The 144,179-nt window shown below is 38.0% G+C and overlaps 10 protein-coding genes, 2 long non-coding RNA genes and 2 pseudogenes across 18 annotated transcripts; 7 read left to right on the top strand and 7 right to left on the bottom strand.

Annotated features, from left to right (window-relative positions):
* The first annotated feature begins 11,683 nt into the window (after nt 1-11,683).
* Nucleotides 11,684-12,494, top strand: LOC121784377 (transcription factor MYBS1-like). The gene is made up of 2 exons (XM_042182523.1): nt 11,684-12,000; nt 12,095-12,494. The coding sequence occupies exons 1-2, from the start codon at nt 11,684-11,686 to the stop codon at nt 12,492-12,494; spliced, it is 717 nt and encodes a 238-aa protein (XP_042038457.1).
* A 14,967-nt stretch (nt 12,495-27,461) lies between these two features.
* LOC121784039 lies at nt 27,462-28,090 on the bottom strand. Its single transcript, XR_006046700.1, has 2 exons — nt 27,778-28,090; nt 27,462-27,695 (listed from the first exon to the last, which is right to left on the bottom strand). It is a non-coding gene; the product is annotated as an uncharacterized LOC121784039 (long non-coding RNA).
* Nucleotides 28,091-31,526: 3,436 nt separating this feature from the next.
* Nucleotides 31,527-33,833, bottom strand: LOC121783721 (annotated as a pseudogene).
* A 3,640-nt stretch (nt 33,834-37,473) lies between these two features.
* LOC121783615 (thioredoxin reductase NTRB-like) lies at nt 37,474-42,769 on the bottom strand. The gene is made up of 3 exons (XM_042181742.1): nt 41,644-42,769; nt 38,312-38,368; nt 37,474-37,707 (listed from the first exon to the last, which is right to left on the bottom strand). Exons 1-3 carry the CDS (start codon nt 42,686-42,688, stop codon nt 37,679-37,681), a joined length of 1,131 nt encoding a protein of 376 aa, XP_042037676.1. The 5' UTR covers nt 42,689-42,769; the 3' UTR covers nt 37,474-37,678.
* Nucleotides 42,770-46,389: 3,620 nt separating this feature from the next.
* On the top strand, nt 46,390-51,259 carry LOC121785093 (serine/threonine-protein phosphatase 7-like). Its single transcript, XM_042183446.1, has 5 exons — nt 46,390-46,993; nt 47,863-48,354; nt 49,613-49,759; nt 50,461-50,568; nt 50,840-51,259. Exons 1-5 carry the CDS (start codon nt 46,469-46,471, stop codon nt 50,939-50,941), a joined length of 1,374 nt encoding a protein of 457 aa, XP_042039380.1. The 5' UTR covers nt 46,390-46,468; the 3' UTR covers nt 50,942-51,259.
* A 2,191-nt stretch (nt 51,260-53,450) lies between these two features.
* On the bottom strand, nt 53,451-58,606 carry LOC121785567 (diacylglycerol O-acyltransferase 2D-like). The gene is made up of 9 exons (XM_042184026.1): nt 58,259-58,606; nt 58,097-58,171; nt 57,912-57,997; nt 56,902-57,008; nt 56,657-56,812; nt 56,024-56,110; nt 55,082-55,179; nt 53,954-54,041; nt 53,451-53,698 (listed from the first exon to the last, which is right to left on the bottom strand). Exons 1-9 carry the CDS (start codon nt 58,471-58,473, stop codon nt 53,597-53,599), a joined length of 1,014 nt encoding a protein of 337 aa, XP_042039960.1. The 5' UTR covers nt 58,474-58,606; the 3' UTR covers nt 53,451-53,596.
* A 19,105-nt stretch (nt 58,607-77,711) lies between these two features.
* Nucleotides 77,712-78,478, top strand: LOC121783583 (rubredoxin-like). The gene has a single exon (XM_042181698.1). It carries the CDS (start codon nt 77,783-77,785, stop codon nt 78,365-78,367), a length of 585 nt encoding a protein of 194 aa, XP_042037632.1. The 5' UTR covers nt 77,712-77,782; the 3' UTR covers nt 78,368-78,478.
* Nucleotides 78,479-84,928: 6,450 nt separating this feature from the next.
* LOC121783738 (subtilisin-like serine-protease S) lies at nt 84,929-89,016 on the top strand. 3 transcript variants are annotated; one of them, XM_042181902.1, is made up of 12 exons: nt 84,929-85,115; nt 85,289-85,377; nt 85,456-85,550; nt 85,650-85,747; nt 85,899-86,057; nt 86,362-86,473; nt 86,554-87,082; nt 87,159-87,253; nt 87,348-87,590; nt 87,668-87,782; nt 87,889-88,075; nt 88,189-89,016. In XM_042181902.1, the coding sequence occupies exons 2-12, from the start codon at nt 85,303-85,305 to the stop codon at nt 88,746-88,748; spliced, it is 2,268 nt and encodes a 755-aa protein (XP_042037836.1). In that variant the 5' UTR covers nt 84,929-85,115; nt 85,289-85,302; the 3' UTR covers nt 88,749-89,016. The 3 variants fall into 3 exon arrangements, with proteins under 3 accessions (XP_042037836.1, XP_042037837.1, XP_042037835.1); XM_042181903.1 differs by having other exon boundaries at nt 84,929-85,125; XM_042181901.1 differs by having other exon boundaries at nt 84,929-85,377.
* A 2,421-nt stretch (nt 89,017-91,437) lies between these two features.
* Nucleotides 91,438-92,225, top strand: LOC121783640. Of its 2 annotated transcripts, none has more exons than XM_042181777.1 (3): nt 91,438-91,781; nt 91,871-91,987; nt 92,096-92,225. In XM_042181777.1, exons 1-3 carry the CDS (start codon nt 91,485-91,487, stop codon nt 92,210-92,212), a joined length of 531 nt encoding a protein of 176 aa, XP_042037711.1. In that variant the 5' UTR covers nt 91,438-91,484; the 3' UTR covers nt 92,213-92,225. The 2 variants fall into 2 exon arrangements, with proteins under 2 accessions (XP_042037711.1, XP_042037712.1); XM_042181778.1 differs by having other exon boundaries at nt 92,065-92,225.
* A 3,862-nt stretch (nt 92,226-96,087) lies between these two features.
* LOC121783692 lies at nt 96,088-96,985 on the bottom strand. 3 transcript variants are annotated; one of them, XR_006046621.1, is made up of 3 exons: nt 96,852-96,985; nt 96,574-96,767; nt 96,088-96,375 (listed from the first exon to the last, which is right to left on the bottom strand). It is a non-coding gene; the product is annotated as an uncharacterized LOC121783692 (long non-coding RNA). The 3 variants fall into 3 exon arrangements; XR_006046619.1 differs by having other exon boundaries at nt 96,088-96,767; XR_006046620.1 differs by having other exon boundaries at nt 96,088-96,767; nt 96,838-96,971.
* A 7,285-nt stretch (nt 96,986-104,270) lies between these two features.
* LOC121785143 (probable L-type lectin-domain containing receptor kinase S.5) lies at nt 104,271-107,304 on the top strand. The gene is made up of 2 exons (XM_042183516.1): nt 104,271-105,716; nt 106,279-107,304. Exons 1-2 carry the CDS (start codon nt 104,474-104,476, stop codon nt 107,085-107,087), a joined length of 2,052 nt encoding a protein of 683 aa, XP_042039450.1. The 5' UTR covers nt 104,271-104,473; the 3' UTR covers nt 107,088-107,304.
* A 365-nt stretch (nt 107,305-107,669) lies between these two features.
* On the bottom strand, nt 107,670-116,498 carry LOC121784896 (kinesin-like protein KIN-14E). Of its 2 annotated transcripts, XM_042183164.1 has the most exons (24): nt 116,382-116,498; nt 115,657-115,915; nt 115,433-115,505; nt 115,191-115,322; nt 114,873-115,111; nt 114,372-114,699; nt 113,839-113,935; nt 113,561-113,742; nt 113,271-113,386; nt 113,000-113,102; nt 112,508-112,660; nt 112,247-112,393; nt 111,946-112,155; nt 111,586-111,750; nt 111,408-111,512; nt 110,891-111,031; nt 110,616-110,810; nt 110,330-110,456; nt 109,655-109,857; nt 109,386-109,568; nt 109,069-109,164; nt 108,726-108,923; nt 108,361-108,632; nt 107,670-108,203 (listed from the first exon to the last, which is right to left on the bottom strand). In XM_042183164.1, the coding sequence occupies exons 2-24, from the start codon at nt 115,797-115,799 to the stop codon at nt 108,011-108,013; spliced, it is 3,801 nt and encodes a 1,266-aa protein (XP_042039098.1). In that variant the 5' UTR covers nt 115,800-115,915; nt 116,382-116,498; the 3' UTR covers nt 107,670-108,010. The 2 variants fall into 2 exon arrangements, with proteins under 2 accessions (XP_042039098.1, XP_042039096.1); XM_042183162.1 differs by having other exon boundaries at nt 115,657-116,454.
* A 14,552-nt stretch (nt 116,499-131,050) lies between these two features.
* LOC121784885 lies at nt 131,051-143,636 on the top strand (annotated as a pseudogene).
* Nucleotides 136,262-140,029, bottom strand: LOC121784886. Its single transcript, XM_042183147.1, has 2 exons — nt 137,927-140,029; nt 136,262-137,325 (listed from the first exon to the last, which is right to left on the bottom strand). The coding sequence occupies exons 1-2, from the start codon at nt 138,048-138,050 to the stop codon at nt 136,610-136,612; spliced, it is 840 nt and encodes a 279-aa protein (XP_042039081.1). The 5' UTR covers nt 138,051-140,029; the 3' UTR covers nt 136,262-136,609.
* Nucleotides 143,637-144,179: the final 543 nt, after the last annotated feature.

Raw genomic sequence — 144,179 nt, 5'->3', positions numbered from 1 at the left:
TATTACATCATTCTATGTGTTTATTACACCATATCAGCGTTGTGGTGGTGGTGATAGATATTGTAGAGAGAAAGAACGGCACGCGACGGCGAAACCGCATTTACGTACTGGAATGAAGTAATAATCCTACTGGAATGAAGTAAAAACCAACTGGAATGAAGTAAAAACCTACTGGAAAGAAGTTAAATCTTCGTAACATGTTAGTGTGACTTATTAACTTCGGATGAATTAAAATAGGCTTGTGATGTAGGCGAAAATAATTGATAAATTTGTGTCTCTCATCCATAAAAAACTAGATCTAAAAACCCTAATTTGGTATGGTTCGGTGATTCGGTCTTTAAGAGTGGATTTGTGAATAATGTGACTCTACAACTTACAATATAAATTAATTAAACCTTGATAAACTAGAAATCTATATTTTTGGCAGAGTAAAATTGGGACATCATATAGATGGTGTGGAATTTTGAGGATTCTTGTAAGTATATTTATAAAAATCTAAACGAGTTTAGTTATGCATAGTTGGGAAGATTTACTATATATTTTTAAATTAAACTTGTTGGATTATAGTTGAATATTTATGCTAGACTATTTAAGTTAATATTAGATCTCAACTTCTAATATTTTTAAGTATATTTATAGATTTTTTAGTTCGGAGTTAGAGAACTGATGGATTTTTTTTACAACATATAGTACTACTAAAGTTAAGAATCACATAAAAGAGAATTTTGTTTGTACATATATATTTTTGCGTAAAGTTTTTTTGTTCTTTCTAGTTAGGTAGTTTTTGTTCTTATCCCTAAAAACTTTTTATCTCTTCATATTAATTCATGTGACTTTACATTAATTAATATTCCTTAGGTGATTTTGCATTTTTAAAAATTATCTAGGTGATTTTATATTTCTTTATATTTTCTATGTGATTTTATAACTTTTAGTTTGATTTGAAAACATTTACAGTTTTTCAGTTACAACTAATACTTCTTATTTTATTTTATTTTATTTTTAGTAATGTTAACTAGGAGTAGTCTATAAACATAATTTGGTTGTTACCACACTTTGATTCGTGGGGCCCTAAAACTTTACCTCATCGCACAAGTGAGAAAGTAAAGAAATAAAATGATTCCAACATCAATGCTTTTTGAAATTTTAGGTAGTTTGTTTATTGGCCATAACTCTTAAATAAAGTTTACGTGATTGTATATAGAATATGTTTTAATCTGTGATGAAATATGTGATCATTATGTGCTTGGAAATGTGAGTGAGGAGGATATGGGTGATGATATTAAAGGAATTGGAATTTACTCTATTTATGTGATATGATATTGTGTGTAAATAAGTTGTTGATGCGTTATATATGTTTGGAATTTGTTGAAAATAGGTGTTGATACGAAAATAAGTATGACCGAGTGTGTTTATGACCCATGATTGAGTGTATTTAGTGGGTAACGTTGACATGCTAGAGGACAACAGCGCTGCATATTATGTGATCATTCGTCTTCTAGATAACCAAAGCGATGACGGTTTCTTATCAATGAGCCCTTATCCGATCTGTCTGGTACATACTCTCATGCGTGGTCTAATTTATTCTCGGAATTATCTGTCTGCGCCCAAAATAAATGATAGTGCGGCTTCCTAATGAGGGAAATATCCACATATATATGTATTTGCATAAGATCTGATTTGCCACTATAGCTAAGTATTTAGGCTATATATGGTTGATATGTAATATACTTGATGTGTATAATTGTTGGTATGTGGATAAGAATGTCATATATTTTTGTATTCGACTCAATGACTTATGTAGATAGATTATCAAGTTACATACTTCATTACGCATTCTGTCAAATTAATTCTATAAAATGATAGTATCTGGTTACAGCATTAGTACAAATTCTTTGAGAATAAATGATGTTATATAAATGTAGGTTTGAGCTATTTTTTAATGTTGGTTCTTGAGAGAAAGATTTGCGGGAGATAATATTGTACTGCAAGTATATAGGTTGCATAACGTTTAATTAATTTCATAAATTATGTTCTAATTTTGAGCATACTATTGGGCTTGTTGAAGCACACACTTCATCCCACTTTCCTAAATGGAATAGTTATTTTTTTTTTATCGTGCAGCTGCTCAGGTATGGTTACTAATCAGCCTATTGTTGTCCGAGTATTTCTTTTAAATATGATAATTGTGGCGTGCATAAACATATTTTGGATGTATCTTTTCCTGCCTAAATTTTGATAATCTTGTATTCATACTAAACAATTTTCCATGTTAATATGTATCAAGATTTGGTGATTAGGTTCATGGCTCCATTCTAGCCGTTATATAGTTGTTTTCTCGTTTGCCAACAAAAACAGGGATTTTATGTTAATATGAGAATTGTCTCACTTACTCGATTGTTAAGTAAGGGATGGTACAAAATGTTAATTTTATAATTATTTTATATTGGTACAAAAAGTTTCAAGTAATTGACATAATTGAGGGCAATATCCACATATGTATTTGCGTATGAAATATTTTGAATCAATTATATCAATGAATTTTTTTAACCAACATAAAACAATAATGAATTTTTTTAAAGAATAATGTAAATTCCTCATTTTGGGTTATTTAAGCCAAAGACTCGGTAACCAGGTAGGAAAATATTGACATTTTCAAATACACGATGACATAATGTACCACAATAAAACCAAATAATCAAATGTATAATAGACATTTTTGAGTTTAGGATTGCAACCATAAACACGTAAAAAATGGTAAAACTTTTTGTATGAACGATATAGTTACTCTTCGTTCCAAGATGAGAACAAATCGTTAGTATTTGCAACCATAAACAAAATATAAATGTATTAGCATTAGGATTAGAGACTAAAATAAATGAAGCTAGCATTTTATTATCCTTCTTAGATAAATAAAATAAACTTTCGAGGATCGGGGAGTGTCGACATTCACATTCTAATAGCAATATCTATATAAAGTTCATAAAATTCTTTTTTGGCGTACTCTAGATATACAAATTCAAATGTGACAAAATCTTTATTATCAAATAATTAGGATCTCTACAAAGAAATAAATTCATGTTTTCTAACATAGGTTTTTATGTAAATTTTATACAATCTAGTTAATTTGAGGGCTACTAAAGCTAACTAAAAGTTTTAACATTGTACTAGGATTTTATATAATCAAATGTATAATAGAGATTTTTTAGTTAAGGGATAGTCATATTTTATTTTAAAATATAATAAATCATTTAGTCCATAATCCACATATATAAATAATAAATATATATCAAATAGATCGTAAAAAATACTCCATCCGTCCACAAAAAATAGACAAGTTTTGTCATTTTGATCCGTCCACAAAAAATAGACTAAGTTCAAAAAGGAAAGTTTTCAACCAATACTAACCCTACACATCATTCTAAATGTGGACTCTACAATCCACTAACACTCTCTTATTTTTCCTATCTCTCTCTTACTTTATCAATTATACATTAAAACCTGTATCATTCACAATCTTGTCTATTTTTTGTAGAGGGAGGGAGTAGTATGAACACGTAGTGTTTCAGTTATGTCATTAATTTTATAAAATCAGTTAAGAATGTAAATTTTGAAAATGTCCACTTACTGTTTTAATTTATGCATTTAAGAGGGGAAAGGAAAGGTGGAAAAAGAGAAAAAGAAAAAAGATCCCTTCTCTCCAAATTGTAAAACTGTTGGCTCAATACCTCTTCCTGTCGAAGGCTGTATTTCTTCATTTCCATTCCAAAATTCAAAATGAGTAACTTTTATTTATGAGTAACCGTTTTGTGCTGATGAATCGAATTTTTTAATATTATTTAATTCATTTGTGAGACTATGATTTCTGGTTCATAGTTAGCAAATTACAAACGGCCAAATTAAAACACTGAGAATTCAAAACGTCGGCTTAGAGATAAGAACTAACTCTGCTTTATTTGAAAAAAAACCAATACTCCCTCCGTCCCTCTATAGCCGAGTCATATTCTTTTTTTGATTGTCCCACTATAGCTGAGTCATTTCCATTTAGAGTAAAAGTTAGAGATTTTAACTACTTAATTAATGATCCCCTTATTACCATTTAAATCTAATTACTCCCATTTTTATTAAATGAGTCAGCCGCCCACCTACCCCATCCAAAAACAAATCATTTCAACTAAACGTCTTTCTCTCTCATCTTTACCATCTCTCTCTATCCCTTTTCTCGGCATTGAAGGAGAATCGAAAAACCCTAGTTCTCACTTTCAATCTTCCGCCGCCTCTCCTTCTCCTCTGCCCCCAACGTTTACCCATTCTCTCCTTCCACTTTGGTTCATCTTATGTATTGATTCTCACAACGCAACGCTCTGTTTTTAATTGGCTCGAGAACGACCTTAATGAGGAAACTCGGGTTGAGCCTCGCCGCCCCCTCACACCGACGGCGCCCCCACCGCGATCTGACCCATCAGATGTCGCTAAAAATACCGCTACGCCAACCCAACCCTGAGCTTACCGCAACACCACCCCCATCCCGATCTCACACTTCCGGCGATTTCACCCCCACCGCGATGACAAAGAGGAGCGGTGGGTCGATTGGAGGCATCCGTGCTGTAAAGCTTGGAGAGGAAGGCGACAAGTCTTCTGCCAGATGGGTTGTGTGGATAATGCATGTGTGATTTGATCTGTTGTTGTGTGAACCTAGCAGATGCTGTTGGTTGAATTTGTGCATTGTTTGAGGCTGATTTTGTGCATTACAAAAAATGATTTTGCATATATGAGTGACTTTATCTGTTGTGTGGATCTAGCATATGTTTATGTCTGATTGTGTGCAATGTTTGTTGCTGGTTTTGTGCATTATTTGTGACTGAGATTGTGAGTTACAAAAACCTTTAAAAAAATGATTTTGCATATATGGATGACTTGATTTGTTGTGTGGATCTAGCATATGTTTATGGCTGATTTTGTTCAATGTTTGTTGCTAATTTTGTTCATTGTTTAGACTAATTTTGTGCATTACAAAAACCATTAACAAAAAATGATTTTGCATCTACTCATGCATTAAAAAGACTGATATTGCATATATTTATGCATTACAAAAGGTTGATTGCATCTACTTATGCATTAGTACAAAAGTTGTTATAGCATCTACCTATGCATTACAAAAACTATTTGCATATGCTGCTTTTGCATCTACTTATGCAGTACAAAAACTGATATTGAAGCTAACTTATGCTTTACAAAAACCATTTACAAAAACACAATGCATGCATCAACTCCTATCTTCACATACCTATACCACGGACAATCCTATCCATTCCTTCACCACAACCTTCTTCCACCAGATAAGAAATACATTCATTGACCAGCTTTTGTGGGACTTCTAAGTTGTCCGCAAGTTGTGCACTTCTTCTTAATGCTGTTTTCCCTATGTGGGGAATTTTGTAGCGATTATGTCCATTCACCTTCATTAGCTCTACCATACATCTTGTAATGTGTGGAATACATTGTCCAAAGTAACATGACTTAAGTCATTGAAAGACTTCTCCACTACCTTAACTAACTCATCTAAGGTTTTGCATGGAGTCTGAAACTGCAATGATTGTATTGCTCTGAACCAACCCAAATCGTTCACATTAGTATCAGGCGTGTTTGCTGGTTGCTGCACTAACTTAATATTCAAACCATTTTGAGTGGCAGCGGCCCTAAAATCCGCGTCATGATTTGCTAAGTGAGGTTTTGCATTATCTTGTTGAATGTTGATAAACTTACTTGCCCCCTCAGGCCATTTTTCCATTATGGCAGGAATGATCTGAAAACATACAAAAATATACATTTATTGCAATTAATTTTAGTTGAATACAACCGTGTTAAATTTTATAGATTGTCCGTTAAATTTATTGCATTTAATTTCAGTTACTCTTTTCGGATTTTTTAATTTTGTTGTGTAAAATCAGATTGTAATTATTCCTTTATTACATAGACTTTACTAGAATATATAAAAAAAATATGAATTAGATAGCATTAATAATTTAATTATGTCCTAAAGAAATCAAGTTAAATAAATGATAGTTAATTGGAATCAAATTATTACAATAAAAGAAAAAGAAAAAGAAAAATATCATATCACTTTATCTACTTTATTATCAATTCCACTTAACCACTAAACACTCATTTCTTAATCTTCGTGCCGAAAACTTATGCACTTACTACAAGGGGACGGAGGGAGTATTATATATAAAAATTTTGATTCTCCTCTTTTGACTCAATTCTTCGTTGTGTCAATCCGCGGGATGAATGAAGTTGAAATGAAAAAAATAAAGCAGCAGAATCTATTTAATTAACTAACATAAAAATTAAAATATAGGCATTCTTCATGATTAAAAGTCATTTTGTTTATTTGGCGAATTATGATTCAATCTCTAACAACCCAAGTTTCTATACGACTCCTTAAGCCATGAATCTTAGGTCATACAATTTTATTAATATTTTGCAATAAGACGACGATAATTAAATCTGGCTAAGCACACATATATACACATGGGAGGTAAATATATTATTATTGTAGTACTATAATACACCATATTTATTATGTACATATATGTACGTATATATTATGTGTTAATATGTGTAAAGTAGACATATGTAAGTATGTGTATATATACATATTGTTTTAGTTAATAAATAAAAGTTGATATTTAAATAGGAAATTAAATGGAAAAATGGATAATGACGTGGGTAAGTTCATGCATGGAACCGCACATTATAAAAGAAACATGTGTACATCTATATTAGTAACTTGGTTGACGAGGCATTGCTATAGCTAAGCTTTAAGAATGAAATCATTAAAATAGTAAAAAGATATACAGCAAAATCGGTGAACATACCGACATAATAGGATTGGAGTAGTATATAAGTTATATGCTCAGTTAAGTAGGATGCCTATTTTTTTTATAGAGAAGAAACGGAAGGAGGAAAAGAAGAAACAATTGAAGAATAGTTGATGATGGGATTAAAAAAAACCATAGAGTGGAAAGAGGAATCAACCGTCCGGCTAGAGTATTCATTGTGGTTAAAGGCCATATCTACGAGCAAGTGATGGAAGGTGTAAACAAATTCAAGTTGTGGAATTTAAACGCACGAGGTGAGCTTTCTTATACTAAAAATACAAATCGTATTTTGTGAAAACACGAACTCATGTTCGTGATTTTTAAGGATGTTGTCTTGCCATAAATGTTTTGTGTATGATGCCTATCTGTTGGCTACGGCCAAGTGAATTATGAATGATGATATATGTGAATCGATTCGAGTTTGAGTCTTGGTAGGGTGGTGTCCCTACTTGGAACCTCTGACCGTGAACGGCAGAGAAGGTGACCGTGGAAGGTGGCCACCTTCCCGGCACAAGGATACCTCTGACATGATGGGCAGGGAAGGTGACCGTATGAGAACACCATCTCAACGGCACAATGTGATCAGATATGGCTAAGTACAGGAAAAGGGGGCTGCAGCCCAATGTGAATATTTTTAGTAAGCTCGGTTCCTTTTCAATAAACCCCCGGGTGTTACTGTGATGATGGCTTGACAATATTTTCAAATGTATATTTGTATTTTTCGGCAATGTGTTCACTGAGTACTTTTGTACTCAGTCCTGCATATATTTCTAAATGTGCAGGTTGAGCAGCGAAGTGGTGGAGGAAGTGCTATTGAGACAAGACATTTAATTCAGTCAGATTTTGACTCTCGGAGGTTCATGTCTTCATACATGGAACTGCGTTCATTTGCTTCCGTTGTGCATCTTAAAAGACTCAAGTTTATTTTGTTCAAAACTCTGATATTTTGAAATTTTTACAAACAATTACTCGAGTATATTTTCTTCTATGTATCAACACTTGATTAGTCATGACTCGCAACCAATGTTTGATTTTATTTTCCCTTAATTCTTTTCCCGCTTCTTATACCCCCACCCCTAGTCACGGTTCCCCGACTATGCTATCCTTAGCAAGTGCGGTCGTGACAGTTATGTACAAGACTTTTTTGTGATATCTCTTCACTTGTTCTCTCAGAGATAAAACAGCCTATTTTAGTACACTACTTACTACTTTGTAAATCCATATGAATTTAATTAGGAAAAGTTTGATTTCTACTTATTTTTAGTGGATTCGCACAACATTTAGTACTCGCGTGGAATGAAAGCTAATATATATATATTTTGAGTATAATGTAGAGGTACACCAAATTCAGAAAAATCAATTACTTTATTTCGAATGCAATTTATAACATAATGTGTCACACTTTTCCATTTTTGAACGTCTCATTTTGCTTTTCTTATTTTAGTAAATAAACATTACATTCACAAATTTATTTTGTGTAAAATGCAAAATAAACAACATCATCTATTTACTTAACTAATATAAAAAAAAGCATTCTTCATGATTAAAATCATGGTATTTTTTCGGCGTATTATGATTAAAGTTCTTATGTACTACACTTTTTTGTGATATCACTTATTCTTATAGAGATAAAATCCTAAATCCCAACTCCTAATTCAACCAATTTAAGTACTAATTTGGAAATCCATATGAATTTAATTAGGCCACCTTCAATTTCTACTTATATTTAGATGGATTCGGACAACTTTTAATCCAATGGTGTTTGCACGGAATAAAATACCAAAAGTTTTTTTAAAGTATAATGTAGAGGTTCACCAATTTCAGAAAAAATAATTACTTTATTTTGAATGCAATTTAAAACATAGTTTGTCATACTTTTCCATCTTAGATGTCTCATTTTACTTTTATTATTTTGGTAAATTAACATTACATTCCACAAATTTATTTTGTGTCAATCTCATTTTACTTTATTATTTTGGTAAATAAACATTACATTCCATAAATTTATTTTGTGTCAATCTCATTTACTTTTATTATTTTGGTAAATATACATTACAGTCCACAAATTTAATTTGTGTCAATCTCATTTTACTTTTATTATTTTGGTAAATATACATTACATTCCACAAATTTATTTTGTGTCAATCCGCAGGATGAATGAAGTTAAAATGCAAAATAAAGCTACAGAATCTATTTACTTAAACTAATACTATAAAAGTAAAAATATATATGCCGATGAACTACTTCATGATTAAAAATCCTTATGCACTTTTTGTGATATCACTTATTCTTGCAGAGATAAAATCCCAAATCCCAATTCCTAATTCAGCCATTTTAAATAGCAAAAGTATTTTTAGGTATAATGTAGAGGTGCACAAAATTCAGAAAAAATAATTAGTATTTTATTTTGAATGCAATTAACAACGTAGTGTGACACACTTTTCCAATTTAGGACGTATCATTTTGTTTTTATTATTTTAGTAAATAAATATTACTACATTCTATGAATTTCCTATATATTACTATAAAACTAATACTACTATTTTTCTTAAAATTTTATAAAATGGGTCAATTAAAGTGGGACAAATTAGGGATGTCATGTGCACTCTTCTAATTCCAGCAATCTTCTTATTTAATCGTGTTATATATTCATAGTTCATCGTAATTTTCAATCAGATGCTGGTAATAAATTTAATTTACAGCTAGAAAAACATAAGTAATCACTCTCTACAAGTGCTTGAGACAAATGAACTTGCAACTTTCGAAACCATATACATTTAAGTAGGTAAAATCTGAGTTCATATCCAGATTTACCATGTTTTCATCCTAATTAAATCCAACTAAGGCTTATTGATTATCACTAGAGTTTAATAAGATTTAAAAAAATCGGTTGCGATGTAAGATAAACAAATTAATTCTCTTTTTTTTCATTAAAGCCAGAGTCTTCCGATTATTTGAAATCGAAATTCGAAACTTTTAACATTGGAATAGCAAAAAGGGTATCTAAATGTGTTATAAATACATAATTAAAGTCGCATTTCATAAGATTTGAGGTCTCATATTTTTTTATAGTAGTCTATTAAAATCAATTGTTTCATTTTCTACTTTGATATAATTAATTAAGTACGATGATGGGCGTCGTTAAAACCCATGTACTGAAAATTGAGTCGAGACTTGGATATGAAATTGCATTACAAAACATTTATTGCACATATCTTTTTATGGTTCGTAATAATAAATTACATAGGACTTTTGACGCCCAAGTTCTACCTTTTCTATAATACGCATGTAAGTATGTCATAAAAGGCTTTTTCTCTAAAGCTCTCTCATTCACTAAGACAAGTGTTGGATTCTATTTAAATTTTTTTGCACGAAAACACGTTCTAAAAGAGCCTCTAATTTGGCCATTTCTACCTAACTATGACCTATTAGCCTCAATGTTGACAAAACTATTCTATTGTAGATAGACATGCCACACTTTTCTGATATCACATTCCCTTCTTGCATGTGCCGTAGCCCGGCCCGAATTCCGACCGGAGAATTTAATTAGGACACTAGTCAGTCGACCACCTCTCGTGTCGGTGCCATCGCATATTAATATTCTCATAATCGCGGCAAATATAAATTAATCAGGACACTAGTTTGACCGCAATCCCGACAACGAGAAATTAATTAGGACACTAGTTTGACCGCAATCCTGACAACGAGAAATTAATTAGGATACTAGCTCGCGTATATTTATCCGTCCGTACAAAGTGTTTCCTAGTACGACAAAGAGAAATTAATTAATTAAGACACTAGCTCGCATATATTCGTGCTTTGCCACGTTGCAAGTGCGACAACGAGAAACTAATTAGGACACTAGCTCGCGAATATTTGTACGACCGTACACCTTTCGACATCAAAAAATAGTTAGGTCACTAGTGTATTCATGTAACCTTTCACAGTGACACATATAATTGGCAAGATAGTAAAATTTGGTTTAAATCACACAGTTGTGTGTGATAAGGAGAAATTAATTAATTAGGACATTAGCTAATATTCATATATTTGCACCAATTTTTTTTAATTTCATCCTAGTTAGCAATAACTGCAATTGTTGGTAAAACTTTTCCATATAACAAATACGGAAATTAGGATTAAATTTCATGCATCCCACCATTGATGATTCACTAGTTTCTGCATGCTTGCTTATTAGTATTGCCAGATCCTTAATTTTAATAAACTCTACTCACTGATTTCCAATTCTATTTGAAGAAAGAAATAATAATCATAATCCCATGTTTATATATAAGCCACACTAATTGTCACTTCCTAGTCCTAACAAACCACAAATCACTTTCTGTTTCACATTCTTTGTAATTTAGTTCTTTCCAGCCCTCTACGCCCCAAGTTTTTCACTACACCTAAAAACTACTCTCTCCCCATTATTTTTTATTAAAATTAAATAACCAGTTAGCATTTCTAACACATTTCTAACACATTTCACCATTTTACAGAAGATTCATTACCTCACAAATTTGACTTGAGTAGTCCCAATTTTTCTTTTCTTTTTAAATTTTATTTCTAGGGTATGAAATAAGGGTTTCCCCCCTTATTTATAGAGCCATAAAATGCATAAACAAAACCACACACACAAGAAAAACTCAATGGAGTGGTCAGATTTCCATAGCTCCAACTTGGAAGAATCCCTTTTCAGCCTCCCTTCCCCATTCCCACCACCACAAACAACCCCTCCACCACCCCAACAAACCCCACCACCACCACCTCCACCACCCTCCCAACAATCTGAAATGCCAATGGCAACTGGAGAGTGGACTAGTGAGGAAAACACTGTGTTCGAAAACGCCCTGGCCGAGGTGGACCACTCCTCTCCGAACTTCTTCGAGAGCCTCGCTGCAAAGGTCCCATGGCGATCCCTTGACGACGTTAAGCTCCACTACGAGGCACTGGTGCAGGACCTCGAGCTCATCGAATCCGGCCACTTCCCCATCCCGGACTACCCCCCTCTCGACGCCCCTGAGATGGATCCCAACGACCAAATCCTCGACGACATCAGAGGCAAATCTGGCCAGCCACGCCGCAGAGGCATCCCATGGACTGAAGAAGAACATCAGTAAATTTTGCTTTTGCTTTTAATTTTAATTTTTATTTTTTTGTTTAGATCGGAAATTAGAAGCATGAGATCGAATGCTATTGATTCATTTCAGGCTGTTTCTGATGGGGCTGAACAAGTACGGGAAGGGCGACTGGAGGAGCATCTCCAGGTACTACGTCGTCTCCAAAACCCCAACTCAGGTGGCCAGCCACGCTCAGAAATACTTCCGCCGCCAGACCAGCTCCACTCCGTCCGACCGCCGCCGCCGCCGCCCCAGCATTCACGACATCCACACCCTGAATCCAGGCGCCGCCGCCCTGAACGCGCCGCCGCTCCCCCTGCCATTCCCTCCGCTAGCCCTAATTCCCAACATTCACCAGCCCTACGCTGTGGATCCGAATCAGGGCTTCATGCCGCCTATCAGCGCCCCCTCGCACGCGGTCTACCCTGCTTCGTACCCGTCCTCATCCTCGGCCCCACCCAGCTTCCACCCCAACCACTTCTGGGGGTGAAGGAAGGAATGTGTTTGTGGTCTTTTTAATAAGAAGTTTGCTTAATGCAGTGTTGGTAACTGCGGATGGATATGTGAGAGCTATCTGTCTATCTATCTTTTATCTTAATGTTATCTCTTTTCATCAATAAATCTATTATCAAGAGTTATTAAATAAACTCAAACTCTCTCATCTATTTCATTTTCATTTTGATATCGATTTGCTTTCCATTTTCCATTTCGATTTAAATCCCTAGCTCTTTCACTCATTATTTTATGTGTATGATTCTTGATTTATTTTATCTTTTCTAATTGTGTTCTTGCTGCTTTTATGAAGTGGATCTTTAAGAATGTAATGGTTTTGAGCTTAATTAACACTATGAATAGTCTTTATTTAATTGGTGTTCTTGTGTCTTGGTTTATTATCTGGCATAAAGATACTGCTTCTTCTTCATTGTTTTGCACAAGATGTAATCCTTCTTGTTGAATTTGACGCTATCGGAATTAATTAGCATTTGAGATTTGTCTCACTTTTTATTATTCCCTTTTCATACTTTTTCATTTCATCATTTAATTTTTGTTTTTTGTGTTGTGTGTACGTTTTATTTTCTAGTTCTACACTTGTTAATTAAGGTGTATAAAATTTGTCAGCATTTAATTCCGAATCGATCTTTATGTATATTTTAAATTTTAAAGAAAATGTCAATCAGTGCTCATTACATATACGTACTAATAATATTTTTTTGAATATATATTTTAGAATAGCTATAATAATAGTAGAATATACTTGGCAAGACATAGAGTTCGGACTGAAAATCCCATCATATATAACCCCCAAAAAAAATCTTCAAAAATGAAAATTAAATTTGAATTATCATTATAAATTATACTTGAATTACCGAACCTTAGTTGCAATATAGGAGCTGAGTATTAAAATTTGAAAAAGGAAAATGAAAATAATAATGTACTTGGACAGCAATTAAAATTGGGTTAGAAGACCTGAAATAGTAATAGCGACCTGCATTGATGGGGGTTTGCCTTTTTTAATCTAGGATATGACAACAAATATACACGATTATAGACCTGAGGATTGATATTTGACTGAGATTTTGATTTTTGAGCAAACCGTGTGGATCCAATATGAGTTAAATTGGGAAGATTAAATTAATTAATTAGGGTTTTCAGTTGAAAATGTAGATACAATTTACTGCTACTCCGATGCTCTCGTTGCTGAAATAGTTGAAAATATATATGCTGCCTAAACCCAATGTCATTCATCTAAGTATTGGTTTCTTGGCAAGGCATATTTTTTTAATGAAAACTTTCCCAAGACCCAAAAATCAGTAATTATATCATCCCAGTCACAGACTCAAATCTCCAGATTTTTGAAGCAAATGAAATTCCAATCATCAGTTATATGATTAATAGCAAAACTGGTTCTAGTTTTGTGAGAATGAGGTTTTATATTTTCTGGCTTTTAGTTCCTAAATGGAGTAATATTTGGCCTTCTCAAACCAAATATTTTTAGAAAATAAAGTATTTTGTACAGAAATTTCTAGATTTAAAGAGGTAATAATAGAACAGAAAATAAAAGAGTAGATTATTAGTAGAGGGAAAGAATAAGTTCAAATGTATAGAAAACTTACATATCTATATATGTTTGTGGTAATCCTTTTGTAATAGGGAATTAGATTGAATCCAAAGTTGTTCCATTTAGGTAAAATCACAATAAAGTAGTAGAGTCAACTTTCCACTTTTATTATAATTAGCGTCACATCCGAACGTGTGATATGTGGTTCCACTTTTATTCTAACTAGCGTCACATCCGTACGTGTGATGTACAGTCACGTTAAATTTTTTTTATTGCACTTATTTGAAATTGTGAATTCATATTTATCAAATGATTTTTTTTCATGACAAGTTCTAAACTCACAAATATATGCAATAACAATTTATTGTACTAATATAAACTCATGTAATCAAATAAAGTCAAACTAAAAATTGCACACAATACACACATGATGTGTGCAAACTCAAGTTAGAATACATTTCAATTGATTTAATAAATTTATAATTAGAGATAATTATATATTGAAGATATATAACTTTTATGTTTAATAGATATAAATGTAATTCACTATATTTAGAGTTTATAAAATTTCAAAACAAGTTAGAGAAAAATAGTGAATTTATATCAATGTTGGGACATAGTATAAACTTAAAATATGATTAAAAGAATTTTAGTATTTTTCACATTTTTATATTAAAAATGAGTTTTTTATATGATTTGACTTAATATATGTTGAATTTTGAAATTTTATTTATAATTTGTTTTAAAGGTATATAAACTTATTTTGTGCTTATATAATCTTATGGAGTACTTATTAAATGTTGAAGTAAACATAACTCTTTCTAAACTTATTTTGTGCTTCTGATAACTAGTATGTTAATGTTATCTCTTTTCATCAATAAATCTATTATCAAGAGTTAACAAATAAACATAAACTCTACTCATGTATTTGATTTTGATTTGTTTTTCATTTTCCAGTTCGATTCAACATTTGTTGTTACATTATCAATGGCTGCCTTGCTTGTTTAATGGTGATAAACAAAAGCTAAATCCCCAATTCAAAGCCCTAATTCTTTCATTCATTATTTTATGTGTATAATTCTTTATTTATTTTATTTTTTCTAACTGATACACTTTGTTTACTGCTTTTATAAACCTGGATCTTTAAGAATGTAATGATTTTTATTGATAAATAAGCTAATTAGAAAAAAATGAGTCCTCGCATATAGTTATAATTAATATAAATTTTCTTCAATTAATTGGTGTTCTTGTGTCTTGGTTTATTATCTAGCAAAGGATACTGATTCTTCTTCATTTAAATGGAGTTCTTGTGTCTTGGATTATTATTTGACATTAATGCTTCTTGTTGAATTTGAAGCAATCGGCACTAATTAGCATTTCAGACCTGTCCTACTTTTTATTATCCCCATTTCATACTTTTTCAATTTATCATTTAATTTTTGTTTTTTTTTTCAATTGTGCATACGTTTTAGTGTAGTTCTACAATTGTTAATTTGGTGTATAAAATTTGGTAGCATTTAATTCCAAATCGATCTTCATGTATTAAATTATATATTTTAGAAATAAGGTCAATCTTCTCATTACATATACGTACTAATAATATTTTTTTGAATAATGATAGTGGAATACTGTTGACATAGAGTTCGGACTGAGAATCCAATAATAAACCCAAATAATTTTTTATTGCTTCAAAACTGAAAATGAAAATTAAATATAAATTATTATTATAAATTCTACTTGAATTACTGGACCTTAGTTGCAATATAGGAGTATTAAAATTTAAAAAAGGGAAATGAAATAATAATGTACTTGGACAGCAATTACAGTTGGATTAGAAGACTGAAATAGTATTAGGGACCTGCATTGATTGGGGTTTGCCTTTTTTAAGCTATGATATAACAACAAATATTCAGGATTAGAGACCTGAGAATTGATATTTGACTGGAATTTCGATTTTTGAGAAAATTGTTTGGATCCAATATGTGTGAAATTGAGAAAAATAAATTAATTAGGGTTTTCTGCTACTCCAATGTTGTCATAGCTGAAATAGTTGCAAATATATATGATGCCAAAACCCAGTTTGATTCTTAGTGTTGGTTTCTTTGCAAGGTGTAGTTTTTAATGAAAAATTTCTCATGACCAAAAATGGAAGTTGAATCCAATAATTTTATCATCAGTCACGTACTCAAAGTCTCAAATCTCCAGATTTTTCAAGCAAAAGAAATTTCTAATAATTAATTATTTGATAAATAGCAAAAATGATTCTAGTTTTGTGAGAATGTGGTTGTTATATTTTCTGGCTTTTAGTTTCGCTAAATTAATGGATTCCTCGTGAGAGCAAAGGCTCCTTTATTCCTCTCCGCATTGTCGTCTTCTAATTCTTCTACTCATATAAAGTGAAGATATTTTGTAGAGAAATTTCAAGATTTAAAGATGTAAATAGAATAAAAAAAATAAAAGAGTAGATAATATTATTAGTAGAGGGAAAGAATATGTTTAAATATCTATATATGTTTGTGGTAATCCATTTGTAATGGGGAATTAGAGTGAATCCAAAGTTATTCCATTTAGGAAAAATCACAATAAAGTATTAGAGTCAACGTTCCACTTTTATTATAACTAGCGTCACATCCGTACGTGTGATGTGTGATGTACTACCACGTTAATTTTTTTATTGCGCTAATTTGAAATTGTGAATTCATATTTATGAAATGAAAAACAATGTTATTATGACTATGTTTGAAACTCACAAGTATATTCAATAACAATTTATTATACTATTAAAAATCATATAATCAAGTAATTCGAAACTAAAATTGACACAAAACACACATAATTGACGTGTGCAAATTCAATGTAGAATATGTTTCAATTTATTTAATTAATAAATTTATAATTAGAGATAATTCTATATTGAAGATATATGGAGCAACTTTTAAGTTAATAAAGTATAAATGTGATTCACTATATTTCGAGTTTTTAAAATTTCAAAACAAGTTTGAGAAAAATAGTGAATGTTATTATATCAATGTTGGGACATATAAACTTAGAATATGATTTAAAGAATTTCAGTATTTTTCACATTTCTATAAGAAAAAGAAAGAGTTTTATTTATGATTTGGCTTAATATATGTTGAATTTTGAAATTATACTTATAATTTTTTTTATTATATAAACTTATTTTGTGCTCATATAATCTTATACTTTATTAAATGTGGAATTAGACATATAACTCTTTATAAACTTATTTTGTGCTTCTGATAACTTGTATGTTAATGTTATCTCTTTTCGTTATGAAATCTATTATCAAGAGTTAACAAATAAACAAAGTATTTTATTTTGATTTTGATTTTGAATTGTTTTTCATTTTCCAGTTCGATTCAACATTTATTGTTACATCATCAATGGCTGCATTGTTTGTGAAATGGTGATACACAAAAGCTAAACCCCCAATTCAAAGCCCTAATTCTTTCATTAATTATTTTATATATATGATTCTTGATTTAATTTTTATTTTTTATTTTCTAATTGATGTATATTGTTTTAATAGTTCCTAATACTTTTAGGCAATGGGTCTTCAAGAACATAATGGTTTTTATTGAGAAAAGGCTTAGAAAAAAATGAGTCCTTGCATATGGTTGAGCTTGATATGAATTTTCTTCCTTTAATAGGTGTTCTTGTTCTTGGTTTATTATCTGGTACTACAAGGTACTGATTCTTCTTCATTAAAATGGTGGTCTTGTGTCTTGGCTTATTATTTGAAACAAGATATATTAAAGCGAATTTGAAGCAATCGACACTAAATTAGCATTTGAGATCTGTCTCACTTTTTATTATCCCCTTTACATACTTTTTCATTTCATCATTTAATTTTTGTTTTTTTATTGTGTGCACGTTTTAGTTTAAGAGCATCTTCAATCATTTTCACCAAAATTAAACCGATTTAAGTGTTAATGTCACATCAAATAATGATTTTATTTTACCCATTTACACTAAACTCAAACTTAGAAAAGAATATTATCTATCTTGGAGAACCTTTTTTACTCATAAAATTTGAAAGAGTAATTTAGTTTTGTTTTAAAGATAGATATATTTTACTTAAAAATAGAAAATGAAATTGAATTTGGAGTAATTGACTACTCCGTTTTGAGTTTTAGTACTAATTAAGGTGTATAAAATTTGTTAGCATTTAATTCCAATTTCTATGTTTTATAAAATTTTATTTTTGAAAATAAGTTCAATTAGTGCTCATTACATCCCATCATATATTCATATATAACCCAAATAATCTTTTTATGCTTCAAAAAGGAAAATGAAAATGAAATATAAAATATCATTATAAATTATTGTACTTGAATTACTGAACTTTAGCTGCAATATAGGAGTATTAAAATTTAAAAAAGGAAAATGAAAATAATAATGTACTTGGACAGCAATATAATTAAAGTTGGATAGAAGACTGAAATAGTAATAGCGACCTGCATTGATGCCTGTTTTACGTTAGGATATGACAACAAATATTCAGCATTAGAGACCTCATGAGCGAAATATGAGTGAAATTGGGAAGATTAATTCACTTAGGGTTTTCTGCTATTCGAATGCTCTCATTGCTGAAATAATTGCAAATATATATGATGCCAAAACCCAGTAATTTGATGCATAGTGTTGGTTTTTTTTGCAAGGCATAGTTTTTTAATAAAAATTTTCTCAAGACCCAAAAATGGAAGTTGCAGACTCAAATCTCCAGATTTTCTAAGCAAACGAAATTTCCAATAATCAGTTATTTGATTATATAGCAAAACTGCTTTTTATTTTGTAAGAATGTGGTTTTTATATTTTCTGGCTTTTATTCTTCTCGTGAGAGCAAAGGATCCATTATTCTTCTCAGCATCGTCGTCTTCTTCTAATCACATGAAGTGTATATTCTTTCTTCCCTAACATCACAATTTTATTAGGTCTTCTCAAATCCAATATTTTAGTATAAATATCCAGATTTTTGTAAAAAGTAAAAAATATATTTTTTAAAGAACTAGATTTAAAGAAGTACATACAATATAATAGGAGTATAAAATAAAGAGTAGATAATATAAGTAGAGGGAAACGAATAGGTTTATTATATGTACTGAACACTTATAATAGGGATTTAATAATTAGAGTGAATCAAAGTTATTCCATTTAGGCAAATCACCATTATCATGTATTGTGAGTTGAGTCAACATTCCACTTTTATATAACTAGCGTCACATCCGTACGTGCACGATGTACGACCCGATTGTAATTTTATTTGCACTAATTCAAAACTGTGAATTCATAATTATGAAATGAAAAAACAATATCATTATATTGAGTTCTAAACTCACAAATGTATGCAATAACAATTTATTATACCAATAAAAACTCATATAAAGAAATAATTTAAAACTAATAATTGCATAACATATGTCTATTAGAACACTCTTCTATCTCTAAATTACAATTTTTTAAGTTTTAAGGAAGAATAAGGGATAATTGACGTGTGCAAATTCATTTATAACATCCTAAATTACATGTTTTAATTTTTTTAATAAATTTATTAGTATTAGAGATAATTCTATATTTAACATATTATAACTTTTTACGTTTAATAAATACAAATGTGATTCACTATATTTCGAGTTTTTAAAATTTCAAAACAAATTTGAGAAAAATAGTGAATTTCATTATATCAATGTTGGATATATAAACTTAGAATACTTAGCATAAAAGTAAAAAAAACTATTTAAATTCCCTAACATCAAAATCTATAAAAATGATTAATATAGGGCCCAGTCGATTTCTTGCATATCAAATTTGGTGCTATAAAGATGATTAATGTCGTTTTGTAATCAGTGGAAAAGTCACTTGGGGCATGGCATCCCTTGTACCCCACCAATCTTAATTTTCACTATTTATTTTACAGATTATATAGGATTTATTCCAAATCTCTATGTTCTAGTATGAATTTTATTTTAAAATTCAGATCAATTGTTGTTCATTACATATGTTCTATTAATATTTATTTGAATATATATTTTATGATAATTATAGTGGAAATTAGTTGACGAGACGTACGTTCGGACTGAAAATCCCATCATATGTAACCCAAATAAATTTTTGTTACTTCAAATTAAAAATGAAAATTAAATATAAATAATTATTATAAATTCTAATGAAATAGTGAACGTTATCAACAGTATAGGAGTTTTAAAATTGAAAAAAGGAAAATGAAAAAATTAATGTACTAGGACACCAATTAAAGTTGTGTTAGAAGTTCTGAAAAAGTAATAGGGAGTAGGTCTGGGGAAACGGTTCTCGGTTAACCTAGAACCGAACCTTATTTTTTTGGTTTTTGGTTAATCGAGAACCGAAAAAATAAGGTTAAGGTTCGGTTCAGGTTATTAAGTTTAAGCTAATCTCCGTTCCGGTTCTAACCGAGGACCGAAAGGTTAGAATCGAATAACCGTTATTTTCTAAATATTTAATTTTTATATATTTATTTTAATTTTATTATTTTGGTTTTAGAAAAGTAAAAATTAGTTTGATGAATGATATTGGTTTATATTGGTTTTGGACTTAGTTTTGTAGACTTTGTTGGAATTTTGGTTTTTGATGATGGAATGGAATCATGGTTTTTGTCCTTTTGATTTCACGACTTATTACTTAATGTATTATATTGCACTTGAGTTCGGTTCCTTCAGTGGAACCGAACCGACAAAAGGTTCGGTTTCGGTTCTGAATTTTGAAAAAATGGGAGTCGGTTAACCGACCGAATTCCGACCCCTAATAGGGAGAGCAAATTAATATGATTACCTGCATTGATGAGGGTTTGCCTTTTTTTTAAGCAAGGCCAAGGATATTACAACAATTATTCACGACTGGGAGACCCAAGGATTGATATTTGATTGGGATTTTGAGCAAATTGTGTGGTGGATCCAATATGAATGAAATTGGGGAAGATTAACTTTTATGAGGGTTTTCCGATGTTTCTCATTGCTGAATATATAGTTGCAAATATATATACGATGCCTAAAATTCTGAGTGTTGGTTTCTTTGCAAGGCTGTTAAATGGATTCCTTGAGAGAGCAAATGCTCTTTTCTTCTTCTACTCACATAAAGTATATTCTTTCTTCACTAACATCGCAATAATAGGTCTTCTCAACCCCGTATTTTAGTACAAACTAGTATTACACCCGTGCTACGGATTAAGATGTTTTCAAAATATTATTTTGAATAGTTGAATAAAATTAGAAATAATATCATTATATAAAAATAATAAATAGAAGTGCATTAACTTAATCCCATCAACTACGGCGCATGTATCGGCTCGTTTGAGATCCCAGGCGCGGTGTGCTTCGTTGCCAGCATCCTCATCACCATCCCCATTTATGATGACCTCATAAGGTTTAAGTTGTGGAAAGAAAGAGAATGCTTGATTAACCAATAGATACTCCTTCAGAAATGAGACGGCCAATGCTGTTAACTATAATTCTCAGATAAGTTCTCCCCTCTATTCTATGAATCTGTATATATAGAAACATGCAGTAATTGTAATAATGAAGATAATCAATGGCACGCATCCCACTATTTCAACCTCTCAAGAAACTGAAATGTAAGTGTGTAACTGAAATATAACAGACTGTTGCACCATTGCTCAGCATCACCATTCCACTCCGCCATTAAGAAGATTCTTCACTCAATCACTCCACGCGAACATGTGAAAAGAGTGAAAAAAAAATAATGAACATTCTTTGTTTATATATTATTCTATACCAATTTAAACTAAAAGACATGATGTCGGGCCGGAGTGTGGGGGCCGCCAAGGCGATGGAATCGCCTTTGCTGCAATGTTTTATAACCCGTTGATATACCAATATTAGATAGAAGGAGTTTTGTACATTTAATTTTTACTCATAAATATGACAGTTCAAGTATATATTATTCAATATATTTATTACATGGTATTGTAAACTATAATGACAACATGAAACTGCCGTATAAGTTTTTAAATTTGTGTCTAAAATGATTATTTAAATTTGAAGTAATTGCAATGGTACCGAAAACTTATAAATATTCAAAACTATGCCCAAAACTCGCCTCTTTATATTAGTATAGATATAGATATAGATGTCGGGAAAGAACAAATTTTAATTGTATTAAAAACTTACCCATCTATACATGTGAGGTTAGAGATGTCGATCAGTCAGCCCAATGAATTTTGGGCCAGCTTTACTTGGATTGCGGGCTAATCAGACTATATTTTTATCAAGTTAAAAATTTTGAAACAGAAGCTTTAACGTTTTTGTCTTGGGTTAGCCCAACAAACTTTTAATTAAAAGTATCTAAATATTTTTTATTAGTAAAGATTCTATATCCCTTGTAAAGAATATAATTCACATTACATTATTGACAAAATCAACATTATAAATAAATATATATTAGCATGAATTAAAAAGGAAAATAAAAATATAATGTGAATATAAAATAAAGTATCATATTCGTAAGGATACAAGGAATTATAATTAATTCTTAAACATTTATTCATATAGAAAATTTGTATTTCTCTTTTTTCTATTTAGTTTGGGACGTTTATAAACTCTCGTCCATCTTTAGCATAAGGACATATATTTTTCAAATAGAAAAAAGAAAAAAAATGTCAAAGAATTGTTCAAATGAAAATGTGTGACACATGACAAATGAAAAACAAGTAAAATACCTTATTTTTTGTAGACCAATGGGCCAGTCTGCCTAATCGGGCTGTAGATTTTTCAACCCTAACCCTCTAATTTTAGCGGGTTAATTGGATCGTCCCATCAGATTCGGGCTAATTTATAGTATTTTCCACATTTTCAAAAACAAGAAGTTATTTATGATTTGACTCAGTATATAGGTTGAATTCTGAAATTTTATTTATAATTTGTTTTATTAAATATATTAAAGGTACATAAACTTATTTTGTACTATGATCTAAATGTGTGATTAGACACATATGTGATGGTTTTGCAGAGATTAGTTCACAAATTAATTTCATGTTTTTTTAGGATTGGATTTTCTTCCTTAATTAATTTTATGCGTTTCTTTTTACTGCATTAACTTTTATTAATGTTGATATCTTATTAATTAGATGGTTTGCAAATATATAAGTAAAAATATTAAACGTATTCTATTTTGTATGCAAGTGGAATCGGCTACTGTATTCATACTTGCTTTTCAGTTACTTATTTTATTTTACTGTGTATCCATGAAGTATATATATTGATATTAAGATTTGGCGCCAAAATATATTTTGCATGTATTTTGTGTTTGGGCTATGCAAAGGCCCATCCAATTATTTGTAATGAAAATGTTGCAAAAATATCATTATTATATTCATATTTCTATATTATTTGATCAAATTATTATCAATATCAAATATGGAGTACAATTTACAACTTGCAGAAGTATGAATTCATATACTAGTACTAATGCATTGCACATGCTACACTAGTTTAATTAAAACTCTGCATTTTATATTTATTTGGTGTTGTCAAGAGTAGTGTTGCCCACGGTTCACGAACCGGCGGTTCCGGTTCGGAACCGCTGGTTCCGGTTCGGTCGATGGCGGAACCGGAACCGAACCGTGAGGCTATTTCACGGTTCCGGTTCCGGTTCGAAAACCGGCGGTTCCGGTTCGGAACCGCCGGTTTTCCGGCGGTTTTGGCGGTTCCGGTTTTCGAACCGGCGGTTTTGCCGGTTCAATTATTTTTTTTTTTTTAATTTGAAATTTGGCTTTATACAATAAATCGGAACAAGACAATGCATAATTCAAGCACAAATAAGATGAATAAAGAGAAAATGAAATAAATTTTATTGATTTTGAGTTGTAACGGACAACGATACATTACAATTTACAATACATAAGTATACAATACAACAACATACAACAATATAATATAATTTACAAGTGTCGTCGCCTCGTGGGACTCGGAAGGTAAATAAAAAAAACATGAAATGGGGGGGGAAAAAGGAAAAATTGAAAAGGGCTTGGGATCAACTTAAACTTTCAAAGTTAAACTTTTCAAATTTAAGTTGAGTTGCCTACGTATCCACAATTTTATTGAGGAATCAAAGCCCACGTAGTTCTCTTACCTTAGGATCAACCCTTTTTTCTTGCAAAATGTTGCCCATTTTCTAAGCAAACACATATCAGCACGCCATATACACATTGCTGCATTTCTAATAGGGGCAATTTGATCTTTCAAAGCAATCAATGCATCTCGAACACACATAGTCAGAATATTATTCAAGCATGGAAAAAATTAGCACTAATAGATAGTTTGTTCTGATTTTTTCCATGCTAGATGCTTGAATAATGTTCTGACTATGTGTGTTCGAGATGCATTGATTGCTTTGGAGAATTGGGAGATTGAAGAGAGAAACTCTTATTAACACAAGAGTGGGGTGAATGTAAATGAGGATAGAGGGGGGTATTTATAGATAAAACTGGGGGGGGATGGAAGAATTCGAATTTGAAAAAAAAAATTGAATTTTCGGCAAAACCAGCGGTTTTTGGCGGAAAACCGCCGGAGGCAAAACCGCCGGTTTCCGGGACAAAACCGCCGGTTCGGTCAAGGAAACCGTCTGCAAAAGCTGCGTCATGTCGCCTCGTTTCTCGCGCCGCAACCGGAACGCTATGAACCGGCGGTTAACCGCCGGTTTTCACGGTTAACCGGCGGTTAACCGCCGGTTCACGACCCAAAAACCGCCGGAACCGGCCGGTTTTTCAGCTGAAAAGCTGCCGCCGGTCTGCCCCATCCACACGCCTTGAAATACGCGCCCCAACCGGCGGTTCCGCCGGTTAACCGCCGGTTCCGAACCGTCCGGAACCGCCGGTTCGGTGACGGTTCCGGTTCGAAATATCTTGAACCGGAACCGGACCGCGACCCGAATTTCGACGGTTCTGGTTCGGGAAAATGGCCACGGTTCCGGTTCGGAACCGGAACCGCCGGTTCCGGTTCGGCGGTTAACCGCCGGAACCGGAACCGGTGGGCATGTCTAGTCAAGAGTATTATAAATAGAGTAGTTATGATAGCGCCTAGTGTCACTTTTTTACCAGTTCTCTTCACATTTCCAGCCACAACATCTCTATATTTTGTTAGAGCATTACGTCCGGTCGGACGTGCGCGACGGGCGACCGGGACGTTCGCCATTATGGCAGGGGAGGTCGGATACGGACGTCCCGTGAGGACGTCGGGTGTCCTCGGACGTCGGCGCGACGGGTGGGCGGACGTCCACCATTGTGGCGTGGGTCGGACGTCCGATTTTTAAATTTTTTTTAATTTTTTTTAAACTCTATATATACGGCTCGTTGAATTTTATTTCATTCGCACCACTTGTGTTAACAAGTTTCTCTCTCTACATCTCTAATTTCAAGTATATCTAGAATGTCTAGTGACAGTGATAGCGAGAATGAATTGGAGGTCGCTGTGGAAGGTGCGATAGATAGGCTGCTACAGCAGAGGGCGCAGCGGCGGCAGCAGGCTGCGGTACCTCGGCCGATCCATCGTCGAACTACAATACCCCGTGACCACATTGCTGCACATATTCGGTTGCATGCAGACTACTTCGCTCCGCAACCGCGTTTTGGGGAAGCCTTATTCCGGCGACGCTTTAGGATGCATCGTCCGCTGTTTCTGCACATCGTGGGTGCTTTAGAGAGAAGATACCTGTATTTTAGGATCAGGGAGGATGCAGCTGGCAAACCCGGACTCACGCCCTTGCAGAAGTGCACTGTCGCAATCAGACAACTGGCGTACGGAGGTGCGGCCGACATGTTCGACGAGTACCTCCACATTGGCGAGTCGACAGCCGTCGAGTGTCTGCAGAATTTTTGCGCGGGCGTGAGAGCGATATTCGGTGAGCGGTATCTTCGGAGTCCGAGCCCCGAAGACTGCCAGAGTCTGGTAGATATGCATGGGTCAGCGCACGGGTTCCCTGGGATGTTGGGCAGCATAGATTGTATGCATTGGGAGTGGAAGAACTGTCCCGCCGCCTGGAAAGGGATGTACACTACTGGCTTCAAAGCCAAGCATCCCACGATGATCCTAGAAGCTGTAGCTGACTACCGGCTGTGGATATGGCATGCTTATTTTGGAGTCGCCGGGTCGAACAACGACATCAACGTTCTCCAGTCGTCGCCCCTGTTCAATGCTCAGTGCAATGGCGTTGGTCCCGTCATCAGTTTCGTCGCCAACGGCAACCAGCACAATATGGGATACTATTTGGCGGATGGGATATACCCAAACTGGCCCGTCTTTGTGAAGACAATCAAGCATCCGCTCGGACAAAAGAAGTCATACTTTGCGAGCCGTCAGGAAGCAGCGCGCAAGGATGTGGAGCGGGCATTTGGTGTGCTCCAGAGTCGATGGGCGGTAGTCAAGGGTCCTGCACGACAGTGGTATATTCCCAACATCGGCGATGTCATGTACGCATGTATCATAATGCACAACATGATTGTCGAAAATGAAGGTGCGGAACTGACTCAGTGGACCAATGAAGATGATACGGGTGCAGGTCCAAGTCACGGCGTGGCCACCGCGAATGTGAATATGGGGGTACCTCATGGAGAGGTCGAGCGGATGCGTGCATTTGCCGACATGCGGCAAACAGATGCCCATGTTCGACTTCAGAACGATATTATCGAAGAGGTTTGGACGCGGAAGGGTTAACGTTGATGTTAGTACTTTTTTTTGTTTTATTACTATGTAATTTTTTTTTCAAATCATGTATATTTTTTTTAAAATGAAGTTGTTAATTTTTCCCGTTCGTATTCGTTTTGAAATTTTATTTCCGTAAACGTAAATTGTTTTATTTGTGAATTTGTGATTTTTTTTATTGCGGGAAGTCCTAGTGGGAAGGGTGATGGGAAGGGCGGATTGTGAAGGGGATGTCCTAGTGACGTGGCAGTGGGATGGGAAGTCCTAGTCACGTGGCGGGAGGTGTTTTCGGGATGTCCTAGTGGATGTCCGAGTGGGACATCCGCCCACTGGAGATGCTCTTACTCAATGTATGTCATAGCTGCTTTTGGTAACATCGACAACCAAAAATACACAAAATTATTCACAATAGTTTGACCCCAATGTCAAAATCCAGGTTTCTCCTCATTTCGCAATAATTATTATACTTGATGGTGCCCGCAGGGCAGTGCAGTTGGCAATGGAGGAGCAGATTGTGACGCCCCGAAATTTTGTTCATTTCTTTTGAGATAAATCGAATTTAGTAGCGTAATTAATTTCGTTTAGAGTAATTGTAGAATTTCGGTTGTAATCCTGACTTTCGAATGTATGAGTATCTGGTTTGGAGAAAAAGAAAAAAAAATACCAATAGCTTGCAATTGAAGAGGAAAACACACATGCTACTTTGGGATGAAAAATATAAAGCTAATGGAAGTACACGGCTACCCCATACTAAGCCTTACATATACAAACAAATCTTACATAGAAAAAAAAAAAGAAGAGCTGCTCCAACTTTACAATAGTCCAAGATTCAAGATTTAGAAGTCGACTAAAAGTAGAAATGGATAAAGTGGTGTTTGATAAGGATCTTCCTTTTCCTCTCTTCCATCCCCTCTTTCGATTCCTGCAACCACATCCCAAGGAGATCAGCCCCACTTGTCAAGAACCTTTCCTAAGCCGGCAAAGAAAAAAGATTTCGCACTTACCACAATTAGTGAGGAGAAATGAGTAGCAAAATTCAAGAATAAAAAGTAAAGTATCTAGTAGTGAGGAAAAGAGAAGGAGACCCACATAAATCCTCATGGTTGAGGCGCCGCTGCTTCTCCCAACTTAGGAAATTTGAAATTTTGGGGAAAATATATATAAAGTAAACTTAAGGAAGAAATGAGAAGAAATCGGAGGTGGGAAGGGGGAGGATGCTCCGGCATCGCAGTAGAGTGGCGATTTCGCCGGAGGAAATGAGACGGGCGAAGGGGAAACCGTCGCTGCTTCAACTCTCAATTTGGGTTCTTCCCTTTGTTTTAGAAATGAAATGGGGAAGAGAGGGTGTGACTTGGGCCACCTTATTATTTAATTTGGGCCACTCTAATTTGTTGAAATGGACTCAAGGGAATTTGAGAAATAGTGGCCGATCTTTACATAGTCAGCCAAGAGTTTTTACTTGTTGAACCACTTTAATTAAATAGACTTGTTTGGGCCGAAATGGTTTTAAGGAAATGGACTACTTGTTAGTTAATTAAAGTTGGGACATTTTAATTAGTTTGGCCTAATCTCATTTAATTAAAATGGACAGTGGACCAATTTTGGTAAAGAAATAAGTTGAAAATTAAATTGTTGGGCTATGTTGAGATGGGATTAATTTTAAGGGTTGAGTTGGAGCTCAATTAATTAATTCCCGAATAAGTTACTAAGTTTCCAAAGATGGAAAAATGTTAAAGTAAGAAGCGAATTGGCCGGCCGGCGTTGCCCCGCGACGCCATGGGCGGCCTTAAGAAAATTTAAAGAAAGGAATTAAAAAGGATTTTCCAAGAATCCATATTTTATTAAATAAGTGCCCGAGTTTTGTTTTTAAGAAAATAGAATTACTCCGAACTTAGTAAAGTGAATAAATAAAGAATAAATGTAAAAACTGATCCTGAACATATGGCAATTTTACGATTTTGGTCCTAAACTTTATCTTTTGAATTTTTGCATCCTGAACATTTCAAATCGGATCACAATTGGTCCTCCGTTTATAATTCCGTTAATTTTATAACAATCCACGGGTTTAACCCAATTTTGACCGATTAAAACTCTTATTTATGATTTTCAAGTCACTAATTATATCATTAGTTATTATTCTATTTATTACTCTTAATAAAATAAATAAATATATTAACAATAAATATACACTTTCTCTGACACAACAAATTGCAATATATTTTGAAACTAAATCGTCTTCTAACTGAAATATAATAAAACAAAACAAATATATTTTAAAAATGAATTGTCTTCTAACAAATTGAAATTAAAATAACAAATTGAAATTAAAACAAATTCTTTCTCTAACACTTGCCAGAAAATGAATCGTGTTCTCCCTCTCCCCTCTCCCTCCCGCAACGTTTAACCCTCCATCTCCCTCCCGCTCACTTCGATCTCCGGCAAATCCCATTCCTGGACGAGGGATTTGAGTAGTTCTCGACGAAGCCTTGTACTTGACTAACCCTTCGGCAATGATTCCACACCATCGTCTTCTTCAATTGGTTCGATTGGTGAGCACCACTTGAAAAAAGTGCACTCTTTTTTCTCACAAACAAAGTAGAGCTTCCCCTTGTAGGCTTGTCATGGCTTTTGACGATACGAAGTGAAGCAAGTTTCTTGCAATTGCAAGACTCGTATCGGAATCGCAGGTCAAATCGACCACCGCCACTCTCGCCGGAGCCTTTGCTGAAAGTTAAACGCTCCATAACTAGGGTTTGAGAGGAAGAGGAAGGAAGAAGATGAAAGATGAGAGGAAGAAAGAAGATGAAAGAAAATGAGTAAACGCGATGTGAGGAAGATGAAATAAGAACCCTAATCTATTATATATTTCTGATTTGAAATGAATATTTACTAAAATAATTAGGGAATTAATTAGGGAGTAAAAAAATAGAATTAAAAGTCTAATTTTGTCAAAATCAAGATTAAACCCGTTGACCGTTAGTTTTTAACGGAATTGTAAACGGAGGACCAATTGTGATCTGATTTGAAATGTTCAGGATGCAAAAATTCAAAAGATAAAGTTTAGGATCAAAATCGTAAAATGACCATATGTTCATGACCAATTTTGGCCTTTACTCATAAATAAATTCTGCAGAGTAGTGGAGCCGAGGTAGGATTAAGAAAATCCTATAAGCCGAGACTAAGATATAGGTGCTATCCAATAGGATGCATGCATTCTTTCACAAGAAAAATAGTTCAAGTACTAATTAGCGTGTTACGCTATTTATTTTCAAATGATAAATTGCTCAAGGGCAAGTGAGGCCAAAGCGAGTAATTGATTGAGGAATAAGCATATCAGGTGGACTTTCTTTTAATATCCAGCACATTAGTGTGGATATAAATCAAATACTTGCGAAATTATGAAATATCATCTTTTCTCAAAATTGAGCTATGATTCTTTTCAAGTGGTTGTCATGCCATAAATGTTTGTTTTGATGAATGGAATGGAATTAAATGGAATGATGGGTGACCGTGGGAGGTGACCACCTCCTCGACACTTGAATAGAATGGAATGGAATGGAATGGAATGATGGGTGACCGTGGGAGGTGACCACCTTCCCGGCACTTGAATGTTTAGATATGGCGAATTATGAATGATGAATGGAATGATGAATGAATGGAACGATGAATGATGAATGATGAATTATGAATGATGAAAGAAATTAGTCTGCAGTCGAACCTTTAGCTCACAAAAGAATTTAGTAAGCTCGAGCCTTTTAAGAAAAAACCATGTGTGTTACTGTGATGGCTTGACAACTATATAATGTATGTTTTGCTTTCGGCACGTGTCCACTGAGTACTCATGTACTCAGCCTTGCATTTATTTATAAATGTGCAGGTTGAACGTCAAGATGATGGAGTAATGATCGGAGTCGATGTTATTAAATAATCAAGTGGATCTTCCAACGATTCGTGTCTTCATACACGAAGTCGTTTAGTAAGGACTCATTCCGTTGTCCTTTTGTGAAGTGAGAATTTCATAATCTCACCATCGAACTCTGATTTATTGATGGGATGTTTATCCTATTTCTAAGACCATGTAATTGAATACTTGGCTTCTATTTTATGATATCAATTGACTTGCCTTTGTGCAAATTTCTCAAGTTCTACCATTTTTCTTTCCCCGCTTCTATAATCCTTCTTATTAGTCGCGGTTTATCCGCTTTCGCTATCCTTAGCAAAATGCGGTCGTGAGACAGATCTTGCTGCAATTATTATACTTATGGTTTGACAACGTTACAAAAACTAATTAGTAATCTTCATGATGACAGTAACGGTCTACATCGTATGACACCACTCTGCTCACACACTCTTGTGAACAAACACCATCTTTCTTAAATGAAATTGAGAAGTTTCTTTTTAACAACCTTCGGCATTTAAATGCACAATCATAAATTTTTAAATTTAAGTGCTGCTGAGGAAGTTTAAAATATTACGCATTCCATTTAAAAATTACATTTCCTCATGTTTGATTGCCTTAATCACATTACTTTTACACTTTATGTTAGTTATATCAGCCTATGTTATTCTCTCATTTAAAGTTTGATTTATGATTGTGCATTAAATAGAATCCAACTACTTTTACATTATTTGTTACTTGTAATTTATACTAACATATAGTAAAATAGGTCCAATAATGATAATATTAGTCAGTAAATATTGAACTAGCAAGAACTTATGTGCTTCTTGGTTCGAGTATTAAAACTGCGAAAAATATGAACTAGCAAGAAATCAGAATCATGCAGAAAGATGCATGTGAGCAAAGGGTAAAACACAATCAATTAGGAATGAAATAATCTAATTCAAACACAGGATAAGTAATCTGCTTGAAAAAAGCAAAAACAGTAGCAAATTAGGCTTTTGCATACTCCACAAGATTGCGCTTGCGTTTGTTAGATATTGAAAACAACCAATTGTGAGCCCATGATTTCTTCTGTTTGCTTGCTTGTGGCTTCACCTCTCTCTTCCCAGCTACTTCAGCCATGTAACCAACAACAGCCTAAAAATAACAACCTAACAATTTTAGAATAATCGAAAGTAGTAAACACTATGAATTAATAGTAGTAATGTATTACTACTATTATTAGTATCAGCAGCAGTCACCACCTGAGCTCCTTTCTCCACCACATCTCTCGGTGGCACGACGAGGGGGTTCCCATCGACGTTCAACACGCGCAGCCTAGTCAGCATCCCGAACGAGTCGGGCAGCGCCCTGATCTGGTTGTTGTTACTCATCAACTCCTCCAGCATCTCGAGGTTGCCTATGGACCTCGGCAGAGCCTGCAGATCAGCAAAGTTGTTGCTCACATCCATCTTCACGAGCGTCGTGGCGAAGCACAGGCTCTCCGGGATGGCCTCCAGCTCGTTGAAACTCACATCCAGCTGCCTCAGCCTCAGCAGGGAGGCCATGGTGGTGGGAAGCTGCCTGATTGTTGTAGCGCAGCGTTAGGATCTCCAGCGACTCGATCCTCCCCACTGCCTCCGGGAGCGCCTTGAGGTGGTTGTAGTCGGCCCGGAGCTCCTTCAGACAAGTGCATCTGCCTATGGCGTGTGGGATTTCTTCCAAATCATTGGTTTCAATGTTGAGCTTCTGGAGGCTGGAGAGGGAGCCAATTGTTTCCGGGAGGGATGTGATTCCGTTGGAGCTCAAGTCGAGCTCCTGGAGATGAGCTAGCCTGTCGATGGATGTAGGCAGTGCTGTCAACTGATTCCCTCTGAGATCAAGATGGAGCAAGCGGAGCAAATCCCCTATTGACTCTGGCAATTCTTGGAGTCTGTTTCCGTGCAAGTCGAGAGTTTTGAGGGACGAGAGGCCGCCTATGGCACCGGGCACCATCATGATGGCGTTCTCGGATAAGTCCAGCTTCATCAAAGCTGAGAGTTTCCCTAATGAATCAGGTATCCATTCAACTTGATCCGAGAGCTTGCCTTGTAGAATCAGCTCCCGGTCTCCTTTCTTCGCAGACACCTCGATACAGCTAGCTACTTTTATTAGATCCATTTTCTCACCTGCAACAATCACCGCAAACTGTTAGGGCCTCAAACTAATTGGGGCTGGACAACAACTGCTTTCAACTTCCCTCATTCTCGGATGTGGGATGAGTTTGCAACCCAACACCAGCATCTAAAATAGAGACGAACACAAACAATGTTATCACAAAATACTAACCATGAACAGAAGCCTCTGGTCCAGGAGTGTAATCTACTACCGGTGGAGATGTCATAACATCCCTTGATCGAGGCTTGGCACCAACACGGTCCAAACGAAGAGCAGACGCCTTGAAGGGCTTGTTCAAGTAAGAGTCATCCTTGGCCTTCATGGGCTCCTCATAAACATGTCTCAGTGGCTTCTCATTGGTTGTCGTCGTCTTCGGCTTAGAAGAAGAAGAAGAAGAAGAAGATGCATTGGACTTGAGGCACACAGAAGCTCTCTGAATCAATTCATCAAACAGTGAGTGGGTGCTCTCCAGATCCAGCAGCTTCTGAGCCTCCTTCTTCTGCTCATTGCTCTGCAAATGAATCAGAGTCCTCTGCATTTCCTGCAGAATCCTCACCAACTCTTCTGGGATCTGTTTGGCCATGCTTGGCTGAACAATTCTCTCCAGTTTCAGCTCATCTTCCCTCTCCACGCTCTGGATCAAGCTGCGGGCCGCTTCGACCTCCTCAATCCCGGGCCGGGCCGGCAAAGACTTGTGCATTCTCATCACCTCTTGCACGGCCTTTTCCGCAGTCATGCTTGAGGCATCCATCATCATTTCTTTTTCTTCACTGTAACATACAAAATCAATGCAAACGTCTAAGAATATGTATATGAATTAATGCAAGGATTTGAAAATGTTAACTTACAGAGGTACAAAAATCCTAGGAAATGAAAGAAGGGGTAATTTATACAGTGATGTTGAGATGTTTGGGTTATTTATTTACTGGATTTGGTAAGTGTTTTGACTTGAAATCTCAACTGCAGATGTCTGTTTCTAGTCTCAATCTGTGAAAGCTCTACTCATGTCTCTCCTATACAACATTTCTGATGAAAAATTGTGTAGAAATTAGTAAAATTGCATTTTCTCCATTTAAATAAGTCAATTTATTGAGTATCTATAATATTTTGAACGCTATTTGTCAGCATTATCAACATCTCGTGAGCACAGTAGACATATGGTCCACATTCGTATTTTTTTCTATTGCTCATAAATTACAAACATGATCATCAATTTTAAAAGTAACATATATATATATATATATATATATATATATATATATATATATATATATATATTGCTTTCCCTGTAACGTGGAATATGTATTACTACATTCGTAAACAAGCTATATGTAGCTTGTGAGTTTTTTATTTATTCTTTTAAAGAAAATCAATAATGGTTTCTCATCTACTTCTATGATGACTCGAATCTTCGATGATATGATTCTTTGTTGCATGTTGTAGAATGTTGATGGATCTTTTAAGAACCCGGTGGAAGACTTGATAGGATTAATTAGTGGTGCCACAAATGAGTATGAAAGTCCGTTTGGTGAGTCGAATAAAAGTCTCAAAGAATTGAAAAATCGAAAGAGATTAACTCACAAAAATATTAAAGGTCTGAATTCATTCATCATATTGAAGCTTTTATACAGGCCTTAATTCAAAGAGATAAGAATTTTTATTAAGGTAATAAACTAGAAAGAAAATAAATTAAAAGAAAACTCTGTCAGAAAGAAATATTCCTAATTTATAGAAGGAAAGTAAATCAAAGTTAATTTATGTTGAATCATGTCTGCATTATCCAATTTATTAGATAATGGAGACTAAAGAAATTAAAATCTATATTTTCTTTTAAAGAGGATTAGTAATAGTTTCACGTCTATTCCTTATTTAGTATTCAAATGTCTCCCGGTAGTAATTTAATACAATGGTGCTATTTTTATTTTAAAAAATTACTATGTTAGTATTTTAATTTTTAATGTATATTTTATATATTTTTGCATAAGATAAGAATGCTTTATTATTCAGAATTCTTCAAATTATGGTAAGATTAATTATCTTTTATTATGTTATTGTACATAACTAGCTTGTACATTCGTCAATCGTCACATAGTATATATCAAAGGAATAACATCCTTGACTGGTCATCTCATGATGGCAAATCAATGGCCAACTTAGCTATCCTGATAAATCGAGCATATGCACATTAGTTAATTTGTAAGCTATAGTCCAATATGACTAAATTGATTAATTGATTGTGTTTGATTATTTATGCAGTGCTTGTAAAATTTGAAAAGAAAAAATCATAGATGAAATTGATATATCGAGAAGTTCATATTATGATATATTTTACATGTAACATATGACAAAAAATAAAAAATAAAGCATGGTAATTTGATTTACTATGGAAACGAAGGTCTTTTTCTACAAACAAAATTAGGCAGGTGTAAAAGGATTATATCAACCAACATCTCACGTGGCATTGTTTCAACTGAATAACAAGCTGGCGTTTCTTCACTTTGCCTATAAATAATTTATAGGTGAATATATAACACATTAATACTTGTACCCAAATTAAAGAAAATATACAATTAATATTATTATTTTGATCTTGAAAATTAATTAATCATTCACAAGAAGAATGATTGTGATAAAATAGCATATTAATATTTTATAATTTGAGGGGACAAAAAACAAAAACAGATTTTATTGCTAAATAGATAAATGGTAGCACGTGTAAATGTTGGAGAAAATAACACGTGTACAACTGTAACGGGGTGGCAGTTGGGCCTCACGGCAAATCCGTTTCCGGCAGTTGGAATGGGCTGTCTTATTTTTTTGTTTTAATGACTTCTAGGGTTCCACGTGGCCATCTTTCATTAAAACTCCTCTCCACAGAGGAACCTCACCTTACATTGTAACTATAAAACACTGAAAATAGTCACTGAAATTTATTTTTATAATAATTAATACTAATTTAAAATAGAAATTCTTGGTATTAGAGGATATTCATGCAGTTGTAGACTCTGAAAGAAAATTAAATTTATAACTTCTCCGGGAGACCAAAACTAATATGTATATATATATATAGAGTTGTGATCAATGTCGAACCAATTTTAAAGACCGAACTAGAGACCAAATCTGGGCCATTAGATCTAGTTTTTTTTATGAGATGTGCTGCTGTGTAAATTTTTCGGTGTTCATTACAAGCCCATTTTACTTCATTGTATAGGTTTATTACTTCATTCCGTACGTAATACCTTGAAACTACAACATGTTTTTACTTTCTTCCAGTAGATTTTGAAATGATTCAACATATGTTTCACTTGAATTCATTAAAATGAGTTTTTACTTTATTTACATTAAAAAATGCAATTTATTCAAGTGCGTTTATTATTTCATTCAGAAACGTTATTACTTCATTGGATAAGGTTTTTACTTCATTCCAGTAGGACTTCAAATGCTTCTACACCTACTTCATTATAATAATTTATTACATCATTCCATATGTTTATTACACCATATCAATGTTGTGGCGGTGGTGATAGATAATATTGTAGAGAGAAAGAACGGCACGTGACGGCGAAACCGCATTTACGTACTGGAATGAAGTAATAATCCTACTGGATGAAGTAAAAACCTACTGGAATGAAGTAAAAACTTATTGGAATGAAGTTAAATCTTCGTAACATGTTAGTATGACTTATTTACCTTCGGATGAATTAAAATAGGCTCGTGATGAAGGCGGAAATAATTGATAAATTTGTGTCTCTCATCCATAAAAAACTAGATCTAAAAACCCTAATTTGGTATGGTTCGGTGGTTCGGTCTTTAAGAGTGGATTTGTGAATAATGAGACTCTATGGATGTATTCATTTCCTTTTTGTATCTTTTGTTCTTTTTAATCTCAGCCCTACGATTTTGTCATCCGACGGTTAGATTGGTGCCACGTGTCATTTAATAATGCAGATTTTCAGTTGAATAATGCAGACCGACTAATAATGCATCATTATTGTGTAATAATGCAGATTTTTTCAGTTGAATAATGCACACCGACTAATAATGCACCATTATAGTGTAATAATGCAGATCATCTGGACCGTTGATGAATGAGATCTAAGAGTCCATATTAAGAAGAATAAAAGATCTAAGGAATGAATAGGAGAATAACGTTGTAGATATTAAATTGAGATTTATGTATATAAGATGCAAATATACACGTGTTTTATTCCTTTACCTGGAGTACTTGCTTCCTAGTTATTTTATCATTATATTCGAATACTTCTTAAGAAAATTATAATTGTAGACTTCGGTTTTTCTGTATTCTTGATTACATATTTTACTTTCTTCATCCATAATTTCAAGACCTATTTTGAATCGACACAAATTATTTTAAAAATTGTGAAGGAAAGTATGTGGAAAATATTATTAATAAAACATGAGTATGATAATTTAGTGAAACAAGCCAACTTATCGAAATGGATTTTTTATAATGAAACATGAGTAATAATTTAGTGAAATAGGCCCACTTATCAAAATGGAAGAAAAAGTAAATGATAGTTTAAATATAGACATATTAACAAAATAGAATATTATGATATCTATTTTTTTATGTTTTTATATTTTTGAAAAACAGAAAAGAAATACTCCTATTCAACTTAATTCGTTGCACGACACATCAAAGTATAAACAAAATATATTATTTTATCATTAGTTCTATTAAACTAGTATACCTTGTATCCACCAAAGAAATCTGAATTAAGTCTTTATAATTTAAATCAAAGGACATAATAGCATGCCTAGTACTACAAGGATTGTAAATAGAGATGCTTAACCAATTGAGGGGATTGACCAAACCTCGGTGAGACACTACCACCCTCTTATGTTCCTCAGATTTTGGAAATGTGCCCACCGTGATCTGTCAAATCAAGATTCCGGGATCTTCATCATACTACAAACATCAAAACAGACAGCAAGGAGAGCAGATGTACAAAGATTGCAACGGTGTGGATGCAGACACGAATGCAGGCACCTATGAACTCCATGTCTATAGACAGAGAACTAACAGATCTACCAAAAGGACTGAGTTTATAACATTACCCAGATATCATCATCTGATGTTCATAACAAGGTGATAGAAGTCAAATTCATTCCCTTATGCAACAGTACATGAATCTAATCCAACATACTATATCAAGCAAGTCTAGGTTTGTGTTTATATTTGACTTCTTATTGGGCCTTGACAGAGTGAAAATCACACCCCTATTATGGTCCTAAATTCTCAATAAGAAGAATAAGGAAGTGACTAACAAAAGTAATAGAACAGCAGTAATATCAAGATAAGGATGATAGAAATAAATTATAGTAGTAATTTCATAAACAAATATTTGTTCTTCAATTGTAACATGTCAGCACCAATATCGGATACTAAAATAAGGGTAGCACCATAGCTCTTCATTTGAAATGTCTGTAATATAAATTGAGACTAATTCCAATAAGCTTTAATGCTCAATCGCTCTTACCCTCCTGAGAACCGATCTCTTGAAGGTAATGTTCTGCATCCAAGGCTGCCATACACCCTGCATAATGTAGATAATGATATCAGTTTAGATTCATTGAGAAAATATTAGCTCTAGCATATGTTCATCAGAGTGGGAGCCACTACAGATGATAATGAAATAATGAATCAAAAGGGACTATAACAGTGTTTGCGAAATCTTAAAACATTGTTAATGGCTCTTACAGAAAAGTTGCAAATAAATATGTGGTGAAAGTTTGTTCCTGGGATAACTTCCCACTTACTAGTATCCCCTAGATGTCTAAAGACTCCTTTCTGAAGGAGGCTAGAAAAAGTCATAATTTTTAGCTAGGACAAGAAGATAGCTTAGAACACTAAAGTAACCTGACAAGTAAACTACAAAGACCAAGAAACATATTGTATTTCCTTAATCCTTATGCCAAATGACACATGACGTGCTTTTCTTGACAGTTGACGGTGTCTTGGTCTGACTTATCTGATGAAGTAATGAGGTTAGGACATGTAGAGCTTAGTAAGGATCACTCTGTATTCAGGACAATCTTTTGAGGATGATCAACTATTTTCCCTGGATAAATGCAGATTATTCATTTCTATAGGGAGGTTGAATGGTTGATAACTTGCACACAGAAGAAATTATTTCAATCAAGTGAAGTCAGATTCAGATTCAGGGATAGGAATGGAAAGTGTGGGTTTAAGAAGCATAATATTAAGGAAAGAATTCAGACTGCAGAGGATATTTGAGAATATAAGAGAAATATCCTGTACTATGTCTTGCAAAATAAACAAGATACAAATACAATAAACGAAATTTACACAGAATCTAAGATTGGTCCTAACTGCCACTAAGAAAAGTGCTTTCTCCTTCACTTGAAAGGGTGGAGAAAGACCGGTTCAAACAATTCCAAATATTGGTGTTAGTTGACTGAAAATTCCTTGCTTTTCCTTTGGTTACAGTTGGTAACACAATATTGGAAGGTGACTAATCTCTTTGTTACATCATTCCACATAGAGATTATGGGCATATTATATACTAATACACACTAACAAGTAACAAGTATCTTATAAATACAACACCATGAAAAAAATACCCCATAAACATAAAATGATTCAAGAGAAGGAAGATTACTGGTCTCACTTAGACAAAATTTCAAACACATAAAATGACTCAAGCAAAAATTAATTTGGTAACACTTGTGGAATATATCATCTGTTTTTGTTGAGCAGTCATTACTGATTTGACCCTATCTCAATTGCCAATTTACACATACCTATGTCTTGAAACAAAGCTACGTTGTGACCAATGTTGTTTTGACAAGCTTCTAAATCTTTTCACTAAACTCTATGTTAATTCTTTGCCTATTCGACACTATAGAACTCTGAAATTGGAGTAATCTTAGAGTTACCAGTGTGAAATAAGTTAATAATCTAGGTAACAAAGTGTTCCAAATTTCCAATGTACTGATATTAAGAATTAATAACATAGCAACATGATGATATTAGAAGTATAAACCTCATTAATATCCTACTCTACATTATAATGAAGCATTACATCGTGCAAGCTTAACTTTTTTAGGTGAGTTTTAGTAACTTAGTAAAACCTTTTCAAGTCATATAAAGAGAGATGAGTCATGAAAACTAGTAAACTGTGCTAGTATAATCCAAATTACTGGTGCTCTACACCAAACAATAGATATCGAGCAACTTTGTTCTCTCAAAAAATCTTTTCATCAACCTCAACCTTACTTGGGAATTAAGAAACTGAATACACGCAAGCAATGATGCCTAATGGATTCTAAAAGTCATGGGCTCAAAACTATTCTTTTCTTTTCATTGCAATTCCACATCATTGGCAAGGCATAATTGTAGGTGCGGAATCAACACAGAGAACTATATCGCATCCTAAATATTCAAGATCATCCATGTTTCTTAAGAACCTAAACTAATCATGTTTAGATACTAACAGTAGGAGGGCTGTAAGTCCAGTGTTGTTAAAAACGCGACCCGAGCGCGCTCGGGGCGTGGGGCGCTCAGGTCAAGACCAGCTTCGCCCCGACATGGGTGAGTCGAGCGAGATTCATGGGGCGCAGTTGGGGCGGCGGGGGCGACGGGCGACTGGGGCGAGCCGAAGAGGTTTTCCTGTTGTGTTAACAAAATTTTTTGGGTTTTGAAAATGGAGATGTGCTTTAATGGGTAGAGAATCGAGGCATTCATTAATTTAATCCACCTTTTCCTCTATTCTATATTAATTAATTGTTTTCTCAGCCTCATCATCTCTGCGACCCACTTTTTGATATTTCCCTAGATTAATTAATTAGTTTTTATACCACTAGGTTAGTCTAATTAAATTATTAATTCTTATTCACCCACTCAAGTTAGAGTCTGTATCGATTCCAATGCATTAGTTAGTGCAGTTATTTTATTACTCAATAATTCTTTTTTACCCACTCTACAAGTTAGAAAAGTAAAAATTTTAGTTTTTTTTAATTAAAATATTCATTATATTGATTAAATACCTTTAAATATTACTACATAAATGATAAATAATCTAGAAAATGGTACTTTCACACCAAGAAGTCTTTTTCACACAATGTATTTCATTAACCTGTATTAAAAGTTCAGATATAGCTTAATTAGGCTAATAGTACGCCCTGATTCGTGGGTCCATATTCAGATGTGATATGGAGTAATGATGTATGTAGATTTATTTGATGTGATAAACATTCAAGCAACAAACTTATAAAAGAGACACAAATATAATCATCATTCGGCTATTCTGGCGCCCCGATTCGTGGGTCTCTCGCCCCGTCGCCCCATCGCCCCGCGACCCGGGGTCCCCCCCATCGCCCCGGGGCGCCCCGCGACCCTAACAACACAGCCTGTAACAGGATACTATGTATAGAAGAGAAATCACTATGTTTAACTTCAATTTGATCCTTTCATATCAGCAATTACGGAACCTAATCTTTGTTTCACACAACTCCTAATACTATCATTTCTTAACTTCCATATACCAAAATAAAAGCACATACTGGTGAAACATCATGACAGCTACATCATGAGCTGAATTCTTTTCTTAATGAGTTTCACCAAAATAGTAATCCAACAACCAAAAGGCATCAACTTTGTCTATGTAGAATCGTAGATATCTTTTTTATTCTGCAATAGTTATTAAGGCGATTTCTGGTTTACACAATGTGAAAGTCAGCAAACACCAAAAAAAGTATAAAAAAAAGTTTCAAGTATCAAAATCAATGCAAAAGACAGTAATGAGTAAATTAAATTCAGCAGAGAACAGTTTTCTTATAGAATACTTACCGCTACCAGCAGCAGTAATAGCTTGCCGGTATTTCTTATCCTGAACATCACCAGAAGCAAAGACACCCTTCACACTGGTATATGTGGTGCCGGACTTCGTGACCACATATCCATCCGAATCCAATTCCAGCTGCCCATCCAGAAACTTAGTTGCAGGTTCATGCCCAATTGCGAAAAACAAACCAGAAACTGGCAAATCCGAAACCTCCCCGCTCTGCACATTCTTAACTTTCAATCCCCCCAAAGTTCTCTCCCCATACGCCTCAGTCACCGTCGAATTCCACAGCACTTCAATCTTGGGATTCGTTTGTGCTCTGTTCTGCATAATCTTCGAAGCCCGGAACTCATTCCTCCGATGAATAATGTACACTTTGGAGCCATACTTGGTTAAAAAGTTAGCTTCCTCCATGGCAGAATCACCACCACCAATGACTGCAAGTGGCTTATTGCGGAAAATAGGCGCCGCGCCGTCGCACACGGCACAAGCGGAAATCCCCCGGTTCCAAAAGGTTTCGGAGCCGGGGAAATTGAGGCGTTTCGCAACAGCGCCAGTTGCTACAATCACAGAATCGGCAACAACAGTCCTAGAATCGCTAAAAATCTTAAACGGAAAGCCGGAGAAATCAACCTTGGAGACAGTCTCAGTGAAGATCTGCGTGCCAAATTTGTGAGACTGCGCGCGGCACTTGTCCATCAGATCTATCCCGCCAATTCCTTCGGGGAAGCCGGGGAAATTCTCGACTTCGGAGGTGGTGGTGAGCTGGCCGCCGGGGGCTATGTCGTTGGCCATCCAGCCCTCGAAGAGGATGGGCTTGAGCTCGGCGCGAGCGGCGTAGATCGCGGCGGTGTGGGCGGCGGGGCCGCTGCCGATGATGCAAACGCGGGTTTTGAGAGTCTGGAGGTCGGTTTCCATGGCAGAGAACTTGGGGGAAGCCGGTGCAGCGGAGGCGGCGGCTGTGGTGGTGGTGGAGAGGGCGGCGACACCAATAAGGCTGCGGGCTTTCTTGAGAGTGCTGAGGAATTTGGAGAAACAGTTGTAGGTCATTAAGCTTTTGAGAATTGGGATTTCAATTGAAATTGAGCGGGTGGATCAAGGTTTCCAATTAGGGTTTTGCTTTTTAATACTCTATTGTATTAGGGTACACCATTTTAAATTCTTGGGCCAATTATTTCATTCATTGAGATATGTACAAATCAGCATGATGAATAGTCTTAATAATTAGCAAAAAAAATTTATGCACTTGTATAAAACTTCTACATTCTCATGAATTGTAATACACCTACCTAAACTTAGTGATGTTTCTACAGGAAAATTAATGTTTCTTCAATGTTTTAAATTAGTACAAAAAGTTTTAAGTTTACATGAACTATACAAAAAGTTTCATTAGTGTTTTAACTTAATACATTCTGTTAAATTTCTTTTAACACCATTTATTATTTTAACTTTTTTCATCTAATATTAGATGAAAATAGAAAGAAGATGGTATGTCACTTACCAATACTTCCCAACAATTAATAATAGGTAAACTTTGAATTTTGTCTTAAAATTTTTGTGGACTTTGAAAAAAGGGTCGAGAAGCTTAGGATTTTTTGTGTAAAATTCCCATCTTTTACACTTTTGCTAAAGTCTTTTACATTTACCAATCAAATTATTTTAGTTCTTGAATGGAAATTTAGAAAGATGAATTGTCACTCGGGTATTTTATAGTTCTGGGATGGAAATTTAGGAAGATGAACTTTACGTCTTTTACACTTTTTTTTGCTGTAGTGTTTAAAGAAGGGGCCTCAACTTCAAAGTAGTGTTTAAATGGAGTACGACAGTGACTCTCCAGCCACGGGTGAACCCCAAACTCCGACGTTCCCCGTTGGAGTTGGAATGGGTGGGAACGCCTCCGGGATGGGGATGGCCGGCATGCATCCCCAAATGGCGGGGATGATGCCCCAAATGTAGGGGATGATGGCCGCCCTACTGAGTTGATTTTTTGATAGGTGCATCCCAGACCTGTACTCCACTAGAGTCTCAGTTCACTTCTGCTGAGACTTTCTCACTAGAGGAGTTGGGTTTATCCCCGATTAGGGTGTCTCCCACTCAGAGTCCATCGGCGGTAGGACGTCGGGGCAAGGGCAGGGGCAGCGGAAAAGGCAAGGGGGTGGTAGGTGAGCCGTCAGGGGCGGGGGAGGGGGGCGATGGGGAGGAGGAGGAGGAATGGAGAACTGTCTAGTCTGAGGCAGAATGTGTGGCTCTGTCCAAGGCGTGGATCAATGTTTGCGATGATCCAATAGTGGCGACCAGTGGACACGCATCGCCTAAGCATATTGTGAGTATAAGCCGGCGGAGGGAAAGATTCACTTGTCTGAGGAGTGCCGAAAGCAATGGGATCGGATTAAGACTGCGGTCTCCTGATTTGCCGGCATCTACGAAAACAACACCCGCATGATATCCAGTGGCCAGACGATGGAGGATGTGAAGACCTTGTCGATGCAGCAGTTCCCAGAGACCGAGAAGCACGGCGCGTTCAAATACTGGGACGCGTATCTAGTGTTGATGGATCTGCCAAGTTTCGTGCGGGTGTTGAAGCTGGCGAGTACAGCAGTAGCGTCGGTTCCCACGACCTCCCCGACGATGCCGTAGAGGCTCCGACCCCCCCCCCTCGGTTGGGCAAAAAACGGCAATGCGGATGTCTAGGGGAGGCGCTGGCGGGTCCCAGGAGGTCCAATCGGCAGTTCCTAGTGTCCAGCCGAGCTCCGAGCTCACCGACCTCGCGCGCATGCAATAGTAGGAGAGTATGATAGACGTCATACAAAAGTGGAGTATGGCGACTGACCCCTTACACAAGGAGATGCTCAAGTGGGTCATCGACAGTATGCAGCACGATTTGGGGCTCCCACCCCTCGGCACAGGGGGAGCCTCTGGGGACTCCGATACCGCCGGGTCTGGCCAAGGGGACAACGAGGTGTGAGAGGGGGGCCGCAGGTGTCGAAGCTATAGGATGGTTTTTTTTTTCTGAACTCTTTTTTTTATTAATGTAATATTTTTTATTATGTATGTTTTTTTAATTTATATAAAATGCTTGCATTTTCTCCGTAGTCATGTCAAATTTAATTCTGTATTTGTAAATTTGTTTGTTGGGATGTCCTAGTGTTTATCTATTATTGTGCAGTGGGATGTCCTTATAACATGGTAAGATGTGTTTTTGGGATGTTCTAGTGCTAGTTGGGGACATCTACAACAATGTGAATGCTCTAATAGGGGGTGCTACCTGAATTATTTGAATTGGTTTAATTACTTAACTGAATGTAGAATACGAAGAATTGCGGGGCGGATCTCGTATTTTTAGAGCATCTCCAATAAGCACGGACGTCAAATAGCCATCAAATAGCCTTCACACTGCCACATCATCAGCACTACAATTCTCCTGCCACATCAGCTTGCCACATCAACTGGACATCAAATAGCCCTCACATAGCCTTCACACTACCTATCCACATCACTAATAACAATTATATAATTTAATTTACACTTGTATCAACATACGGAATTTAATTTACGAGACAAACACGGAAAATTCGAATAATAATATTAAAATTTAAAAAGTACATTACTTTTTAAAAAAAGTACAATAATATAAAAAAGTACAAAAATTAAAAAGTACATTAATTAAAAAAAGTAAAACAAAATCACTCATCGCCGCCGTCCTCGTCTCCGTCGTCGCCCAGCGCTTCTTCACCGTCGTCGCCGCCGCCTCCGTCGCCACCTACGCCGCGGCTATTCCCGCCGGTGTCCCTCCTCATCGTCTCCAATTCTTCACGCTGGCTCTGGAGCAATACACGAAGAAAATCCTTCACCTCGGGGTCCACCGCCGCTTGGAAGTCGGCTAAGGTCTTCACCATTTGAGCGCGCGTTTGTTGGCGCGCGAAGAATTTGAGCTCCTCGGTAGACCTGCCGAGGGGGGATGCCGAATGGACGTCCTGGGAACTCGGGGTGCCCCCCTCGCAACCTGCTGCGCCCGCCTTTGCCCAACCGGGCGAGGTCGGCGACCGAACGACCGAGGAGTCGGGACCTCCTGGGCCGTCTCAGGGAGGTCTGACGAACCACCGCTACTGCCGCTATAAACAAAAAAAATAAAATTTAAATCCGACGCCGGTTTGGCGCCGATCCGGGACGCACAATGGCGCCCGTGAGGATCGGCGTCGGAACCGGCGTCAGCGCGGGAATCGGCATGGAGACGCCGATTTTGACGCCGATTTCGCCCACGCCGGTTGGTTCGGCGTCAAACCGGCGTGGGCAAAAAATCGGCGTCGCGGTGGTGACGCTGGTTATTGGAGATGCTCTTAACATTCCTATGCCTTTCCTATTCGACATTCAGCAAAATAAAATAATCCCACTAGCACCACTAGCACTTACTATATATTTATAAGATTATTTTATTTTATTATGGCGGTGTTAGGTTGACAAGATTAAATCTCATGATTAAATATATATTTTTGTTCCTAAGATTGAACCATTCAACTTAATCCTACATGGATAGTCTAATGATAATTTGTCATAGTCTCCTCCCTCCAATTAAAGTAATCCCATAACTTAATCTTAGATGAATAGTCTCATGATAATTAGTCAAAGTCTCTCCCTTTAACTAAAATAATCTCACAACTTAATCCTACATGGATAGTCTGATGATATTAGTCATGACAACTGAACGTCATACGTGAGTATTGTAGTAGGAATGATGTAGCAATATTGGAGTAGGAGATACGCTCCGGAAGAATTGGTAGACCATCGAAGCCAAGCCACGTCGGCACAGCATCAGAGATAAAATAGCCAGCTATGCTCCCATCACCACCGGCGGCGGCTCCTCCTCCTCCTCTACCGCCGCAATCCTCCGACGAGGACTTCTTCTCCGCCGCCTCAACCTCCACTTCCTCCGATTCCAAACCACGCTCCCCACCCCCAACCCTCCCTCAGATCCCCATCGTATGGCCCGAAGGCGGCGCTCTCACCGTCTCCTGGGTCTCCGACCTCATGCACGCCTTCGAATGGGCTTCCAAAGCTCTTCCGCCCTCGGAGCTCCCCTCCGTGCTCCCCGTCGCAGCCTTCGACAAGCTCGTGCTCACCGCATCTAAGATTTTGCACAAGGAGCCCAATTGCGTCAGGATCGACGAGAATTCCGATCTCAATTTGGACTGCCGCGTTGTGGTGGTGGGGGACGTTCACGGTCAGCTGCATGATGTGCTTTTTCTGCTGAGAGATGCCGGATTTCCTGCCGATGATCGCTTTTTCGTTTTCAATGGGGATTATGTGGACAGAGGTGCTTGGGGGCTCGAAGTTTTTCTGCTTCTGCTGGCCTGGAAGGTTAGGGTTGCGTTTTGTTTTCTGCTATGTTAGTGATGTCTCCAGCTAAATTTGTGATTTTCAGTGATGCGTGAGGATATCAAGTGTTAAATGGTGATTAGTCTTTCTAGTTCATATTCGTTCTAGAGTTTAATCTTGTTGGCTTTGGTGCCAGTTTGATGTGTTTGGGTGAAAAAAGTTGCAGCTTGAATTATCATTTAGTCTTTCTTGCCTTGTTCAGCACTTAATTACTTGATCTCCATAACTGAGACTGAAGAGTTCACTTCTGTGGTAAGATTGATGTTGCTGCTCGTCCAGAAAAATATCACTTTAAATGGTAGTTTTGCCTGGAACCATTTGTAGCATATGTGTCTGCTGTGTTTAGACTATTAGGGATTTGACTAGTTAGTCTCCCGAGGTGGCGATCAGTTCCTTGTACAAGATAAAGAGTAGTATGAAATAAGCTAGTATATGAGCTTTGTCTAAGATTGAATCAGTATTGAATTTTACGCATATACCTTTTTTGATAAGCTTTTTCCATTTGTAAATAAGGCACACTAGATGCTAGTCTCTAATTTAGATGCCACTCGACTGGATGTAAAAGGAAAATAATTAATAGGATGATTAATAAGACGATAATTTGGTTATTGGAATGTGATCCAATGCATATATTTTGCCTACATCACATTCAGCCTATTTTTGTTTCTGTTAAGAGAGAATCGGTGTGTGAAAGGCTGATGAAATTCTGGACTTTGCTTACTTGTCACTTGTAGTTACTATAGCTTTCTCAAAAGAGGATTCTTGTCATAGAAAAAGCTTGATTGCTCAATTATAATGGTTAAAGATACTACTGTAATTTGAGATTATAATGGGGTTCACATACTTTGTAGGTTCTTATGCCTCACAGGGTATTTTTGCTTCGTGGAAATCATGAATCTAAGTATTGCACTTCCGTTTATGGATTTGAAAAGGAAGTGTTAGCTAAATATGGTGATAATGGAAAGCATGTCTATAGAAAGTGTTTGGGATGTTTCGAAGGACTCCCCCTTGCTTCTATCATAGCTGGGCAAGTTTACACTGCACATGGAGGGCTTTTCCGTGGTACGATTGTCACTCCATCAAAAAGGTCTAAAAAGAAGAATCGCAAGGTTGTTCACAACCCTAAGGTGGATTCTTTAATTCTCGGTTCCTTTGAGGAGTTAGCAAAAGCTAGAAGATCTGTCCTTGATCCTCCCTGGGAAGGTCAGAACTTGATTCCTGGCGACATCCTATGGTCAGATCCATCAATGACTCCTGGTCTCTCCCCAAATACCGAGAGAGGAATTGGCCTCTTGTATGGTCCGGATTGTACTGAAGAATTTTTGAAGAAGTTCAATTTAAAGGTATTCAACATTTCAACTTCACCACTGTTCATATGAGAATTGATTATTATTGGTTGGTCCTTATCAAATTGGGAAACCTGTACTTTTTAACATTTTTCTAACATATGAATCTTTACCTCACGAGAGATATATAACTGCATAACTCATACATGTGATGTTGGTAAAATGGAAAGCATGCTCACCCTAATCCCTTCATCAGACTGACTTGTTGGAGTGTCTTAATGCAACTGGATCGAAGTTTTACTTGTAACAGATAATTAATGAACTGAATATAATTCCTCACTAATGCAATCGCTGGGACCATTGCAACGGAATATCTGAGAATTATGAGGACTTGAACTGTGATTTGAACTTGCTGAATTTTGATTGCTGGGAAATAAAAAAATAGGAGTATTTTTATAGTGTGGACTATTTCTTGTGGAATAACCAAAGTATGACACGAGAACAGAAAAGAATTTAATCACCCTTTATATCTCATGTGCCCCATGCATACAAAACCTGGTCAGCAACTCAGGCATGATAAAAATACAGATCTTCTAACCAATATCAGATTCTTGATCTGTGACATCATTTGCTCAATGCAAACTGCTCCAATCTGCAATGTCAGCAGTCTGTTCGTCTTCGTCATTTGTGGAGAATATTAAAAATCTTTCCTTGCTGCAGTTATTTTGTCATACTATGATATATAGGTTTCCGAACAATTTATTTTCTGTCAAACAAGAACTTATGTGCCCCGTGGTTTTTTCTTGGAGCAGACACAAGACTAATACACGATGGCTACATTACATTTTATAACCTTAGCCACATTAATTACCATGATAGGGATATCTGGGAATGTGATCATCCCCTCTTACCTGTGTTTTTCTGAATTACATTGCTAACTAGAATGATGGAGTCCTAAATCTGCTTGATCTTGGGAATGAAGTAGCCTCATGAAATTTAACATGCAGTTACCTGTTGACTATTTCAAATTCTCTTAACAAGAATTGTTATGTGTCATTTGCATTTGAACCCAAACTCTTAAACAGAATGCCACAGAGTACATTTGTGTGTTTAAAGTTTTACTTTTAGGTAAAAAAACATATCCTTACACTTGCCTTTTTCTGGAATTATCTTACTGCAATCAAGTTGGTTGTATGAAGTGCATGTCTCCTTTGTGTATATTTTGTTTTTTACATATTCATCTCACTCTTCATCTAGTGAGCTTATCAATTGCGAAATTGATGTGTTCATGTACCATTCATTTCCTGCATTTCAGCTAATCATCAGATCACATGAAGGCCCTGATGCACGGGATAAGCGGCCTGATCTTGGAGGAATGGATGTTGGATATACTATAGATCATATTGTCGAGTCCGGAAAGCTCGTCACATTATTCAGCGCCCCAGATTATCCACAATTTCAGGTAGCTTCATGATCTTTGAATTTAGAGCCTAGTAATTGCTCCAAGTTTTAGTTGTAAGTTGTAACCCTAAAAAATTAACAAATTCAATGTAGAAGTTCTGCCTCTGCATGGATTCAGTATTTACTAAGCAAGCAGACCAAACATATATGCATGTTCTATTTCTATTTACCTTAGGTACTATGGTATTAAAGTTGGTTTGACCATGCTCCTTATGGGGTAAAGAACATAGAAAGTTAACACAATTGGATTATGCCACATGCGAAGCATTTTCTAAAGACCCAAAAAAAATTAAAATAGTAGGAATCATTAGACCTTATCTTGTACTCCCTATCATTTACACTAATAATTAAATGAGAAACTTGGGGTGTTTGATTGAGAATTTTGGAGACATGGGAGTTCTTATACCGGGAAAAATTGGTTTCTGGATGAAAATTGTAAAACTGAAAAATAATGTCCGTTCCAGCTCTAGAATCAGGGATTAGAGTTTGATCATATATATGCCAAATTATGTTTGGAAAAATGTTGCATGAACTATCAATTAGTTAGAACTGTTATTTTTTCGGTACTCTGGCACACAATTTTGGTAGATTTCAAATCATGTTTGGAAAGTTATATGACAAATTTAATCCAGGAGTCTAGAACTCAGAAGTTCTAAAATGCATTTTTACGATTTTCATCTCAATCTTTCGTCTTATTCACAGGCAACAGAAGAGCGTTATAAAAACAAAGGAGCCTATATTGTCTTGGAACCTCCAAACTTCGACACACCAATGTTTCACAGCTTTGAAGCTGTAACCCCAAGACCAAAGGTAAAAGTTTCCTATTTGTCAATATTATGAAAAATAGGTACTAGTCATGTATCATTCTGATATTATGTTACTATCATTTTAAGAACCTGTTATCATTTGATTTACAATTCTATATTATATAATTTGGGAACTTGAATAGAAAAGCTTCAATCGGAAGATGGAGGATAAGTGTTTGACTCTTAGTACATGTGTTATGGTGGAGATAGATATTTCATACAGAAAAATGAATGATTTTTCACTGCTCTGATTGTTGGTTTAACGATATTGGTAGGTAAATCCTTATTATGATTTCGAAGATGTTATCGATTCTGATGAAGAATTGGACCTGGTATCAATGGTGACGGACTCTGGACTGCAGCAGTCTGCTGCTTGAAAAGGCAATATTACGACTGCAAAATACCGAATGAATTTTTGTGTTTGCTCTTTTGCCCGATTTTATTAAAGTGTGTATTTATATATTTGTGAAAAGGCAAATATAGATTCCCTACTGGTGAGTGTCATAATCTTGTACATTATGTTATCATTGCCCTGCTGAATATGAGGGTCTAATGGCATCGCAATTTTTATTATCCTCCAAATTATTGTGTAGTGAATTTGTTTAGATTGTAACTGATTCAGTGTAAAGAAACTAACACCTCAGTTCCAAATTCATTGTATTTGAGCGATTAGAGGAGAAGTGTGTGTTCAGTTTTATAGTATGCTAAAAAATAAAAATTCAAAATAGGTGCGCACCTTTTATACATTTATAAGTATATGTTTGAATGGCTGTGTTTAACATCGGCTTGATCCAACTGCATGGGATACTTTGGAGTTGGTTGAATCAGTTATTGAAGCATTTTGCGAGCTGATTTAAACCACTTGGTTTTTTTGAATTATATATACGCTACAAGAAGATAGTATATTTTATTCACTTCAGTCTTTGGCGCATTAAAATGAAGGCAGGCTGTGTTGATCCAAAAAGGCCTTGTTGTTGGATATAAAAGTGAAGGAGTCAGATTTGGATGATTCCCTTTTATAGTTACATGTTCTTGGATGTGTTGTTTTTTCTTTCAATATGTGATAAAACTCCTTATTTATAACTACATGATACATCTCCATCATCTTTGTTTATATTAATTTATATCTTGACTATCTTCTATTATTATAACTTAACAACAAATATAATTACATAAAGTATTATTCTTTAATTCTTTATCATTATCGATTTTTTTTATGTATAAGTTTATGTGTATGTTAACTAATAAATACCATTATACACATTAAGAGAATAATTATTATACAAATTGTATTAATCTAGCTATAACTGTAATATGAATAATTATTTATCTATATGCAAATCTTATTACTCAATAAGTGTTTATTCTTATCTATCAAGAATATATTCACAAATAATAATTTTATTTATATAAATTATACTACATCCATTAGAATAACAACTATTATACAAAATCATACTATTATTCTACTACTAATATATAAATATATAAACTATATTATACCACTAAACAAATCATTCTTTAGTTATCTATTTTTATCATTATTATACCAATTATATTAATTGTTGTTTTTTCACATTTTAATCAATATATTGAGAAAAATTAGCAACATACTTACATTTAAATACAATTATTCGAACACGTCCACATTCTATAAATATACAAATTATTAGCAACATGCAACATTCAAATTTAATTAAACTATTCTAGTTGATGCTATTATTATCTATAAATTTGTCTTAGAAAAAGAATCATAACAAAAATAAAGATAAACTTAGTGAATAATACTCCCTCCGTCCCCGAATAAGAGTCGCTAATTTCCTTTTTGGGCCGTCTCCCATTAAGAGTCACTCTTCATTTTTACCATAAATGGTAGTAGGTCTCACATTCCACTAACTCACTCCACTCACATTTTATTATAAAATCAATATAAAAAAGTGGGTCTCACATTTCACTAACTTTTTCAACCAACTTTTCTTTACATTTCTTAAAACTCGTGCCCGGTCAAACAACGACTCCTATTAGGGGACGTAGGGAGTACAATGTAGTAAAAAATAAAGAAAAGTAGAAAACAAAAGAAAGTTTTGTATCTCACATTGGAAAAAGATGAATAAATGATCTAAATATGTAGTTATAAAAGAAACTTCAACCTATTTTGTCCCGCTTTGAAAGTGAAACAAAAAATATTTAAGGATGTCTCTATAAAAGAGAAACAACCTAGAATGGTTTCATAAATTCGTAAGCCCATCAAATATATATGGGCTATTATGAATTTCTTGTATTCATTTATTTGTAAAAATTGTTTTTAAATATAAAAATCAATTTTTATAAATAAAAAATATTTTTTTTTAAATTTTGGTTGAACCGCCAGTTTAACTGTTAAACCGGCGGTTCCGGTTTCGCATTTTGTTGAACCTGAACCGGACCGTGTGAACCGCCGCGCCGGTTCCGGTTTATGAACCGGCAGTTAACCGCCGGTCCGATTCGGTTTGTGCATGAAGCAGTTTGCGAGCTAATTTCAACATAGATCTTTGTTCTTATATATACGTACGTCGAAGGCTAGTGTGTATAGAGATTGATTCATTCATTCTTCTTCTGCTTCTTCATATTCTTCTTCTGTTGACGTAAGTCTTTTATGGATCAACCCATGTAAAATTATGTTGTTTAATCAACTTCAACTCAAGACCTTCGGTCCCGGTCCCAGGCATTAACCACTCAACCATTAGGTTAATACACACACTTCATTTATGATTCTCATTACATATAGTGTCAGCGGACAATATGTAGCAAAAGTTTAAACATGTATTTCTTTCTAATAAAATGGTCCTAACTAATAATTCTTGTAAACTTTATTTTTCTCATTCAAATAAAGGACTAAGATAGAAATATTAAGAACACCATCAGTGATGATGTGATCTAAGCATTATTATTACTAAAAATGGATTGTTAGGGCAGATGCAAGTGGACTAAAAATAACAAATCAGCTAGGAATAATATACAACAACATAAATTGTTGATATAAATTAAGGTTGTTATAGAATCCTAAGCTGCAAGTCTGGGTGGCCGACCCTTGCTTTGTGTCTTTGGAAAAGATCTTGAAGCGCTTCCACAAACCGGGCATGGACCTCCGTAACCTTGTATGGTACACAAATCAAATTACAAAACTACCAGGAACTGTAGAATCATACATAAAGCCATTCCCAATGCACATAATGTTTATTGAAATGCTTCCGCTGTTTCCTATCTTAATCTCAAGTTTATGCTGATTATCCCATCACCAGTACAGTCTCGTTAACTATTTGAAAATCGGATATTTGAAGATGATCTACTTCACAACATACTATTTATGTTCTTTATAAATTATTTCATCGAAGGTGTATAGGGTATACCTCTTCTTTAGTAGGTTGAGAATTTTTCTTCACCAGAATTGGTTCACCAACCACCACATGGATCGGCTGTCTAAAAGGTAGAGGTGAACTGCAAAAGAATTGTCATAGTTTGAAATTCAGCACAGATGATAACTTTTTAAACATCAAAATGGAAATTCAATTGTAGAATGGAACTTGCAGATGGCACTTAGTTTTTTCCTCAGTTTGAAATAAATGAAGAAAAAGAGTTGAGAAAACTGTGGTGAAGTGAATTAGACCTGAATTTTGAATTTCAAGTTTAGTATTTTCTGTTTTAAGTTATTCGAATAATCAGTAAAACCAATCTTTGACTTGTTCTTTCCAGAATCTATCTAGAGTCAAGTCAGTTGCTATTTTTTAGGAGTGTTATTAGTGGCTTAGTTAGTGTGTTAGTGGATTAGTTACTGATGCAGTACGTCCTTAGTGGATAGGTAGTATTTTCTGTCTATTTAAGATATGAGTGATTATCACAAATCATATATCCAAGTTCTACATTCGATAAAAAAATACTACCTATCCACTAAACACGTACTGCATCAGTAACTAATCCACTAACACACTAACTAAGCCACTAATAACACTCCTAAAAAATAGCATCTGACTTGACTCTATAAAGACAATAACAAGTCAAAGACTTGGTTTTACAGATTATTCGAATAACTTAAATCAAAAAATACTAAACTTGAAATTCAAAATTCAGGTCTAATTCACTTCACCACAAAAACATCTTGTAGAAGGTTTATAATGGCTTTATAACCTCTTGGCCTAAGCTCAACTATTGAAGAGATTTTTTATTCTTAAGAGCTTAAGTGTCCATGATTGCTCACATCATATAAACGATCAAAATGGAACCTGTGGCCGTTGAAATTTCACCACATCTTATACAATAGTGAGCATTATGGAAAGAGAAAGGACTCAGTAAGATACAACTAATTATGAAGAAAAAAGACACCTGTTTACATTTTAAATTCCACATTTCTTTCTATTCCACATATTAAGGTTTTTTTTTAAAGAATAACCTATCATGACCCATTATTTTCAAATTAAATCATGCTTTAAGAAGAAGGAAGTTCGGCAACATCTAACACAAGAATCCAAAATAGAACATACCCTAGTACGCCCCAGAACACAATGGGTGTGAACTTTATGGCTCTAGAGAACTCCCTAAAGAGTTTCCCACCTGGTCTCCACCACTTGTATACATCAGTCTGTAGAATCAAAGAGTAAGTAATTTTTGAATTCCTGAAAAGGGATATAATTTATAGCATATAAACCATTACACAATGAGAAAACATGTAAAAGGTTCAAGGTGTAATTCAGAGCTAGTGTTCGTGCAAACATTAACTGCAGAGGAATAGTACAACCACTTACAAACACATTCAAGGTTTCCCTCCAGGTTCTGGTTATTAATTGGCTTCATCACATTTCCTGTCTATTTCTTTCTTTATTTCTATTCATAGCATGAAGTGTGTTACTGGAGATTTTTTACATTCCCTAGACTTCATTAGTTAAGACAATGCTGCGCCATGTTAACATTAGATGCTTAAATTTGTTCAACATGCTCCTTTATGTGCTGGTAAACTACTCTACTTGCATCCAAACATTGTACAACAAATTGTTTTTCATGAACAGGTCAGCAATGATAGTGTAACATTTCATATAGGCTTGGTGTTGGGAGTTTCATCCAGTGTTTCCATATGATTCCAGTCTTACTCTAACAGAATGGGAGGGGCACACTTCCAAAGGTTATAACCCTCCAGCACGGCGACCAAACTATCCCAAATTTATCAATAGGTCTGACTCACCTCAGCTCCGACCTAATTTATATCTAAACTACTAAAATTATGGTCAGATATAATCTGATTCGAAACAAATATGTGAGCAAACTCATAACAAATCCAGATAAAGCGTAAAAGGTAGCTTGCTAGCAGTCTCCCATACAGAAAGTATGTATTCATATTGATTCATGTCACTATATTGATATATACGCATCCAAATTTATATTATTATCAGAATTCCAAATGACGAGAGAAATAATGAAAACTGACTCACCTGACCAAAGCAGAAAACAGGAACCAGAGGTTTGCCAGTCTCTATAGCAATTCGTACAAATCCATTTCTGCTTTGAAGAAACGCAACCTGTGCATGATAGAAAAGAAAACAGGTTAATTAGAACCATTTTATCTGTGAATCTGTGATTCAACAATGAAATCCAGCACCACCAACAGTCACTCCTACCACCCTTCAACAGACAGGAGTAACATGAATTATGTACTACAATCAAATTCTTTTTATTGTCTTCCATTTGTCAGTACAATCCGAGCAAAAATGTGCAGACATGCATAGAGACTACATAAAACTAGTCAAGTATAAAAGTCTCACTTGCAAGTTTTGTGACAAACCCACAAATGGTAGGTTCTGGGCTTTTCCCATCTTTCTATTACAATACAATATAATCAATAAATATATGGTTTTCCTGGTGTTCTGTGTAACTAAATCTTTAACAATTCTAGAAAACACGTATGCTTACGAGATGAGAATGTCATGAATACAAAGTAGGTAAAATTGTTTACAGCAAGCATCATAAAAGGCAAAAGGAAATCGAGATGGTAGAAGGACAAAAAAATTATGTGATTAATTAGAAGACAAGCAATAGAAGAAAGTATCCAAGTTGCTGACGATCACCTCAGAGCCATGCTCCATATAGCAGGCCTCCTGAACTCCTCCTGGAATTATAATGCAGCTATAACCAGATGACAAAAGCGCAGTAAAATTTTTCCTTGTAGCAGATGAAAGTCCCAACCACGTCCATAAATGTCGCATGAATGGAGTGTAGAACACCTGAAAAGTTATCCATAATCAATTTTGGAAAAGGCAAATCATTATTAATACTTCAGGAATCAGGATATATAAATGCATGAGATACTTACAGCAGAACTTGCAAGAACCTTGATCTTCGGCAGAGGCATGAAACCAGTAAGATCTGCTATCGCAATTACTCCAATAGGCCAAACTGAATGTGGTTCATAACCAAAAACTGCAAGAGATAGAGGTAGAACTTTCAGGAAGCGAGGGGTTCTGTCGTCTAATCGTTTGTTCTATGAAAGTTTAGCAAGAAAATGAACAAACTAGCTGAATTAATAGCTCCCTACTTCCCTAGTAACATTCCACTAATGCAAATAATACCATAATGTTTACCTCCAAGTTGAGTTATACTATTCAGCTCAAAGGTTTCGGAGTTGGCTATACTGTTAAGAAAGTGGTTCCTACCCTTTACTTCCACTTAGGATCAAAACTGTTGATGGAAATACAGCAGCACAATTAACTCCTCTAATGACTTACCATGGTATTGCTACAAATGAGTTAAAACTTCATTCAATGTTATCAAATAGCGGATATGGCGGTGCCATGGCGCTATGGCATGGCGTTCAGAGGTGGAAACGCCATAGCACCATGTCGCTGCCATAGCACCGCCATATCCGACATTTGACAACATTGCATGTGTATTGTATTTAGGAATGAGGCATTATGCAAGAAACATGGAGGTTAGAGTTGTATTTTATACTTTATTAATTGTTTAAAGTGTTTTAGATGTTATATTTTAATTATTTTCTAATTTCTGAATTATATATAAATATATAAGTATTATTTTATTTATTTAATTATTGACCGTCATATCCGCCATACTAATACGCCATATCCCTGTGGCGGTTTTTAGGCGAACCGCCATAAGCCGCCATACGAGATTGATAACATTGACTTCATTATCTCAAAAATGAAGCAGCCCCATACACATCTTCACTACAGTTAATGGAGCTATTAACACTCAGAAATACTAAAAACTTTTACTTCAATTAAGTAAAGAACTCACATAAAAAAAATGCTAGCTGTGGAAAGTAAAAAGGGGAAAATCATAGTAACTCAAAAGAAGTAGCTTTACCATATGCCTCATTAGGATCAAAGGCTTTGATGTTCTCCACATGCAACGCCACCGGAAAATAACCAACTGCATGCTTACATATATACCTGATCAAATCATTCACCAACAAATTCAACCTCACAAACGCATAATTCAAACAACAAGATCAAAAATTGAATTCGTATGTGCAAACATTATAACATAACCTGGCCAAATTCCGGCCCCATCTGCTGCGCTCATTAATCGGAATCACCATAAATACGAAGAGCAACACAATTCCTCTGCAATGAACGCCGCCACAGATTCGATTTTAATCCAGAAAGGCACACGAATTGAGAAACACACAAACGATAGCAGGGATTACGAACCCGAGTGATTTGGGAAAGGGGAGGAAGAAAAACGAGGCGAGGATGATCGAGACGATGAGATGGACAGCCCCCAGCCACAGAACGATTGCGAGTATCGAATTAAAAAGCGATCCCCGAGTGCCCTTGAACTCTGCCGCGGTCGGGGGGGCGTCCGACTCTGCTTCGGGCGACGGCGATCTCCGCCGCCTGACGTCGCCGTTGGATTCAGACGACATTGGAGTAAGGGGAGAGAAGAAGGAGTGAAGGCGATTGATGGCAGCAGAGGAATGGGAGAGCTGGCAATATATATCATGTGGGAAACAACGCCATCTCGGAATCAATTTATCTCTCAGCGACTTTTCGTCGAACACTTTCTGGATTCTACCTAAAAGTTATCACATGTCACGCGAGCACATTGTTAAAATTAGGGATGTCAATCGGGTCGGCCCATCGGGTTTCGGGCCGGCCCTACTCGGGTTGCGGGTCAATCGGGTGCGGGCTAATCGGGTTGTGAATTTTTTCGGGTTATAAAAGTTCAACCCTAACCCTAAAAGCTCGGGTTTCGGGCTAGCCCAGCGGGTTAATCGGGTTGCTACCGATAAGATTAACATGCAATCAATCCAATAAATAACGATGAAAATTAGTTATATTCATAAAATGTAAAATATTTAATTATGATACATTTGAGATATATGGTTAAACTCAATCATAAACATGATCAAATACTAATATTTGAGATATTTCGAGAAATTTTAATGCATGTTGTAGAAATTTAAATATTTTTTTAAGTGAATTTGAAGTTTTTAATTTATTTATCAATTATTATATTAATAAAAATTCAATATATAATTTATATATTTAATATAAAATTGAAAGTTATTTTTTTAGTTATCTATATTATAAAATTAATCAATAAAATATCGAATTATGAGTAAAAAATAGAATAATAGAAATTTTATCGGGTTTTCGGGTCAGCCCATCGGGTTTTCGGGTCTAGCCCTAACGGGTCGTGGGTTAATCGGGTGCGGGCTAATCGGGTTTTAATTTTATCGGGCTAGAAATTTCCAGCCCTAACCCTATAAATTTGGCGGGCTATTCGGGTCAGCCCACGGGTTGCGGGCTATATTGACATCCCTAGTTAAAATTCTTAATATCTGGTCTCACATCGACTTTTATCTCTTTATCCTTTCTCTTATCTACCCACGTGATGAAAGTACGATGTGTCATTTCAGCCCACACGTGAGGAGGCATGTTAAAATTCTTAATATATTGTCCTACATCGACTTGGTAACGATCCTAGCTCACCTATAAAAGTATGGATAACCCTCCCACTTATAAGGCCTTTTAAGGGGTGAGTGACTCATTTCTAATATGGTATCAGGCTATCCGCAATGGGGCGGATGATGGCACGCCCGATGGCGCGCATCGCCGCGCCCGCCATCGTCCGCCCCATTGCGGGTGTGTGACATAGGCCTCGGACGGTCGTCGCGCCCTATACTAAGGGCGCGGAGTATAGCGCGGACGATGCCCATCGTCCGCCCCATTGCGGCCTACGTGGACGATGGCCGCGGACGATAGGCCATCGTCCGCGCCATCGTCCGGCCTACTGTGGGCTACGCGGACGATGGCACGCGGTTTCATTTTTTTATAAATATAGTTCATTTGTAATTTCATTTCACGATTTCACTTTCGAAACTTATTACATTTACATAATTACTACGAAATGGATTCAAGTCTCAATAGTCATATGTTTAGCGGAAAGGCGCGTTGGCCGAGTACAGAACCCGGCGAATATCGTTCGTTCGACGCCGACACCCAGTACGATCCCGATTTCAGTACGGAATCATACGGGTTGTCTGACATGGAGCCGTCTCTAAACCGACGAAGCGCTCCCTCCCGCCGTGACGCCGCAGCGGCCGATCCCGAACCCGTCGCGACCGCTTCCGCCCCAGCCAAAAAGAAGCGGAACCGGCAGCGGGCGCAGAAGTTGCCGCCTCCCGGAAATTGCGATGAGTACGCCCCCGGCCGTACGAACTACACCGACGACGAAACCCTCATTTTGGCCCGGTGTTGGGTAGATATATCGGAAGACCCGATTTTCACGAACAACTAGAGGCAGGTCGCGTACTGGGAGCGCATCGCCGGCCTCTACAATGAGGCTAAGCCGCCGACCGCGTACAAGCACAAACGTGAGCAACTCCGCAAGCACTGGGATCAAGTGAAGAAGCAAGTGAACTTGTACGCGGCGGAGTTCGAGAAGTTCACACGGGCACAGGGGAGCGGCGAGAGCTTGAGCTTCGTGTGCGCTAAAGCGCTGTTGTCGTACCGATCGATGTACGGCGACTTCAAGCACGAGGCCATCTGGGCGCTCTTGATGGACAAGTAGAAGTTCCAAGGTGGAATTTTGCACACTGGTGCGCCGAAGAGGACGAACACCACCGAACCTGGTGATTACACGAGCAGCGGCAGCGGCAATCACCCGGTTGACCTCAACCGGACGTACGTGGATGAAGGGAGTTCCGGCACACCGGTGTCCTCCCGGAGTCCTCCCGGCGTCAAGGCTGCGAAGGCCAAGGGGAAGGTGGCCGCGACCTCATCCTCGGCCGCTGCAAACCCATCTCCGTTCCCGGAAACGCTCCCGACCCAGACGGCCACCGCGTTTGAGTCGTTGGCAACAGCGTCGATGGCGAGGACGTTATTGCAGACGCATAAGGCCCTCAAGAAGTGTACCGACCCCGACGAAGCCGAATATCTCCGGGCGTTAATCGATGAGCTGCGTCGGAAGTTGGGAATTGCACCGACTTAGTTGTTTTTTTTTGTAAGTTGAATGGTGTAACTTTTTTTTATTAATGCGTCGTCATTTGTTATTTAGACGTTTTTATTTACTCGTTACTTGTTATTTGAAAACATTTAAATTAATTAAACAAAACAATAAAATGATGATGTGTTAGGGCGCCCCACTGCAGGGGGGAAGGAGGATAAAACTGATGACGTGGCGCGCCATAGGGCGCGCCTTAGGGCGCCCCACTGCTGATGCCCTCAGAGCGGGCCCAAGTCGATAATGAATTTTATCTCTTTATCTCTTCTCTTGCCTACCCACCTGATGGAAGTCACGTGAGGAGGCGTGTTAAAATTCTTAATATCTTGTCTCACATCGACTTTTATCTCTTTATCCGATGTGTCATTCCGGCCCACACGTAAGGAGGCGTGTTAAAATTCTTAATATCTTATCTCACATCTACTTTTATCTCTTTATCCGATGTGTCATTCCGGCCCACACGTGAGGGGGCATGTTAAAATTCTTAATATCCTGGACTTAGTAACGATTCTAGCTCACCTATAAAAGTATGGAGATTTTATCTCTTTATCTCTTCTCTTGCCTACCCACATGATGGAAGTCCGATGTGTCATTCTGGCCCACACGTAAGGAGGTGTGTTAAAATTCTTAATATCTTGTCTCGCATCGACTTTTATCTCTTTATCCGATGTGTCATTCCGGCCCACACGTGAGGGGCGTGTTAAAATTCTTAATATCCTGGACTTGGTAACGATCCTAGCTCACATATAAAAGTATGGATAACCATTCCCCTTATAAGGCCTTTTAAAGGGGTGAATGACTCATTTCTAAGGGTGTCCGCAATGACTCATTTCTAAGGGTGTCCACTATAAGGCGGACACCCAAATAGCCCCGCCCCAGTTTTTGTCCATAGCCCCAGTTTTTTTATCCACAGCCCCAAATTTTTGTTTCCGCCACTATGGTGGATACAATTGCCCCAAAATTTTATAATCAATTTTTATTTTAATGTTTCAAGCAATTATGAATAAATTTATCGGATTATACGTAATTAGAAGAAAACGACTATACGTGAAGAAATTAAAATTAAACACTAAATTTTCGTCGTATTAAAGTAAATGAAAAATTATACAACGAAAATTTTATCTAGTGCAAATCACAAAGGTGTTCACACTGCGCCGCCACCTCCCCTACGTGCCCACAATTCTTCAATCAAATCGGCCTGGAGTGTGGTATGTGATGTGGTCCTGAGCATATCAGCGAAACGTTAGATCAAATATTCATTGCTCCGTGGTACGCCTATCTGGATCGGCGCGGAGGCAACACCGTGACTTGTACTTGCGCCCTCTTCCGGTGCCCAGCACTCTGCCGCAAATCCTTCATCTTCTATTATCATATTATGCAATATGATACATGCTAACATAATATTGGCGACATCATCTTCGTGTCAAACTCGTACCGGGCACCGTATAATGGCCCACCGCGATTGGAGGACACCAAAAGCCCGTTCAACATCCTTCCTAGCACCCTCTTGTTTGCGCGCAAAATATTGTTTCTTCGGTCCAACCGGTTGGCGAACAGTCTTGACGAATACGGGCCACCGCGGATATATCCCATCTGCCAAATAGTATCCCCTACTGTACTGCAGGCCGTTGGCTACGAAGCTGATTTCTGGACCCTCCCCCCGGCACTCATCGTTGAAAAGCGACTATGACTGAAGAACATTGATGTCGTTGTTCGAACCTGCCACACCGAAATACGCATGCCAGATCCGCAAACGGTAGTCAGCAACGGCTTCCAGAATCATCGATGGTTGTTTGCTTTTGAATCCAGTTGTGAACTGGCCTTTCCATGCCACGGGGCAGTTCCTCCACTCCCAATGCATGCAATCGATGCTTCCTAACATTCCTGGGAACCCGTGGATCGAACCGTGCATATCCAGCAGGCTTTGACACTCATCAGGGGTGGGCTTCCGTAGAAACTCCCCACCAAAAATTTCCCGGATCCCCTTACAAAACTACCTAAGCACCGTGAGGCTAGTCGTCTCACCTATCTGTAGGTATTCATCGAACATATCGGCTGGTCCGGCGTAGGTAAGCTGCCGGATTGCAGCGGTGCACTTCTGTTGCGTAGACAGCTCGATCCGGCCCGCGGCATCACGCCGGAGGGTGAAGCACCGGTAACGCTCCGCCAAATTCGTCGCTATATGGTTGAACAGCCGTTGCGACATTCTGAATCTCCGGCGGAATATCTTGGGTGGATAACGAGGGTTATCCACAAAGTAATCAGCCATTAGACGCTGGTGCGCACCGACGTGGTCTCGTTGGATGGTCCGCCGATGAGTAATCGCACGAGGGATCGCAGCCTCCGCCTCCTCCGCCAAGCACGCCGCATCCTCCTGGGCGGCCTGGTGTTGCACCTGTTGAATCAGAGCATTTCACGTGTCTTTCCACAAATTGTCCATTTCTGACCACAAATTCTAGTGAGAGAAATTTTGAGTGATGAAGAGTTAGAATGGTGTGAAAATAATGAATGGAATGTGGTGTATTTATAGGTGAATTATATTGAATTAAAAAAAAATTCGCCGACTACCGCCGCACCGGGCACCGCTCCAGTATAGCAGCCCCGCCTATTCGCCGCGTCCGCCCCGAAGTAGGCGCGTCCTCGCCCCAAACTCGCTGCATGCCAGTCCGCCGCCTACCGCCCGCATTTTCCTCGTCCGCCCCGGGGCGCGGACGTCACCTCCACTATAGACCGCCCCGGGACCGCCCCGCTGGGGCTATAGGCGCGGCAGTCCCATAGTGGATACTCTAATACCCGTGCCATTCAATTTACATAATTTGTTATTATCCACGTCATTAATGCTTAATCAACAAAATTAATAAAATATGTAAAGCTAGCTATTACTGTATTTATATTTATGCTGAATTATCGATCCGAACAAAATTATAATAAATACATATTTTTTATATGGCAAAATTCGTACTAGAAATAAGAGTAGTACCGCTCAGAATTTTGTCACCATTGGAAAATTAAATTCTGATAATTTGTAATCTTATGCGATGTTTTTAAACATTTAATTCCCAACAAATTTGTAGGAGTATTTTTTTTCAATTGATTGGCTGATCTAATTACTATTCTCTACACTGTTTTATAGACATCGTGAAAGATGAAACAGTTGGCCAAATTTTTTTTTACTAGGTTTTCAAATTATTTATAATAAATATATCGATTTTCATCAAGATAGTAGTACTTACTAAATTTTCATTTTTGAGGAGAAAATATTCGAAATTGGCAATATTCTGACATTCTTTAAACATTGTCCTATATTTGATTTTTGTAATCATGTGTCCAAATTTTGATTTTTGGAGCAGAAACTTTCCAACCCAGCTTCTTCCCTTTGTCTATTAGTTTTGTCTTTTTTCATAAGAAAAACGGTAAATTCATTTTCCATAACAATAAATTGGAAGATCGCAGTAAAAACACTAGAGAGAGATGGCCTGTCCCATTCCAATAGGCAGGGATGGTAAGTTTCTTTATAATTCTAGTACTACTATATTACTACTTTAAATTTATTGTTTATATTGTTTGTAGTTTATGTTATACTGTTGGGTATTGAGTGTCTAAGACCAGCAAAATGTTTTTATGACATTTATATTAGAGCATCGGCAGTGGTGCTCGCGCCCAAGGACGGCGTTCGTGCCGCTGAGCAGCTGACGTGGCGGCACTTGATTGGCCAACGGCAATGCCGTTGGCATTTTCATTTTTTCTTTTTTTAAAAATCGGATTTAATTTAAAAAATTCGAATTAAATAAAAAAAATATTTTCCCACTTTCCCACTTCCCAATATAATTTTTAATTTATAGGATTTTAATTTTGTAATTTTTATTTTTTAGGAGTTTAATTATGTATTTTTATTTTTTAGGATTTTAATAATGTAGTAATTTTTAATTTTTTGTAATTTGTAATAGTATTCCGGGTATTTGTAATGCATTTTAATATTGTAGAAATGTTTTTATTTAAATTGAATAATAGAATGGTGGGACCCTTGAGCATGTCCTTGCGGAAGAGCATGAATGTGGGTGTTGTGTTTTTGCCTAAGAGCAGGGAGTAAAAATATAATAAAAGTGGGTCCGGGCCCACATCCGTACTCTTTGGTAAGAGCACGGATGGGGATGCTCTTATACTTTAGGCTTGGACCGAACCATCAATGCATAGGTGTGACTATATGAAGAGGTTAGTCGATAATTTATGAGACTTAAAGGCTACATATCTTTTATAGTTTGCAGGATGTTGGTGGTCTGGTGGATTAATTACATTTAGCAAAACCAACTCCATAGTATAAATAGAATGATGACTAACTCAAGTAAGAATAAAATACTACTAGAAATATGCAAATTTCAATTGGAAAAAGGTGGAACTTTATTAAACGCAATGGTAATATTTATTGGTGGTAGCGGCAGAGTGTATCAAAACTTGGCAAAATTTATGAAAAAGTTAGTTGATAGTAATGCAAATACTGTGGGGGATTCGGTTTGCAAGATTGTATCCGAGATTAAATTTGTAGTGTGTTTAGTTCATGAGATTCAACCCCACAACTCAATCCTAGATGGATAATCATGGGATAATTATTCATAGCTAACCCCATATGACTAAAATAATTGCACAACTCAATCCTAAATTGTATCTTGGAATTATTTTATCTTGCAAACCGAACACCACCTATATCTATTATTGTTATAGGGTATTCTTTTATCCAATGAACTCTAGTAGCGTACTAGCGTAAATTATTTTATTGAAAAATTCAAAGAGTAAATGTGAATTTTGATTCTAAACATAGGACCAAAATATGAATTTGGTCCAAAATATTCATTTTTTGAAAAAACATGTCCATAACAAATGAAAATGTCGACGAAGTAGTCCTTTTTTTAACGGTTCCGTCAAAAAACTAACAGTCAATGCTAATTGCACAGTGGCATAACCGTTAGTTTTTTTACGGAACCGTAAAAAAGGACCACTCCAACAAGGATTTCATTTATTGTGGACTTGCTTTTCAAAAAGTGAATATTTTAAACCAAATTCATATTTTGGTCATATGTTTAGGACCAAAATTGACATTTACTCAAATTCAAAATTCAATATGAGTGGTTAACACTTTCTTAAACATGAATGCATATTTATTTTAAACCTTACGCGTATAGTGCCGATACTAATAAAGCGGCCAGTATATGAATTGAGATTAAATGAAATATTGGCTTGAAAGAATAAATAAATATCAACATAAATTTTAAGATGCATAAGTAATGCTTCTTTTTTTTGTTACAATAGGAGAGCCAACACTCTAAGAACACAAATGCTTAGGTAGCAACATATTGTGAAACAGTCTCAAGTCTCACTTATTTTATCTAGTTGAAGTAAATGGGCAACGCCTCTTGAAGGATCGTTTATCAGTCCAAAGATCTCGTGAATCTTTAGACCCTTGGGCAAAATAATAGAATTTAGATTCCCTAAATGGAATGTTTTACTTAAAAAATTAGTAAAAAGGCGTTCGTCTACGTGGCTTTAAAGCCGAGTTTCGGCATTGTAAACGAATGCGCGGTTTTAGAAAGGCATTATGTCTAAGCGGCTTTATTAAACATTAGATTCGAAAAGAACCTCTTTCAATTTTATTGTCAGCATGAAAATATTCTCTTCTTTTCCCATTCTGCGTGAACACATAACAGCTTCACGCAATTTTTGGGAAGTTAATGAGATTTTTTCACGAATTGAGGTATGATTTTTTAAGTTTCAAATTATTTTCATCTTTGCTTAGTGAGGTTTTTGAAAATACACCAAATTTATTGCTTGATAGTTGATATGTACAATATTTGGTGCAGAAATATGTCTGTGCGTAAATTTTGTATTGGGACGGTAACATATTACAGTCTTCTGGTTTGAGTGTTGCATATGATCCACCTCCTAGTCATGGGATATGGATACAACTATGTAACTATCCGCTTTAGATGTGCATGCAGATGATGTTTAATGAGGCTTGTGTCTCTCGTTTACCTGAATTGTTGATTTCTCAACAACTGTCTCAGCAAAACTGAAGTTGGGAAGTTTGTGATGGAGCAATATCGGAGTTCACAAGTAGATATTGGATGTATGCATTTGGGGAACAACATTACTGAAGCCGATATGGATGATGTTGGTGTTGAGGAAGAGGATGTTCCACTTTAAGGCTTATAACTCACATTTTAGAGGGCTTTCGTGTTTGGCTCTAAGTGTGGGCTTTTCTCTCATACTCACATCATCTATACTGGTCAGGAGGTACTAAGGAGAGTGGTTTCGGTTTTCCAGCTTGTCTTATCTCCCTCAATTCCCCTCACCTCCAGCTCAGGACGGTTGAGTTTTAAGCCCAAATTAGCACACAACATAAAAAAACTAGACCTAAAAAACACAAAACGAGCACAAACACAGAACACACATATATACATCATACTGGCCATTACGTCCCCCCTCCTACTTCACAAGTGTCTGCCCCAGATAAGGCTGTGAAGTGGAAAAAAAAAAAAGTACTGGCCAGTATGGTAGACACACAGACAACAAAACATCAAACAAAAATAACAACTCAAACAGAAACTTCTCACACTTAGGCTATGGAATAGGCTAAGTGGGAGAGGTTTGAACACCGGACAAAATCCACTAAACAAAGAAACACGTATATACAAAAGAAACACAGAAAACATGCTACCAAGAAACAAACTCCTTACTTCTCACACTTAGACTATGGAATAGGCTAAGTGTTATGAAGTGGGGTTTGCTCGCAAACACAGATTATACTACCTAACCGAATACCACAACATAACAAAAATACGAAAAGTTAAAAAAGCTTAAAAAAAAACTAACTTGGTCAGTAGGGGGGGGGTCTATCGAAGTCGCCTGCTCCTTCGTGGGGCAGGTGGTGCAGGTTGTTCCTTCGGGTTGTCCTCTTCCGTTCCAGTTTCATTTTCCTTCGCCGGCTCCTCGGCTCTTGCCGGCACCTCGGCGTCCGCTGTCTCTTGCTCATCTGCTACTCCGGTCTCTTGGATATGTGGTTCATCAGTCCGGCCACCATGGCCACTCGGTCCTGCAGCTTGCTCCTTCCTCAGGTAGGTCATTTCTTCTAAGATGTTATCCATACTGGCTAACATTCTGTTCATTGCTTTTTGCATCTTGGAGTTTTCCTCCCCGAGATCTGATACGATAGCTTCCATGGCCGCCTGCCTCTGATGCATCATATCCTGCTCTGCAGAGCCCTTCAACATCCTTTCCACAACTCCTGCCAGCTTGATCACCTCTGCCTTCAATTGCTGATTCTCCTCTGCCATTTCAGTGACTGTCCTTTCTAGAGCGGCTTGCCTCTGAGTCAGTATTCTCTGCTCCGCAGACTCCTTCAATACCTGTTCCATTGCTGACGCTAAACGAATCATCTCTTCCCTCATCTGTCTATTTTCCTCAGCCATCTTTTCCACAGATTGTTCAATTCTGTCTCGCCTCTGGTCATGTCCTGGTGCTTCCTGAGCTGTTGCTATCCGAGGCATCCAAAGAAATAGTGGCCGGCGGTTGAGCAGTCGGTGCGGGTGGTTGGTTCGACTGTGGTTGGGCCTCCGGGGTATCTTCTCGCAGCGGCTGCGTATCTTGGGTGTTCGCACGACGGGGCTTGATTTTCCTCGCGATAGCTTTCTTACCCATGACTGTAATTTGTGATTTGACGGTAGAAATTAGGGTTTGGTTTGAGAACGATGGTTCTGTGAGAGGGATAGAGGAGAATTTCTTGAAAGGTATTTTGGAAATGAGGGTTTTTGAGGGAGAAAGGGAGGGTCGGTTGGTTCAGTTCGGATTAGAAATGGCAGTTGCAGGTGGTTTCAACCGGCTATTAGTGGTTACCGGTCATGCCGCTTCATGTGAAAAGTGGTTGGGCGACAGGCGTTGGTTCCTGATTGGCTAGCGTGTGTACTCTCTCTGCTCCACACCATTCCAGCACTGCCACCCTGCAAAAGCTGCACACGCTTAATTCAAATTTACGTCCTATCCACAATTTCCTTCTATACTTACCTATTACGGAAAATAATTCAAAATGGCACTTAAATACAAATTGGAGTGACACTAAATAGGTAATCTCTTGGTCAAAGTGTACCCCAACCTAAATTTAAGGCCCGAAAATATATTTTTGGATTTTTAGAAAATTTTCAAGCATGCAAAAATTAATTACGTATATACAGTATTTACATTCTCCTTAGGTAATTTGGAATCCTACCTGGCCAGTATATGCAGAATATTATCAAAATGAAACTAGCCACGTGGAATTCCAAATTCCTATCTTACTAATCAGTATGTGACCTTAGTATGTGGTAGTAGTGGAATTTCATCCACTACCCCCACCTCACTATTATCCCTAAAGATTTTCAACCTATGTCCATTCACAACAAAAGGCTCAGAGTTAGAAAGACTCCCTGAAATCTCCACCGCTCCATTAGCTCGGAGGGCTGTTACGATGTACGGTCCTGTCCACTTAGATTTGAGTTTCCCGGGCATTAACTTCAATCTCGACTGGAAGAGTAGTACTTTCTGGCCAACATGGAGCTCCTTGGTTCTCAGATTTCTATCATGCCATAATTTCGTTCGCTCCTTGTACCACATGGCCGAGTCGAAAGAATCCAATCTAAGTTCCTCAAGCTCCTGTAATTGCAGCTTCCTTTCCTCCTCACAGGCTGTAGCATCCATATTCACTTTCTGTACTGCCCAGTATGCTCGGTGCTCGATCCCTACAGGTAAGTGGCACATTTTTCCAAAGACTATTCGGTAAGGGGACATACCAATGGGGGTCTTGTAGGCTGTTCGATATGCCCAGAGAGCATCCTCTAACCTCACACTCCAGTCTTTCCTCGAAGTGTTCACAGTCTTCTCCAAAATCTTCTTTATCTCACGGTTAGAGATCTCCGCTTGACCATTGGCTTGCGGATGGTACGGGCTGGAAAGTCTATGGTGCACACCGTATTTCTTCATTAAGGCTTCAATTGTGCGATTACAGAAGTGTGTACCTTGATCTGATATGATCGCCCTTGGGATTCCGAAACGGCTGAAAATGTGACTCTTTAAGAATTTGGCCACCTCCTTTGCTTCACACGTACTTGTGGCCGTCGCTTCTACCCATTTGGAGACGTAATCCACCGCGACTAGGATATACAGATTGCCATAGGACGAGGGAAAAGGCCCCATGAAATCCATTCCCCATATGTCGAATAATTCACAAACAATAATCGGTACTTGCGGCATCTCATCTCGGGCAGATATCCCACCGGTCAGTTGGCAACGTTCACAGCTTCTGCAAAAGTCGTACGCATCTTTGTTGAGGGTTGGCCAATAAAATCCACTATCCAGAATCTTCCTTGCCGTCTTCTTGGATCCGAAATGCCCTCCACATGCTAACGAATGGCAGTGGGTCAACACATCCCGCTGTTCCCAGTCAGGAATGCACCTTCTTATCACTTGATCGGATCCTACCCTCCATAGGTAAGGGTCGTCCCAAAAATAATATTTTGCCTCACTCTTGATCTTCATTCGTTGGACTTTGGTAACACTTGGTACCTCTGGAAGTTCTCCAGTTACTAGGTAGTTGGCCAGGTCCGCATACCATGGCTCCTGCCCTACCTTCTCTTTTCCTTTTGCTGCATCATTCTGACCAGTAAGTTTGTACACTTCTTCCCAATCAATTTTTCTGGGTGCAAAAATCACCTCACATAAGTGTTCCTCTGGAAACTTGTCGTGCACCTCCTCGCTGTTTCCTTCTTGCACTATTATGCTCAAATGGTCTGCCACCTTGTTTTCGACTCCTCTCTTATCTTCCACCTCCCAATCAAATTCTTGTAACAAGAGTACCCATCGGATCAAGCGTGGTTTTGATTCTCTCTTGGTAACTAGATACTTAAGGGCTGCATGGTCAGTGTATACTACGACCTTAGATCCCAGCAAATATGGCCGGAACTTCTCGAAAGAAAACACCACTGCCAGCATCTCCTTTTCGGTGGTATCGTAATTCCGCTGGGCTTGATTTAGAGTCTTGGACGCATAAAAAATTACGTGCCTCCTCCCATCGATCTTCTGACCCAGCACGGCCCCTACCGCAAAGTCGCTGGCGTCGCACATTACTTCGAAAGGATGGTTCCAATCAGGAGCTCGTATGATAGGTGCGGATACTAATTTTTCTTTGAGAAGATCGAAAGCTGCCTTGCATTGCTCATCAAAAACGAACTCCACATCATTTTGAAGCAGTCTGGTAAGGGGTTGGGCGATTTTGGAGAAATCCTTTATAAATCTTCGATAAAATCCAGCATGTCCCAGGAAACCCCTTATTCCCTTCTGATCAGTAGGGAATGGTAATTTGGATATGACATCCACCTTGGCTCGATCCACCTGGATACCTCTTTCTGAGACTACGTGTCCTAGGACTATCCCTTCGGTGACCATAAAATGGCACTTCTCGAAGTTCAAAACCAGACTCTTTGCTTGACACCTTTCCAAAACTATGTCCAAATGATGAAGGCAAGAGTCGAACGAGTCTCCGTAAACCGTGAAGTCATCCATAAATATTTCTATGCACTCCTCAATCAAATCGGAAAATATGCTCATCATGCATCGTTGAAACGTACCTGGAGCGTTGCATAAACCGAAAGGCATGCGACGGTATGCATAGGTTCCAAACGGGCAAGTAAAAGTGGTTTTGTCCTGGTCCTCAGGATCCACGTGAATTTGGAAGTACCCGCTGTACCCATCTAGGAAGCAGAAAAAATTTTTCCCAGCTAATCTCTCTAATATCTGGTCGATGAAAGGCAAAGGAAAATGGTCCTTCCTTGTTGCGTTGTTCAGCTTCCGGTAGTCGATGCACATTCGCCAACCCGTGACCAGCCTTGTTGGAATCAGCTCGTTCCTCTCATTCTTGACAACTTGGATCCCGGATTTCTTTGGAACCATGTGGATCGGGCTGACCCACTCACTGTCCGGCACTGAATAGATAATCCCTAGCGACAACAACTTCAAGATTTCCTTTAAAATTTCCTCTCGCATGTTAGGGTTTACCTTCCTTTGAGCATCTCGATGAGCCTTCGCTCCCTCTTCTAGCCTGATGTGGTGCATGCAAACGTCGGGGCTTATCCCTACTAGATCTGTAAGGCTCCATCCGATTGCCTTCTTATTCCTATTCAACACAGCCAGTAGCCGCGCTTCTTGTTCTTTTGTGAGACTGCTGTTTATGATTACGGGATATGAGTTCTCCTCCCCGAGGTAGGCATACTTCAAGTTCGATGGTAACTTTTTTAGCTCGACTTGGGGTGGAAGTGTGTCTTCGGGTAGAGGGTTTTTCTGGGCCTCCCCGTCTTTCTTTAAGTCTTCCCCTGAAGGTTCTTCCGTACTGACTGGAAGCTTGGCCCCTGCGGCTCCAATGAACGCCGACTTTTGACAGAATTCCTTGATCGCTCCTTCTATTTCTTCGTCGGTCAACCCCTGGCTACTGATCAAATCACACCACGCAGCAGCTTCTTCGTCGGCCTGATCACAAGCATCTAAAGCCTGGAGTTTTTCCTGTAATAGTTCGGTCTCAAGAAAATCTTGGACTAGAGGGTCAATCACATCAACAAAGCATAGATTTTCAGAATCAATGGGTTTCTTCATGGCATCATTTATATCAAAAGTAAACTTCTCACCATTAAAATCAATGCAAATAGTCCCCTCGGCCATGTCCACTATTGTCTTAGCCGTTCTCAAAAAAGGTCTCCCTAACAAGACTCCACTAGACTCTCTCGCTTCATGCTCACTCATTTTGATCACATAAAAATCAGCAGGGTATGTGAACTCCTGTACTCTAACCAACACATTCTCTAAAACTCCCTCAGGGCTTATGCACGACCTATCAGCCAGCTGGATCAACACCCTAGTGTTTGACAGCCTCACTCCTTTCAGTCGGTTATAGATCGATAATGGCATGACATTAATGGAAGCTCCAAGATCACACATCGCATGTTCAACCTTCACATCCCCTATAGTTATGGGTAAAGTGAACATACCTGGATCGGCCCTCTTGGGCGGCAGTTTCTCTTGCACAATTGCGGATGCGATCCCTTCCACCATGATTTGTCCATCTTTTTGAGCTTTCCCGGCTATGAAATCCTTAATGAATTTTCCGAGCGGGGGTAGTTTCACGGCTTGGAGGAATGGTATGGTGACGTCCAACCTTCCAAAAATCGACAAGTAGTCGACCGGGTTCTCTTTCTTCCTCTTTGTAACAAATCGGAATGGGAATGGTTTCTCCCCTTTTTTCTCTTCTACGGGTTCCTCAGCAACTTTCTTTGGTAGCTCTTGGGTCCGAGCCTCCATTCTGGGATTTTTCTCTTGAGGAGGTTCCTTCCTGGTCAGTAAGGCATCGGGTTCCTCTCTTATACTTGGTGTATCATCCAGGAAGAATGGATCCTGCATTCGAGGCATGAAATTCCCTATTTCCTCAGCTGAAATTGTCTCGCCTCCTATTTTCGTTCCATTCGATCCTTCACTCGGCTGTTTCGGTTGAGGTGCATCATAAGTAGTTCCTGACCTCAACGTGACCTTACTCACATTTGCCTTCTCGGGCATTTGGACTGTAGATGGGAGTTTTCCTGCATTTCCCTTCAAATCACCCATCGAACTGGCCAGTTGAGCTAACTGCCTATTCATCATATCCATGTTCGCCTTATGTTCTTTCTGGGCATTTTGCATCCCCTGCACGACCTCATTATGGGCTTGCAATTCTCCTTTGATGTTCTGTTGTGATGCTAGCATTTCACTCATCATGTCCTCAACGGATCTCCTCGGCCTGTTCGAGTTTTGGAAATGACCCGGCCCTTGGTGTTGATAGTTCTGGAAGGTTTGCTGTCCTTGATTAGGCGGGTATTGGTTATATTGGGCAGGAGGAGTGTACTGATCTTGAGGATATTGATTCTGGTGCTGGGCTTGGAATTGATTCTGGTTCTGATGGTGTTGGGATGCTTGGTTTGGTTGATTTTGGTAGTTTTGGAAATTTCTCTGGTGGGGTGGCACGTAAACAGGGTTCGAGTTTGAGCTTTGTGGGTTATGGTTTTGGGCTTGTTGGTTTCTTCCTGACCAGTTGGGCTGGAAGTCTGGGTTTGCTGGTCCACGGTTAGGGTTTTGGTTCGGGTAAGGGTTATATTGGTTCTGGCCTTGACCTTGGTTCTGGTTTTGGTTCCCTTCTCCCCATCGAAAATTCGGGTGGTCCCTCCATGGTGCGTCCCGTTGTCTCCCCTGGATCCAATTCCCATTCTGGTTAAAATACCCAGCAGCGTTAGCTTGCTCCGTACTGATCAAGTCATTCGGATGCTCGTATTGGGCCCCTTGATTCCCCTGCTCTGCACCCTTGTAGTTCCCAGTTGGGAGAGGTGGTGGAGTGCTCTTCTCGATGGCACTCAAAAGTGACTTCTTCAGCTCATCCATCTTCAAGTCCATTTTCTGCTCCAGCTTGTTCTCCTGATCAGTAGTCGATGCAACAGCAGCCCGCTCTCGGTTGTATCCTTCCCTTGAATGGTCATACTCTTTCTTTGCATTCAGTAGCTTCCTTAGGACTCTCTTTGCTTCGCTGACCCGTAATTGCGTGAAGCTTCCTCCCGAAGATGAATTGGCCAGGTCTTTGGTTACCGCGTTCATGCCCTCGTAGAAAGTATGATGTACTTCAATGTCCGCCATGCGATGGTTGGGACACGATTCCAAAAGACCCATGTATCTTGCCCAATAGTCGCTCAAGGGCTCGTCATATCCTTGCTTCACATTCGTTATTTCTCTCTTCAGTGCGCTTGTCTTAGATGACGGAAAAAACTCGCCCAGGAATGCTGACTTGAAGTCGGCCCAAGTCTCAATAGAGTCAGGGGGCAAGCGCATGAACCAGGTGTTCGCTTCCCCCTTGAGCACAAATGGCAGAGCTTTCAGCCTATAATCATCTTCAGTCGCTCCTGCTGGTCTTCTCTGCGCTCTACAAATCTTACAAAATTCGTGAAGGAACTCATACGGCCCTTCATAGCTTTTCCCGCAGTATGTAGGTAGAATCGCTATGACATGAGGCTTCACGTCACAAGCAGTCTGTCCCGGGGTGACCACGATAGCTTGCGGTGGTTCTCCTTCGGTATGCGCATTCAGCGTACCGATCTCTGGATCTTCGTCCATGTTGGCAGCCATTCCTGGATTGCCTTCCAACAGTGGTAACTCCACGGGAATTGGTCCTTCTATGGTGTACTGTTCTTCGTCGCTACTCGTGTCTAGGTCAGACAGAGTTGTTGACAGGCCAGAACGAGTGGTCACAAGTATGGATCCTCGCTGAAGTATCTTCGGTTTCCACGGATTAGGATCCGAACTGCTTCTCATAAACTGAAACAAAAGAAAAAGAGAAAAAAATTATACACAATATTTACACCAAAGTATCACACACAATAGTATCTAAAACGCCATCCATCCCCGGCAACGGCGCCATTTGAAGAGGTAACGTGGTGCGTAGGTGTCGTTCAAGTGAGGATATATCCTACTGGCAGGATAAAGATCCTAACTAAGCCTAGACCTCGTCTTCAAAGATTCCTCAACCCACTTCTACTGATCAGTATAGTGGAGGTAAGGGTCGAATCCCACAGAGATGGTGCGTTTAAACTACTGCGGTGATGTTTTGGAGGGTTGGTTAGCTACCACGCTCGGGTTGAGTTTCTACCTAGGCGAGTAATTAAAGGGTGGCGTCCTACTGACTAGGATGGGGGAGCAGATCATGGAATGCAACTGTGTACGTGGAAATGAGGGGACATGGTGTAACAGAAATTGTTTGGAAAGGACGGTATTTCTATTTTTGGCTAAACAGAATATTCAGAGTGTAGTGGAGGTAGTGGTGACTAGGCTGACAGATCTGCAGGTACAACCAGAGGTGAAGGACAAAAGAAAGCAAAAGTAAATAAAAGTAAGGTGGTCCCCAATCTGGATGTAGACATCATCTTCTCCAACAACACAAATTAAACTCAGATAACAATTCCAGATCCAACCCGGCAAACGCAGATTAACAACTCGCGAACACAGATCTAAAACTAAGAAATCAAATCTGAAATCAAACGCTGAAACTGGACTTCTGCATGCTGGTCAACATGAAAGATCGATTCAGAAAATAAAACGAAGCCTTGCATGCAACGATCTACTTCCAGATCAAATAGTACTTGTTTACCTATCCTAAAGAAATTTGTTACGTAACAGAATTTAGAGATTTAGCACTTAAAACACCGAGAAATCTTAGATCTAAGCTAACTAGACAAGGAAAGAAAAGAACACTACAATGAACGAAACGGAAATCAACTTCATAGCATTAACACGTTCGGATATCCAAAGCAAGCATTTCAAAACAACAAAATCCCAAAATGTAACAGAAATCCAACGTAAAGACGGAGAACTAATTAAACTACGAAAGCAATTTAAAGATTGTTTGCCACTCCGGGCGATAAAATCTCTGACTGGAACTACGATCTAGCTAACTGGAACGGACGATGACTGGAACTCGGGAACATTCTGAACGTCAGGTGATCATGGCTCGGCGAGGCAAGAAGTGGGACACGGCTGAAAGACTGAAATTACCGAGAGAACTCTCTACCTAAAGATGATGGTGAATTGAAGTCTATCGGAGCAGCTCCTTCTCTCTCCAACTTGGCTACCTTTTATAGGGAGGCTACCCTTGATTTTAGGGTAAATCCTCGCTGCAATTTGACTTCTTTGCCCTTAATTGTGGGTAATCCGTCCCAGCTATCCGTCTTCTTCATCTCAAGCCGTTTTAGCACGTACACGGATCAGTATGAGACCATGCTGGCGCTTTTTCTACCCGAACACTCCGGAACTTCCCTACTGGCCAGAACACTTATCCTGCACACTTTGAGCAACTGCTTTGCAAATATAATCATTTAAACCTGTCATACTGACCAGTAACCGAGGCCTAGAATACGACTTATCATTGCTGTACGAAAAAATTGAAAATTTTCAAAAAAAAATTTGAATTTTGACATCGGAACATATGCAAGTGTGATCTCGTTATAATCCTTATGAAATTATCTTTAATTTGATATATGTTATGCGAAAAAATAATTTAAATCGATAAAGTTATATGCGTTTTAAAGTTATATGATATTTTTCAAAAGTTAGTTACAACTAATTTGTTGTAAATTGACCTTAATACTATTATTGACATTTTTCGTTGATCGTATTGACATTTCAGGACTGATGATCTAGGCCCTTGGTTTGAATATCTAAGGGCTATTATTCAATTATAATTAGCAATTAAGTATTGAGTTAGCAATATACGGCTAGTCTCTGCACAGCGGTATATATATATTATTGCCATGATGCCTTTGATAGTCGAAATGAAATTTTACTCACCCATATTCGAAAAATAGCTAAACTTCATTAATCAGAATTCGCTCTATTTAAGCTCAAATATATTATTATTGTCATGATGCCTCTGATAGTCGAAATGAAATTTACTCACCCATATTCGAAAAATAGCTAAACTTCATTAATCAGAATTCGCTCTATTTAAGCTCAAAATTCGCATATATTTAATGGTATATACTTTAGTTTATACAATATCCTGGAAATTTTGGATCCGCAAAAGGATTTATTTTGGTTTAATTAAATGAAAAAATAGCCACGAAAAATAACACACACAAAAAAAGATTAAGATAATGTCTTCCTCTGCCACCAGACCTTCCTCCTTTACACTCTTCACCATCTCCGCCCCTTTTCCACCGCAGCCACCGCCGCTCCTGCTCTTCAAAACTCCCACCACATTCTTCACGCCCCTCCACCACCGCGCCAAAACCCCCATCTCCATCAATTCCATCGACGTCTCCAAAGAAGACAAGCAAGACCAAGACCTGCCGATTCCGTCGGAGGACGAGGAGCCGGAGCCGGAGCCGGAGTCAAATCTCGATTCTCGGCGATTGGAGGAGAAATTCGCGGTCGTGAACACCGGAATCTACGAATGCAGATCCTGCGGGTATAAATACAACGAGACCGCCGGAGACCCGTCGTACCCGATTCCGCCGGGATTTCCATTCGATAAGCTTCCCGACGATTGGAGGTGCCCGACCTGTGGCGCGTCGCAGAGCTTCTTCGAGAGTAAGAGAATGGAGATTGCGGGTTTCGAGCAGAATCAGCAGTTCGGATTAGGTGCCAACACGCTCACGTCTGGTCAGAAACTTCTGCTCATCTATGGTGGTTTGCTTTTAGGGTTTGCTCTGTTCTTATCGGGATACTTTCTCCAATGATCCGTCGCCTCTTTTTGGTGTATGCTTGTTTGTTGTCTATGGAAGTGTAATCTGTATATCGAATTTAATTTTTGAAGTCATACGTAATGTATATCAATTGGAATTTGGGAATGCCTGTTTTGTGTTTGCTTTAATGCTGCTGAGATCAAGTTAGATTTTTTGTCACTGTTATGTTGCTGGAGGTGGTATTTGGTAATGAGGATTTTGAGAGAGTGATTTTAAGTGAAAATCGGAGTCATGGAAAGGTGCTGCTCTTGTGACCCATACTCCAATTTAGGTCAAGTCAGATTTATGCTGCTAGAGATAGTACTGTATTTGGTTAAGAAGTGAAGAGTTTTGGGCATGTTTGAATTGTAGTCCAATTGAGGCCAAGTTAGATTTTTGCTTACTATAATTATGGTAGAGATATTGTTAGGTAATGAGTATGTTAAAAGAGTAGTGTAGTTTTTGGCGAAAATGGAGTTTTGGACATGGGAATGCTTTCCATATTCTGTGGCAGCTTTCGTGTTAAGTGGCCGTTATCTTGACTGTTGTTGTTTGGAACTCAAGGAGAAGCCTAGTTCAGCTGTTTCTATAGGATCCTGAGAAAGTTGTATGTGAATCAGAAGATTACAGTGAGTTTAGCCTTGATTTGAGGTCCTCTCTTTTAGTTAAATATGTGGAGTTTAGGAGTGTAAAACTAACTGCAGATGAGGATTGGTCTCTGAGGTAGTGTGTAGTAAGAAACTCATGAATTTCGAGAGCTTCATCATTCAATAGTTAGAGCATCCACAATAGCACGGACTAACCAATAGCCTAGCACTAGGACTAACCAAAAACACCTCCTGCCACGTCACTAGGACTAACCACAACACTGCCACATTACTAGGACTAACCACAGTACAATAATAGCCTAGCACTAGGACTAGCTAACGCCCTAACTAATAAAACAAATTCACAAATAGCGTTAGCCGGTCGCTCGTCCGTCGCGTCACCGCAATAGCAGACGAGCGGACAGACAAGCGATGGGCTAACGCCCTCCCACCGCGGATGAACACTCGTCCGTCGCCCGTTGGCCGGCTCCAATAGTGGACGAACGTGACGGACGGGCCGCTAGCCGGTCGTCCGTCCGTTCGTCCACTATTGTGGATGCTCTTATTGTCTTCTTCAGTTAGGCTCTATTTCCTAACTAGGCGGCGTGTCTTTGAGCTTTGCCTCTTTGTTTTAATGGAACATCCATCTCAATGGGAATCGTAGTTGCTAGTTGCCACTCCACTTTCTTCCTTTCAAGCTCATATTTGGGAAAATCATTTTTTTTCCGTAGGATTCATATACTCCTCTTTTTTTAATGGTGAAACTTAAAACTTTTTTAGGATTTGTAGTGCATGTTTAACTACTACATTAGAGCATCCCCAACCCGGGTTGGCTAAGAGACGAGATGGCTAAGAGACCGGGTTGGGAGTCTCCCCCAGCTCCATAATATCTGGCCGGGGGAGGCGAGCTTGGATTGGGCTGTGAATCGTTTATCACGGTTTTTTTAAATCAAAATAATTTGAAAAAAATACCAAAATTAATAAACCCAATTTCCCAAATTCAAAAAACCAATTTTAATTAAAAAATATATTTTACAAAAAAATTATTTAAAAAAAAAGTAGCCGTTAATTATGTTTTTTAAATTTTTAGGATTTTAACTTTAAATTTTCACATTTTATTTAATGCTTTTTAAATAAAATATTTTTTTTATTGAAGAAATAAAATAGATGAGATGGTTTGGAGATGCAGTGTTGCATTGCTATCTCTTTATGAAGAGATAGAGTAAAAGTGGTATGAGGCCATAAATAGTGTAGAGATTAGATGAATTGATGATTAAACGGAGATATTGCTATCTCTTGACGAAGAGATAGAGTAAAAGTGGTATGGGGCCATACATAGGGTAGAGATTAGATGAATTGGTTATTAAACGGAGATAGGGCTAGGGATGCTCTTAGTGTTTGTAATTTTTTGTGAACTTCTTAGAAGTTTATCATTAATTGGAAGTTTATCATTAATTGACATCTAAGGTGGGAAAATTTATCCCACACTTGGAGACTTGTATAAAAAAAATTTCCCTTCACAAATCTCAGACTTGTATAAAATTTTAGTTGAATACTTGTATGTACCTGACCTGATACCGTCTAGTTAGTAATACAAGAAATTATTTGTCAATATTATGTTTTATTTTACAATGATTCGTCAATTGATTAAGCCAAATCATTTGAAATTGGAATTACATTTTAATAACTCCATGTATTATTCCCAATTTCCCACACATCGAAAAGTGATTATATAATCTATCTCAGCCCAATATCTTATTCTATTATCCTGTATGAAAGGTAGTGTAGCTATCCTTGTCGGCCCAAGAATACACCCACTCTCAGCATTCGAAGCTTTTCCTAACCCCGTGTGTTATTTTGGTCGTACTCCTCCCTCAGTCTACAAAAAATTCTTGGACTACACAGATTTTAATAAGAAATTAATAAAATAAAAGAAAAAAAGAAAAAAAATTAAGAGAGATGTGAAGAAAAAGCAGATAACGTATGAGAGAGGAGAAATAATGGGTAAAGTTCTATTTGTAGAAATGAGACTATTTTTTTTTGCATATTCTAAAATGGCAAAATGAGATTATTTTTCGTGAACGGATGTAGTACAATTTTACTTTGAATAATCTAATAGAACTGTGCTTGGTGTGAAATATTATTAATAATTTTTAAATGTATTAGCTTCTTTACATAATGAATTAGTTCTTTGTATTTTTTTTTTGCACGATAAATATTTTAATAAATTGTCCTTACTGGATAACTATTGATTTGTATATTGAAAACTTTATACTCCCTCCGTCCGGCATTAGGAGTCCCGGTTAGACATTTTCATAAAAAGTTAAATAAAAATATTATAAAATAAAACACTAAAAAGCACAAGTAAAAACACATCCAAAGAATAAAGCAAATAATAATGCAAATGGGTCTCACATTCCATTATCACACACTTCAATTATTACACACTCAAACATTTCTTAAAACCCGCACCCAACTCAAACGGGATTCCTAATGCCGGACGGAGGGAGTACAATTTTCGGCGGAAAGTATCTTTTGTGCACAAATAATTGATGTAAATTTTCTAATGTATGTAATCTGTGTTTTACTTTTTTAATTTATTATTTTCCATATTTAAGATATAAATACCAATTAATTAATTAAAGTATGTTATTTGATTTTAACTAAGTATATTTTTTCTAGAGCTGTCTAGTTCGAAATCTTTATTCGTTATTCTAGAATAAATTCCAAACGGACGGGTTTCTGAATAATAAAACTTTTTTCGAACCCCTCTTGAGGATATTATCAAACTGGACTCACCCAACACACGATTCAGTACAATAACAATACTAGCACCTCTGGAGATTGATCACTACTACTAAAAATATCAAGATTTTTGGATTACAAAACCGCACCATTTGATAAATCAAAGTAGAGCATAATAAATATCGTATGCTCAATGTTATGTTATCAATGATTAAGAAATACAATCAATAAGACCTCGTCTTTCAACAAATAGCAAGAAAGACTTTTTCAACTGTTAGATCATTCAGTGATATATCACACCAGTGTCGTTTATTTCCTAAGGTAAGGAAACATGCGGACTGACACTACAAGCTTTCACGATAGGTAGTCGAAGCCTATCTAGGTTGTGAAATTACGTACATTTCTCTTATACAAATAACTTACTGTGTCACCTTCTGTGAACGTCATTCATGACCAGTCTACCATGCAGAAGAATTAGATTTGTTTGCTTCATATATATTTAAATGTTCGAGAGACATCTTATAAATGCATAAGTAAACATCAATGCGATAAAATTACTTCTTCTCGCCTTGGGTTAAAGTGGACTGTAGAGTTTATTGTATAAAAACAACTCTATCCGTGCAACATGCTCGAAATATATTTTTCAGTATACCAATTCTATCATTTTCCTCTGCTACTCCAACATTTTTAGTTTTAGTCCCAAAATCTGTAATAAGGCAACTCCAAAATTAGCCCCAGCTTATTTTACCATTTTTCAATATTTATTCTTTTCATTTTTGATTTAGAATCAAATAACATAGATTAAAATATTACTCCCTCCATCCACCATTAGGAGTCTCATTTATTGGCGGCACGAGTTTTAAGAAATGTTAAGAAAAGTGAGTGGAAAAAAGTTAGTGGAATAAGGGTCTCACTTATATATATTAGTTTTAAATGAAATGTGAGTGAAATGAGTTAGTGGAAGGTGGGACCCTAGTACCATTTATGAAAAAAGTGAACCGAGACTCCTATTCGCGGACAGACTAAAATGGAAAAACGGAACTCCTATTCGCGGACGGAGGGAGTAATATTTATAAAAAACACTAAAATAATAGTATTTTTATTAGATTAAAATTACTGCATTAAACTTTAACTGTTACGCACCTGATAAATGGAATAGAATGGATGTATTTAGAGATTGAATAATGTATTAACATTTATAAAAAAAAATGAATTGAATTATGTCACATTTTAACAATAAGGCCCGAGAAAACAATAACCGCAGCTATATTCCTCCGGCTCCAGCGGCTACAAAAAACCAGACCCTGCAATAAGGCTGGAATTTTCAGCCTTACACTTAAATTTTGTGATTCGAATCCGAACATAAGGTTCATGTGGCCTGTCTAACATGAGAGTAGCAAAAAAAGTTGGCATAAATCATCTTGCAACAATTATGTACCGTTTTTAATAGCTACAAAACACACTCATAATCCAATTTCATTTTAATTAGTAGTACTTTTTTGTTTTTTATATTAAGATTGAAAATACCTCTTAAAAAATATGTTTAATAATTATTTTTTGTAATATTCCTTAATGCTTCCAAAGTAAGGCCAGTGTAAGGTAACTACTGTACTGTGTCATGAATAAAGATGCCATTATAAATCGCAGATGGGTGCCGTTGACATTTGTGATTACTTATGTTTTGAGGTCAAATTTGTTGATGGTATCATTATTATACTATAGAATTTACTAAAGTGATAAATCATTATTCAACCACACATACATGACATGTCACGTGATTCAGATTCACGAAATTAGTCCCGGAATCAAATCATTTCGTAAAACTCAATATATTGAGTTGGATTTAGTAAGATTTTTTATTTTATTTTGCACAAGCTAGATCTATCGAAAATAGTTGGATTTATTTTCTATTTTTGACTTTGATATTTGAATTTAACCCACCTTGAATGTCCCTAAAGGCACATGGGTACGAAACTATGATGTAAACATACCGATATGAATTGCTTGTGACACAAATGAAATAGTATAGCATAAATCTCGATGGATAATCACTACCGTTGGAAAGTTAAAAAAAAAAAAAGAGTTGGTAAAGAAAGCAATAAGTGAGGAAGAAATATTGCACATGAATTAATGAATGCTGTCTACATTTGAATGAAGCTATGTTGTGACCCAACCTAAAAACAACAATGATGATTGTACTTGATTTCCAAATGTAATTAACGATTATCCTTTACTCAATCATTACTTGCATTAGCATCCCCTTACCCTTAATCATCATTCCAATTGTAAATAAATGTACAACGGATATTTCTCCATTTTCCCTATGTTTATGTTGTGCTAATTATAGTTAACACCTTTTTGCCATAAAGAGGATGAAGAGACGCTTCTTTTATGTTTATTGTTTTAGTCAAACACATGTCATTTAAAATTCACTTTGTTAGTAAAAAAACTTGTTTTGCTATTTACTAGTAGTACTACTATAAGCCACCGGTTGTGACATGAATAAATTATGAATGTATTTTTTCAATAGAAGGTATCTCATGCCCATGGTAAGAACAACTACAAGACAAAATTTCTTGTCAGATTTAACACCAGTAGAATCGTTTAAATGATGTGTGACAATATGTAATAAATAGAAAAATTATTAAAACTTTGGACCGTGTGCCATGAGTCAGATGATTTAAGGAGAGTTAGATGATTTCCTATTTTCCAATCCTCAAACCTCCCATCTATTGAATAAAGAAGAAGAGTATTACACTAATTGAGCTACAATTGCCCTTCAATTCTTCGTTCACATTTCAAATTCATACCCTAATTGAGCTACATTGCCCGTCAATTTATCGTTCGCATTTCAATTTCAACGCTTCCTTCGTTACATAATAAATATCATACTTGAGTGATGACGTAAGATTTTAGAAGATATTTTTTCATGTATAATAAGGGGAAAGAAAAATATTTTTTTATAGAGAGAATTTTTTTTTATATAATGTGATATTTTTTATGGAATAAATTTAAAAAAAGTGTGACATGTATTTCAGAATAGGGGAAGTATCTTCCTATAAAAACATTAATATAGTTAGATCTAGATCTATATAGCATAGTATTAATAATTATAATTATGTTTTCATAATGCACGAACAAACTCGCAACGGAGTTATTTAAAATTAAAATATACTGATATTTTATTTTATTTTGTTTATTTTTTTATTTACTAGAATGATAATGCGACATTCACATTCCTCTCTTCAAAACCCAAGACAAGAACAAGAACCCCCACATTCATCTGCCGCAATTCCACCAGAAGCGATGCCATGTTTCTGCACCAAAAACTATTAAACAAATATGCACGAAACATCGACTAAGTTGTTGGTGGAAAGCAGATGATATGATTGAGTTAGTTCGAATATGAAAGAATTACTGCGTTGGAAAAGGTGAAGTGGGGTGCGTCGTGGGCTCTGTTTTTTTTCAGTTTCTCTTTAAGATTAAAGCAACTCCCAACATCCATCGATCTACTCTTCACGTTTCATGTCTCAGTGGGGCTTCCATCTTCAACTCTCCACTCCCTTCTGCTTTTATTTCTAATCAAAACCCATTTGTCTTCCAGCCACCAGATTTCATATGGCTTCTCTCACAAAACTCCAGATTTTGTTTCTTTGCCTCTGTGTTTTTCTTGCCCCATCATTTTCTTCCAAGGTAATGATACCTTTTTTTGTGTAGTTATGGAATTGCTTCTGATTTTGATGGATAAAAATGGTGTCTTTTGTTGTTTAGTTGTATGTGGTGTACATGGGCAGCGGAGGTGGTGATGGCCCAGATGAGATTTTGAGGCAGCACCACCAAATTCTTAATGATCTTCATAGGGGGAGGTTGGTTACTTCTTCACCCTCTCATTACTTCTGCATTTAGTGCCTCACTGTGTTTGTCCTCATCAATTGATTGCTTTGTATGTGTGTGTGTTAATGCAGTGTGGAAGAGGCCAAGGCTTCTCATGTGTATAGTTATAAGCATGCTTTCAGAGGCTTTGCAGCCAGGTTGACTGAGGAGCAAGCTTCTCAAGTTGCAGGCAAGTACTTGATTCTGCTTAAATGCTAGTACTCATGATTAAGATCAACCTAATAGAGTGACTGATTTATTGAAATTGTACTTTTCTCAAATTTAAAGCCTATGTCCTACTAATAGTGTTGGTGTGGTTGGGATTAATTAATGAAACTCAGAAATGCCGGGAGTTGTGTCGGTTTTCCCCAACACTAGGAGGAGCCTCCACACCACTCATTCTTGGGATTTCATGGGCCTCCTTGGGGAAGAAACTATGGAGGTTCCTGGTTATTCCACTAAGAACCAAGTTAATGTCATCATTGGTTTCATTGATACAGGTAACATTATCATTCGCTTCATCCACAAATTTCGAATTCCACAAGATTTTGGTTATCTTCTTATGGCCTTTTTGCACAAGTTTATAGTACACTGCAAGACTATTTTTGATGTCTTCATTTTGCTGATTTTGGTTATGTTATTAGTGCCTTTACTTGCTTTTCTGATGTTGGCAACAAAAAACTGGATATATAGTTTTTCATTTTAGAAAACGAAGGCGCTATACATGATTGAATTCTTGATTCCTTGTCCCCCTTTCCACTCGAATAATAGAACTTGGCATTCATGTAAAGAGGCTTATTACAGGTATTTGGCCGGAGTCCCCTAGTTTTAGTGATGCAGGCATGCCCCCTGTGCCGGCTGGATGGAAGGGACGTTGCCAGCCAGGGGAAGAATTCAACTCTTCCACGTGCAACAGGTTGAATACATCGTGCAATCATTATTTATTTTCACTGTTCATTGTACTGAAGTGTATGTGATAATATGCCTTCCTTGTAGGAAAGTGATTGGTGCAAGATACTACCTGAATGGCTATCAAGCGGAAGAAGAGCAGGAGAAGATAGTATCGTACAGATCTGCAAGGGACAGTGTTGGACACGGGAGTCATACCTCGTCAATTGCAGCAGGTCGATTTGTTGATAACATGAACTACAACGGGTTGGCAGCGGGTGGAGCCAGAGGGGGTGTTCCGATGGCTAGGGTTGCTGTATACAAGACCTGTTGGAGGTCTGCTTGCTATGACGTCGACTTGTTGGCTGCATTTGATGATGCCATTAGGGACGGGGTGAATATCATATCCCTATCTTTGGGCGGTGATTCTCCACAGGGAGATTATTTCAGTGATGCCATTTCCATCGGGGCCTTTCATGCTGTCAGCCGTGGAGTGGTGGTGGTTGCTTCAGCCGGAAATGAAGGGACTCCGGGGTCTGTAACGAATCTTGCTCCTTGGATCATCACTGTGGGAGCTAGTTCCACAGACAGAGACTTCACATCCGATATTGTTCTTGGAAATGGAGCTCATTTTTCGGTAAATCACAATCTCCTGAATTCCAAGTGCTGTCGAGTAAATCATTCAATCCTAAACAAGTCCTTTTGTTCAACAGGGTGAGAGTCTAAGTGTTTCAAAGATGCATGCCTCAGCTAGTATCATATCCGCTGCTGAAGCTTACGGAGGATACTTCACTCCTTACCAATCCAGGTGAAGCAGAAAGGTAGTTTGTTGTGAGTACGTTCAGCATATCTATTTTCCACGTAGAATCTCAAGTTGCTTTAGTCTTTCGTGTTCATACCAGTTACTGTTTGGAGAGTTCCTTGAATATCACGAAGGTGAAAGGTAAAGTTCTGGTTTGTCGTCATGCTGGGAGCTCCACAGAGTCGAAGCTTGCAAAAGGCACTGTAGTGAAAGATGCCGGTGGAGTTGGAATGATCCTCATTGATGAAGCTGATAAAGATGTCGCCATTCCTTTTGCAATCCCAGCAGCCATTGTTGGAAATAGAGTTGGATATAGGATCTTATCTTACATAAAAAATTCAAGGTTTGCTCTCTCTCTCTCCCTCTCTCTCTCTGTCTCTAACTACAACCTCCTTTCTAACTCACTTATTTTTGTAACAGGAAACCTACATCAACAATTATGTCTGCCAAGACTATTATAGGATCTCGATCTGCACCTCAAGTTGCTCCATTTTCTTCAAAGGGTCCGAACGCGTTGACTCCTGAAATCCTTAAGGTGAAATGATGGATTCTTTTGCTTCATTTTTGGCTGCCTCTTTTTGTTACTTGTCTAGTATTTGGTCATAACAGGCTCGTTTTTGGCCTATTTGATGAATTTGTAGCCCGATGTTCTAGCTCCGGGACTCAATATCCTGGCTGCCTGGTCTCCAGCAACCGCAAATATGAACTTCAACATACTCTCTGGAACTTCCATGGCTTGCCCTCATGTAACAGGAATCGTAGCCTTGATAAAGTCCGTGCACCAATCTTGGTCTCCTTCTGCCCTCAAGTCTGCTATTATGACAACTGGTAAAAAACACTAGAGTTTCCATTTTGCTAAAATTTGGTATGACGTCGCTCAGTGCCTGCACTATAAGCACGTTCTTGGATTAAAGAACGTAACTTTCAACTTTTTTATGCAGCTACTACATGGAACAAGCACCGGAAACCCATTAGGGCAGGCCCAGATGGCCGGAAGGCGAATCCATTTGACCTGGGGTCGGGCTTTGTGAGGCCAAAGCAAGTCCTCGATCCTGGTCTGGTATATGATGCAACACCCTCTGACTACGAAGCTTTCCTCTGCTCGATTGGCTACAGCGACAGGAAACTGCAGCTGATCACAGGAGACAACAGGACTTGCAGTAGTAAAGTATCAACATCGGCCCTCAACTATCCTTCCATCACGGTCCCGGATTTGAAAAGCTCGTTTTCAGTGATCCGGACAGTGACAAATGTTGGGAGGCCGCGGAGTGTCTACAAAGTAGTGGTGTATCCCCCAACCGGTGTCAATGTTACTGTGGTGCCTAAGAGGCTGGTATTTTACAGGTACGGCCAAAAGATTAGCTTCACCGTTAAATTCGAGACGACTGCTCCAACCAGAGACTATGTGTTCGGGTCGTTATCATGGAGGAGCAGGAGGTCGTGGGTGACCACGCCATTGGTAGTCCGTGCCTTGAGTTCGAGGTCGGGTTTACAGATGTAGGCTGCGCGCTCGGGTTGGATATGAAGGTGAAGAAGGTGTAGAGCCAAATGGAGTTGAAGATTAAAATTTTGGTTTGCAACATTTGATTCGTCAATAGGGTTGTTTAGAACTAGGAAAAGAGTAGGATATTCATTGCAGCCACTTCTTGTATTACAAATGTTGTTTGAAGTATTTATCTTATTTTTAGTAGTGATAATGTGTTGTCTCCTGTAACATTTCTGACTACTAAAGAGTATAGATAGAGATCACAAGATTGAATTCGAGAAAACACCATTTTTATATCCTTTTCAAAATTTTCACAACTCTAATAAATACACTCACTATTTTTAACAAAAATAAAATAGTAGTATTAACTTTGTGTTTTATAAAAAACCTTTTTTACAATATGTTTGCGAATTTGTAGAGATTGATGGTTTAATTTTCTGTTTCGAATTATGAGTGATAACTAACTTGATTTTAGGTCTTGACACAACATAAGGTTACAAATCTTGAAATGCGAGGCATGCTTTCAACACAAAAATCTCCCTTGGTCACATATTATAAGTTTTCTATTTTATGTCTTGTGAGAACAAAATAATCAAATTCAAAATTGATAGTGACTTCATTATTCCCCACACAACAAAACGAAGGAAGGATGTATTGAAGGAGGGCTGGCGAGCTGGATCTTTCCATAGGCGAAAGCGACTGTTGAGGTAGATGCGGTGGAGAGATTGGTGATGATGTGTGATCACGGTAGATCGAGTATTGAAGAACTACGAGTAAGCGATAAACGAGAACGAAGAACACACCGGAGTTTACGTGGTTCGGCCGTAAAATGACCTACATCCACGGAGGAGACGATCTACTGTATTCACTTAACAACAAGAAGAGAAATACAAAGAATTACAATCAATGATCACACTCAAATCACTCCACTCCAATTGAGAAAATCCTAACTCTCGGAACTCTCTAATGTGGAAGATGATCTCACAAAGATAGTGTGTTGTTGTAACTTTTTTAACTAACTATGCTATGCTAGGATCTTGTATATATACTCTCCCAGCTCCACGGTAGATGGCTCGGCTCACACACAAGCTTCACTTCTCATCCCAACCGTTTTAACTAACTCCACATAGTTAATTGCATGCAGGTCCCTGAGCTTTTATAACTTGTTCAATTAGCTCACACCATGCACTAACATGATGATATAGGAACTGGTTACCTGCAGAGCTTTAAAGTGGATTGATGAATTGTCTTCCTGAATAAATGTGTCATTGCCTCTAGCCGCATCGAAATCAGTGTAGCTTCCCGTGAACATTTTCAGCTTTTTGCCTTCCGCAACCACGACTGCCAAGCATATGACTAAAACGGCGGTGGCGGAGGACACCATATTGAGTTGGATTTCCGTTCCGGGTGTTTGTGTTTGGATCCTCTACTTCATTGGTCTCTTGAATTTGCTAGTTTTTTTTATCTGGTTTTGGAAAGTTGAAAGCAACATCAATTTTTAATCCTGAGTACTATAAAGTTGAAAAGTTGGTATATATAGAAAAATAATTCCGTAAATAACCAAGCAACAATTTTGTTTGGTTTCGGATTCTTACATCAACATCAGTAACGTGTTAAGTTCTTCACTAACAAAACAACATATATGTATTGCTAGTGAAGAACTTAATTACGCGTTTCTGATGTCGATGTAACAATACATATATGATGTTTCAAGTCACATGGCCACCGTGCAAATTTCAAGCAACCTAAATTGTCTTTTTCGCTCGCTAAACGAAGTTATATGGCCACCGCGCGAATTTTAAGTCTCTGATCATCTTTGGGCCTTTTTCGTGGATGGAGGGAGTGTGATATATGAGAATATTTTTACTATTATTGAGTTTACGTTGATTTATTACTTGTTATTCTCTTACGAAATCATCCTATTGCAATAAAAGAACTATAATACATTTATTATAATTCTCCTATTTCCACTATCAATATCCTTATTTGTAAGTTTTGTGTCTCATACTATATGTTTTGGTCTGCAACATTTGATTCGTGGATAGATTTGTTTTGAACTAGGAAAAGAGTAGGATATTTGTTGCAGCCTTTTCTTCTATTACAAATGTTGTTGGAAATATTTATCTCATTTTTAGCAGTGAGTATTTGGTGTTTAGTTCTGTCTTTGACATGATTTTAGAACGAAAATGATATTTTTATTATTATAAAACGGAAAATACTGCAGTCTAAAATATAAAGGATAGAGTAATTCATGATTTAGAAGCTCATCCCAGTTAGAGATGTTTATTTAACTTAATAATGTATGGCTATTCTTTACAAATTACTGGAAGCAACGAATAGTAAAATGAATAGAACAGGGATATTATTATAGAAATGTAATAAAATGCAAACTCTAAATATTGTAGAAATTCCAAATTATGATTTGGATTGTTAGTTAATATTAACAGATGACAAAATAATACAAAAAAAAGACATATATTGTATTGATTTTTTCTGTTGCTACTATTTGTCATATGATGACATTTTTGAACGATCCTGGTCATAATTGGAGTTTATACAATATATAAAATTTGCATTTTATCACTGCCTATTATATCTCCTTTCTACCATAAAGGAAATAGTACTAATATTATAAGTTGAATAATATTAAATCGAAAATAATTTTGAATTTATATCTGAATATAAAAATCTATCCATTGGCATTTTCACACAACCACAGGTTCAAAATATCTGTGTAGTTGAAATTCCGGCATGGCCGCCGCATTAGCCTCATCTTCTCTCCACTTATCAGCAGCTCGGCAGCTATTGAAGTCATCAGCTTTCGCTTATCCAAAGAAACAGAATTTGAAGGTTGGGGTTCGAGTGAGGGCCGCGTCAAAAGGGAAAGACGATAGCAGTGTGGAAGACCCTTCAATTCCTCAGTGGGCCCAGCCCGGTTCGGAAGAGCCTCCGCCGTGGGCCCGAGAAGAAGCCCAGAAAGAGAGCTCGGGCGTGGAGGTTCCCTTCTACGCTTACTTGATCGCATCCAGCATCACCGCCATTGCTGCGGTACTTTACTTACATTATTTCTTGCTTTGGAATTGAATCAAGATTGGGAATGGGGATTTTGAATTAGAATTTTATCCTGATTTGTACAGATTGGGTCTATTTTTGAGTACGTGAATGAGAAGCCAGTGTTTGGGGTATTGAGTTCGGACAGTGTATTGTATGCGCCTGTGCTGGGATTCTTTGTATTCACTGGCATCCCCACTTCGGTGAGTTCAATTTGATTTCAATTTTCAACATAAATGGTATAATAAATTATGAGGATTGGTTGATGATACAAATGCAGGCATTTCTTTGGTACAAATCTGTTGAAGCAGCTAATAAAGAGGCGGAGGAACAAGATCGGAGGGATGGATTTCTCTGATTTTACTTGTGTTTTCCATTATGCTCCTCATTTCTGGCTGGATGTATCATGTATATACCATAATATATGAATTTTGTTGTGCATTCGATCCATTCCCATCATTTTGATTTGCATTCACCCATCTCAAGATTTTGTGACTTGTCCTTGTTTTAACATTGTTGGTTGCTCTGTAAAATTCCTCAGTACGATAGATAGATAGATAGATAGATAGATAGATAGATAGATAGATAGATAGATATTACACGATTGATTTTGGGAAAACACCATTTTCATATACTTTCTTGCGATGATGTTAAGTTGTTAATTTTGCTAACTCGTCAATGTAGTGTATATAAAAATATCAATACGATGATATTGAAATGTCAACATAAACTTAGTTGATATTTTAATGTGATCGTATTAACATTTTTAATATATTGCATAATGTGCTGATTAGTTAAGTTAACAATTTAAGAAAAGCTAGTAGTATTACAGTACACCCCTTCTCACAATTGTATCCTAAATCAATAGATAAAAATTTAAAAATAAACACATATATTTTTACCAAAAATACGATAAATATTCACTTTGTGTTTTATAGAATAACAATTTTACAATATGTTTGCAGTTTGCAAATTCGTAGAGATTGATGGTTTTATTTTATGTTTCAAATTATGAGTGACAACCAATTTTTTTTTTCGATCCTGACACAACATAAGGTGAGAAGTAGAACTCTTAGGGACAAAAGGTGATTCGCTCACCCCAGGCGCCCCCATAACCCGGCCCGACATCGCTATGGAGGGGTTCAAACACGGTACCTCAGCGGCCCATTAGGTGGGAGGAACTTACACTGGTAACCAGCACACAAGGAGCCACCACAGTGGTGAAACTCCCACACTGCGGCTGCCAGCATTCGATCCTGTCTGCTTAGGGACAATCTACCACCCAGGAACCAACTGAGTTAAGCCCGTGCGGGCGTGAGAAGTAGAACTCTTGATAAGATGCAAGCCCGTGCAAGGCATGCTTTCAACACAAAAGTCTCCCTCGGTCACAGATTATATGTTCTCTATATTATGAGAACAAAATAATCAAAGTCGAAATTAATAGTGACTTGAAATTCAAAAGAGAACACATTAACAAGACTTTCAGTAAAACAAAATTTCCTACCATATCCAGAGGAAATATAAAAGCAAAAAATACTATTGCCAGAGACATATAAATCCCAAATTATAAAACAAACCAAAAATACGTCTATCAGAAACAGAGCAAATGAAATAATAAAAACAGAGTACATCCTAAATCAACAAAGCCATAACATGTAGAAGTACGTACAAAGAAATAAACAAGAAACCAGGAATATAACACCAAATTATAATCACAATAGCCACTCCAACCAAAAATTAGAACCAAGAAACTTACTGAGCATTATAGCATCCACTATAGGGGAGGCCGTGCCGGCCGCCCCCAATCCGTCGCCGCCCCGCCGATCTATAGTGCATGGTGCGTCCGCCCCGAGGCGGACGCCTTTTTTGGGGCTGAAGGCCCTCCGGCGAGAATGGTGCGAGGACGCGCCGGTCTATAGTGCGCCGGTCATCGGCGCGACGGCCGCCTCCGGAAATGTATATATATATTTTTATAATTATTTTCGAAAATTTCTTTATAAATACCACTCCTCCCCCACTCATTTTACACCATTTTCAAACACTCTCCATTAATTCACACTCTACACTTTCACTCTAAAAAAATGCACGGTGAAGACGACGAATCACCCGGCACTGACGAATCGGGATATGACGGCTATCCTTCCCAGCCGTGGGGTTGGAGCCAAACTCCCCCTCCGTGGGGATCGAGTCCAACTCCTCCTCCATCTCAGCCGTGGAGGTCGAGTCCCACGCCCCAACCTTTTCAGAGGAATTTGAGTCTCTCGGCGTTTGGAGATTACAGACCCAACCTGGACGCGCTTAACCATCCGCGGACGGAGACCCCTTTCCATTCCAGCCAATCTCCTTTCACCGATGCAGATCAAGACGCACTGGAGACGATGATGGGTCTGCTCAGTCCGGGCGTCCCGGATACGCCGGCAGCACGCGTGGATATGCCCGTTCCGAAGAGAGTCGGCGGGTCCGGTGGGGCGGGTGGAAGCAGTGGCGGCGGGAGAGGCGGCAGTGGCGGGGCCAGCTCGGGTAGCGGCGGTGGCGGCAGCGAGGCAGCGGCGCCGGCAGCCAGTGGTGGACGGGCCACGCACTACACCCAAGCGGAGTCCATTGCTGTGGCGCGGGCGTGAGCACCGATCAGACCGAGGGGAGCTTTTGGAAGCGTGTCCTGTTGGCATACAACGAGTTTAAACCTCGAGGCGCCAAACCGCGTGACGGGGAACAGCTCCGCAAAAAGTGGTCTAGGATTCTACATGCCACCAAGCGGTTCGCGGGCGTATAAGAGAAAAACCTGCTCAGTGCTGAGAGTGGCCGAAGCGAAGCCGACGTGAAGGCGCTGTCTATGACCCAATTCAACACGGAAGGCTGGCCGAAGTTCACCATGTGGGAGGAGTATCTTGTTCTCGAGCACTGTCCGAAATTCAATGTCATCTGTGTGCAAGAGCGAGCAGAAGCTCCTGGGGCGAAGCGTACTAGAGCTGGGGACCACAGCAGCGGCAGCGGCTCTCAATCATTCGACCTCAACGACGAGCAAACCAAAGAGCCCTCCGCTACACACTCTAGGCGCCCACGCCCTCCAGGACAACATGCATCTATCCGAAGCTCTAGAGTGGCTGGAAGTTCCTCCCGCATATCGTCGGGCGCGTCTGGATTGCGCATCCCGCGGGCGTGAGCACCGATCAGACCGAGGGGAGCTTTTGGAAGCGTGTCCTGTTGGCATACAACGAGTTCAAACCTTGAGGCGCCAAACCGCGTGACGGGGAACAGCTCCGCAAAAAGTGGTCTAGGATTCTACATGCCACCAAGCGGTTCGCGGGCGTATAAGAGAAAAACCTGCTCAGTGCTGAGAGTGGCCGAAGCGAAGCCGACGTGAAGGCGCTGTCTATGACCCAATTCAACACGGAAGGCTGGCCGAAGTTCACCATGTGGGAGGAGTATCTTGTTCTCGAGCACTGTCCGAAATTCAATGTCATCTGTGTGCAAGAGCGGGCAGGAGCTCCTGGGGCGAAGCGTACTAGACACAACATAGCTGGGGACCACAGCAGCGGCAGCGGCTCTCAATCATTCGACCTCAACGACGAGCAAACCAAAGAGCCCTCCGCTACACACTCTAGGCGCCCACGCCCTCCAGGACAACATGCATCTATCCGAAGCTCTAGAGTGGCTGGAAGTTCCTCCCGCATATCGTCGGGCGCGTCTGGATTGCGCATCCCGCAGCCCCCCCCCCCGCATACCGAACCCATGGCCCCTGGTCCCCATGAGGTCTTAAGGGAGAACCTAGATGTGCAGTTGATGAAACAACTGCATGAAAACTGTCGTTTCTACAAGACCGCAACCGACCCGGTCATCAAGGGTATATACTGGAAACTCATAAGTCGGATCCAGCGCCCGCTAGGCTTGTCTGATGAGGATTTGGCAGGGCCGGCCAGCGGCAGCGGGGGAGGCGGCGGAGAAGAGGAGGAGGAATCCGACTCCGCCACCGAGTAGACGGTGGCGGCGTTTTTAGTTGTATTGTTTTTAAATGTTCGTTGTATAATTTTACCGTTTCTAATACAACGAATATTCGGTCTTAATTGCCTCATTTTCTAATTATTTACATTCCGATAATTTTAATTATAATTGATTTAAAATAAACGAAAAAAAATAAAATGAAAAGTGACTAAAATTTTTGGGGCTATTGGAAGTGTCCACCTTATACTTTTTTTGTGGGCGCGGACCAATAAACTAGGACTATGGATAAAAAAGGGGCGGGGCTATTGGAAGTGTCCTGCTCTTATACCTACTATTTTGGAGGCGGGGGTGAACGACTGCATGTTTACATATAAGTAAATTCCACAGAAACTATGTAGAGAGTAAAAAATGCTAGAAATAAAGAATAATAATGACCTGTTGTATCTATCATTGGCAGGGCTTTCTGCTCTGCCATATTGAGGACTGCCCCTTGGTTCTGATCTAGAATTTGGTACAGATCCATGTCCATAGTCAGGGCTACCCCTATCTCTTTGATAGGGACTTGTCACGTCCTCTTCCATCATGGCTGTGCCCATTTCTTTTGTCATCATCGTCCCGGATTGCATATTCAACTCGATCCATGAACTTGCTGCAAAGTAGGGTAGGGTAGGGTAGTTTTCCCATTCAGCTTCAAGAAACTAAGATATGGGGTTTCAATATACGGTAGCTTAAATAGCCTTATTCAACTCCTCAAACAAGTGTCATTCTCTTTTGTGTATGTTTAGTTGGCTTAGTGGACCATAGTAACACACCTACAACAACTAGACAATAGCCATTTATTACGGACCTTAGGTGAGTCTCCTCTAATGCTCGGCTTACATCTTCCTGCAGCTCATACTGCACAAACGCAAAGTTCCTTCTGATATCTTCCCATAATGCTCAAAATATTTTTCAATGTCCCTGGTCCTAGTATTAATGACAAATAACGTTTTAGAAGGTCGTGCACTGGAAGAAGATTTTCTGGTGCTATCAGCCCTTGTGCTGCAGATGAATTAATTATGTCATGAAAAGGGATCCTTAAATTCTTAAATAAATAGAAAAACAGACACACCTTGGTCCACTCACCACGAATTCTGCATCCCGCGCATCCCCTCTGAATCCTCGTTTTCTAGTTTTGACTTTATTTACATTTCACTTTGTTATACATTAATTTTATTTACCAGTGAATTCTAAATTGTGAAGAACATGAATTATGATCCAACTTTATACTAGCAACAAAACTAAGATTTCCAATTAAATAAGCGTTGATCAAGCACAAATTCTGTTAGGGTTACAAATTGCTGAGTCATGCTCATAAACCTTGCAAAGTATCAAATCATATCTACTTAATATGGTTGTGGGTTCGACTTTTCTTTCATTTTCTTTTCTTTTAGATATTCTATTGGAATTCTGAGGATTTGATTTTTAGATTTAAGAGTCTTTCTCTCTCTTTTGGATACATCGAATTGGTTTTGTTTTTGGTGGAATCGAATAAATAAATTCGACGCATTTTCCGCGAATCTACTTGTTATATTTAATAAATAAAATCATAAATATTAAACTCGTGGGTAAAAGAAGATATATGGTGGAGCCAGTTGACATGAGTGAGACTGAGTGGAGCCTTTGAAATTCAGCCAACAGTCTTCTTTGACCATACCTTCTTTTGTTGGGTTTCATCTTAAAAAATGAAGTGATTACTAGTGAAGAAAGAATTTTTATTTAGGTTTAGTAATTACTATAACATTTAATAATATATAAAGATTGTGATGATTTTTGTATTTAAATATTACTCCATAATAGTAGTAGGAGTATGTGTGTTCGTTTTATGAATTCAACATGACTTAAGTCCCATTAACTTGATTGGGTACTTAATTTTGGACAATGCCTCGAAGAATTAATATTAGTGCTACTCCATAAATCTTATCTCCCATGTGATAAAATTAATTTTTAGATAATTTGCATCAATTTAATTTTGCACGAAATTTGTGCAAAGATCGCTCAAATGTCACATGCACTAATACACTATGCTAACATTTTCGAGAAAAAGAAGTACTCCCTAGATTTAACTTAGCTACATATATGATTATGTAAGAGAGCAAAATTGTAGTGTAAATGTGTGTGACGTTTAATTTATGAGTCACATGTTTTATGCCTGATGTTAAGATGTTCTTTTTAATCCTCCACTACACAAAATATTTAACTATTTGTATGTGGACATGTTTACCTAATTAACAAAAGTGGACATATTTACCTAATTAACAAAAGGCACAGAAAAGTAGTCTCATATCAATAATACTCTCTCTTTTGGGGAAAGAAAAAAAACAAGCCTCTAGTCTTTTGAAGAAATAAACACTGATTTTGAACGTACAAGAGCATCCACAGTAGGGGCTGACACCCCGGCGGACAAGCCTAAGGGCATCCCAAAAACACCTCCTATCACGTCATAAGGACATCCCACTGCACAATAGCGGACAAGCACTAGAACATCCCGACGGACAATCACAATAATAAAAATTCACAAATACGAAATTAACAATTTGACACGAATACGAAGAAAATGCAACCATTTTATTTCCAAAAAAAACACATACATATTTAAATTTAAAAAAATACATAGTTTAACACAAACAAAAAACCATCATAAATACGGAATTAAAAATTCGACACGAATACGGATGGAGAAAGTGAAATAATAATTTCATTAAATAAAAAAAATTAACATAGTACAATTAAAAAAACGATTCAAACAAAGTACATTAGTATGTCTTGAATCTGTATAGTTTGCCGCTAGCCGAACGAATGATATGTTTTTTTTAAGCCTTCATTTTCGACGATCATGTTGTGCATGATAATACATGCGTTAGTCGGTCTCTCGTCCGTGGTGCAAATGAAACGAAGTGCAACGAGCCATATACATAGAGTTTTGAAAAAAAAATGAAAATTGGGATGTTTGTCGGGCGTCCGTCGAGTCACCGCAATAGCGGACGAGACGACGGACATCCCGACGGACGTCCGCGGACGACCTCTTATCTGTCCCAGATGTCCGTCGAGCTGATGTCCGCCCCAATAGTGGATGTTCCAATGGACGACCCGCTCGCCGGTCGGACGTCCGCCGAAACGTCCACTATTGTCGATGCTCTAAGATAAATGTCAAGTAACTTCACTTCACTTTCAAGATCAAATATTTATTCTTGCTACCCATAAAATTTGATTGAAATAATAAAAAATACTCCTAATTTCTTCTGAAAATGATTAAAAACAAAACAATAAAATACGTGTTTAGTTTATTTTTAGCTAGTCGAGTCGACTTAGCCTTGATTGGTTAAAATATTAAAACCAATTTTCTTAATCAACTAGTTCAAACGATAATTAGTTATGACCGGACCCTTAACAACTCTTCTTACACCTTACATTATTCAATACTACTATCCTTCTAGAATTCCTTCTCTAGTCAACCAAAATATCCCTTTTTATTTAATAACATATTCATCCAATAGATACTATTTCAACGATTATCGCATTATCATAACATACTACACTCGTTAATGAAAAATAATTTTATTTTTTATTTTTGGATCATCCACTAAAATTAGTATATTTATAGTAATTTTTTTCTTTCTAATAATGTGGCCAGGTCCCATTTTTCACTATCAACACTTCAACCATTTTTTTCTCTATCTCTTTTATTTTATAAATTTATTTTAAAACTCGTATCGTCGATTACCAAAACTATTTTTTGTTGACGAATATAATATTATGCACTTCCTCCGTCCTATAAGAATATGCACTATTTCATTTTTAGTATGTTCCATAAGAATATGCACTTTCTAATTTTAGAAAGTCTTTTCTCTCTAATGAGGTGAGAACTTGATCTCCACTAACAATACTTTAATTATTTTTCTCTCTAAGTCTCTCTTACTTTTCCAATTTTACATTAAAAACCTGTATCGAACCCAAAATTCATATTCTTAGTATTAATTTAATATAAAATGCAATTAATCGAAGCGAAACTTTTGAAGGATCGCGAGACAATGCACAACATTGTCAAAATCCACAAAATAATTTACGTATGAATTAATTGACTTAAAATAAAGCATAATTGACTTAAAGATGTGTCGAGTCACAAATTGTATGTTATTAACTTGATCGTACATGCATGTAGTACTAGATTATAATCCTCGTGCTCTTTTTATTAAAATGACTCATTCTCCATTAAATCTATTCCTATGTAATTAAATACGAATGGAACCTTTCACAAACTAAAAATGCATAAATATTTAACACAATTCGGAGACAAATTACATTCTAGCTAGAAACTCCTTATAATATTTTATTTATAAGGCGGATTCAATATAAGTTTCGAACAATTAAATTAATTATTTATCATTGGGAAGTGGACTATTTTAGCATCAATTGCTTGTCTTTAACCTATGTCATCTAATGTTAATTATATTTACCAGTGGCCAACCTAACAGAAATTAAAGAGAAGTCATTTCGTTAATAATATCAAATACCAACAATCAAGTGATAAAAACAGAAGTGTCCATATAGAGAAAATATTTCCCATTGAATTTCGGGTACTACGAATTTGCGATACATTTTCAAATCCTTGCTTTATCCGACATTATTGAAAGAAAATTAAATAAAATGAAATTAAAGTTGTCATTTTCAATCAATAAGAAGACAAATTCATAAGATAGGAATTGCAGAAAAAAAATGATTATAAATGACATGTGAACACTGGATGTGGCTGGATCGAATAAAGTTGCATTTTTATAAAAGTAACTACTACTATTAAATATCTAATCTATAATAATAATAGCATCCACTAACCAAAGCTTCCAATAATTCACTGAGTAAAGAAAAGTGGTATCTTTGGTGCCTTTTTCTCTCTTTCTATTTCATTATATACGCATCCTTTATGCGTATAATATAAGTTTACCGCACAAATTTTGTAAAAAAAATTATAATCAAGATTATCTATTTTAATAGGCTATAATGTTTGTTTATTAATTCCACGCGAATTCTGATAGTCAAAATTAACTATAATTTCTTTTTCTTCTCTTCGAAGTTTGGTTTATATGCTCAGGTTCAAGCTTATCTCACACACTAATGTTGGAGTGAATATATCACTTTCATATATGAGTGACATTTTTTCTAATGCATAATTGACACTATTAGTCTTACAAAAAAAACTCTCTGTCCTTTTATGATTTTATCCTAAATGCCACTTTTTTCTAATAAAAAGTTCAAAACTTCCAGAAACATTTCTATAAAACTTTAAAAATATTTCTTAAAATGTGCATGAAATAATGGCAAACACAAGGTTACGTTCATATGTTTGTGTCTCACCAATGTGATTTATTATGTTGGAATGGTACGTAAATACTAGTATCATTTATATCTATCCAATATATATAGTTCAAGAATTCTATTCATTTAAATAGAGTAGTTCTTTGTCTAGAAAGAAAAACTAGCCCTTTTCTTTATTCTTAATTAGGGATAAAAGTCTTATGCTAGATTACTGGCGTAAAATAATGAATGACTCCTATTTCCACAATAAGAGTGACTCATATTTTAGGACGAGGGGAGGGGAGTACTTATTATGCTACTACCTTCTTCCTCTTGTAAAAATAGTTTGATTAAGAGGTAAAAGCTATAATTGAGATTTCAATTTTGGAGGAAAAGAGTGGATGAACACTGTTACACTACGTAATGTATTCTCATCAGTTTAATTAGTCATTGACTGATAAAAATAACCTACTAATTTTTTTAAGAAACTATGATTTTTCGTTGTCTCTAGACAAGCATCAAACAAATTAACGAAACAACCCTTCCACAATACAAATGTATGATGTGCGCATATAATAAATTATTTTTGTGATTTCATGTGCAAGAATAATTAATATCAGTATCTGTGCCTGGTCTTCACTAGTGTTCAAGAATTTTTTTTATTCTATTGGTGGTCCTGAGATGTAAAGATAAGCTTTTTTAAAGTATTTATAGCGTATAGGCTATTTTTTTAATTATCTAAGAAGATAAGCATTGTTAGTAAAGAAACTTAATTATGCCTTATTGATGGCAATGTCGGAATCCGAAATCAAATAAAATCGATGCTTGCTTATTTATACTCGTAGTATCTCAAAAGATCTACTCCTATTGTTTATGAAATTATTCTTCTATAAATGATGTTTTCAACCTTTCAACTTTCACAAGTACTCGCAATTAAAAAATAATATATTCTTATATAGTAACTTCACAACAACCAAATAGGAGTAATTAATACAGTTAATAATCACGCGTTTTGGTAATCATATTTTCGAGGTGAAAGTTTTGATTGGTCATAACGTTGGTGAAAAAGTTTTGATTCCTATAATTTCTTTACCTTCTGATCCAAAATTGTCATTCAAGTTTTACACACAGTCAATTGACTTTTGTCACATGGGTGATTTAATTTATAATATTTTAGTACGCAACGTTGTGGTTAAAGACATTAGGGGTACTATTGTTAATATTTTAATTATAATATCCGTGTTCCAAATTATTCATCATTTTGTATTACCATTTGCATTATGGGTATATAAAGAGGATAATATAGAAGCGATTGATAAATTTGTTTATGTCAACATATAGATAGAAATATTTAAGTGTGCAAATGTGATTATAATGAATTTTGTTTAATGCTACATAAGATTACGTCATATTTCCACATGCATAGAATTTATTTTCTGAATATATATGTTTTGTTGATTAAAATTATTGAACTATTTATTTATTCAAATTATATGATTTTTTCTTTGAAGGTCCTTATTTGCACATATATTTTCTTTTATTTATATATCTTATTCTAACTAACCCACTATTTATCCTTAACCGCTTATCTCATGTTTGTCATTTGTTTTGTTTTATTTTACTCCACTCATATCATAAATTAGTATTGCATAAAATTGTTTGCCAAACATAAATGTTACATTTCTCTTTTTGTTACTGTTTATAATATTTTTAATCCTTTATAATGTTATGAATACTTATTATAATTAACACATTTTTTTAATCATAAATATTATTAATTCTCTTTATCCTCTTTTTTTATTTTTCTTATCTTAAAATTTAACTTCATTATTTAAAAATCTTATGTCTCGTGCATAGCACGAGTGATAACACTAGTTCTAATAAATCTATCAGCCGTCTTTGTAGATTGAATTGCTAATCTTTTCTGTTCCCTCTATTCAATCATTAAATATTTCATTTATTCCTTTTTTCGTCCGCTCATAAATATTCCCTCCGTTTCAAAGTAGTGAGGCATTTATTTTCGACATAGAGATTAAGAAAAATTGTGTTAGATGTGGTAAGTAAAGGAATAATAAAGTAGGAAATAAAAAGGTAAAGAGATGAAGAGAAAATAGAGTAAGAGAGAATAAATGTGTTGACTTTTACTAAAAGGGGAAATGACTCTACTACTATGGACGTACCAAAATGGCAAAATGACTCCACTACTATGGAACGGATGGAGTAACCATTTTTCTAGTGGGGTATTTTTTTTTATAAGTGAGTCTTACAATTCAATAACTCACTTAATTCATATTTTATTATAAAATTAAGATTCCTCCGTCTCTTAAAAATAGAAACTCTTTTCTTTTTGGTCTGTTCCTAAAAATACAAATTTTCTATTTTAGGACATTTCTTTCTCTCTAATGAGGTGAGACCCATTTTATACTAACACAATTTTCTTTTTATATCTCTCTTATTTTACTAATTTTGCAATAAAGTCCATGTCATTTAAAAAATTTCTATTTGGGGGGGGGGAGTATATAAAAATAAGATATGTTTCACTAACTTTCTCTACCTCTTTGTTTATGAAGTTAAACAATTTCTTAAAATCTGAACCCGTATAAAATGAGACATTTATTGATATATTGAAGGAGTATCATATTTCCAAAAACTATTTCTAATCAAGTTATTTTGAAATCGGGCTTTGTAATATGGCTTGTGCGCGTGATACGATCATATCCCAAATAATTAGTTATCTTTGATTCACAATTTTTTTCCATATCTTTGTTTTCTTATTCAATAAGTTAGGGTAGTAGTATTCTAGTATTATAAATAGAAGAGGATATTATCATTTTAAGCCGTCAATCAATATATGAAATTATCGTGAAATTGGTTCAAATATTTGATTTACTGTGATTTACCGATCGTCCTTTTGAGTTTGAGTAGTTCTATATGCTTATCTAACGTAAAGAACAATTTTGAAAATTGTCTAACCTAATTTTGAGTTTATTAACTTAAATGGAGTATTTTATAGATACACCATTTACCAACTTATAACGGTTAGTGAATCAGATGAGATTCGGGTTGAGCATGTGATTGACCAGGATCTGGATCCGGATCCGGATCCGGACCCGGACTACTTGACTTCGTATTAGTAATAAATATTCCTCAATTAGAAAAATTCTTAGTATTGCTGCATAATTTTCTTGTGTTACGAAAGTCTATAGGAAAGTCAGCTTTGCAAATTACAAAACCCGAAAAAAAAAACTGAAAAATAGCAAGTTCCAAGCAAATTCAGGCTAGAGTGAGGCGACCAATGACTGTATTTTTATTTATAACAACTTCAAACTTTAGCTCATTCAACTTTATTTAAGTATAGTCCAAACACAAACACACACACACCCCACCAAAATCCAACTCCGATTCCAAATTTCCATATGGTCTCCACCGCCGCTGTTGCCGCCGCCGTTGTAGTCGTATTGTTGGCGGCCGCCGTGGTAGCAGACGGCAAAAAGCTGAAAACGTTCAGCGTAAGGTACAATGATTTTGATGCAGGCAGAGACAAGGACAGCTTTATTCGAGAAGGCAATTCAACAATCAACATTAACGCTCTGCAGGTAACCTTGGATACTGCTTCGTACATCTTCATCTCCAATCTCTCCGGTCGTATCCTCTTCTACAAGCCCTTTCGCCTCTGGGAAAATCCAGCTCGCCAGCCCTCTTTCAGCACCTCCTTCCTCGCCAACATTTTCCCCACAGGTAACGGAACTGAAGGTGGAGGTCTGGCCTTCGTCATTGTCCCCGACCTCGCCGGCCCGCCGCTCCAAAGCACCGGCAGGTACCTCGGACTCACCAACGCCTTCACCGACGGAAACTCCTCTAATAAATTAGTCGCCGTCGAGCTCGACACCTCCAAGCAAGACTTCGATCCGGACGACAACCACATCGGCCTCAATCTCAACGGCGTCAGATCTGTGGTGGCAAAGCCTCTGGCGCCGCACAACATCACTCTATATAATTCGCAAAACACCACTCTATCTTCTTCACCCGAACCGAAATTCCACAACGTCTGGGTCGACTACGACGGCCACCGCATCCAGGTCTACATCGCGGAGCAGTATGGGCAGAATTCCCCCACCCCGTCGAAGCCGCGCGATGCGATTATCGCGCTCGATCTGAATCTGACGGAGCACTTGAGCCAGGACTCGTATTTCGGGTTCGCGGCGTCGACGGGGGACATGACGCAGCTCAACTGTATTCTGAGGTGGAATCTGACCGTCAATCACTTGGAAGAGGATCCGAACTGGCTGGTGATCGGGCTGGGAACGGGGATTGGGGCGACGGTGGTGGTGGCGCTGGGCGCGGTGGGGTTGGTGTGCTACTGCCGGAAGCAGCGGGCGATTTCGAATCCGAATCTGGTGGGGGCGCTGCGGAGTCTGCCTGGGACGCCGCAGGAGTTTGAGTTCAAGGACTTGAAGAAGGCCACCAACAGCTTCGACGAGAGGAACAAGCTCGGCCAGGGCGGCTACGGCGAGGTTTTCCGCGGGAATCTGGCAAAGGAGAATCTCGACATCGCCGTCAAGAGATTCTCCAGAGAAAGCCTTCAAGGCCAGGACGATTTCTTGGCCGAGCTCACCATCATCAACCGTCTCCGCCACCGCCATCTCGTCAAGTTACTAGGTACGCACTAAATAGTCATATTTCCCACAATTTTTAAAATCTGAAAATTAAATATGCAATGATGTGATGTTCTGCAACTTGATTTTGTGTTTGAATAGGATTCCAAGTATGTTTATGAGATTTCTTGATATAAGTTGATGGGATTTCATCAGAAAATTAGTTTGTTTTTATGTCATTTCTGCAACCATTTTTAATGGTTAACGATAGGAATGTCTTGAATGTCAAAATTTATGAAAAGCCCATGTTGTCGTCTCTTGTCACGGTGACCAAATCCTCTGACCTCATCCAATTTTGATGAGATGAACCTTCCTTTCTTTTACTCCAAACCAAATTATTCAAAGCTAACAACGAAAGCGACTACTATTTTTCATACTCTTCAACCAACAACTATTCAAGCTCCACTTGACATTATTCCAAACGTGCATCCCCCTAAAAATTTCAACTTGCAATATATAGTGTGTTTTTTGTCATGAGTGGTGAGTCATATTTGATGGCGAAATGCTACCATAATTTTACATTGTAAAAAAAAGTAAATAATGATTGTGTTATGCTACTTATCTAGGGTGGTGCCACAAGTATGGGAAGCTATTGCTGGTGTACGAGTACATGCCCAACGGCAGCCTAGACAAGCACCTGTTCGTGGGGCGGGATGTGGAGCCGCTGGGGTGGCAAGTCCGCTACAAGATTGTATTCGGCGTGGCCTCTGCCCTGCAATACCTTCACAACGAGTACGAACAGAGGGTGGTCCACCGCGACCTCAAGGCCAGCAACATCATGCTTGACTCCAACTTCAACGCTCGTCTTGGTGATTTTGGCCTGGCCCGGGCACTAGACAACGAGAAGACATCCTACGCCGAGGCAGAGGGGGTGCTGGGCACCATGGGGTACATCGCGCCCGAGTGCTTCCACATGGGCAAGGCCACGCAGCAGTCGGACGTCTACGCGCTTGGCGCTGTGGTGCTGGAGCTCGTGTGTGGGAGGCGGCCCGGGGCCAAGATCGGCGGGTTCCAGCTGCTGGTCGATTGGGTGTGGTATCTGCATCGCGATGGGCGGCTGCAGGAGGCCGTGGACCCGAGGCTGGGGGAAGACTTTGTGGGGCCCGAGGCGGAGAGGCTGCTGCTTCTGGGGCTGGCGTGCTCGCACCCTACCGCGGCCGAGAGGCCTAAGACGCAGGCGATAGTGCAGATCATATCGGGGACGGTGGCTGCCCCCGTGGTCCCACCGTTTAAACCAGCATTCGTGTGGCCTGCAGCGGCGGGGCCCATGGGTTTGGACACGGGCTCCGCCACGGAGACCACTTCGCAATTGGGGTCCGAGTGGAGTGGGCAGTACCTTAGCAGGGAGAGCTACACTGACTCCTCCTTGGTCTAGTAGTGCATTGGATGAGCAATCTCTTTCTATCTCTTGTTTTCTTCTTTTCTTTGTTTAGCATACAAATTTGTTAGTTTAATTTGTTATTGGATGGGAAATCCCAAGATCTTCTATCCAGATAGCAGCAGTCAAAAGTTTGGATTGTGCAGTTCATGTTGTCATGTAACACGTATATTTTGACGAATGTGTATGATAAAATACCACATGTGCGTAGTTATATCTGAGCATTTAATACGAAAAAAATTATCGAAACCTTCCCACCTCTAGATAAATTTGGTGATGCCTTTATAAAACCATTGCACCATTTATTGAAAATGGATTCTTAAGTCAAATGTAACATAACGATTTTCTGTTTCTAACTACGTAACATGTCTCATTGAATATGAATTCGCTTAATTTTGTATAGCCATAAATACCTAAATCTAAGGGGGTGTCAATTCTTTAAGAATTTATAGTGAATTGAATGCTGACATATTTTTTTATCACTTCAGTGAATGCAATCACCAATAAATTAAAATGTTCCTTAATCCTTACGGAAGCAGAATATTCATGTGGATAGTTTGAGGATTAAATGAACTTGAGTGGGTCAGAACAAATAATTATATTTACAGCTTTTTAGTAGAATAATATGGGAGATAGGAAAGCGTAGAGTCCCAAATATTGGTACCAATCTCAACAATATACATACATCTCCACTATACAAAACTAGGGAGTATGGTATTCCTAATTAAACAAAAGCATTCTTGCCAGTTGCCACAACAAAATTTGAGGACATAGATTCCAGCAAGGAAGCAACGCAAACAACTATTGACAAGCTACGCAACGAAATGTATCCCTTGCTGTATTTTCCAAGAATAAATATGTCCTTAGCCGACGAGACGGGAAACTTTGGCAAAGCATTGCGTAGAGCTTAAATACCTACCTCACATAGAATGGCGATTATCTGACTTGTTTCGGGGGGTTTGTTCCTCTTGGATCTCTTCTAGCTCCTCGTCTTCGCATCTTTGACCCGCCTGCTCTTTCCAATAAGCTACCAACTTCTTCAGTCGAGCTACTTCCTTAGACGAAACATTTTTACTAGGGTCGTTCACAATTGAACGGACTCTAGATGCATACCTGAAGTACAAGGAATCATAAGTGTCAAGATTTAACTTCGCTGTGGCTTAATCAATGAAGGTGGTTTACATAAGATGAAATAAGCATGAGTTGTTAGATTGCTTTCTTTGCACGATAATATTGTCCTTAGTTAAGTAAGGCGGAAAAGCTAACTTACGTTAAAGAGTTGTAGGTCTCGTCCAGATTGGACTGTGCAGGGGACACATTGACAAACATCAATGTTTTGGCATTACCACCAAGTGAATCGCTCATCAACATGGTCAGTTTATGGTTTCTGTAAGGGATGTGTTGATTGCTGGAAGACAAAGCACCTATAACATCTCCAAGGGCTGAAAGCGATTTGTTTATACTTTGGGCTTCTTTCAACTGTTCACCAGAAGAACCTGATTTCTTCACTCGTTCAGATCCAGCAAGATCAACAAAGCTTAGCTGCATGAAGTTTAGGATGCATATTAAGGTTAGTAAAAAAAATTGATCAGTTTACACAATTAGAACAATCAGATTGATACAATCATACAATACCTTTCCTCTGGAAATTGTCTGAGTTTGAAGATTGGTGCTTTCAATTATAATGGACAAGATTAAATGTGATCTCGAACTTTGCTCGTTCATCATCGTCCCAGTTGTGTGACGCTGTTCAGATCCTCTTTCAATAATATTTCTCAATTCATCATATGATGAAATTAATAAGACCGTCGCGTTTTCGACAACAACCATTCCCTGTTAGAAAAAAACAGTACAAAATCATTAAAAAACTTCAGGATATCAACCAAGGAAACATATCTAAATGTAGCATGAAAGAAAATCATAAATTCCAAACATAAGGGGTTAAGTTTAGATTTATTTATGCATATATCAGCAATACCTTTGGATCTTTTTTAATTTCCAATTTCAAACGTTTTGCATTCTTTGGGAGCAGGAGATCTATTAGGGTATCTTGATATAACTCCACCATGTATGCCTGCATATGTTCATAAATTTATTAGACAATGATACAACAAATACAAATTGGTAATACGTGCTTCTTGCTTTTGATTTCAGATTTTGTTTTATTATTAAGAAGAAATCAGCTACAAAATCATTCCGATTATTCGAACATGAAACAATCACACAATTTGGTTCTATTAATGGAGAATATTTTGTTGAATGGAAAACTCCATCTACAAGTACAAAGTTTGTTACCTTTAGAGTAAATGAGAATTTTTTACCATCCCGCTTCATAATTCTAAAAAGTTCTGATATAGCACGTGGAGTTAGCCCAGGATTTTCTTCGGATCCATATATTGTAAATGTCTTCCCAGAACCAGTTTGCCCATATGCAAATATGCAAACGTTGTATCCATCCACAGCAGATTGTATTAGGTACTGCATTAAAGTAGAAGTCAACCATGTTAGTCAAATTAGTGAGAATGTATGTCACAACCAACCACACAAAATTCTATAAGACTTGCCTTGGTGTCCTCAAAAACATCATCTTGAGTGGCATATCCATCAAAAACTCTATCATACAAATGTTGTTTCAATCTGTCATCTTTCCATGTATGTTCTACAGTGAATTCATCAATATTTCTCAGAACATCTTTTTCTCTCTCAGATATTTCCTTATTACTGAGAGGCCTTAGTCGACAATAGACTCGAATCTTTCCTTTCATATCTGGATAATAAGAGAAGTGTCAAAGCATAGTCGTTGACAAAATAAGGAAATTGGAAAAGGACATTCCTAATACCATAGACATTTTGACACCAAAGAAAGACCACTAAACTTTGAAACAAAACTAGATATCTTTTTTCTTATATTAACATGCTCAAGTTCCTTTTTTGGGTTCTGGGATGTTATAGTTTCATCTAAGATGTAGCAATTTTCCCTCTGAAAATATTGTATCGTTAAACTAATGTATGAACTATGAAGCCAACTAATTCTCGAATCTGAGACTTTATAGGCAGAAGAGTAATGACACTAAAAACTATACATTTTTAAGTTTAATATTAAATCCAAGCACAAAACGGACCAGGATAGGAATATCATTATATAGGGGGATTATATGGGTGTGCATGGTTGAATATTATTCCTCTAACGGAAACATGCCAGAGGACAGAATCAAGAATAGCTAGAGTGTCAGTGGTACCTTCAATCGTGTTGAAATATCTTTTTCTCATAATTTGTTCTTCCTTATAAAGTGCCTCCATCTCAGCCAATTGAGTTCCTTGCATCTTCAAAATTGCAGCAGTTTGCTCATTTTTTCTGTCAATATCCTGCTTAAGGAACCAACCATTAAACGTAATGTAACATTATAGTCTATTATCTTTTGAACAATGCAACACTAATATCGACTCATAAAAATACCTCTCATGCACACATAACAAGTCTCAGAATTTAAATAAAGGAAAAAACTGGTAACATGAAGATCCCACCTCTTTCATTTCTCTAAGTTCTTCCAATTCTCTGAGATTATTTTGCACTGCAGAGATCTCTGTATCCTTAAGGGAAAGAGCTGACTTCGCTGCAACCAAATTTTGCGTGGCCACTTCCAGTTCCCTTTCAAGCTCCGAAACACGAAGCTTCAAGCTCTTTCGTTCTTGTTCAAAGTTACCCTCAAAAATAGCAATCTGCATTTAAAGTGTCACAACAGTTAGGTCATTTAAGCTATAAAGAGTTGTCCAAATAATGAAAACTACGGTATCGTTACCTCATCAGCATTCTTCTTATGAATCCTTGAAAGTTTCTCTTCAAGAGATGCTCTTTCACTCGCAAGTTTTCTATTGGTTTCTTCTGCATCATGCAACTCAGTTGTGCGTGCTTTCAAATCATCTTGAATCTTATGCAAGACCTGTGCATAAAAATCAAAACAAGATGGTCAATATTGAAGAATAAATCAAATGCAGCAAATTGGATTGACCAATTAATTGAAGTGAATAAGATAACATGTAATCACAACACTTTTAGGGTGTGTTCTCTTTGAAGGAAAAGGGTGGGAAACATATATTTTCACTCATTTTCCACTCTTTTCACATGTTCCCTAGGATAGAAAACAAATCCCCGGGCAGCCCCTTTTCCCTCTTCTTGTTCACTCCGATTCCTAATAATATTATTATTATCATAGGTATTAGTGTGATAAAAATTTCCCTCCTTTTCATATGATAAATTTGCAGCCAAAAAGAACACTCTTAGGGGATAAAAGATATTGAAAAGCCACGCATATATACCTGATTATTTGTTTCAAGCAACTCTTTCCTCGTATTATTTTCCGCCCCTTGGCTATTCAGCTTTGCCAACTTCACCTCAATCTTCTGTTTCTCCAATAAAGCAGCCTACAGGCAATTGGAGGATGAGATTAGGCAAACATCAATGGGGATTGAGCACATTCTTCTCAAAGATTCTTACCTGAATTGCTGAATCTTTGTCATCACACAAGTTTCTCAGTTTGTCACGTTCACAGATGATTTCTTCTAAATAATTTTTCTCAGACCTTAGTCTGCCTTTCAGACCCTCCAAATCTTCTTTCATCTCCAATTCTTGCTTTTGCATTTCATGCAGATCCTTTTGCAACTGAAAACCAAAAGTATGAACTGTCTGAGTTTGAAGAGGAATATAGGATACTTCGTAAAATACGATAGCAATGAGTAACATAGTGTTAGTTAAGCAGAGATTTCAAGAAAAAACTAGCAGAAGTTAGTCGTGGGAACAATCACAGTCAATATTTTAGAGTTGACTAGCAATTACTTAAGACATTCACAAACTCACTTGATTAACTTTATTCTCAGATTCTTGAAGAGATCTTGACAATTCCAGAACACGCTTCTCATTTGCGTCCAAAGGAGGTCGAACATTATTAGAAGGGCTTCCATTGACCGAACCATTAACTGAACCATTAGCAACTGCACGTGCTTTGGAGTACCGACGAAGCATCACATCATTTATATGTGTTTGAAGGGCAACGCAGATTTCCTCCCCCTGATTCGATAAGATTGACAGAGATAATTGAGTAACAACACAAAGGAATACAAAGAACAAAATATATGAACAAAAATCGCAAACAGCTGACCTGCTTAGTTTCAAATTGAAATATATGAAGGACACCAGCAACTCTCATCTTAAAAAATACAGCAGTATTACTGCTTCCAAATTGCATTATATCCCTTAACTCAGCCGAGTGTAGATACTCCTTTGGCACAGGACGGAAGAAATGAACCTTTGGGGAAACAAGCAAACATAGTAAGGCATCGGATCATCTTGTGGTATTAAATGCCATTTTGAAATAGGAATCAGACTTGTGGTATTAAATACCATTAGAAATCAGACTTACCCCACGCTTATTAATGCCTAGAATAATTTTCCCTGGCAGGAGCCCAACAGGATCATCAATCTTACGGACAGCAAAGAACACTGAGTTCCCATAAGGAAGTGTTCTCAGGATCCGCAAAAATTGTTGTCTAGCATCATCTTTTGTCAAATTTTCCTGAAGTTTGACACAATTTAGAACATTATAAACACCATTTATATGGTATTTAAAAGTATAATCTTATACCCCTAAATACCTATAGCATGAATGTAAAGTAAAGTAAATAAAGAATATTGTAAAGGATTTGAATAATACGGAGATACTACGTGGCAGAGAATGAAGTTACGCAAGCTATTGATAAGTAGAAAAAATTATAAGCATATTTTTGTCCATTTTATACTAGAAATGCCTAGAGTTACCCAATTCTTTGTAAATATAGAAAAGCGTAATGATGTTTAAGAAAAGACAATATTTACTGGTAGTCAAGAAAAATGAAATTAAAATAATTTTTCTCACCATGGAACCATAACGGGAAAGAACATCAAGCTCCCAGTCTCTCTTGGCTCGAGTAATGGCGAGTTGTCTTGGGAGAAATCTTTCCAAAAGCGATGTCCAATCTCTGGATATGTGAATAAACAAACAAAAAGAAAAAAATTAAGCAACAAGTGTCACCATATCTTACAAGATAACAAGTTAAATAACGATAAATAAACAAGTTGAAGATTAAATCAAGAAACATTAAAAACACAAAGTCAAAGGGAAAGAGAAACAGAGTCAGGCCACTGACGTGCATGTTTCAGGAGAAACAACATATCCAATTTCAACAAGAATTTGCAAAGCAGATAGCTGTGCAGCATCATCTCTTCCCACAGGATAATTGCCTATTACATAATCATGTTGTAGCTGTAGAAAGGAACAAAGAATGTCAGAGGAAGATATTTCCAAGAAATAGTTAGCATTAGACTTGAAATTGAGCCAATCAGGTTCAACATAAGAAGCAAGTGAATTGGCAATAAAAAATCATATATAAAAATATAATAAAATTTAGAAAGAAAGGTACGAGGAGAGGGGACATACTTGGACATATGATAATTGCACAAACATTGGGTCTGTAATAGCTTCATCTGACTCCCGAAATAGCTTCTTTTTTAGTATGAGTTTGCACTGTAAAATTTCCCCCTTACTTCGGTCCTTTGAAGCCTTAAAGTCAGCAAGTAGATCACCAATATATTTATTATCATCCAAACCTATATACTCCTCTTCAATTATAATAGAATGGATTGTTAGTATTATGATGGATAACTAGAAGCACGTTTTTCCTTGATAATTTAAACAAATTACATCTGCATGAGTACCATTTCCAGGGTCAGCTGATTTTGAAACAACAGCCTTGCGACACTCAAACAAACTGAAGCTAGAATATGGCGATAATTTGATTATTCCAGCAAGCTCCTGTGAGTTTAAATTAACGACAAATAGTTGGTAAAGAATACATTTTGACCATAAAAAGTAAATAAATATCTCCCCATCTCTAATTCATAAGAAAATTAACCAGCTTCCAAAATCAGAACTACACTTAATAAAATATTAACTTTAAATTAAAAAAATGGACTTACATATCTGTATACTCATGTTGTATTGTATCAAGCACTACCAACTATATCTATTTTCCGTGCGCGCGTGTGTGTGAGTGTGAGAGAGAGGGAGAGAGAGGCCCAAAATATTTGTAGCTAGACAAGAAGTATCATGTACTAATAGTTTGAATATTCTGAGCAATCTTCCCATAGAGGACATACACCACGAGAGAAGCATGCAGTTGTGGCCATCTCATATGTAATCTCTTCAAATGTATGTGTACAGTGTACACATGAGGAAGTGTTATTATTACCTCAACAACATCAGCAGCAGTTGTGGCCATCTCATATGTAATCTCTTCAAATGTCTCATCCAGGAAAAAAACTATAGTTGTGAGCTTTTTCCCGGTCAGCACAGCATTAATCTCCTCGCGTCCAGGTATTGTATGCCGTGGTCCAGCCTTAACAGAACGCTTTAATGCATTCAATGTGTTCATGGCAAGGACGTGTACTTCAGAATCATTACTGGTACTGTGTGCCACAGTATGTACATACTCGGACAAATACCCACCAATTTCCTTGCAAGGGGGCATGCAGGATGCACATAAATACATCAGCTCCCATGCCCTAATTAATGAGTTCCTGTTTACAACATAGCATAAGACCAACTACAAATCAGCAAGCTACGTGGAGCAATGGGAATAAAGGAAAGTGTATCAACCAGTCTTGGCACCTAGATAAAAGCACTAGGGCGATGAGTAACAACAACTAGATTAAGAATTTGAGAACTTCAAATTGGGAATCTAAAAACAAACCTATCAGGATTATTTCTTGTCTGCTTCAACACTTGCATAAATAATTCATCTCGGAGTTCAGAACGCTTCAAAGATTGCTTGTATAGTTTGTTAACAAGCTCAATGCGTTCATCTAAGTTCATTGGAGAAACTCGATCAGAGGTATCAACCCCAATATACTTCAGGATGACTTGGAACAGCTTAACTGCTCTGCCAATAAGATCACTGTTTATTTTAAGCAGCGAAGTTGGTAAAGGTTCCTGTCAAAAAGTATATTCTACATTTAGTACACAAAATGGTAAAGATGAACATTAATATACAAACAATTTAGCTCAATACCTTCTGGAAACATAGCATATCCTCAAAGGTGAACTTTTCTCGAACTTGTGTTCCAGATGTCCTTTTAGAGAAGAAACCACGTTTTCCAGCTGAATTAAGCTGCTTCTGCATAGCCCTCAAGAATCCCTCCACCTAAATGAAGAAAAATCATTACAGACTAACGAGGTTGAATATCCACACCCAAATACAATGGGGATCATTCAATGCAATATCTGAAAAAAATAAAAAATTTAAATATTGACCTGGAACTTGTCAATCAGTGGTAAAGCACCAGCAAGTTCGGGTGGCATAGCTGAAGATAGTGTGTTCGGTGTACTGCAACTCAAATGACAAATCAGTAAGGTTGGCGTAAACGCATTGTAATCTTATAAATCTAGATTTAAATCCAACTCAGTCTCTCACTACGCACCAAAAACATATAAACGCAATTCAATAGTAGCACATGCGATAAAATCAAATAACTTACAGTACAGCAAAAGTGGAACCATCAGAGTCATAATCGTCACCGTTTGAGGTGGCAAAAGAGTTGTGTGAAGGGGTCCCCAACCCATTGCTAGAGCCAAATGAAGACCTGCTTGATCTCAAACTGTGTGCCGTATCAGTTGCCATTTCTTCTAAGCAGCACGAATGCCCAAGAGATCAATTCAAACCATAGTTCTTTCTCTTTTTTCTATTTCTCTTATCTGAATTAAATTCAATCAAGTCCTTTGGCTATCTCGGGGAAACTTTCGGTACAGCAAAGACAATTAACAATCAGCATATAAATCCCAACAATAACAATAATAAAAGCTACCGAATTAATTTTTTTTAAAGTAGACCAGGAATGAGGAACAGATTAGAACTAAGCAGAAGTAATGAATCGCATTTGCAATAAAGAATACCCTATTTAAGATCAGAATTTGATAAACCCAATCTCTGAGATCCGGCACAAATTCCAGACATAAAACAGTGGATTACCAAGGAAAATTGCAGCTGAGAAGACCGAATGAATTTACAAAAAATTAAGATCACAAAAGTTAAACTAGAATGAAGTACGGATAGACGATAGTAAGCACTAAGCGAGAACAATGGCAGCAGAAAGTGAAGGAAAAACACTCAGCAAATGCCCAAATTGAAGAAAGTTCAGTTAATGCACGAAACAAATCTAGTGAACAAGGAATAGCAATAAGTAAATCAGGGCACAGAATGTACCGCGTGAGCTAATCAATGTCTGATGAAGGAATTTCGGTTGCCCAAATCCAACTGGGGAGAGTGAAGCAAGAAGAAGCTGGGTAAAGGTTGGATTTTTAAATTTAATTTTCTTCTACGATAACATTTGTCCTTTTTAAAATTAAATTCAATTGAATATTCTTATAAAAATAGTAGTAGTACTCCTACATATTTATTCAACATTGACAATGCAATAACAATTACGATAGAGATATTCAAATTTCAAACTAAATTGTGTGAATATGTTGTATCGCTATAGAAAAAGATACTATTGAAATAGCACACTTAAAATAAATAAAAAACAATATTGAAGCACAATATCTATAAGTCTATGACTAACAAAATTAATTATGAATCCAATCACAAAATAGGTGAATATTGCATAAGAGTGTTTTTTTTCTAAATTTTTGTACTTTTAATGTGTGTTTGAGATAATGTGAATCAAAAATTAATAAAGATTTTCACTAACTACTATATTTGTCAATCCAAAAGAGGGAAATTAAAATTGCTTACGATATAGTAGTAGTAGTAGTAGTAGTATGATTTATTGTAATAGATGAAATTTTATTTTTGGTTAAAAGATTACTGTAATCTTAGTTGGTAGAGGATAAGATGATCTATGCACAAAATACTATAGATTTATAGATTAATTAAAAATAAAATAAAAATTATAGTATAAAATTACAAATTAATCCCGGCAAAGAATTACTACTTTCCTTTTTGATGAATACATGAAAGTTCGTTTGTTTTCATGTTTGGCTGTTTCTTAATGTCATTTAGTACAAAGATATTTACTTCAATTTATTTTCCTCACCTATCGTCCGCTACTGTGGCACGACGGACGATGCATCGTCCGCGGATGAAGCGGGGACGATAGAGCATTGTCCGCGTCATCGTCCGCCCACTGTGGGCGATGCGGACGATGCAACGCGTTTTAGTTTTTTTTTTAATTCGAAAATTTTGTTATATATATACCCCAGCTTCACTTTTCATTTGTAGCATTTCGATTAACTTTTAAACTCTCAAATTACGCTATAAAATGGATTCTGGTGGATACTCAAGTCCTAGTAGCCCGATGTTTGGAGATGGCGCACGGTGGCCGGATCCAAGCCGAGCGCCTCCAGAGGTTGAGTGATGAGTTGAGCCGGAAGGTGGGGCTTTTGTAGGATAGTCATTTTTTTAATTTCTAACTCGTGTAACTTTTTTTTTAAAATCAATGAATTTTTTGCCGTTCTTTTAGTTAAGGGTTGTGTTTTTTAATAAGTTTGCATTTATATATTTGAAAATATTTAAATTAAATAACAAAACAATAGTAAAATGCTTAGGGCGTCCCATTGCAGGTGGAATGGCAGGAGGATAAAATGTTGATGTGGCGGTGCATAGGGCTGGCTTTAGGGCGCCTATTGTGGATGGTCTTATACGATAGAATGTCAATGCAAATAATTGTGCACTTAATACATTTTCATGATGCGTTGATTAACAAATAGTATCTGTTTAGAGTGTCCACAGTAGGGGAGCCGCGGATGGTGGCTCGGGTGCGCGGCCCCCACTGCAGAGAGCCACGAAGTGCGGCTGAGAGCCGAGGGCCGAGAGAGAGCTGCGGCTGCGGCCTTCACGCGGCTCAGTCGTGTGAGCCACGGCCCACCACTGCAGAGAGCCGCGATTTGTGGCTCGGCCGGCGAATTTTGTTTTTTTTTCGAAAATTCTTTTATAAATATTACACTTCCATTTCCATTTCTTCCCACTCTATTTTTTACACTTCAAAACCCTATTTTTAATCCTATCAAAAAATTTCATTGTATAATTTTCCTCTATCTATAATACGACGAACATTTGTCTTTAATTCGCTTTTTTATTAAATTATGTTTATTTTCCAAATTATTAGTCTAATTAAATTTATTGTAGTTAAATTAAAAAATTTCATTTAACAAAACAAACAAATTAATTTTTATTTTGGAAAGGGACACATTTCATGGCCCTTGTTGTCTTTGGTTTATTTACCATTGTGGAGGGCCATGGAGAGCCATCTTTGATGGCCCTAGAGGGCCACCATTGTAGACACTCTTGTTAACTTCATATTAACTTTATAAAGTATATTATTTTAAGGATTCAAAGCTCATAGCCCATAGGCGTATTATAGATCTATACCATATTATCTCGATAAAAAAAAAATAGGAAGCGTGAAATTTGATATTCCTGTATTTGAGTCGTTGAGCGTCATCCAGTCTAGCATTTATGATTCCACAATGATTGCAGAATTCAAAAAATACAATACAAATACTAGTATAAAATTAAGTATATTTGGTGGATTTATGTTTAAGCATATAAGAGCATCCACATCAGTGCTCTTACCAACGAGCACGGATATGGGCTCGGTCCCATTTTTACTCCCTGCTCTTAGGCAAGAGCATAACACTCACATCCGTGCTCTTCCGCAATGATAAGCTCAAGGGTCCCACCATTATATTATTCAATTTAAATAAAAACATTTCTACAAAATTAAAATGCATCAAAAACACCAAGAATAATATTACAAATTACAAAAAAAAAATTACATAATTAAAATACTAAAAATTAAAAATTACATAATTAAAATTCTAAAATTAAAAATTACATAATTAAACACCTAAAAAATAAAAATTACCCTCGTGGATGACTATTCATCCGGATCTACCCCCAATGTTCTTTGGAGACCCTATATCATCGCCACATGCGATCGAAGTTGCTCGGGGGTCATATTTGATCTATCGGCCAAATTGAGTTGGGCCAAAATCCCCCACAACGAGTTGGTGGGGGGTTGAGGTGGCACATAGGGAGCGGGAACGGGGACGGATGGAGTCGCGGTGCAACGGCAATTGGCCGCTGCTTTCTTCCTTCCTTGGGGCCGGCGTTGGGAACCGCTCGGGCCGGCGTCGGGGCTACCCAAGTTAGCTCTGGCAAGTTGGCTAGTCACATCTTCGGAGCCGGCGTCGGATAGGGATACCGACCTCGACCGTTTGGAGGAGGAGCTAGATGAGGATGTTACGCCTCCCCTATACTTCGGATGCAACCGCGTCTCCTGCCAAATGTTGAGGTACTTGAAAGGCTTGTAGTTCATGGATTGGTAGGTCGCCAAGGCGGAACTGATGATGTCAAGCTCGCTCCGGCCGCTCCCCGCCGACCGCTCTTCCTGGAGGTAATACCCCTGGAACTTTTGGATTTTTTCGTTGACTCTGTATATGACATTGCACACCATACTCTCGTTGCCCTTGATTGTTCCAGCCGGCCGGTTTTTATTGTACCGGCGACAGATGCGCCACCAATAATGGTCACCGGATTGGTTCGTGCCAACCTCCGGATCTTCGGAGATTGACAAGAACACTTTGAACAATTGCTCCATCTCCCCCGGAGTGTATGGGGTGCGGACACCGCGAGTAGGCACGGATGGCTCGAGTGTCCACCCGTATTGCCCTTTGGGGGCATCTTGGTCGTCGACCGGGTAAGGCCGGTAGCCACCCGGAACTTGCGAACCTTGGGTTTGAGGAGGGGCTGAATATTCCGTTTCCAGACTAGGAAATGGTTGTGAACCGAACCAATCGGGGTTCCAACCGTGGGAGCCGGAGGGGTGATCGCCGTGGCCGGACATTGTTTTGTTGTAAGAGTAAGAGTGAAAGAAAGATTAAGAATTGAGAATGGAAATGAGAGAATTTAGATGAGAATTGTGTAGTGTGGTGTGAATTTTTGGGTGTGGAAGTGAGGGTATTTATAGATGAAAATGTGTATTTTTTGAGAAAAAAATTGAAAAATAAATTAAAAGTGGGTAGAAAACGGATATAATTTTTGGGAAGTGGGAAAATATATATTTTTTATTTTTATCGAATTTTTTAATTAAAATCAATTTTTTTAAAAAAAAATAATTGTCAACGGCTATGTCGTTGGCCAATGGGAGGCTGTCACATACACTGCTCGCTGGCACGGACGTGCTCGATGCATCGAACAGCGCCGCGCCTGCAGCAAGAGCGCAACGGCGGACAGCGGTGCCGTGCCGTGCCGTTGGCACAGACGGACGGACGTCATCCTGCTCACCGCTGCGGATGCTCTAAGATCAAGTTTCATTAGAATGGTTTTCAAATTTCAGACGGTAATAATTAATAAAACATTATAAATATAACTTCTTGTTAAAAGAGTAGTCGTTCAAAAGTAGGAAATGGAATTAACAAAATACGAGAGAGAAAGTAAACAAATTAAAAGAGTTTTCAATGTCATGTTGTGAAAACAATAATTAGTTACATTTGAATATGTTATGCATTGAATTTTAATTTTAGATAGTGGGATATTGAAATGAAACATGCAAGTAACTAAATATAATATCGCATTGAAGTGGGAATCGTAGGAGTAATTTTTAGGCGATTAGTACGATGCAACATCGCAAAGTACAAACATAATGCTTATACATTTTATTAAAATTTTAGGGAAATTGTTCAAATACCTTTAGGTGTTTGATTAAATTCAAAAAAAGGCATTTGGCATTTCATTTGTTCCAAAATGTTAACATTCCGTAAGTCAATGAGATTATATCTGATTTTTCAAATATGTGTGAATGAGTTATTTAGACATTTTCCCTAAAATTACAGAGCGAATTTGGATCGCAGATTTGTGTTCACGTGAACACACTACGAATGCGACTAATAAAGGTTCACTATCAAAACCCCCTAAAATAACTATAATAATTTTCTAGTTTGAACGCAAAAAGAGTAAATATAGCTAAATTCAGTACTAATTGTATTTGTGTGATATATTTCTTGGTATAAGAAGAATTTTGTGCAATGTCATTTACATTCCAGTCATGGTCTCGACCCATCCTTGTAGCACAAAGGGTTATAAGTTCAAACTGAGGTCCGAGTCAGCGATGCGACCACTCCGTCTCGTCCCGTATCCCTCCGCCGAGAGCATGTTGGCGAGCTGGCTCGCCACGCGCGTCGGTCACGTTGCGAGCAGCGGTTGGGACGTGACGCCCACTCGCCGGCTCTGCGAGTGGGTGTCGATTTTCGGCGATTTTTAATTATTTTTTAAAAAAAACTGAAAAAAAATTTATCGTTTTTTTGCCCATTTTTTTGGCAGATTTTTTATTTTATTTTTTAATTTTCTTTTTTCCCACCTTCTATAAATAACCCAATTTCCGTGGTTTTTAATGAATTTGTGGAATTATTAGTATTAATTTCATATTTCAGTGAAATATTAATTGAATTTGTTGAAAATTAAAATAAAAATGAAATGGAATGAATAGTTAAGGGAAGAGATGGTTAAGATATGAAGGGTTGAAGGTGTTGTCTCTTAGTGCAGTGGGTCCATAAATAGTTAAGGGATGAGACGGTATTTAGAAAGAGACATGGATGGCCTAATTCTCACGCAAAATACTACATTTCATTAATTAGTGATAGTACACAAGTTGGTGATAGACAATTGTGAAAATCCAATCTAACTGAAGCCCTTAGATTAGTATCAACTCATAAATTGGAATTAATATATGAAATGAACATCATATTATTATACTAACGAGATCAAAGCAATATGTATATCTTAAACTACTTTAGTGGCAAGAAGCTCCAACAAGCGTACGGATAAACTATGCAGCCCCAATCAATTTTAAAAACTCCAACCTTCATTGCTTATCTTTTAGATAAACTCGAGACTTACTATGTTAAAACTAAGGAGAAACAATTATACTATATTAAAATATTTGTGGTTATGGGTTTCATTTGGGCCTAGACTAGGGTAGTCCTAGGTCTGGGATGGACTGGGCTATGTTTGGGCCTGAGCTGGGTTGGGTTTCTAATGGATCTGAGTTTTTAAAAACGGTCTAATTAAAGCTAACTTCAACTTATGAGCTCATACACGTCTGGATCATGCAGGACTTAAGGCTTCCTTTTTATTTCAAAGACAAGAAAACAATAATTGTTATTAATAATGTTTAATGTTTAAAGTGTGTTTTGTTTAGTTAAATGCAAGTCGCAAAGCATATGATTGAATACTAGTAAAAAAATACTACATCATGCTTAACTTTAAAATGTTGGAGAATGTTCTAATTATCGATCATCAAGAAGAATTACAGTATGTCCATATTGATATCATAGTATATTATCAAATTTAGTTAAAATGATGTCATTTTGTTGCGATCGAAATTATGTCTCATTGTTTTTAATACTATGAAAAAAGATGTGTTTGAGTAGGGAATTGGTGAATTGTGTGAGTTTTAGGTACATACAATTCGACTGAAATAATAAAATTGGAGGGGAGGAAATATTTTTTAATTGAAATTGGTAACATGGGTTCAGAAACTTATAAACCAATAGCAATGCCTATCATATAATTTGGCCCATGAAGATATACTATGTAATTGTTTATAAATTGGTCCCCCTCTCTACTCTAGCGGCGGCATGGGCCATTTCATCCATCTTATATAAGTATAAATAATTCCAAGGCCTGGGGTTTTCCTTAAAAGAAAAAATAAAATATAAAAATAAAGAATGGAATGATAATTTTCATCCATAAAAGACCAATAATGGAGACGAATTTGTTATTTTGAATATTATCAATTGTTGGTGGTATTCTCAGTGTTATCTTGTTGAGGTGAATTGTCACGATCGCATTTTGCTAAGGATAGCAAAGCCGGGAAACCGTGACTAGGGGTGGGAAATAAGAAGAGGGGAATATAAAGGGGGGTAAATAATGACTTAATATTCACTTGGAAACAAAGGGGGAAACAATTTTAAATAAACTCTTAATCACTAGAATTTGAATGGAAATCATACTTTTCAAAATTTAAAACCTTATTCATCAATCGATATTTATCCGAGTATGGAAGAACATTTGATGTTATCTAAAACCTTAATATGCAACGGAAGGAACACGGTCACACATGCACCTCCAAGAACCGCTACTTAAAATAAATAAAAAATCATAAACTCTGTTCAGCATTCTCCACCATTCACCATCACTGCTCAACCTGCACATTTAGAAATATATGCAAGGCTGAGTACAAAAATACTCAGTGAACACATTGCAGAAATATACACATATACGTTGAAAATATTGTCATGCCATCATAGTAACACTCGAGAGTTTTCTCTTAAAAGGCCCGAGCTTACTAAAATCTTTGTGAGCTAAAATTCGACTGATCATTCTAAGTTCTTTTGTACTTTTGTCATATCTGAACACCAAGTACCGTGGAGATGGTGCTCTTCCACGGTCACATACTTTCTCCAGCCGAGGAGGTGGCCACCTCCCAACGGCCTCCACTATATCATCCTTGTGCCGTAGAAGGTGGCCACCTTCCACGGTCACATGTGTACACTAATCCGAGTAGGGACACCACCCTCACTCGGACCCGAATTCGATTCTTACGTTCCAACCAAACAGATAGGCTTCATACACATAAAACAAATCATTTATGACATGACAACATCATTTGCATAACTAAATATCATCTCAAAATATTTGACATTTTATCCACGTTAGAGCATCTCCAGTGGCGGACGTCCGGTCGGACATCCGGTCGGACGTTGCGACGGGCGACCCGGACGTCCGCCATTGTGGCGTTTGGGGTCGGATACGGACGTCCCGTGAGGACGTCGGGTGTCCTCGGACGTCCCTGCGACGGGCGGGCGGACGTCCGCCACTGTGGCAAGAGTCGGACGTCCCGCTCGGACGTCCGAAATTTTTTTATTTTTTTTAAACCCTATATATACGGCTCGTTGAACTTCATTTCATTTGCACCACTTGTTGTTAACAAGTTTCTCTCTTCTTTTACTACAAATTTCATTTCTACTTTTAATGGAGAACGATAGGAACTCCCCGGCCACGAGCGAGTCGCAGACTCCGGCGTTTCCCATCGACCTGGAGGGAAACGCCAGCGGAAATGCGACAACAGTACCGGGAATGGGACAGATGGGTGGGATGGGTGGGATGATGTCCCCTTATATGTACAATTGGATGGGACAGATGGGCGGTATGGGTGGTATGATGCCCAGGGCAGCCGGGATGGGGGGCATGACCCCAAATATGATGATGCCGGGGATGGGGATGGGGGGCATGACCCCAAATATGATGGGACAGATGGGTGGGATGATGGCGGGGATGATGCCGGGGATGATGCCGGGGATGATGCATGTGGGAGGTGGCGGCAGGGGCCCTGAACCACTAGCGGACGATGTCTATCGGCCGGTTGTGGATATGCAGTCTACTGATACCCCTTCCACTTATGTTCCGGATACTCAGTTCACCGGCATAGACACTTTCTCTTTTGAGGAGTTGGGGATATCTCCAGTCAGGCAGACGCCCGATGATATGAGCGGGGGCAGGGGGAAGGGACGTGGCAAGGGCAAGGGGAAAGCCCCAGGGTCTTCCTCACGAACGGTGGCAGAGGAGGAGGATGAGGAGACGGGAAAGAGGACGATCTGGAGCCAGTGGGAAAACGTCGCGCTTGCGAAGGCTTGGATTGCAATTGTCGAGGATCCCTATGTCGGTGCCAACCAGCATATTGACAGACTATGGCATCGGATCGCTGAAGCCTACCACACACACAAACCGGCTAGTGCGAAGCGTCGCCTTCCCGAACAGTGCCGGAAACAGTGGGAGCGGTTGAGGCCTAAGCTTAGTCGATTTGCTGGCCTCTACCAAAACAACCTCCGCCAGGCAAGCAGCGGTATGTCCGAGGAGGATGTCCGGAACCGTGCCTTTTCTCAGTACCCTGACAGAGCCTTGAAATTCAAACAATTCGACCAGTGGGAGGACTTTCTCGTGGTGAAGGATTCCCCAAAGTTTTGTGGGGGAGTCGAATCGGGCTGGGCGAAGCGGACGAAGATCAACGCTTCCGGTGAATACAGCAGCAGTGCTGGTTCGCACGAGCTCCCGGAAGCCGATGAAGTGTCCCCGCTACCGCAATCAGACTCTCGCCGTCGTCGTCGCCCAGTTGGGCAAAAGGCTGCGCAACGGAGGGCTAGGGGAACCAGCAGCGGTAGCGGGTCGTTCGAGGTTGAATCGGAGGCCCCTGCTCCCCAAGAAGATATCGACCGCCTCGCCCGCGCGCAGTTAACGACAAGCTTGGTCCGGACCATGCATAGGTGGCATAGCACGACCGATCCGCTGTACAAGAGGATGCTGAAGGATGTCATCGATGGATGTCGGCGCGATTTGGGGATGCCCCCCATTGGAGATGATGGCGCCGAGCTTAGCGGAGGGGACGGCGGGGGCGGCACGGGCGACGGTGACGGCACGGGTGACGGCACGGGTGACGGGGGCGGCACGGGCGACGAGGACAGCGCGGAGTGAGTCGGGCCCATTGGATTATGTATTTTTCTTTTTTTGAATGACTATGTATTTTGCTTTTTTTTCTAACTATGTTTTTTTTATGTTTTATGAATATGTATTTTTGCCCGTATTTTGCTTTCCCGTATTCCGTGTCAAAATTATATTTCCGTTTTTACGTAATTAAATTATTGTGATTTTTTTATTGCGGGATGTCCTAGTGGGAAGGGCGGACATAGGAGGGGATGTCCTAGTGACGTGACAGTGGGATGGGAAGTCCTAGTGACGTGGCAGGAGGTGTTTTTGGGATGTCCTAGTGGATGTCCTAGTGGGATGTCCGCCCACTGGAGATGCTCTTAGTATGTAGGATAGAGAAATTCACTTAATTCACCTCAAAACATCGCTTGGCCCAATTCTTTCAATTAATTACTTTACCAAAGGAAGTCCAATACACTTTATTTTACACGCTCATCTCCTCCATTTCCCCCAAATTCAAAATTCACAAAATCACACGTCATCCTCTCTCTCACGATTGCGGGCAAGGATCCCCTGCTGTGCACAGCAGGGGCTGTGCCAATATTTACACACACAATACATTATTTTATAAAAAAATATATTAATATTTTATTATTATTATTTTAAATTAAATTATTGTGCTGTGTGTAACAGCATCCCCTGCTGTGCTATCAGCCACAGCAGGGGATCCAAATCCCACGATTGCAGCGCCACCGCCACTCCCTTTCCTGTCCGAATCCACTGCGGCACCTCTCCGTCGCCGAATGCATGTTCCCCCACTCTCTCCTAGTTCCCTCAGACCATCCACAACGCGTCTCGCGCCGGGCTCGCGTCTCGTCTCGGAGAGACGAGACCCCCGCGAGACGCATTGCAGCGGCCATCTCGTCTCCAGCTCGCGACCGGCTCGTCGCGTAGCTCGTCTCGGAGAGACACGAGACGAGCTGTCTCGCCACGCGCCCGAGACACGTGGCACGTCCCCATGCGTGCGTGACGCCCACTCGCTGGCCCGCGAGTGGGCGTCGTCACTGATGACGCAATAATTCATTTTTTTTTTTTAAATCGATTTTTAATAAAAAAATTTTTTTTTTTCAAACGGTAATATTACCGTTAAATATTTATTTTCATTTTTTAAATTTTTAATTTTTTTACTCTATAAATAATTCTATTCCATACTCATTTCAAACACAAACACACATCTATTCCTCTCAAATCCTCTCTATCACTCCAATTTTCATCTTCAATCAACTCAAACAAATGGATCCTTTTGAGCAAATGCGCCAATTAATGGAACAATCACTCGAAGAAGATCGACGACGAGAGGCGGAGGAAGCCGCACCACCCCCACGACGCTCCCGGAAGTACATCAATCGGAACCGGGAGGAAGCCGCCGCACGGTTAGTACGCGACTACTTCTGCGATAACCCGATTTGGGGAGATACCTATTTCCGTCGCCGTTTCCGCATGCGGAAACCGCTATTTCTCCACATAGCGAATACTTTGGCGGCCAGGGAGGAGTTCTTCCGAGAAGGGTTCGACGCGGTCGGTCGTCCCAGCCACACGACGCTGCAGAAATGTACTGCAGCCATCCGGCAGCTTGCGACTGGACAAACGGCCGACATATTCGACGAATACCTGCACATCGGAGACAGTACTGGGCGCTTGTGCTTGCTCAACTTCTGCAGAGGCGTCCGGGCAGCCTTCAGTGACGAATTTCTCCGGAGGCCAACCACGGAGGATTGTCAGTTCCTCCTCAACCTGCACGAACAAGTGCACGGATTCCCCGGGATGCTTGGCAGTGTCGATTGCATGCACTGGCAATGGAAGAATTGCCCGGTGGCTTGGAGGGGTTCCTACACGAGCGGCCACAAAGGCACCCACCCAACCGTTGTACTCGAGGCCGTTGCCGACTACCGACTTTGGATCTGGCACGCGTACTTCGGGGTCCCTGGCTCGAACAACGACGTAAACGTGCTCCAACAGTCCGACCTCTTTACCGAAGTTTTGGATGGTAAAGCGCCGGCCATCAACTTCGTCGCCAACAACCGACGGTATAAAATGGGGTACTATCTCGCCGACGGCATCTACCCGAAGTGGCCGACCTTCGTGAAGACGTGCGGCAGGCCAGCGAACCCAAAGCAGGCTCTTTTTGCGCAGAAGCAGGAGGCTGCGCGCAAGGATGTGGAGAGGGCGTTCGGGGTTCTCCAAGCGCGCTTCAACATCATCAAAGCCCCGGCTCGTTCGTGGTTCATGGAGAGCATGGTCGACATCATGTATACGTGCATAATCTTGCACAACATGATTGTCCGAGACGAAGGACCCGATGCCGGAAATTGGTTCGACCCCGAATCCCCCGGAAGCTCAACTGCAAGTAGTCCGCCGCGAAGTGGAGCGCATCCATCTATACAAGAACGGTTGGCTATTCGGGCAAGGACACGCGACTCTAGCGCCCACACCCAACTCCAAGAGGATCTAATTGAGCACATTTGGGAAAACTTTGACGGAGAATATTAAATTATGTCATTTTTATTTTTTTAGAATTTTAATTATGTCTTCGCTTTTTTAATGTTAAGTTGTAATATTGTTTTAATTTTAATAAAGTGTGTTTGTTTAAATTGAATTGGGTTTTAAAAAAAATTATAAATTAAATTGAATGAATAGTAATTAAGAGACGTTATAGAGACGGTTAAGAGACGGAGCGTTGCAGCCTCCGTCTCTTAGTTAAGAGATGGAGGAAAAAAGGACAGTGGGGCCCTCAAATAGTGCTCAAATAGTAGTTAAGAGACGGTTTAAGAGACGGTATAGAGACAGCGTTGTGGATGGCCTCACTCTCTCCTTCCGCCTCCAACGCAGCATATATCGAGAATCTGTCTTTCCTCTCACATATTCTCCCCCAAAATTCCGTGCCCTAGCTCTCTCTCTCTCACATCCGCCGCGTCGGTCCTGCCTCAGCAACCAACCATCATCGTTGTCCCTGCTGCTCGTCTGCCACTTCTCCTGCCGCTCGCTATGTCACTCCTGTTGGCGCTTGTGACGGCCGAAGCCGCCGCTGCTGTGTCTCCGTCGTCGCGCGACCGTGGACAGGACAGTCGTTCTCCGGCGCGGTGCGCTGTTGGTCCGTCGCCGTTTCTCTCGGCTATTTTGGGTGGTGCCGGGCAGCCACAAACCCCTATCTAAAAGCTAAGTTCTTTCTTTATATTTTAGTAAACTTCTATCTTGATTTTGATTAACAAAGAGAAGGTGAAAGTGTCAAATTCATAGCTGGAGTTGCTCTTGTGGTTAGGAAACTTATGATTCTGAGTTTTAAAAGTTCAAAGTACAACTATTGTTATATGAAACTTCTTATGTGATTGCTGCTTCCGAAAATTGTCTAATGATGCTTGAAAATAAAAGAAGTGGGATTGGTTGGAAAATTGTGTTTGAAAAGGAAAAAAAAAGAATTCTTTTCTCTAGCTCTCGATTTCCTTGAATTGATCAACTGTGATGGAATTGTGGATGAAGAATGACATGCATATATTGTTGGGACTCTTTGGGATTAAATTTGTGAGTGTAATCAAGCAGGAGGTGGAAGATAGCTACGTGGCTTGAGGGGGAGGGGAGGAGAGTAATCAAGGAGGAAGAAGGTGGAGGAGAGCTATCAGCAAATTATGCAAAGTGACTTGGCGTTGGACCTTTGGGCTTCAAACAATAAATTATTTTAGTGATTTGGGTTATTTTAATGCTTTATTATTTCTTGAATTTATTAATTGACGTATCGTTGTTCTGTTCATTGACAAAAAATAATACTCTAGTTCTTCTATTTTTACATCTTGTTTCACAGGTAATTGTACAAAGTAAGAAAGACGATTATTCGCGATATGAACATTAGAATTTTATGGAGAATTTGCTTCCACGGGAATGTAATATTATGATTCCGAGAAAAAGTAATTTCAGTATTTAATTATTTATTTTGTGACTTTCAATAAAATGTAAATTTAGTATTTCAATAAATTTTATATTAATATTAAATTGAAGTAAATACATAAAAATAAACAAAAATCATAAATAGATTGATAGGGGATTAATATGTATTAGAGAAATAATTGAAATTGAGAGCACGGAAGATAATGGATCTACTTTGTCCTTGAAGGTGGAAATCATAAAAGCAGAATGAGGACTGGAGATAATCGAAGTATTCTTGAATATCTATAGTCTATCCTACGACATCTAAACCAAAAAATGCGAGGAATGACCATGAGTTCCAGAATGAAAGCATCAATGATGTCAATTAATTAGAGATTAATACGTACTCCATCGGTCCGCGAATAGGAGTCCCGTTTTTCTATTTTAGTCCGTCCGCGAATAGGAGTCCCGATTCACTTTTACCATAAATGGTAATAGGGTTTCACTTTCTATTAACTCATTGTGAGAATCATAAAATTATTTAATTCTTCATTCTTAATTATAATGTGTGGTACAAAAAGATCTCCTAAAATAAAGGAACTAAATCAATTCATAACAAACTAAATCAAATACTATAATCCTAACAACTTATGGGAATAAATAATAAAAATTGTTCATACTTCTCAAAATTGGATTTATTCCCCTGAAATACTATGAAACAACATCATTTTTACTTATGTGTGTCTGTCACCTCCGATTCTGGTCTTCAAAATGAACACAAATTCGATCTACCAATTTTGTTCATGTAATGCTCCTATAAACTACCACAAAATCTTTTTACATAATGTATGTATTTTATTTAACATGCCAAACTCTTTGATGCATGCATCTTCACCTACACACATCCTCCTCACCAATCCTAAATTCCCAAATTTAAGTTGCAAAAAATAAAGGAAAAACTGCAATTTTCCAAGCATACTATTAGCAGATAGTCCCTCCGTTTCATATAATTAGAGTCAGTTTTTCATTTTGTGCGTTTAGTAGTAAAGTCATTTTATTTTTAGTAAAAATTAACATATTTTCCCGCTCTTATGTCAAAAGTAAATATCTCCACTACTTTAGAACAACGGAGGGAGAATACTATATTTCATGATTCATGAACCACATTATTCTAGATTCTAAATTCATCTTGAAATATCACTGATAATTAGAAGGGAATGTTTGACCAGACCTCTATTTCAAAATTTTCAACATATAATATCATCAAATCGGCTTTCTTCTTCTTCACCGGTGGAATGAACTTTATAAATGAGGAAATGAAAATATGAGGAAATAAAGGGAGATAGCACATATTTGGATCCAAGAGTGAAAAAAATGGAGGATAAAATGGGGATAGGTGCAGTGCATAAATAAAAAGATGCGAGTGTGCAGTGGCGATGCTTTCACTTTCACTACCTCATTTTTTAATGTCCGTACTTCCTGAGCAACCATGGCCCCACCTCCACATGCTCCTGTCACCATCATTTTTTCCATTCCACGGCCACCCTCCGCCGTACGATTCAATCAACCGCTCACATTTTTCCCCATTTCTTTTTTCTCTTGAGAGAGAGAGAGAGGGGACAGCGACTGAGCAACATTGCATAGTATCAGCAGTACCGTATCTAGCATTTTAGATACACGAATTGAGTTACACTCTCCATCTCTCTCTTTCTCTCGATAGATATCATATCCCCTGCTACCAGGTCGACCTCGGTCGGCCGGGCTATAAAACTCAACAAATCTGCAACAGTCTTTCGGTGTTTTAATCTCTCTCTCTCTCTCTCGCTCTCGAAGATAGTTGCTTGATAGCGATTGACCATCATAAGTTACCCACTTTCTAGCTCTTACTTAGAATATGAAAAAAAAGAGGGGAATTTCCCATTTTCATGTGTTCATTTTTGAGTCTTGATGGTTTGGGGAAATTTGTGCTTATGAGGTTTAAGGTTGGTTTTAGGGGTTTTGTGGTGAATTTGGTGTGTGGAGTGGAATGTGAGCGATGAATTGAGATGGGGGGGAGTGGAATTGGGAGCGTGGGAGTGTTGGAGCTTAGCAAGATTGGATTTTTAGGAGCGTGAGGGTTTTGTTTGAGAGGGATGAGTAGGAGTGTAGGTTTATTGTAGTAAGTAGTGATTGCTGAAGTGCTTTTTTTATGAGTGAAGTCATGGATAAAAATATGAAGCTTTCAACATCAGGGCTGGGTCAGCAACATGGTCATGAAGGTGCTTATTTGTTCTTTTTCTCGTGCTTACTTTTTCATTTCCCTTTTGTGTGTGTGTGTGTGTTTAATCTTTTTAAAACAATGTTTTTCGGTTTTGTCTAGTCTTGAGCCGTCTATGCATGAAATTGTAGATTGTTTCTTTTCATGGAAGGACTCTATGTTTGTTGTCCAAGATAAATTCATCTTGCTTTAAGCAGATTATTAGCTTGATTAAATTGTGATTATTGATTCACTGGTAGGGGAAGAGGAGAAGAAGTGCTTGAACTCGGAGCTATGGCATGCCTGTGCTGGTCCGCTAGTGTCCCTGCCAACAGTAGGCAGCCGTGTGGTTTACTTCCCTCAGGGCCACAGCGAGCAGGTTTACCGAAACCTTCTTTCACGAATGTTTGTTTCACATCAAGTACTCGTTCAGGTTAGATTTAATAGATATTTTCTGGAAATGCTGTGCAGGTTGCTGCGACGACTAATAAAGAAGTTGATGCTCATTTCCCCAATTACCCGAGCTTGCCCCCCCAGTTGATTTGTCAACTCCATAATGTTACAATGCATGTGGGTCTTCTTCAGTAGATTTGTGTGTTCCCATCTTGTTGGCAAAGCTTGTTTATAATCCTTAATTAGAAGTTGGTTTATTTGTTTGATTTCAGGCAGACATTGAAACGGACGAAGTATATGCCCAGATGACATTGCAGCCCTTGACTCCGGTATTTTCAAATTTCAAACTAGAATAGAATGCTTGATTGCTTAACATTGTTGTCCTTCACTTGTTGACTCAGAATTTGTAAGCATAATATATATTGCCTGGATACAGCAAGAACAGAAAGATGGATACCTTCCTGTGGAGCTGGGAATGCCCAGCAGACAACCAACTAACTACTTTTGCAAGACTCTGACTGCAAGCGATACTAGTACACATGGAGGCTTCTCTGTTCCTCGTCGAGCTGCAGAAAAAGTTTTTCCACCTCTGGTACCATTATCTTATGGCCTGATTGCTCTGATAGAAACTCCGGCATTGAACGGTTCATAATTTCATTGGTGCTTCAGGATTTCTCACAAACACCACCTGCACAAGAACTTATTGCCAGGGATCTACATGATGCGGAATGGAAGTTTAGGCATATTTTTCGGGGTAAATACTAGCCATTGACTTGTTAAACTGTCTCACTGTTAGAATTTAATGCTTGGAGATTTAGTGCTAAATGCAATTGCAACCCTATTTTAGCATTGTCTATGTAAATTCTAGAGATCTCTTTATGTATCATTGCTTTGGCCAGGACTTAGAAATTGTGGTGTTTGCATTCATTCTCAGAGAAACATATCTTGAAACCCCATCCAAATCAAAACTAGAGTCCTACAAACTTACAATAAGCTTAATTCTCAACTCAAGGTAATAAGTTTTCAGTCATCTCTCTGCTTAAGAACATGGTTTAAGCTTTAAAGTCACTAGTTTTAAATTTGTACTGGAAAACTAGAAAGAAGCGTAACTAATGGTACTCCTTAATCACTACAAAAATGTTTCCATGTCAGGATTTACTAGGACACCATGCACATGTGCTGGGGGAACTGGTCTTAAGTTGTTAAACATCTTCTTATTTCAAGATTATGGTCAATGGTATGCCAGAGTCTTGGTTTCAACCTGATCAAGGGAGGTGACCCTTTCTCTGGCTTTTGATCAATTCGGCAGTCAATATTTTAGTGTAAAATTTTGTTCAGGGTACCACGTTTTGTTTTTGAAGTACAAATAACCCTTTCCAATAAAGGAAAATTTTAAGAATTTTGGTGTTATTACTGGTAGGATTAGTGTGGGGAAAGCTCCGTATCGGACTTTGAAGTGTTGACACTGGGTGGTATAGTTTATATGGAGGTTTAATTATTAGGTCCAAGTACTAACGTTGATGGATAGGTGACAATTTTTAGGGTCTAACACAGTCGGCTAGTGGTCACTTTTACTTCTATATTTAAGATCATTGTTGAGAATAAATATGAAAACAGTTGGTTTATCAGTATTAATATGACTGCTATATCTATTTTGGTGTTTTATTTCTAGTTGTAGCATGTTCCATAATCTATGAGTGGTAGGAATTAAGTGGCTGTTGTCTTCTAAAATTTAAGAGGACTCTTAGGAGTTATTTGGAGTATGCACATTCCAACATGGATTATGAAAGGACTCTCCGCTGTAATCAATGCTTTGTATTTGTTTATATTCCCCTTTCTACTGTTGATGCCTCCCTCTTGTTTTTGGAATGCCTAAAATAATGTTTTGTTTCTTAAATCACTCCATGGACGTTTGCTTAGTCTAAATGACACAATTTCCATAGGCTTTACTAATTCCTCAGGTGGATACTGAAAATCCATACAAGTTCTGCTTAGCATACGTGCAGAAGGGTCACATTAGGATATATAGGTGAAGTATTGACCTGTTTTATTTTCCCCTGCTTTGTAAGCATCCTTCTGGTGTGCTCACAGAGAAAAGCAAACAAATGATGAGGTACCCAACTACCCATGAAAGATTATTAGAAGAAGAATGAAAGAAATCAAGGATAACTCCATGAGTTGGTTCCCCAAGATGAAAGCTGTTTGGTTTGATATTGTTATGTCATAAAGTTTTACTGGTGCAATCCCCTAGAACATAAGGTCTCAAGATAGGTGGTTGTAAATCTGAGAACACCTAAGAACAAGTTATAGCTAACGTCAGCTCCAAACTCCCCTCTTAACCTAAGTTTATGCATTGACTAAGTGATGCTGTGTTTGCGTGTAAGAGGGCACCTGGAGGGAGTAGTTTCCCTTTATCTTGTTTATACATGTCTTTTGTTAATGGACTTCTTGATTTGGAAAAATTAGGGAAGCGAAGGAAAATCGTAAATGTTATTGCATTTCCCCCCTTCTGGAAACTACACCTTAATGTGGAGTAAACATGTTAGGAGAAGCTCAAATTATGCCATAATTTCTTGGCTGATGAGTGATGTCATGTGGTTTTACATTTGTGTGCCATAACTCTATAAGTTTAACTTTATTCAGTAGACAATTTAGTATGGAAGGAAATTCTAAACTTTATAATGTGGTTGTTGCTTCTCTCAGGTCAACCGAAGCGTCATTTGCTGACTACTGGCTGGAGTGTCTTTGTCAGCGCTAAACGTCTTGTTGCTGGAGACTCTGTACTTTTTATATGGTACTTATACTGTTGATTTCTAATTCCAATTTTCAAAATTTTTACTAAAAAAACTCAATGTCTGCTTCGCCAACCTGACTTTAGGAATGATAAAAATCAGCTTCTTCTGGGTATCCGTCGTGCCACTAGACCCCAGACTGTGATGCCATCTTCTGTTCTATCAAGTGACAGTATGCACATCGGACTGCTTGCTGCTGCTGCCCATGCAGCTGCTACTAATAGCTGCTTCACTGTTTTCTATAACCCGAGGTGATAGTAGTTTTTCCTTAATTTTTTTTTAGCATATCTGACAAAAGCATTTCTCATCAGGGCTAGTCCGTCAGAGTTTGTAATTCCTTTCTCTAAGTATGTCCAAGCAGTATGTCACACACGTGTCTCTGTTGGAATGCGTTTCCGGATGCTGTTTGAAACTGAGGAATCCAGTGTCCGCAGGTATCTAGTACATGCATGGTCAATATGACAACGCCTTTATCTTTATAGCTGTTATAACTGCTAATATATTATTATCTAGGCAGTTGGTTAGTATGTATGCTGCATGGATGTTAATGTCCAAAGTCATTTAGCATGTTAAGATGAGAAATCTGGCTTGTTTTTTCATCATATTTACTCCTATCATCATTCACTATTGATAGATTTCTGGGCTCAAAACAGTTGTGGTTTACTCACTTAAAATGGCACTTAGACCTAAATATGATCAATACCATACTTAGCTAAGATTGGTTTTAATGAACTTCCTTTTATGAACTATTGGTTTTCTTATGCGTCAATCACCACATATCCAGATACATGGGCACGATTACTGGCATTGGTGACTTGGATCCTGTTCGTTGGACGAACTCTCACTGGCGGTCAGTAAAGGTAAACTGCATATATTGTATTACCTCCGCTAACTTTTAATATTGGTATTTATTTGAACATACTATCATATGTCAATATGTAGTAGTATATATGTTGATAAAATGACTTTAGCTTTCGCATCGGGCATAGGATATGGTTAGACTAACTTAATCGTTATGTGCATGCATGTGTGAGAGGCTCATTGACCTAGATATTTACCCATTAATCACTTGCTAGTTGTTATCCCCTTTCTCTAAATTTGTAGGTTGGTTGGGATGAATCAACGGCAGGTGACAGGCAGCCAAGGGTATCATTATGGGAAATCGAACCTTTGACAACATTTCCCATGTACCCCTCATTATTTCCTCTGAGACTGAAACGGCCATGGTACCCCGGGCAATCATCTTCCCAAGGTATATGACCACCACAAAATTGCTTTTCTTGTTTCCTTGGTTTATGGAATGATAATGTTATGGAGTGAAAGGCGGAACTAAAACAAGAACTGGGATTCAATAAATATAAAAGAAGAACAATCCTCCAAAGAGGCCAAGATAATCCTCCGAAGAGGCCTACGGTTGATACCGTCCTAATATACTTTATTTTCCGAGATATCTAGCTCTTCTAAAGAGGAGCTATTTATAAGGATCAACCTATAGATAAACAAAGAAACAAATCCTCAACATTTAAAGTAACCTTTCAACAATCTCCACAATGAAAATAATCTCAAGAGATAATGAAGATCATTAGCTTGATCTCTATCAATTGTAATCTTCAACAATCTCCATAATAATGAAAATAATCTGAAGAGATAATGGAGATCATTAGCTTGATCTCTATCAATTGCCTCTCTGTCAAAACAGCCTTGCCCACAAGGCTGGAGTTGAAACATAAACACATTGCTTTGATCGGTGGAGGCTCGTACTCGTGCTTTCGAAGAGAATCCAGATTGCCAATCAATAGAGAACGACCAACAACATTAATGCATTGCTTGGATATCCTTCTTGTTGGGCTTGCAAGTAGCCATTCATACTCAAGATGTTTGGTTGTCATACGCCTACAACTAGCTTCACTGAATGCACATGTGGAATTGGGAGAGGAAAACATGAGTGAAGAGGGATGGCCAGCCCCAACTGGACGTACAATGAGGAGCGGAGAGAGTGCAAGCAGTTTTGATTGTGAAATGGATGGTGAAAGTGCAACATTAGGTTGGGTGATGGGAAACTTATGGAGATGCTGATTTGCAGGGATGGATGGTGCATCCAAACGTGGGAGAGTCACGGGTTGCTGGACTGGTTGTATCTCCTGCACAAGGGGGCTGGTTGGGGGCGGATTAGGTGCAAGAGGAAGTAGGGACGGCGTTGGCTCAGTGTTGAAGTTGTGGGACTTGGTATTGTTGGTGTGAGATAAAGATTGATCATCTAAAGTGAATGCGATCTGTTGCCTGCGCTCCCGAATGAAGCCACGAGACTGCAGATCCTGCAAGAATGGTGCCAAGGCATCATTGATACAGTTAGAGATCCGGGCTTCGAATGTGCTCATTTGCACTTTGATGTTCGCGACCGCCTTCTCCAATCTGTCAAGACGTTCTTCAATGCTCTGAGTGTTCACCATGATGCGATCCACGTCCACCGCACCAAATTGATATGGAGTGAAAGGCGGAAGTAAAACAAGAACTGGGATTCAATAAATATAAAAGAAGAACAATCCTCCAAAGAGGCCAAGATAATCCTCCGAAGAGGCCTACGGTTGATACCGTCCTAATATACTTTATTTTCCGAGATATCTAGCTCTTCTAAAGAGGAGCTATTTATAAGGATCAACCTATAGATAAACAAAGAAACAAATCCTCAACATTTAAAGTAACCTTTCAACAATCTCCACAATAATGAAAGTAATCTCAAGAGATAATGGAGATCATTAGCTTGATCTCTATCAATTGTAATCTTCAACAATCTCCATAATAATGAAAATAATCTCAAGAGATAATGGAGATCATTACCTTGATCTCTATCAATTGCCTCTCAGTCAAATCTGTCAAGACGTTCTTCAATGCTCTGAAGCCACGAGACTGCAGATCCTGCAAGAATGGTGCCAAGGCATCATTGATACAGTTAGAGATCCGGGCTTCGAATGTGCTCATTTGCACTTTGATGTTCGCGACCGCCTTCTCCAATCTGTCAAGACGTTCTTCAATGCTCTGAGTGTTCACCATGATGCGATCCACGTTCACCGCACCAAATTGATATGGAGTGAAAGGCGGAAGTAAAACAAGAACTGGGATTCAATAAATATAAAAGAATAACAATCCTCCAAAGAGGCCAAGATAATCCTCCGAAGAGGCCTACGGTTCATACCGTCCTAATACACTTTATTTTTCGAGATATCTAGCTCTTCTAAAGAGGAGCTATTTATAAGGATCCACCTATAGATAAACAAAGAAACAAATCCTCAACATTTAAAGTAACCTCTCAACAATCTCCACAATAATGAAAATAATCTCAAGAGATAATGGAGATCATTAGCTTGATCTCTATTAATTGTAATCTTCAACAATCTCCATAATAATGAAAATAATCTCAAGAGATAATGGAGATCATTAGCTTGATCTCTATTAGATAAGTTTTCTCGTTTGTTTTTCTTTATCTCCAGTGATAGTCTTGTTTCAGTAATTGTATATCTAATTTGATAGTTGCCTTGCGAGACCTAGTTTTCTATTCTACTCCCTCCATTCCGCATAGGAAACTACTCCCTCCATTCCGCCATAGGTGAGACGTTCTTTCAGGCACAAGATTTAAGAAAATAGTGTTTTGTGGGTTAAAGGAGAGAATAAAATAGAGAAGTGAAGAAAGAATAAAGTACAAGAGAGTAAAAATGTTTTTACTTTTTTTGCTAAAAGGGAAACAGACTCACTTATGGTGGGACGACCAAAAAGGAATAAGACTCACTTATGGTGGTGTAGAACAGTAAAATATAAATGTAAGTGGAAAAGTAAATAGACATAGTAGAGAAAGTAGTAGTGTATTTGGTGTTGGTGTATTTTATTACTCGACATAGGCCATATGCCACATATATATAGTAGAAGAAACTAAGCTAGGTTATGTCATATCACCGATGTGGGACAGAGTACTAATATTCTTAACACTCCCCCTCAATCTGGAACATCTATATTACCCAGCTTGGTACAAAGTTCTCAAAAATGTTTTTTTCTATGAAATCGACAACAATAGTAGTAGTCGAAACTATAGGGTAGTAGTAGTTGCAGCTGTTGCATAAGTAGAGTTGCAAGGCAGAGTAGCAGCTATAGGACAGTAGTAGCAACTGTAGCAGAGTAGCAGATGCATGGTAGTTAGTGTCAGAGTGGACAATAGTTGCAACTGTAGCAGATGCAGGGTAATTAGTGTCAGAGTAGCAGCTGGACAATAGTTGCAACTGTAGCAGATGCAGGGTAGTAGTATCAGCTGTAGCAGAGTAGCAGTTGTTGTAGCAGTTGTTGCAACTGAAGCAGAAGCTGTTGGGCAGTTGTTGCAACTGTAGCAGAAGTAGCAGATGCTGGGCAGTGACAGTTGTAGCATAGTAGCAACTGTAGAGCAGAAGTAGTAGATGCAGCATAGTAGTGACAGTTGTAGCAGAGTAGTTGTAGAGGTGTAGAGGAGTAGAATAATAACTGCTGACCAGAGTAGATAAAAGCAAGCAAGAGCGCAGACAGATAATAGCGCGCAGAGCAACGGAGCAGGAGTTGAACAGCATGCAAATAATAGCGCAGAATACAGCAACGTAAAAACCCTAGTTTGGGCAGAGTAGCGGAGTAGAGCATAGCATAACTGTAATTTCGGAAAGAGTGGTATAGCATAACCATAATAGTGCAGAATGCAGCAACGTCAGAAACCCTAGTTTGGGCAGAGAAGAGCAGTTGTGCAATATAGTAGTGGTAGAAACCCAAATTTGGGCAGGGTAGAGCAGCAACACCGTAAACCCTAGTTTGGGCATAATAGCACAGTAGAGCAGAACAAAACATAATTTCGGGTAGAGTATAGTAGTGACGGAAGAGCAGAGTGGGGATAGTAGAGCGGGCAGCGGCAGAAACCCTAATTTAGTTCCTTTTTTTTGTTTTGGAAACCCTAATTTTCTAGAGACAGATTCGAATCCGCTCTGATACCATGTAGAATAGTAAAATATAGATGTAAGCGGAAAAGTAAATAGACATAGTAGAGAAAGTAGTAGTGTATTTGGTGTTGGTGTATTTTATTACTCAACATAGGCCACATATATATAGTAGAAGAAACTAAGCTAGGCTATGTCATATCACCGATGTGGGACAGAGTACTAATATTCTTAACAGGTGGGACGGCAAAAAAGGAATAAGACTCACTTATGGTGGGACGAGGGGAGTAGATTATTAGTAATATAGATTTTGTATCATTATGCGCAAGCTTAGTACCTTAATGACTTTTTTTAATGATTTTTAGAGAATCCCGAAACAGTTTTGTTTAAATGTAAGCTAGCTTAAGACATGATTTGGATTTTATACTGTTAATTAATATAGTTGCTAAGGAGTATAATTAAAACAGAATAAAGCTATGTAAGGATTTCATAAGAAAAGCAACTAGCCATAATTAATCAATAATCACACCTGTTACAAAAAAGAAACAAAATTTGTTATTGAAATTAGGTTTCCTTTGACAGTAAGAATTCCTAAACAAAACACAGCTGTGCCGAGCACCCCTATGAAAAAACTTTTAAAAACTTAGAATCCTAATTTTTAAAGAATTAAAACAAAGGCAGATTAATAATTTGCAAGACTTGGATCCTTGCACTAGTCATTCTTGACCTCCATGTCTGCTTCATATTCCAACTCTGTCACCTTAGAATTTGAAATAGGAAGGGCGAGTCATTCCTAAATATGCTTAGTGAGGAACAATACAATTATACACATACATTTAAACATGGTATTAAATACGTATTTTTAAACAAATAATGCTTGTGAATGGGCAAAGCTGCAGAGACTTGCACCTCATAACTTGGCTCATAATCGTGCGAGTGACTTGCGCCCCTGAGGCAGAGGCTTGATTTGAAATAATAATAATATAGTATGAATAATGTGAAAGGACATCAAAATTTCCCCATCTCAAATTCTCAACCTTAGTTTCAAAAACCTCGATGCGTCCTAGTTGCCTGTCACCTAATTAATTAATAAAGATATCTTAATATCTACTTGAAATATTTCCTACTTAAAAGGTCCTAGTGATTGGCTTCATACTATTATCTAACTTATTTATTTAAAAGCTTAATCATGATAACTATAAGAAATGCATAAAACTTGAAACCCATAAGAAAAAGTCAGAATCCAGTTTCTAGGTCAGTACTTCTCTTTGCCAAATTCCTTTATCTCAGTCCTCGCTATCTTTATCTTTTTTTCCTTATTTATTGTTGGCTCAACTTCAATTAATCAAAACCAAGATGAGGAATCAAAGAAAGGGATGCTAGAACTTATGAGATACCTAAACACTATTGGAGCCACAATGTGTTTGCCTGCCACATCTTATTATAGACACTACTTTTAGCATGAACATCTAAGGATGCATCTGCACTTGCTTTTGTTAAATTATTTTGCCGTTTCCATGTTAAATGTGTAATAAGTCTTGAACACAGTTGCATGTTTTATGCTCGTATAGTTTTTTACCAAGCATTCCTTGACTGCTTTCAGATGCTGGTAATGAAGCTATCAATGGCATGGCATGGTTAAGAGGTGAAGCTGGTCCGCAAGGATTCAACTCTTTGAATTTTCAGTCTGTTGGGATGATTCCGTTGACGCAGCAGAGGTTTGATCCAATTGGCTCAAGGAACGATCTGACACAGCAGTATCAGGCAATGCTGGCAGGGGGAGGGCTGCAAAACTTTGGGAGCGGGGAGTTGCTGAAAAACCAATTAATGCAATTCCAGCAGCCTGTTCATTACCTTTCAAGTACAGGTAGCCATAGTCCCGTCACACAGCTGCAGCACAGGCCCCAGTCATTGGTTTCTCCTCAGATGCTGACTGATAATCTGCAGAGACCACTTGAACAGCAAATTGACAATCAAGCTGAAAAACGCGAGCAAGAACATACTTATCAGGAAGCATACTTCGCCCAACACAATCAGCTCCAACAAAGGCCAATGTTCGATATTCCATCGTCTTCAATCTCAAAACCAGATTTTGCAACTTCAAACAATAAATTTTCATTATCCACGGGTCATTCTACCATGCAAAATCTACTCAGTTCGATTGGTCCCGAAGGCAGTGGTAATCTTCTAAATTTCTCAAGAATTGGTGAGCCGGTACTCAATGAGCAGTCACCGCAGCAATCCTGGATGTCAAGATTTACTCAGTCACCAGCAAATGGTTGTTCCAGTCCGAAAACTTGTGCACCGTTTTCTGGAAAAGATGCTTCTGTTGAGCTGGAAAGTGGTAGCTTGGATGTGCAAACTCACGCCCTCTTTGGTGCTAATATCGACTCTTCTGCAATCCTATTGCCAACCACTGCATCAGTCGTTGGTACTGTTCATGCTGATATGCAGTCAGGACCGTCGGGGTATCAGAATCCTCTATATGGATGTGTTCAGGATTCTTCTGATGTGTTGCAAAATACAGGAGAACTCGACCAACCTACAGACACCTGTGCTTTTGTAAAGGTGCTTGTGAGAAATTTGTCTTCCGTAACTGCAAGCCTTAATAGCAGTTTGCCACAAGTAACTAGCTTGATAACTTTGTTCATTGTATAGGTCTACAAAACTGGATCGGTGGGTAGGTCACTGGACATCACCCAGTTCAACAGCTATCATGAGCTGAGAAGGGAACTGGGTCAGATGTTTGGGGTTGAAGGGTTGCTTGAAGACCCTCCAAGATCAGGCTGGCAGCTTGTATTCGTTGACAGGGAGAATGACGTGCTTCTCCTTGGAGACGATCCGTGGGAGTGAGTTTTTCACGAAGCGTTTCCCTTGTGCATTTTCATTATCATTTTATGACATTTTTATTATCTGCAGTTGTAAGGATACGATATGCTATGAGTTCCCTTCAGTCTGATAATTCCTCTTAATGTGCTGTGTTGAGAATCAAGAATCATCCATCCATTCATTCACATATGCATAAGATCATGATATTGTCTCTAATAGATACAGGATGATTAAGTTTGAGTATGTTCTAGAATCAAAGTCTCAGGTGTTGGCTCAAAACATCAGTGTATCTTTGTTTATGAAAAATTGTATGCAACTGAATTGACCGTTATAAATGTGGACAGGGCTTTTGTTAATAACGTGTGGTATATCAAGATCCTCTCTCCCGAAGATGTGATGAAGCTGGGAAAGCAAGAGGCAGAGTCGTTGAGCATGAGCACAAATACAGAGGACAGGATGAGCAATGCGGATAACACCCAAAACTGTCTCTGGACTCCCGTCTCTAGGATCACTTGAGATGCCTGCCTATGCCCCTCAGCTCCAACACAAGTACTTCAAATCTCCTTGTTTATGGACACCACTATAATGTTTTTCATGAATTTGTTCGTTCAGTCGTGCAGCTGGGAGTAAATTCCGTGCAATTGTTCCCGAGTGTAGCAAGAAGCTCGTAGAATTAGAGTTGTACTTTGGTTTCCCATTTGGCATTGCTGAAGCTGTCTTTTACTAGTAATTATTGAACCAAAAATCTCTTGACTGATTGATACATGAGATTGAGGATATTATTATGATATAATCTAGGACCACTTTCGACATGGATCGTGTAATGTTGGAACTCGTCTTCATTGTTATCTTGTGGGTTCCGTTGTCACTGCCCTACTTGTCTTTCATCTGCTTACACCATAACCTAGTTTTTACTCATTTATCATTATCTTGATTGTTCCACTTGGTGGAGATGCATGCTTTCAGAATTTAGGTTGGGTTATTATATCTCCTGTTATCAAGGGAGAGATGATCCAGTTCTAATCTATGATATTTCAACTGAAGGTTAGAAATTGACATATAAAATTGCACTATTTGTGTTCTATAAACAGGACTTTGTTCAACAATTTAGAATAACTATATATGCGCTGGTATTTTCAAATAAATGTAAAATATTGAAAATTACAGTATAGTAGTAGTAGTAGTATAATAATCGGGTAACACGACAGCACACTATATAATTGAAGACTCTGAAGCAGGATAGATAGGTTGGACTCATTTTGTTGATAAAGAAAAAGTGTTTCCATCCAAGAACAGGACACCCTTTTTCTGTATAGTTAACTGATTTCCCAAATTCCATCTCAATGAAGTATTTGAGTCATAGATTTTGACACACACAAATGAAATCAAAAGGGCCTCCCTTTCCAGTCAG

The sequence above is a fragment of the Salvia splendens genome, chromosome 21 (genome assembly GCF_004379255.2).
Source record: "Salvia splendens isolate huo1 chromosome 21, SspV2, whole genome shotgun sequence".
Classification (NCBI taxonomy): domain Eukaryota; kingdom Viridiplantae; phylum Streptophyta; class Magnoliopsida; order Lamiales; family Lamiaceae; genus Salvia; species Salvia splendens.
This window is presented reverse-complemented; position numbering and strand designations above follow the sequence as displayed.

Coding starts and splice junctions, on each gene's coding strand:
- LOC121784377 (XM_042182523.1), top strand. CDS start 11,684: ATGGCAACTGGAGAGTGGACTAGTGAGGAAAACACTGTGTTCGAAAAC. Junction 12,001..12,094: donor TGGACTGAAGAAGAACATCA/GTAAATTTTGCT, acceptor GATTCATTTCAG/GCTGTTTCTGATGGGGCTGA.
- LOC121783615 (XM_042181742.1), bottom strand. CDS start 42,688: ATGACCTACAACTGTTTCTCCAAATTCCTCAGCACTCTCAAGAAAGCC. Junction 38,369..41,643: donor TATTACTGCTGCTGGTAGCG/GTAAGTATTCTA, acceptor TACATTATGCAG/GGTGTATGGCAGCCTTGGAT. Junction 37,708..38,311: donor AGAGATCGGTTCTCAGGAGG/GTAAGAGCGATT, acceptor TTGATTTGACAG/ATCACGGTGGGCACATTTCC.
- LOC121785093 (XM_042183446.1), top strand. CDS start 46,469: ATGCTCCCATCACCACCGGCGGCGGCTCCTCCTCCTCCTCTACCGCCG. Junction 46,994..47,862: donor TGCTTCTGCTGGCCTGGAAG/GTTAGGGTTGCG, acceptor CATACTTTGTAG/GTTCTTATGCCTCACAGGGT. Junction 48,355..49,612: donor TGAAGAAGTTCAATTTAAAG/GTATTCAACATT, acceptor CCTGCATTTCAG/CTAATCATCAGATCACATGA.
- LOC121785567 (XM_042184026.1), bottom strand. CDS start 58,473: ATGTCGTCTGAATCCAACGGCGACGTCAGGCGGCGGAGATCGCCGTCG. Junction 57,009..57,911: donor TGATCCTAATGAGGCATATG/GTAAAGCTACTT, acceptor TATCTCTTGCAG/TTTTTGGTTATGAACCACAT. Junction 56,813..56,901: donor AGGTTCTTGCAAGTTCTGCT/GTAAGTATCTCA, acceptor ATAACTTTTCAG/GTGTTCTACACTCCATTCAT.
- LOC121783583 (XM_042181698.1), top strand. CDS start 77,783: ATGTCTTCCTCTGCCACCAGACCTTCCTCCTTTACACTCTTCACCATC.
- LOC121783738 (XM_042181902.1), top strand. CDS start 85,303: ATGGCTTCTCTCACAAAACTCCAGATTTTGTTTCTTTGCCTCTGTGTT. Junction 86,058..86,361: donor CATTGGTTTCATTGATACAG/GTAACATTATCA, acceptor GGCTTATTACAG/GTATTTGGCCGGAGTCCCCT. Junction 87,083..87,158: donor GAAATGGAGCTCATTTTTCG/GTAAATCACAAT, acceptor TTTGTTCAACAG/GGTGAGAGTCTAAGTGTTTC.
- LOC121783640 (XM_042181777.1), top strand. CDS start 91,485: ATGGCCGCCGCATTAGCCTCATCTTCTCTCCACTTATCAGCAGCTCGG. Junction 91,782..91,870: donor GCATCACCGCCATTGCTGCG/GTACTTTACTTA, acceptor TGATTTGTACAG/ATTGGGTCTATTTTTGAGTA. Junction 91,988..92,095: donor TCACTGGCATCCCCACTTCG/GTGAGTTCAATT, acceptor CTGTTGAAGCAG/CTAATAAAGAGGCGGAGGAA.
- LOC121785143 (XM_042183516.1), top strand. CDS start 104,474: ATGGTCTCCACCGCCGCTGTTGCCGCCGCCGTTGTAGTCGTATTGTTG. Junction 105,717..106,278: donor CCATCTCGTCAAGTTACTAG/GTACGCACTAAA, acceptor CTACTTATCTAG/GGTGGTGCCACAAGTATGGG.
- LOC121784896 (XM_042183164.1), bottom strand. CDS start 115,799: ATGGCAACTGATACGGCACACAGTTTGAGATCAAGCAGGTCTTCATTT. Junction 112,394..112,507: donor TAGGCATTAATAAGCGTGGG/GTAAGTCTGATT, acceptor GTTTCCCCAAAG/GTTCATTTCTTCCGTCCTGT. Junction 109,165..109,385: donor AATTCTCATTTACTCTAAAG/GTAACAAACTTT, acceptor GAACATATGCAG/GCATACATGGTGGAGTTATA.
- LOC121784886 (XM_042183147.1), bottom strand. CDS start 138,050: ATGGTGAACACTCAGAGCATTGAAGAACGTCTTGACAGATTGGAGAAG. Junction 137,326..137,926: donor TATCAATGATGCCTTGGCAC/CATTCTTGCAGG, acceptor ATGCCTTGGCAC/CATTCTTGCAGGATCTGCAG.